The 144,179-nt window shown below is 36.9% G+C and overlaps 4 protein-coding genes across 9 annotated transcripts; 2 read left to right on the top strand and 2 right to left on the bottom strand.

Annotated features, from left to right (window-relative positions):
• Positions 1-1,373: 1,373 nt before the first annotated feature.
• Positions 1,374-40,959, bottom strand: TMTC3 (transmembrane O-mannosyltransferase targeting cadherins 3). Of its 2 annotated transcripts, none has more exons than XM_063396370.1 (15): positions 40,821-40,959; positions 33,203-33,320; positions 32,415-32,631; positions 31,186-31,404; positions 27,331-27,430; positions 26,519-26,634; positions 24,718-24,890; positions 23,631-23,883; positions 20,723-20,871; positions 18,774-18,894; positions 18,056-18,167; positions 17,246-17,349; positions 15,888-16,057; positions 14,858-15,084; positions 1,374-13,335 (listed from the first exon to the last, which is right to left on the bottom strand). In XM_063396370.1, the coding sequence occupies exons 3-15, from the start codon at positions 32,601-32,603 to the stop codon at positions 12,524-12,526; spliced, it is 2,745 nt and encodes a 914-aa protein (XP_063252440.1). In that variant the 5' UTR covers positions 32,604-32,631; positions 33,203-33,320; positions 40,821-40,959; the 3' UTR covers positions 1,374-12,523. The 2 variants fall into 2 exon arrangements, with proteins under 2 accessions (XP_063252440.1, XP_063252442.1); XM_063396372.1 differs by lacking the exon at positions 40,821-40,959 and adding an exon at positions 40,204-40,237.
• A 12-nt stretch (positions 40,960-40,971) lies between these two features.
• On the top strand, positions 40,972-94,055 carry CEP290 (centrosomal protein 290). Of its 4 annotated transcripts, none has more exons than XM_063396368.1 (54): positions 40,972-41,225; positions 43,265-43,321; positions 43,839-43,964; positions 44,103-44,180; positions 44,530-44,599; positions 44,834-44,880; positions 45,167-45,310; positions 45,510-45,563; positions 46,275-46,427; positions 46,769-46,951; positions 47,307-47,396; positions 47,472-47,594; positions 48,925-49,048; positions 49,617-49,789; positions 50,209-50,371; positions 51,013-51,113; positions 51,217-51,304; positions 51,780-51,892; positions 52,661-52,745; positions 53,867-54,009; positions 54,173-54,337; positions 54,902-55,051; positions 56,086-56,201; positions 57,764-57,866; positions 59,542-59,772; positions 64,356-64,529; positions 65,683-65,794; positions 66,603-66,808; positions 68,807-68,958; positions 69,952-70,063; positions 70,817-71,272; positions 72,335-72,499; positions 72,724-72,831; positions 72,910-73,044; positions 73,672-73,932; positions 74,962-75,069; positions 75,656-75,846; positions 76,473-76,686; positions 78,590-78,727; positions 78,824-79,039; positions 79,585-79,701; positions 80,890-81,035; positions 81,888-82,043; positions 82,642-82,765; positions 85,006-85,140; positions 85,420-85,506; positions 87,209-87,373; positions 87,694-87,816; positions 88,120-88,280; positions 89,955-90,096; positions 91,747-91,820; positions 91,968-92,071; positions 92,908-93,014; positions 93,302-94,055. In XM_063396368.1, the coding sequence occupies exons 3-54, from the start codon at positions 43,863-43,865 to the stop codon at positions 93,479-93,481; spliced, it is 7,368 nt and encodes a 2,455-aa protein (XP_063252438.1). In that variant the 5' UTR covers positions 40,972-41,225; positions 43,265-43,321; positions 43,839-43,862; the 3' UTR covers positions 93,482-94,055. The 4 variants fall into 4 exon arrangements, with proteins under 4 accessions (XP_063252438.1, XP_063252436.1, XP_063252439.1 ...); XM_063396366.1 differs by having other exon boundaries at positions 40,973-41,225; positions 78,818-79,039; XM_063396367.1 differs by lacking the exon at positions 40,972-41,225 and adding an exon at positions 41,236-41,498 and having other exon boundaries at positions 78,818-79,039.
• Positions 94,053-101,586, bottom strand: RLIG1 (RNA 5'-phosphate and 3'-OH ligase 1). Of its 2 annotated transcripts, XR_010080249.1 has the most exons (8): positions 101,426-101,586; positions 99,390-99,507; positions 97,896-97,991; positions 97,389-97,505; positions 96,803-96,997; positions 95,544-95,713; positions 95,341-95,447; positions 94,848-94,983 (listed from the first exon to the last, which is right to left on the bottom strand). XR_010080249.1 is itself a non-coding variant. In XM_063396373.1 (7 exons), exons 1-7 carry the CDS (start codon positions 101,513-101,515, stop codon positions 94,795-94,797), a joined length of 975 nt encoding a protein of 324 aa, XP_063252443.1. In that variant the 5' UTR covers positions 101,516-101,586; the 3' UTR covers positions 94,053-94,794. The 2 variants fall into 2 exon arrangements, 1 of the variants encoding a protein (XP_063252443.1); XM_063396373.1 differs by lacking the exon at positions 95,341-95,447 and having other exon boundaries at positions 94,053-94,983.
• Positions 101,587-102,949: 1,363 nt separating this feature from the next.
• C4H12orf50 (chromosome 4 C12orf50 homolog) lies at positions 102,950-118,288 on the top strand. Its single transcript, XM_063394992.1, has 12 exons — positions 102,950-102,994; positions 103,966-104,089; positions 106,196-106,372; positions 107,352-107,429; positions 107,526-107,639; positions 108,929-109,048; positions 110,248-110,355; positions 111,647-111,754; positions 111,982-112,179; positions 113,616-113,705; positions 114,285-114,376; positions 114,968-118,288. Exons 1-12 carry the CDS (start codon positions 102,950-102,952, stop codon positions 115,028-115,030), a joined length of 1,317 nt encoding a protein of 438 aa, XP_063251062.1. The 3' UTR covers positions 115,031-118,288.
• The last annotated feature ends 25,891 nt before the right edge of the window (positions 118,289-144,179 follow it).

The raw sequence follows: 144,179 nt of genomic DNA on the forward strand, positions 1-144,179 counted from the left end.
TCCCCGGGAGCCCCCGGGCTCTGGGGTCGTGGGTGTTCCCATGCAGGCAGGGAAGGAGACTCCAGACGCTGGTGAGGTGCTGATGAGGTGAGGGTTTATTCAGAGTCTTACCCCGGGAAGGCAGCATGGTCACTGAGGGAGAGGGGGAAGGGAAGGGGAGAGGGAGAAGGGGAGAGAGGGATGGGAAGAGCAGCAAAGCCTCTGGAGACCTCCCGGGCAAAAAGAGGACAAGCCCACTTCCCCCTGCACTCTTAACAGGGAGTTTTGAAGTGGGCGCGGTGACATTCTCCAGCCAATAGAGTTACAGACACAGGATACTGCAGGGAGGGTACAGACTTGAGATAAACCATACACTTTCCAGGGGTGAGACAGAGCAAACCATTTCCATAAAATGCAATCCCACACTGTGTTTACTTTTTAAAGTTTGTTGAATAGGGATGGATGACAAGGTGCCTGACAGACACCTAAGGATTTGGCTCTAGCACAGCAGGTAGAGACACAAGGGCCTGTGCCCAGAGGGAAGCAAACTGTGGAAAAAGTTTTTATACACCAAGAAGGCAGGGAGGGATGAATACCGGGGCACTTTCCTAGGTTGTGGATTAAACCTCTGCTGCTCAGGAAGATTATTTTAAATTAGACACAATATTTTATATTTAAGGATATATTCTCTATGTTCTTTGGGATTATCATTCCTGACTTCTGAACTTAGACTTGTTTTCACTGCTGTTTTTCTTCTGCTTTTTTGTTTGTTTGTTTTGAAATTTAACAAATCACTTCAGCAACCATTTCTCCCATTTTTCTTGAATAACAGAATACAGTAAATTCTACTATTGCATTGTAATTCCTTTTTACCTTGACAAGTTAAAATATTTCTGGGAAACAATTCTGTGCCTATAATTTACTTTTCATATACATATAAAGTCAGAATTGTATATTATATTAAAAACCAAGAATATAATCCAGTACTAATAATACATTTTCATTTTTTTAAATTTACAACCTTTTTTTCACCATCATAATCATATAATTATTGTTATTTTTATTTTTATTTTTATTTAGAATAAATCCCTTTCATTGTATAACTGTTTGTAGCAAACTGGCCTACCAGGTAGAGGGCATGGAAGCAAAAAAAGGAAGGCAGAGAACTGCATATTCTTCTCTACCTTCACAATTCTGACTCGCTCCAATGTTTTGTAAGGCTTTCACTACCATCTCCAATACATATAAAAAGGAAATTATTTGCGTCTTCAGAAAAAATTAAATTCTACTGCAAATTTTCAGTTAACTTCATGTACTACCCCATGAATTGCACCAGTTACTTGGCACACACAACTGTGGGACTTGTACATCAAGGGATTTACTCATCAAGCAGACTCTTTAAAAGGTCATTTATTTAACCCGTAGTGAGAGCATCTCAGTACAAAGGAACAAGATGGCAAAATAATTCTGGAAGACAAGAAACATGCAAGTTCAGACAATTTTTCACTGCTGCGTTAGGATTCCAGTGAAATTATAACCACTGAAAACAAGACATTTTAATGCAATCTATTTCTGTATTGTTCTGTGTAGAATGATTTCACATGTCAAATACATCAGTTTGCAATAGGCATTGCTTTCACAAGACTACCTCCAATTTAAACATATGCTCTAAAATAAACAGAGGATAAGATGCAAATTCCTATCATTTCTTAGCTAAGAGTACTTTAAGGAAGCACAGAATTAGAATAAACTTCCTGGATCACAAAATTTACTTCTTTATTATTACAGGTAGCATTTAATGAATTCACTTTCAAAACGGTTCATAGCCTTAGCTTAAAATAACTTTTTTTCCTCCCCCCACCATTCTCCTTCAAAGATAGTCCCAAAATATATTGTTCCAGTAGACCGGGCCTTTTGCCTCATTTCCAGCTTGAGTGTATTTATAATTGTTTTCTCTCTTTTTGTTCTTGTACAAACATTGGCTTTTAGCCTAAATGACAATATTTCTTCCAGTTTTAACCCTTCTACTGAATGTCTTAACAAAGACATGCCCTTTCGACTTGTTTAGCCTCAGATAACAAGCTCTGGCTCTTTGCAGAAGACATTCCTCCTGCTTTACTTATCCATCCAGCAGACATTTTGTGTAATTATTTTAGTTTTAATTTATGGACCTTGGATATAGGCAATCAAAACTAAGAAAGTATTCCAGATAAAGCATCACCAGGGTCTTTATTTCTACTGGAGTTGCCTTTTCAACACAATCATATAATTTTCTGGCTAAATGAATTCACTAATTTGTAATCCTGCTGTTACGTAGGGCAGCCAAGTACATTTCCACCTTACTTCTTTGCTAAATTCTAGCTTTTAACAGAAGTGGGATGCCAGTAGCAGGGTTGTGATGACCCACCCTTTAGAGAAGGGCACATCATTTTTTATTATCTACTATTGAATTTATTCTGATTTCTATTAATCCAGTTGAAATAAATGCATTTTACACAATACCATACACTGTACTGACAGTAACATATTTGTATCATTAACAAATACAATCAGTATTTTTACTGTATTTCTACCACAGTCATGACTGACATTATTAAATAAGTTCAGTGCCAAGTTATTTTAGGAACATGGCTAGTAACTACTGTGCTACCAGATATTGTAGGTCTGTTGCTCTTTCCCTGTTGGAAAGCTTTTATCCATCCTCCAATAATTCCATAAATTCTTGTCATTTGTAATTTAACTATTAGTTTCTCTGAGCTGAATTTCAGAAAGATTGTATCTAGTGTTTTATTCATCTGTTAAATCAACCAAAAAATAGCATCTCAATTTACATAGATTGAGAGAGAACTTTACCATATTTTACTTCCACCTTTTTCTGTGTCCATTGAATTGTCTTAGTACATCTGTGCATGAAATCTGCCTTTTGCAGTTCCAGACATGGATTACAGCCATTTAATTCCATTTAATTTTAAATAAATCCTTTCCTTTTCCTACCTTTTTTTTAATGAGGGCCTGGTTTTGATAAGCTGGGTTTCTTTACAGTCATAACCTTGTAAATACTCTTTTATCAAAAACTGTTTTAAATAATGCTACTTCCTGCAGGTTCATAAACTAAAAATTGGCTGGTCAGCATGCATACGAATATCTAGGTCTTACCATATCCTCAGCATTTTTCCCCAGTCTGTATCTGCAAATTCAAAATTCCCAAACATTTCTCTGCCCAAAAGCATTGCAGACAAGACCTTTATTTATATTTATATAGTTGAAGCTGGGCTACAAGAGATAATTGTTCATTCTAGTTACTCCAAGTGAAACATTTCTGGTTTTTTCTCTAAAGATTTTGAAGAATAATATTTTTTATGGCATAGGTCAGACCTAAAATCCATTTAGCTTTATGGAATCCCTAACTGCTTCTACTGCCAAATGGTTAGGAGAGTTTAGGAACAAGTTTTGGAACTGTGCATGGTGGATTCTTCTCTTCATATGTCCTGTGAGGTTTTGGGAGTTTGGACACAACTGCCTTCCTTAATCAAAAGTTGCATGGCATTTTACAAATCTTCACTTTTATGAACGCAACTATTTGGTTCTTGTAATCTTTTATACCTCACCAACCCTAACATCTTGCAATGAACAACAAAATTTAATTGCATGTAAAGATCTTATTTTTACCAACAAAATTTTCATTCACTTAAGTCATTCAGCCTGGTGTTGAGAAATAGTGTCACTTCCTATTCACCTGTACTAAGTTGCATGATTGTTCCCTGGAAAATCCTTGTATAAGTAATGCATGACTTTGCAATGCTTCTGCATTTATTTAGTTGCTGTTTTCTAAGTTTTTTAATTCTAACACATATGCCAGGAGTTAGCCCCAGTGGTATCTATCATGCAAAACAATAGACAGAGCTCACCCTGACTCTGCTGAAGTGGTTGGACAGCACAGTCCTGTCCTCACTGGGGCACATCTGCTGAGGAGCCTGAAGAAGGCAATATGCCAAGGGGGTGACAAGCCTCTGAACAGTAGGATCATCTACAAATGGGAATGCTGAGAACAATTATTTTCTTCCATTTATTTAGAATTTCCCTTGCTGCAGCTTGTGTTCACCACCTTTGAAATTACTTGCTTCTGCTCAAATTCTGTCCCAGAGCTGAAGACGGCAGTAAGAAGCCCCTATAAGTCCCATCTCTTCTGGCAAAAATAAATCAACTGCTTCAGCCTTTCTTCACACATCACATGCTACATCCCCTGGCCCTCTTGGATGCACTGCAGAATTTCTTCTCAGACAGCCACACCAAATGAAACCACTTTCAGTGGTTTCAGTCTATGTAACCCACTTTCAGTATCTGAAAGCAAATGCTTAGAAAAAGTATAAAGCAAGTTGGAAGTCATAATAATCTAGTGTATGCTCAGGCATCCAGTAATCTGTGAAGTATACATCTTGACATACTAGTGGTACCTTTGTGCACAAAAATCTTACTCATTTTTTATTATTCCCCTTAAGCTTTCCCAGTCATGTTGTATTATGCAATATTCCAAACATAGACTTCACAGCAGTTTTACTATTTGATGCTATTGTATGTACATGAGCTTCAGGATCTATGCATAATCATCTCGAATTAAAACTAAAAGAAAAAAACTGACATGGAATTTGACTGTAACATTTAAAAAAGCAAATTAGTATTTTTTCTTTAATTATACAGTTGCAGAAAAACAAGAAATTCCTTAGAAGAAAATCACAGGCTTGGGGGAAGGTTAACAAACAATATCATGAAGATTGTCATATTTCAGTAGAATTAAAAAGCTTTGTAAGACCCTAGATGCTTTTTTGCTAATCCCAAATATATAATGAAAATGCCATTTTTATTTATTTCCTAGATTAGATCACCACATTCTTCCATGATGATAAGCTTCTCAGGTCAGAGGCCACATCTTACAGTGGTGTTATTTAGAGCACTGCAATTTATCCTGTCACATGGGGAACATGGGTTGGATTATTGCTTAAGATTTAGAGTTACTTGCCTAAGGTATACAGAAGTTGCTACCAGGATTATGAGGAAACATTCTGTAAATAGCTGAATGCAGGACAGAAATACAGAACAATTCTGGCTGATTTTGTCCTCATCTGTAGATGGATACAATCATGATCTTCTGCAAATCGTGTTCTAGTTTAGCCTGTTGAATGAACCCTCTGTTTCACATTTTAATGAGACACGTACCAAGAGGTCAAGTACAAAGATAGCAGCTTCACTTCTGAAATGATAATGAACAGTAGATAACAAAAGTTTGAACAGTTGCTGCCCTTGGAAGCAGAAACTCCCACCTTCTCAAAACCCTGCCAGATCACGAGCTAAAGAAATCCTATCACAATACACAACAGCAAAAATCAGCCACACGGTGTTATGCTCTATGTATTATACAACTATACTGATTTATTTATGTAAGTCTCTACTTTAAGCTGATCATTTGAGTGATTTATGTAGCTGCCTCACAATGAAGCAGTTACTTGGTCATCAGTCCCTGTAGGTATTTTTCTACGTTGCTGTTCCAAGGACAATGAAAGTTTTGAATAATAAACCAAAATGAGCACTTTTCATAGTGAATGTTGCAATTATTGTGTTCCAATTTTTTTAGCACTTACATATGCAATTTATATACATATATAAATAGAGATATTAAGCAGAACATTAAAGATGCTTATTAGTTATTGTATATAAAGACTTTAATCTTTCAGTTAGGTCCTGTTTTCAGAAAGTATCAGTGCCACAGAAGCAAAAAAAAGAGACAAGAGAAGAAAGGAAAGAGAACCTAAAGACATTAAAAACAATACATAGACTGTGCTACTGAAATTCAATTTCACCCCCAATTCCTTTATGCAGGTTCACCTGAGCTGAGGAAGGAACAGCATAAAAACAGCCAAATGACATAGCTTTCAGACTCTGAAGTTGAGATTGTCAGTAACTGAGGAGTTAAAAGTTTGCTTTATTTCCTCATAAGCCGGAAGGCTCTTAAGACACTCAGACATTAAACAGCCTAAGATAACAGTGTTTGTTATTTTGTTATTAACTTTTAAACTGAACACCCCTATTTGCTTTCTTGCATTTCAGTTGCTTTATGTGTTTTTCTCTTTCTACAGTCACAGTATATCTTACATAGTATGTTTACATACACAGTATGTTTGTAAGCCGAAGGATCATCAGTCAATTTTATAATCAGGATTTTTTAGAAAGCAGTTATTTAGGGGAAGAGGTCAGTAAAATAATCAAAATATAAAGGAGGCCAGTGGAAAGGAGGATCCTTTATAGTATAAGATAAACCACTGCAGATAATAGGAAAATCTTTGAAAAATATTTATGCATCTTTGTAATTTCAGTGGTGCTTTTACCTTTATGCAATACATCTATTTTTTGGTCAAGTATATAATTTTTTATGTCTATTGATTTAGGGGAAAAAACTCCTTAAACTCAGTTATACTTATTTTTGCTTTTCCTGAACATGCTAATTAGCTCCTTTGCAATATCTGTTAAACCGTCTGAAGGATTATCCTTGGAATGGTAAATTTAAACTGTAATATTTGTGCTAAAATTTTGACTATATTCACCCAAGTGAGGAGCAGAAATACAGTGTGAATTATACAAACAATAGTCAGCATTACAGATCATACTGTAACTTCATGAAAACCCTCTCATATAAATTCATCTAAAGAAGTAGTACAGAATTCAGCTTCTTTTATATTTTTTGCCCAGTATTTGAATTTCATGAGTTTCATGAGTCACATTCCTTTCCATTCTTTTTGTCTGCAGCTATTTAATACTGGAAAATTGATAAATATATATGCATAGAGTTGAAGAAAACCCAGCACTCCAGACCTATTTAAAATTTGTTCAAGGGGTAGAAAGGGTGCTCAGAAGCTCCCTTCAAGCATCTTTTATCAACAAAGAAATTACTGTATCTTGCATACTAAGATAATCATCCACAATGTCTGATATTCCTGTAGATGAAAGGAGCAGTGCACCCAAACAAACAAGCAAACCTTGATTATTCAGCTTGAGGCTGAGGAGTGGGAACAACTAATCCCCCATTCTGCCTGCTCCCACTGTCACGATCTCCTTCCAGCTCTCGGAACTGGGGAGTCGGCGCTACAGACTGTGCTCCAATGATGCTCACGTACAACTAAAGAGCAGGGCTGGGTTAACAACTGCAAATGAAATCAAGGTGAGTGCATGTTCTAGATGGTATTTTAAAAATCAAGATTTACGACTTCTACTTTTGGTAAGACATCCTGTAATTGTTGTATTTTCCTCCTCCACCTACTCTCATTGTGAGTAGATGAATACTCATGTAATTAAAAATGCTTTGCCATGCCTATTTAAAAAGACAATACCCTGATAATTACATGTAAGGAACAAACATATGTGCTAAATAAGCATAGGCTATCTGAACAACATGCTTTATTCCAAGGCTTTATTCCAATGCATAGAGTGCTATGTGGAGTCCTTCAAGGCTTCACATTCACTACAGTTACAGTGTAAGTCAAAGCCTCATATAAATCTTGTATTACAAAACTGTATCAAATACACCAAATTGCCTGCTACAGTGATCTACAAGTAACTAAAATTTTGGCAAGTGTATATATATTTTTTTTTTCACAATGCCAAGGTGTAATATTGCATGCAACACCCCAACAAGCCAAGCTTTTCTTTGTTTCTGTCCATAACCACAAAAGACTGATCTCACCCATGGAAGCAGGTAAGCCCTAAATTTGCTGTAATGTTAGTGCCTCTGTATGGATATTTAGCAAAAGACATTTACATTTCTGTAAGCACTGGTGAAGACACCAGCTGAACAAGGATTTTTTACTTCCTTTTTTTTTTTTGGTAGTTTTTTTCTTGTACTAGTAAAAATGTAGCAGCCAATAGTTGTTTGCATTATGCTGGAGTAATAACATTATATTAATTTTTTTATTCTAAACAGAATTCCTTAGCTGACAGTAGATGGTATCCGTAAAGTCCAATTCTCTTTCCAGCAATCTTTGAAATTATGACTGTGCCAGAGAAGGTTAAATGTGTTTTTCTGGGATGATTTCCTAGCCCAGGAAAATGATACAATTTATTATGTTGTTCCCAAACCAGGATAATTACGCAGAGTTCGGTGATTTGTTTGTTTGGTTTATTTTTTTCTTTTCCTGTTTTGGTTCGGTTTTGTCATTGTTGTTTTTTGTTAGTTGATATGTGTATGTGATATCCTCTAGCTGTTTGCAAGGGACATACAACCCACATGCAGAACCACTAGTTTGTAGACAGGCACTAGACAGTTGACAGCAGTTTTAAAGTTTTTCTAAGAATATTAACTGCACTACCACTCACTCAGAGCTATAAAAATGTCATATCTATCTAAGATTATTTAAAACAAAAAGTAGCATTGCAGCATTTGTAACATACTAAGCTATGTTATTTTTGTTTCAAGAACTGCCTTGTGTTTTTATAAGCTCTGTTGCAGGTTTGGGGGACGGGTTGTTCTGGATGTAGTTGAAACACTGCATAGACTGTTGTATTTTTGTATGGAAAGAAAGTGAGGGGCAGGATGGGTGGAAGGTGTCCTACAGCCTTTCCATTCTCAATGTTTGTCTAAGCAAAGCAGGATTCCTAGGCTCGAAGTCAAAGCATAGTTTTGGTTACATGGCAGCAGCTGAAGCAGGACGTTCCTGGAGCAGCAGGTTCTGCTGTTATTCCAGATATTGTGCCAGGCAGAAGTGAACTATAGAACTTGCAAAGAAAAGCCCAGTCATACATACTCACCCAAACTCGGACCCTTCTGGGAACTTCTGTGCAATGCAAAGTTTGCAAGAGACTGGGACAGGCTGAAAAATTCCCAGAATTGTTTTGATCTTCATTGAGTCTTTCCATAAGAAACTTCAGGAAGGCACAAGTGCCTGCATTTTTAGCCCAAAGATCCACACCCCTGAGGAAGGCATGTGAGCTACAAGGCACATATAGGTCATGCAAAAACCTTCTTTGACAATCAACTGGCAGCTGCCTAAAGGGCTGCCCTCAGTGTCCCCTGGGCTTCAATTACCCAACAGCTGAGAAAAGGAAAGCTGCTGAGATGTTGAGCTGGACAACCTACAAGCAGAGTGCCAAAATGTTTCAGGAGTTGTTGGTTTTTGAGTGCTTACTTCTCTTCCAGAATACTGCCATTTCTCATAGGCCAGTGCTTTGCTCCGAAGTGCCATTAAACATGAGGTTGCCTCTACCCAGGCGCTCCCTTCACAGCAATCTTCCTGTACGTTCACCCTAACTTGGCTTTCAGTATTGCCTAAGGTATAAACTGCACTGCAATTTGAAAGGATTTCTGTCCCGCTTAATCCTTTCCACTCCAATCCCCAACACTTTGTATGTGCCTGTTGCCAGAAAATTATTCTAATCTTCACAATACTAGACTACTTTCCTGACAGCTGATAAGAAACAACAGACATAAAAAAGAAACGAGAAATGACTGATCATGTTTTTAACTGGTTGTAATGCAAGAATATTTTTAAAATAAATAATAGTTGCAATTCAATCTCAGGTTTCATGTATAAAACAGACAAAAAGATTGTATATTCAAAGGTTAGTCTACAATTGCACATTGTCCCTCTGCAATCTCTAGATATCCAAGTGTCCCAACTATATGCATGCATATCCAATTAATCCATGTTTGAGTCTATCTATGCACATACTCACTTGCAAAAGATCCAAAAAATAATCTGACAAATGCATGCGTCTGTAGTCAAATCACATGCACAAATATGTGTAATACTTCAAATGCTTACTCTGCAGCTGTACATATAAGTTGGAAAAAATTTGTGTATGGATGCAAAGATGATAGAAGACATCCATTCCATTTTTTCAGCAATCACAGCAATTGCATTGCATAAATAAGAGAGCTACAAATTATTTTAATATGCCTGTTCTACTCTTAGAAATTCCTACTTCTTGCATGTTTAGTGAAATTAGGGAATTCTGAAAATGGGTATTTATGGTGTTTTGCACATGATGATGGCAGGAAAAGACAGGTTAAACTGGAAGGGGAAAAATACCTGTTGATTATTCTGTTCAACCTGCAAGCAGAAAAAGCCTAAATTATTCTCTTTTTGATAGTTTTCCTATGTGCAAATGCTATTTTGATAGCTTTTCACAAGCTGTCACTTCAATTTACTGAACCATTTTTCTTGTGAAAGCCTAATTTTAAAATGGCTGACCCATCCTAACAGTATAAATACACCTTGTTAGTCAAAATACTTGTTTTTACTAACATTTCTTTGAGAGAGACAATAGGGGGAATAGAACTTGGGAACTGACCGAAAGACATCCAATAACCTTAAGTTTACATCTGTCTGATGATTTTAGGTAAACCTGATGGCATTTCTTAGCATCAATAAATCTAACAGCTCCTGCTAGTACCTAAAGAGCTACTTGGATGGTCAAGATGAGACATGACAGAGGCTCAGATGCAGAGATCGAGACTCTATCATTACTCCCCTCTTCAATTTACACACCAATTAAAAACGGTGTGACAATGGCAATAATAGGAGCTCTTCATATAGAAGAGAGGAGAATCCTGACCTTCTCTCTCAGAATACCTTTTCATACTACTTATTTCCTGCCATTTTCAAATGAGTGTTCCTTCACCTTGCCCAGAACAATGGCCAATCCTTTTGTAAAACAAGGAGTTGGAGGATGACTTAATATGCAAGTTAACGTTTCTGTAGAAGTCAACATACTCACTGCTTCAGGTACAAGTATCTATTCACAGACAAGTGATTTTCAAGGTGTGGTCAAGAGATTCCTGTGAGCACTTCTCTACAAGTAGCACTTAAACATTCTTTTGTATGATGAACAGCTGCATACCATACACTTGTTCCTGTCAGCCGCTTGTAAATCATGTTTTTTTAAAACACACTTCCCCCCCCAGTTATTACCATGCAAGCAATTGCTGTGATAACATTAAGAATGACACATTATAAAGAAAATGTCTGTGCAAGGAAGCCATTTACCCATTTAAGATCTCTCCCACAGAGATAATTATTACATCTTACACTTGGATTTCTGCCTGAGGCAGAAAGTTGAGCAGGTACGGAAAGGATTAGAGTTTGAATGGCAGAATTGTTAAGAAATACTTCCACATCATGAAATAAGACAAAACATGAAGAGTAAGAGTTAGATTTAATGATCAGTGAAAATTATGACTGAATTCAGCTCTTACACTTCTTTTCTGAGAATTAAGGAAAACATCAGGTTTAAGTAATGGATAGCATATTTAAACAAAAATATATGCATTGCACAAGGATAAAAGCAATACTGAAACTGCAAAGATTTTTGTTTCCTGTAAGAAATTAAAATGATGCACTAGTGAAAAAGTGTAAATGGGAATATTTCAGTAGTCAAAATAAATATTTAATAAAACCCACACACCCAAGACAAAGTATCAAAACAAGAGAACTTAGTATTTGAAAGGATATTACCTACATTGCCTTGTGTTAAACATGACTAAATTCAGTGGCATAATTATCACACTGCCTTGAACAAACAGTGCTTGTATTAGTGTTGTAAAAAGTCATGAGAATAGAAATACTGTTGCAATGACAGAAATAGTAAAACCAGATTGCTATAAATAAGGAAGAATTTACTACACCAAGGAGTCAATCCACAGCCATTAATACAAATTCAACAAAATGGGCTGCTGCATAGCATACTGGTTACTGTACCAAAGTGCACTGATCATCATTCAATGAACTGCGGAAGAAACCACCCTTTTTAATATCATTTTTGAAAACAATCAGATGATTGACAGTTGAAGAAAACCCACACAGTTCCTTTAAAATAAAAAGCAGAGTCTAAAGATCTTAAGAGCACCGTAAGATTTCTTCTCAGGTAAAAGAGTACAAACCATTAGAACTGTAAATAAAGAACATCTAAAAGTTAATATATCATTCCATATTTAGAATGCAACTGAAAACTTTAGTGTAATGTTGCATCCTCCTATACTACATCCAGTAGCATTTTGATGACTTTAAGTTCTGGAAACAAATAATGCAAAGAAAAACTGGTTTTGTTGTTCAGCGGAGGGTCTAGAAAAATTCCAGCTGATGTGTAAACTGAAATGTAGATAATGAAAATACAAACAGATTTGTTGGGGGAAAGAAGGTGTGTCTGGCTTATCCCAGTAATTCCCCATTCAGCTCTTCCACTGAGGCTTTAAAGTCTTTGCATTACTTAATATCCCTGACTACCAACGACTTCTGAGTGCTATTTTCTCACTATTAAGGATTCTGCATTGAAGATTTTTCTCAACCCTTTATCCTTCAATTCCCACCCATCCCTCCATCATATTTAAGAGTTATGATTTTCTGACATAGAGCACTGCAATGCCTTTTGCTGCTTGATAAGTGACATGCAGTCAACATTATTTCTGTTTTCAAAGCACTGAGAACACTTTCCAGTTGGCTCACAAATTAAACAATAATTAAAAATAGTAATCTCCCCTTATTCTTTTGTGACATAGTAAAGACTATTCACCATTTAATATACGTTCAATTTCTTCTAGTCTTTTCAATGCAGCAACTCTCTTTTTCTCAATGTCTTTGATTTCTTTTGTAGATTTTTTTGGAGTGTCTTTGTCCACACTGCTTTTCTCTGTTGGTTTCTTATTTTTTGAGTGCTCTTTATTATCCACTGTTGATTGGGTGGTTGTCTTCTCCCTTTTTGCTTCTTTCAAATTCTGAAATGATTTTTTTTTTGCTTCTGTAGCTGCAGTCCCATCTGATGGAAGTGATGACTGTTCCATAGCACCGAGTGATGCAATTTTACTTCTAACTATGTTTAGATGACGCTGAATATACTCCTCATGAGGTGCCAGTGCTAGTGTTTCAACCAAACATTTTTCTGCCTTTATTAAATCTTTTTCTTCAAAATAAACCACACAAAGATTATGTTTCCCTTGTACATTGTTGGGATCCAGTTCCAAAATTTTTTCAAAACACATTTTTGCTCCAACAATATCCTTCTTCTGGTTCATAAGGATATCTCCTTTCAAAATCAGACCTTTGATATGATCAGGGTAGTGTCTCAGCAGGTCTTCCAGGACAGGCAAAGCCATCAACTCTTTTCCTGTCTGAGAATAAAGCAGGGCCAAATTGAACAAAGCACTTCGGAAGTTTGGCTGTAACCTTATAGCCTTCTTCATCCATGCCTCTGCTTCCATGTCTTTTTTGTCATCCATTGCTAGCATACCCAAATTGAAGTATCCATTTGAATCCTGTGGTTCTTCTTTCACATAATGCAGCAGCCTTTGTTTAGCTTCAGGTCTAAGTCGAGCATCACCTAAGTGACAGAAAATGCACTTAATTCTCGAGATGTTTCCTGAAATATTTATTCTGGAGGATTTTTAGACTTTAAAATGCTAATCTTTATACAAATTGAAATGCAACTGTAAAAGGGAAAGGGTTTGAAATGCTACTTTTTATCATAGCTGTATAACAGCAAAAGCAAATGTTATCTACCTTCTTTATAGAACAAAACTACATACAGTTGACTTCTAGCCAAAGTCAGCATCATAACCCTATTAGCTGTTGAATGATATTTAGGTTTGGGATAACAGATACAGGAGGTGTCTATACATGCTTAAGAGAAATTATTTTCATGCACAGTTGAGCAAATGGAATGCAGAGCAGACATCAGCTCTGACAAACCAGCTCTTACAGAGGCAAACTTTGAGTGGAAGATCTCATTTTATTAAAGACTGACTGAAATAGTTAAGGTAGAGAGCACATAGAGGTGACTTCTAATGTAGCCAGGCTAATGTATTTTCTTAACACCAAAACAATGAACGCGTAATCCTGATATTTTAATTTGTATCAGAGTTTGAAAACAATTTAGTTAAACAATTATCTGACAATACCAGGATTAGCTAGACTGTGTGCTAGCTAGCACTTAGTGTTTGTGGTCTGTGCTATTTTACTGAATAATACAGTGAAAATATTTTAGTAACAAATTCTAGACGCAGACTTACTGAAGGATAGAGCAACTGCTTTCATCTGCTCTCTCACTCCCTGAAACAATGTTGCACCTTCTAGTATGAATAAGTGAATACTAAATAGTTAATACTTTTTGTTTGAAGCTGCTTGTACTTCTACAGACAAGGAACAAGGCATGTCTTGAACTACCTAACTTACAATGTGAGAAGAGATGGAAAATTACCAAATGTCTTCAGCTTCAATCAACTCTGTTTTATCTTTCTTAGGGGCAGTTTGCCATCTCAACAAAAGGGAAACAAATCTTAGCAGCTCACTTGCCAAATACTCTTTGCAACAGCCTTAATTCAGTAAGGGCTCACCCTTACCCACTGAGCTATACATACAAAAAAACAAACTCATGAAAATCCAACTTAATTCATCCTAATTAGTAGTATCACAGAAAAACTTATGAAAACATTCATATTCTTAGACTCAGTTTAAGTGCAGAGATACAAAATAGATTTTTGAGTCAATAATTAAATCAATCACTATAAATGCAAACCAGGTATTTAACACATTTTACTAAATATTATTTTTAAAGATTATAGAGGCATTATTTTGAAGATGTTTGAGTAACACTATTATTTATGTAATAGCACATGTAAGCCATTATATTATAAAACAGCACTTCTAACAAAGATGCTGCTCAGCTAAGGTGTATGTACACTTTACACAAATTCCATATACTACAAATTACAAAGCTATAATAGTTTTTGATGATGCTGTGTACTTCTTCCCAAAAACAAAAGAGTTAATAAACAAATTAATTCAATGGTATGGATCCTATAAATGCAAATATGCAACATGCACAGAAGGGACAACTGACATACCAGATTCCTGCATTAGCAGCGCTGAGTTGAATAACGCCAGTTTATGCGTTGGGTTGAGTTCTAGTGCTCGGTTGAAATTCTTCAGGGCTTCTGTTGGATCTTTCAGTTCAATGTAAACAATTGCCAAGTTGTACCAAAGGTCTGCGTTGGTTCTGTCTAGTTCTAGAGCTCTAAGGTAAGCTTCCTTAGCTTTCAGAGGTTTGTTCATTTTTAAAAGTAGCTCTCCCCTGTTGAAGAACCATACTTTTATTGTTACCCATATGAAAACTGACAGGTTTTTTGAAAGTTTGCCTTCCTACAGGCAATAGATGTCAGATAACTTGGTTTTTTATTTTCTTAGTTTTAAGCACAAAACAATACTAGACTCTTTTACATTCTATTCCTAAAGCTTTCAGCTCTCAAAAAACCATATACAAAAAATGCATAAGCAGGACAAGAACAAAAAAATAAGTGACCAAGGGTACCTGATTTGGCTCTGCAATTACACTGCAAAGATACAGCTCAGGCATCTTTGAACCTCCCTAAGCCCCAGTGGGAATTACAACAAACAAAATAGTGGATAGAAGCCTCAATATCCACATCCAATTTACTCTTAAGTAAAATGGATTTACTGACAACTAAATAGTTAAGACTTGCATTTTCTGGACCTTCTTAAATAAAAAAGCATGAATAAAACTCCATGATTCACACTAACCAAAAGCTTTTTAGTTCAAAACTAAACTACAAGGTTGGAAATTTGAGTTAGAGATTCATAAAGAAATCTAATGGAAGTGTCTTTCTATACAATGTTTGAATACAGAACATTTGGCGTATTTCCTAAATACACGGAAATACGCCATTTGAAGCAGGAATTTAGAAGAATAGGACTTGTAATGAATAATTTATTATTGTCCCAGATCTTCATCTTCTCGCTTGGAAATGAAACAATTTCAGCAGCTAATTGAACTGTACAAACTAAATACTGTTCACAGAACTGCAAATACAAAAATGTTTATTCAAGAATAAGTATTTCTAAAATTAGAAAATATACCTGCTGATGTAAGCCTGCTTGAAATCTGGCCTCATACTAATTGCTTGTCGATATAACTGATCTGCTTCTTCGAGGCGAGATTCGTTTGCTCGAATTAAGTTTGCAAGATTGATATAAACATTTAGATGGTTAGGAGCAACTCTTGCTGCATACTTTTTCCCTGGAATAATCTGTCAAAGAGAATATATGTACCAAACACAGATGAGCAAAAATATGAAAGATGATCAGCGTAGAATTCCTTTTCACTCTGCCACATTTGTTTTAGGGTACTACTGGACACTAGTGTGTAGGCTCTAGATAACGACAAAGAGGAGTAATTCTTTTCCAGAAAAATCATATTGAAAAATAAACACAATACTTTTTGTTCTTTATTTCTATGAAAACATAGATACCTTTTACAATACTTAAGATAGCAGTTAATTAAGCTCTGTTGTTACTTATTTTAGCTCATGTAGATAGCCATTGGAAACCGTAAACAGACCTTGCAAAACTTTCCCCAGTCAAACAAAAATATTTCCTAAAGCCTAAACTGACATTCTGTCAGACATTTTCATTCTTTTTTATAACCCTTCAGCCTAAGAAAAGTGCAAATAAGATTTTACAGCCAGATTTGCCAACTGATATAGAAAATGAAAAGTAGTGAGGAAAGGTGAAAATGCTATGACATTGTAACTGCTGTACTGTTTATATTTTATCCATTTAGAATCTTCATACTGTTTCGAAGAACAAACTTTTAAATGCCATGCTTCTACTCAAAGGGCTGCTCATTTTTGTTGCCAGTCTCATTTTCACCACAGCTTTTATTACCTTCACACATTCCTCAAAATACTACTCCCTTTTTCCCTAAAGAGCTTGAAAAAATAAAATTTCCGAGGTATAAATATAACTTAACAAATAGGAAATAGGAAAGGTAACAAAGTACACGTTTATAAAAGCATGTTCAGGCAAAGTTCTTTTGTTCCTGCTATGGCTACCTTCTCCAACCTCCAATGCTGTGTGTTTAAGCCTTCTCTGAAGGGCTCAGAAACTCAGTCATCATCAATGTATTAGCTGTAAGTGAAAATAAACCAGTTGTGACTAGAAACTGTAGGTTTTGGCTGCTGCTTTCTCTTATAACCTCAATTTCAGGAAAAAACCCCAAAATACAACACAGCAGTATAAAAAGTAAATTAAAACAGTTGTAGCAGAGTTCCAAGTTAGCATTTTTTTAAGAGTCTATTTTTTTATAGGTAGCCTTTAAGAGAACACTGATAAACTTTGAAGTACCAGCCACACAGCACCATGGGAAAAATACAAAAAATGTATCACAAATGTAGGTTCTGTCCTGCGGTGGTAGATAAAATGAAGTTACTAATTACCTGTGGCATCAATGACTTAGCAATCATATATGATTCTTCAGCTTCTTTAGTTTTGTTTAGGTTCTTGTAAGTTCTTCCTACATTCATGTGGGCACCAATATCATCTTAATAAAGAAAAGAATGAAATGTAAAATATTTCCAAGCACTGAGTATCATGTAATTAAACACCTCTGCGTTCAGGGTAGCATGATGTGCAGATACTCTGATAGAACATCCCCATCAATAAAAGAAGAAAGCAATTCTATCATTTTTCATCTTAATTATGAAGCTAATAATTTAACCACGAATTGAAGAGGGATTATAAAATGATGTGGGAAAATGTAAAAAGTTTGAGGTCCTATGACACTTCCCTATTTCTTGCTACAACAGAGGCATATAAATTGAAGGTTATTTATTAATCTTCTAAAAGGAAAGATTGTCCAGTACCACCTAGAACTTCTTTTACAACCATAGGTAAAATGGATTAAATGTGCATTTTGATATTATCCAGGTTTTTTAATTTTCTTACATACTTCCATAGTTTGGAATAAAAAAATAGAGTAATATTTATACTCCATAAGAAATCACAGTTCAAGTTAATTCATAAAGAATATCATTAAGGAATAGTTTTGAAAGTCTTTGCAGCTTTTTATAGATAGAAACCTTTTCTGGAGGACTTTTCAGTTTATTTCCACAAACCCCAGTTCAATGGCATTACTATATGACATTGTCTGATGTTCAGTTGAAGCACAACAGTCCATTGAGAAGCTGTTAAGCAAGCTAAGTATACTGAAATAGGAGTGCAGAGATGGCAAGCAGTCAAAGCTTTACCTGGTTGCACTTGTGTGGCCTGTATGAAAAACTGCAGAGCTCTTTCAAAATTTTTTTCATTTTCTAATGCATGTCCCACATTGTTCCATAGTTTTGCATTGTTCTTATTTACCTAAAATCAGAAAAAGATACCAAAGCACAAGGTATTAAGTTGAAATTACTTAACAATTGAGTTTCTCTTAACAATATCTTAAGACATAAAAAAGGACCACAAATGACAGATTTCATCAAGCTTCTATACGCAAAGAATAACAAAACACTACATGACAAAATGACTACTCTGATCTTGTTTTGCAGTATCAATTTGTTTTGGTAATTTGCCCCTAGAAATACCAAACATTTTAAAATTCATTGTAACTATTATGGGCTATTTTGCCAACTGCCATATCATGTCAAACGAACTCAGAAGAAATAATTCTATGCATCAAACTTTTTGTACATATACGTACTGAAATGTATCCTACTTTCATCCAGACAAGAGGATAAATTCAACTGCTTTGACACAAGAAAAATTATCTATTTTCTGCACATGAGCTTCTTTGTTTGCATCACACTGCTTTTAAAGCATTCCCAAAAGCAACTAATTGGATGTCAATAGTCTCAATTTAGAAATTAATGTGCCGAAACAAGCATCATTTTTGTCCATTTTCATCACATTCCACTGCAGCTTTTTCAGAACAGCAACAAGAAGTTATCCTTTCCAAACAGAATACAGTACCTTTAAAGCAGACATAAACAAAGTGTACTCCGACTCCCAATCCCAGTTTCTGTGCAGTGTTTTTAAGGCATGAGTGAATAGCACCGCAGCCAAACAAACCCAAGAAACTTTTCTTAGCACACTATTAAATAAAACAAACAAAGTCTTATTGTAAGCACCTAATTTTTATTAGTATAAGTATCTCATATGCTAAAAAGCAAACAAAAGACCACATTTGTGATTAGCACACTCCACAGTTTGAAAGGAAATAATGTTCAATTTCAAATTAATTTTGTTTGCCTGCTTCTGTTGTTATACCCATGCATCTCCCTTAATAAGAACAAGCCCAAGTCACATAACACAACAGAATTTGTACAGAATGTTTACAGAAATTATACTTCTCTTAAAACTTATCTGTAATTTAGGACAATAAATATGATGCCTAAAAGTGAGGTTCTCCAAAACACTACACAAAATGTTAAAAAATGAAAAAAGCAACTAAAAAATCACCTCATACTTTTGTTTCACAGACAATTCCACACATTCTTTACTGCACACATCACCAATCTTTCCCACACTGTAGAACACACCTTAATGGAGAGATCTGTGAAGACTACCCATCTTCCATAAAAAAACGTAATCCTAGTGCTACTGTAATATCTAAGCAGAAGTAAGATTTAGTGTTTTTCTAACAATTTTATTTTTAAAGCTGCAAACTGGGGCAAATAACACTCTCTGTGACAAGTTTGTCAGGAATAATTTTCATTTTGTGCAGTTTATTTTTCTGGAGTTTAAACATGACAGATATAAAACATGCACTTTAACATGCTGATCATTTGGTTTCTGGATTTTAATGCAGTTATGAAAAAGATGTCAAACATTCAATAGTCTTCCCACAATTATGAATATAATTTGTTTTTTAAAAAAATCTCATTCTTGAGTGGACATACAGGTGTTCACGCTTAGCAGCTACTTCTTACACTTATGGGACAGTTGTTCACTCTGCTATCTGCTACACATGGGTTTACTAAAAACTGCAAGGTTTTGACCCTCTCCACTTCTAAGGTGAACAAATTGCATGTTTTGACTACCATGTTTGGTTTTAAAAATACTAAAAAAGTGGAACTGTAAAATTAAGAGTAATTCTAAAACACTACCAAAGTGATGAGAACTGGCATATACGGTAATTTCTATGCCCATTAGGCTTATAAGAAGGTTTTTTTCTTTCCACGTATTTCTAAAGCAAGGAACCTTTTCTTTCTCATTTTAGAGAACTGATTACCAATATTTTTGTAGTAAATGACACTAGCTGCCTAATTTTTCTCCCCAGCCATCCTCTCCTTGTTCCTTACTTTTTTTCACATCACTTCTATTTTTTACTGCCTTGTAGTGGGATTTGTGAGAAATCCACACTCCCACAATATATCACTATTTTCTCATTATCCAGGTGCTGTCAGCTTCAGCAGCCCCAGTTAGTGTAAATGTACTGCAAGGCCTCATCTCCAACAATAGCAGACAACACAGACTGCAAATTGCTGCCCTTCCATTTGTCTGAACTGGCATTAGGATGTTGCTGGGCTAAGAAGGGTAAAGCATCCACATCAGTGGGAGGTATGTCCAGATCAATACAGAAGATACCAGAAAACACAAAAGTGTGCACAAAACATGCTTTCAGAGCACAATTTTTAAAGCGAAATTGTTAACCAAAGAATTCTTTTGTTCAGCAAATACTGGAGGGCTCTGATATCCACTCCTAGCATGGCATTTCTGAATATTTAATCTTTTACTGATTAAATTATTAGAAACTTTAATTTGCTGACATACCTGCATTGTATAAACTTCAAAATCAATTTTGAATAAAGTTAAATCAGTTTTGATTTATACTCATCTCTTATTTTCACAGAAGATAGCCATATTTACAACTATGCAAGATTTCCTATTAGGGTTTTTACCAGTATGAATTTATTTACCTTTTATTTGATAATTTCTTCCATCCATGTGCTACTAAAATGCAGAATCCCATGCTAGGAACATATAACACTCGTTCTGCTACTACGAATCCAACAGGAAAAAACAGGTTTGACGCAGGAATGAATGGCAGCACTATTAAACAGAGTGCCTAGAAAGGAAATACAAATAACATTTGTAATCAAGGTATTGGCAGTGACAAACTGTACCCAAGAAACAAGTTACAAATTACAAAAATAAATACATAGTAGATATCTGGTAGATATCTGGTCTCTCTCTCTCTCTATTTTTTTTTTTTTTTAATATTCAGATCTGTTTTACATTGACATCATTCTGAATCTGAGTACGAGGAGTAGTAACCTGCAAATGATTCCATTCCTCACTTAAGGGCTGGAAAGTCCATTTGCTTTTCTATACTACAAAAAGAGGATGCATCAATAGGGTCAAGGATGAATTAAATTCAAAACAATGTTTTAATAAGCATTCCAGATACAGATACAAGACAGCATAAGAACCTTGGACATTATCTAACGATTAAAAATTCGTATCAGCTTATTTGAGGCATAAAGTAGCTATTTTTACAGTACAATAGAGTCTGTTTCGTGTTTTTGTAAGAAATGTGCATAACAAAATCAGATTAGTCACTGAATAAACATCAGTTTTTGGACAGAGCACTAAGAGCACCCCACAGTATTTGAAATTACAATGAACTTAAAGACTGCACAATTGTAGTTTTTAGGTTGGGGACTGTCTTCTTATCAAAAATCATGTTTAAGCGACAAAGAAATCCATCTGCTGCAAAGAAAGTGGACATGACCAGTTGCTTTAAGTCCTGGGCGACTGTTAAATAGGGCCTTAACAATCTCTGGTTCTACAAAAGACATAACCATTATTTCAAAATATCTGACCTCCAAATTGCAAAAAAAAACCCCCAAACAAACAAAAAACAAAAATCAAAACAAACCCCAGAAAAACAAATCTACAGAAATGGAATGTTTCTTTGAAGAAAGAGAAATTTTCAGTACAACTGTCTAGATTTAATCATGACATTAACTCTCCTCTTCCACACTACAGCAGTTAAAGAATCCAGTTTGAAAATCAGTTCAGGGCTACATATATAAAAATGCAAGACTGATTTAAAATGTCAAATAAGACTTTATGTCATAAAATTCAAGGATATTTCAAGAACATGCACATGGATCATTAATAGAGCTCAGCTGCTGATCCACAGCACTTCATTAAGCTCCATGAAAACAAAAACACAACAGCCTCACAACATACAGAATACATTGATTACTTGGGGATATTAATGAATTACTGGAATGCAGCAATAGGCTTTGGCCTATCGTGTTGTTTTATTTTGTAGTACATAACAATTAATATTTAACACTGCATTCCCTTTTCCTAGAAAATTAGCTTCCAGGCACCTCAATGCTGAAGAAAATCAGCATCACATTGAAAGTTATCTATACAACATAGGTATAGATTAAAGGAAAACAACTTGCATTCAACCAGGACTATACTGTAAAAATGCCATCCTCAAAAAAAATTAATTGACTTATAACAACTTATGCTGACAAACGCATTAACCCTTTCCTCTTGTGAGCTTCACTGGGTAGGGAATAAACAGAAATGCAGGGAAATAAACAGAATTAACATTCAGGAGCTGTCCTATAAAAAAAGTGAACCACCCCCACAAACATTTTTTCTGCTAACAGTACAGTGGAGAAAAACTTATGCCTCAGCTTATATAAGGAGGAAAATGCAAGCACTCCTTTGCCTATTTAAAGTGCTGTAAAACTTATTTTCCAAGCATGTCACTTTGCATGTTTATGATGTCAATAAGCTATCTAAATTTCTTCTCTTCATACAGTTTCCAAATTCAGGACAAGATTTCGCCAGCAATACTAGATATCATTTTCACTAGTTCTCTAGTGAAATATATTGCCTTGCTCCAGTGACAAGACAAGAAAAAACATATGAGTCAGAACTACAATGCTATGTCCTTTAGAAGGGAATCAAAATTTGTCAGCTGCTCAGCAAAGAACTACTTAAATCTTAGGTTATGCATAAATATTTCCACCCATCAGAAACTTTTGTTGGCTAATTAACATATTAAAAAATACATTATTTCTGAAGCAGACTAAGATGAATGCATGCAGGTTTGTTGTACAAATAACTGCACCACTGAAATGATAAAAAGTATGGTATCAGGTTATTATTCAGTTTGTAAAAATTTGCAATGGAATCAATAATTGATGACTGTTTTTTTCTCAAAAATACCATCTCCTCTGATCTGTCCCATTTTTTCCAAAATACTCTTTTCTGTTAATCCATGTCAATTTTAAGATCATATATAATAGTGAATAGACAGGAACTCATCTTACAGCTTGACAAAATTAGATTTTCATTATAATATTAAAACAACTTACAGAACAAAAAGAAAACAACAATACCAAAAGTGGAAATCTTATTCCTAAATGCAAAAATATGTCCTTTCTTTTACACCTATGAGAAAATATTCAAATCTCTTCCTAAATACACATCATGACTACTGACATTTAAATAAAGTAGACAGCTTACAAGATGAAAATGCATTCTGGTCCTTGAAACACATTTAAATTCTACTGAAAGCCCCCATGTGCCAGTTGACCTCTGAATATGTGAGAAGGGCCGCAATACAGTTTACAAATACATAACAAGGAGCATATTTATTCTCATCCCTGACAGAATCACACACCTAATTGCAATTTAGCGGTTTTGTTGCTAGACAATTTTCCTCTTATGTGTTCATTCTAGGCCAAAAGGAGATGCATACAGTATCATGGGTCACAGCAGACTACACACGTGACCATACAATCTGAGCCTCTTACTCGTAACTAAAGGACAAAAAAAGTGCAGGATTCATACCATCAATACTGTCTTGGAGGAATCCCCAGGGTATCGGAGACTGAACACCATCAAAGATCCCAGAAAGCAAAAGAAGGTAAGGGTGGCAACGTTTCTAACATCTAACAAAGACTCCACAAGAGGAATAGTTCCCATTGTCCAGTCACAGCATAATTCTGAGGGATTGAGAAGAAGCCAAGCATTTACAGGGAGGAGGTAGTTGAAAGTCAGCTGTCTTGCTGGGGATGGACTAACAGCAGCTGGGTTATCAAACCTAAAGCAAAAGAAAGGAGAAAAAGGAGACTTTTAATGAAGAAAGATATGGCCTTGATTCACTTTGTGGCAAACTTTAGAGTCATAGCTAGAACTACTAAGTACAGACATGTAAAATATCCTTATCTTCCTGCATTTGTCAGGTGTGAAACCATGCACAGTGATTCACTGAAGAGAGGGACAGAGCCTCCTTCATGTTTATGAAAATGTTTTGGGATATTATCAACATAAGTTTGAAGAGACAGAATGATTTACACCTAAACTTGAGTTCAGTGGTCCTCCTTCATGTTTTTAATAGTTTGTCTCATTTTTTCAGGGACAGTACTAGATTCTTGTATTTCTACATTGCTCAAACTTAAGATAAATTAGTTTTTCAGTTCAAATATCATTAATATACACTTATCTTCAAGTAGTCTATCTAAAAACAACCATGTTTTCTGTACAGTACATACCTAAAATGTAAAATATATTCTGTATGTTGAAGAGGAAAAATTTAAGAGGTTTGGAGAATTCAGCCAAGGTTCAAATACAGAGAAAATAAAAAATACTTAAACAATAAGACATTTAATTTTTGAATTACTAAGACAAACTATCAACTGTAAACTTTTAAAAACAGCTGCCTGCTCAGATGCCTCAATATTTTGGACATTTTAGTCAACAGCTGCTGAAATATACCATTTAGCAATTCCACAAAAAATGCAATATTGTACAGACACTGAATAATAGTATTAAAACAGATGAGTAACACTTAAGTTCATATATTTTTGACCATTTCATTCTGACTTCATTAAGTCACATCTTGTTTATAAACAACTGTAAATGAGAAACACTTTACCTTGTAAATACAGGAAGCTGAGACTGGATAACCTGGACTCTGACAACCACAAGCAGGAGTGTACTGAACATTAGGACTATGAGCTTCAACAGCGTTTGGAGCATAGAGAAAGGAATACTGCCCTTCCCTCGAAGAATCTGTACAGCAGTGTCCAACAATGCTGGCAAGGTGTACTGCAAATTAAAAAATGGTTTATAATCAGACAGACTCATTACTCCCTTAGACAAATATGAGCTACCTAATACTTTTTTCATTGGTTTTCTCCAAAAGTCTGCTCCCAATAGTTATTTAATTCAGCTTCTTAGTGCCTTCATGACAAGTCCCCAAAATAAGATCTCCATTCTTATTAATTATTCAAGTATTCTTGCTAACACTACCACAGCTGAACCTGTACATCTATAGCAATTTTGTGCTGACAGATCAAACAATTGTACCATCTTCAGAGGCTTGAACAAATGAATCAAAACCATGAAATAAACTCTCAAGAAGAAAAAAATCACTGTTATCAGAATTATCAGCTTCTCTGAAAACTAGCCCTACAAACAAAATCCCTTACAAATGACAGAAATACTATTCACTTCCTGATTAACCCTGGCTTTCTATTTTATGCCTCTATGGCAGTTAGTCATCACTCCTTGCCTCATGAACATCATAATCTTGAACAGTTTCCCATTACATATGCTAATTTCTTCTCTGTGTACCTCTTTCCCTTTGTCTTCATGACTTATGCTGCTGATGATTTATTGCTTCACATACTTAGTTGGCTAAACTTCAGAAACTGAAAGGTTTTTGAGCACTGCTAAAACTCCAAGTTCATGTGACACCTGTGCTTTCAGAAGAAGCCTTAGTTTGCATTTTATCTTTCCTACTCAACTGACTTACACAATCTTCCTAAACTTTAGTGAAACTGAAGATCAGATAAAAAGTTACTAAAAGAAAGGAAGAGTGGGCTGAAAATCAGTCACGTACTAGTGATTTCCATAAAAATCCAACTAAAATATTGTATTTTAATTCACTAGACCTGCAAAGGCAATAGTTACAAAGACATCTATGTGATTTTGACCTTGATTATGTGTCCTCAGGATAGATAATCTTGTGGCTTTTATTGGTGCATTTTTTGCAAAATTTTCCTGCAAGTAATTAAGGACTAATTACTATAAAGTAAAATTTTCTAAAATATGCAATGTTACATTTTTAATTCCATTTATTTTGATTATTAAAAAGTTTAGACCTATTTAATTGCAGAAAAAAATTGTTTCTTTAAGGAAAAGTCACTATTAATTTAAAGGCTTATCAATGCTTAAAATGAAATATATCAGATAACAGTGTTCTCTGAATAAATTTCTTAAGAATATTACTTATTCAAATAGGACTGCTCTAAGACATCTGGTTTCTCAATAGAAAATGATGAAACAAATTTGTATGTAATATGTTCTCTATTTTTACTACAGGGGTTAAAACCTGTAAAAATAATCCCCCACCTTTATGCACATCAAACTTTACTTAAGACTGTTACACATTAGGATTTTTAAATCTCAGTCAGCTAAAACTACAGGCTTCCACTGTCAAGCCTTTACTAAGTATACTGGCAAACATCTTTGCATGGCCTATAAAGAGCAACTTGGAAGTAATCTGATTTCCTCACTGTGAACTGTCAAACATGAACAGACACAAAAAAATCTGAAAAATGTAACAGAACTATTGAGTTAATCTTAACTGGGAAAAATCAGTGCTGAAATATGATGCTTCAAAGTACTTAATGTCTCATGGCAGAAATTCACTTTATTTATCAACAGCTTACCCCTTGAGCAATAAAGACTTCATACACACAGCATATCCCCACCACTGTTATTCCTTGCTCCTTACAAAGTGTTGCAACAGCTACTAGAAATACAGTCACTGCAATTGGAGTCCACACTGCAAATAAAGAAGATGTTATTGAAAATGTTCCATCTTACAAAAAACATCAACATTTAATAAAGTACATTAACCTAAAAAGTGAAGGCTTTGGCTCCTCATGTTTGAATATGTCATGTTCTGTAACTTGTTTAGTATGCAATTTCTTATGAAAGATGACCACTTTTACTCTACAGAAAACAATACACATGCATCAGTTTTAAAACTGTCTCCCTTAAATTGAAAGAAGTAAATGAAAGGTAAAAAGCTAATTTATAATACATAAGACAAAATATCTCAGTATTTTCTAAATCACCGGAGCACTTTTTCAAATGGAATACTTTCAAGGGAGTCATGACTTCCCACTATGTCAATTTGACTGTGGCACAGAGGGAAGCCTCCTTCATTTGCACTGAAACTTTGCAGCTTACTTGTGACTGACCATCTGAGGCACCTCAACACACTTCCACTTAAATTGCAATAATAAAAGTAAGTGCAAGAATCCTCTAGGGTAGGTGTTATAAAACTAATTAAAGAAATACCTAAGTTTTGGGAAAAAAATGCAATTTATAATGGAAAGTAGTATTACGTGGATATCTTGGATCTGAAGGGATTTTGGTGCACACTTGCTGAATAACTAGTACACCTTTGTTATGGTTTTAAGAGCATTTTTATCAGTGATAAAGAAATTAAATTATATCTCCATTTGTCATTTACCTATGGTATTTTCTGGCCCTTTAGACTTCGTGTATGACAAAAATGCAGCTAGGAAAAAAATAGATGATAAAAGCTCTGCTCTGCCCACAACTCCAGTTACCTGAAAAATAAAATAAGAAAAACCGTAATAAATATTAAATTTTTACTATTTAATATTTTAAGATAGTATTTATTAAGTTTTTTTAGTAATCTATATATGCTATTTATATGTTACTAGGTATTTATGATTATATAGAGCTAGCAGACCTTTAAGGAATTGTTCCATAGAACACAGGAGTTACCAATCCCCAGGAGAAAGAAATTGGGTAAGACAAGCATGAGGTCAGCATTGCTGAGCAGAGAACTGCTGGTCAAACTAAAGTGAAAGAAGCAATTGCCCAGGCAGCAGAAACAAGGACAGGTAACCTGGGACGAATAACCTGGGATGAAACTCAGTTATGCAGAGACGGGGTGAGAAAGGCCAAGGCAAAGCTTGAACTAAATGTGGCAAGGGACATAAAGAATAACAGGAAAAATCTCTACAGGTAAATTAACCAGAAAAGGAATGTCAGAGGTGTACCTTCCTAAAGCAACAGTGCTGAAAAGCTGGTAACAATGGACAAAGAGAAGGCTGAGGTACTCAACATTTCTGCCTCAATGTTCAATGGCAACCTGTCTTCCCTTGATGACACAGAGTGGATTTTATGAAATTCAGAGAAGGATTAAAACAGATGTGGTAGAGAGTTGTTTCAGAATCCCTAATAAATACAGATGCATTCCCATTTCAAGAACTGTGTTCAAAAAACGCTAAGGTGAAACCAACAACTGAATATGGAAGGCAGGTCATTATGCTCCTGGTTATTGCAGTAGCCACTGTGCTGACTACCTTCTAGGACCACCATTCTTCCTCACTTGTCCTCTTCCATAGTGCCTCTGGTTGCTTGCAATTTTTTACAAGTAACATGGCTGGAAAATAGCATGCTGTCCTGAGGCAGATGGTCACATTTAGCTAAGGAAATTGCATAGCTTGTGATTTAACTATGACGATGCTGAAATCTGATGTTTTACCATCCAGACCCAGCAAGAAAGTTTTACTGCTAGTACATTCTTGGTCAAGCATGACTGACCCAGCACAACATAAAATGAGAAAGTTACTCAGAGTTCAAGGTCACAGTGTAAAGAAAAGCATTCTAATCTGAATCTGAAATCATACTCTAGTACTTCTCTTGGGATTACTGTACATCTACCAAAGGATTCACTGACTCACACACAGACAAAGTATGTTTCATAACTGGTAAGACACCACAGTTTGTGTTAATATTTTGAAGAGCATGTAAGTATTTGTTTCCAAAATATCATAAGATGTTTCAAAGATTCCTGACCTGGATTCCAAAACTGTCTAGCACTGAAACATTAAAGAGAACTTTATCTGTAGATCAGCTGAAAGAGAACATTGATAAAGCATGTTGGTGTGCCTCCACAGTTGACTGCCAGCAAAAGAGAGGTTCTATTTCTAGATACAATCGTGACTTATGAGAGGAAATTCCAGCACTCACAAGGTTATTTGATATCCTGTAGTTATAAAGGTGGTTTACATACTTCTGGCCAGAAGAGTAGCAAAGTAACTAGAAAGACTGAACTGGAATTGTAAAGACAAGGACAAATGAAATGATGATGCTGTTATTCAATGCACTTCCTAAAAACTTCTTCCTTAGAAAAACAGACACTGCCACTGCAAGAGCTTCGTTCTGAACTCAAGCAGAAAATTATCTTCTACTTATCCTGCTCTGATAACTTTTCCAGAAAAAATCTGTTTATCATAAGACAGGCAAAGGACTGAACTATTTGTGCATTGTACCTGCTGTTTCAAACTCTTGTGCAGATGACTGATAAGTAGATTAATTTGAAAGAAATAAGACTAGATACCTTTCAATTAGAAAAGATATAAAAATCCCTAGTCCTAATACACATCTCATTATTACCTGCTCTTTTCTGTTCTTCTTTATACACTGAAAAGGGTGAGGGTAAGAAGAAAACAAGCCCTTATCTGACTCCTCCCCGGGTACCTAAGTCCAACAGCAGGGGGATTCAGCTGGAACTGCAGCTTGGCAGTGTTTCCAGGCCAGCACCACTGCAGCGATCCTGGTGTTACAGTGCCCCCACGTGGCCCACACCAGGCCTTACACACCCTTTGCCAAATCGCTCCACAGCGACGCAACGTTGCCTTACGAAATTACCTTTTGTTACACATTGGGCTATAGGATTTGGATGGTACTTTTTACTAACTCCGATGCACAGTACTAAAAACATCTGTGCTACTTGCTATTTCGGGCAGAATCTGAAAGTTCAGGCATAATAAAGGACCGCTGAAATTTGGAATGAAAGTGATAGAATTACATCTATTTACGTCTGAGAGCCACTCACATAAGTCACTGCCAACTTGCCGACACTCCTGCAAAGACCCTATTACATTTACTACCAAGAGGCAAAGCCAAATCTGGCAATTTAAAGCATGTTTTTTCAAAGAACCAGAAAATCAAATGAAATAAAGAATTTTATTTTTTTTAACCCGTATTTTATTCCAAGCTTTTATGGGGGTTTGCACCTTGGAGTAAGTAGAAATTTTTAGGTGCTTAACTTCTTCATTTCAAACATTGCATAAACTTCAAGCAAGGACATTAGTAACTTGAATAACAGCCAACTTTATCAACTAAATTCCTGTAAAATTTACTCAAAATACATGAATGCAGGCTTAATTATTGCTTAAAGGGATCTGTACTATCAATGCATGAGAGAGATCCAAACTCTACCCAACAAATCAAGACCAAAACAAATTACAACATAAAGTAAGAGCAAGCCCTCTCATTTAATTAAAATCAAGAGACTCTACTCCCCCCTTCCCTACCCCAAAAAAACCGTCCACACAATAAAGTGGTATCACCTCCAAAGCAGCAGATGATTCAAACACTTTCACTTTTCTGAAAATAAGATAATACTGTAAAAAAAAAAAAAAAAAAAAAAAAAAAAAAAAAAAAAAAAAAAAAAAAAAAAGACAGGGCTTTGCAATACCTGTGTAATGAAATCCAGGAAAGCAAATTGAAGGGGAGCAGAAATAACAGGAGAAAATGCCACAAATCTGCTTTATCAGATTTTCTGGCAGAAATAAATCTAATGAATGGTTATCACAAGACTTCATTTCCTCCACAACACTGCAAGCCTGGTTGGCCATTAAAAAGTATATAATCAGAAAACTTGTACAAATTAAGTTGTTTTTTTTTTTTTTTAATTAGCAGTAAAGAATTTCTTCAGAATCGAAGAAAACAGTAAAGGAGAGAAATGTGTATCTTCTTCCTTTTATATTATGTGTTAAAAAAGTGGAATGCTCCAAAAGAATTGGGCCTAAGCTGGCTATAGAATAGCAACAATAATCCTAGAGCAAGTCCCACTGAGACAGACACATTGACACAAAAAAAAAGTAGACAGAACAGACAGGGTGATTAGCCACAAGGGATTCTGGAAATTAACTAAGAGGCATTCATAGTATTTGCAAAATAGGATACTGGATGAATCATCACAGAACACAAATGTCTACGTAAACTGAAGTCATAAAAGCCAATGAGCATAGCAGAGGCCTGAATTATTTACTAACTAAATTCATGTTTCTTTAATTATTTTCCAGTAGCTGCATGTAATATAAAACAACTCTGAGCAAGAAAATTTGTCACTTCCACCACTCACTGCACAGGGGAGAGTAAGTACAAGTAAAATCATACCTTCTAGAGTTATACATATATATACAAACAGACATAAACACCATAAAATTTAAGTTTAACTAACACAGCTCAAACAAATTAAGTACATCACAGCTGCACCTACCGCTTCAGTATGTATTGGGTGCACTGCAAAGAGCAAGGATGCAACTATGCTGCTCCTGTTGTCCAGGAAGAGCTTACAGACCTTGAGGAAGACTATGCAAACCACCACATGAAAGACCAGATTTAGAAAGTGGTAAGAAACTGCATTTAGCTCACTGAACAAGTAGTTCAAGCGAAACGTTAGGACTGTGAGGGGACGATAAGATTTATGACTCCTCTCCTGAAAGAAAAAAAATCAATCAATCAGTCACCACTAACTTACAAAGTGACTTTCACACAAAAATACCTTTCTAAACATCTATCCATACATGAATCCCCTTCTAATGTCAGGCATCTACCTTCAAAACAAAGATATGAAAATCAGTTGCCCAAAAGGAAAAAAAAAAGCTTTTTTTCCACTAGAATGGTTAAGGATTTTTTTTCAGTAAAAACATGTTAATAAGTACTATTTGAAACTATATTGGGGGAACTTAGGAACCTACTCAACCCTCAGTGAATACCGAACTCAATGGTATCTGGAAGCTCATTTGCAGAGCTAGCAAATAATATGCTACAGGGAACTAACCCTGTAGGTTATGAACATAAGAGAAGATTATAAAATGAAATGCCTTGATAAGCAGAGAATGTATGAATGGGAGAGAATTTTTATTCATTTGCTCAGCAATAACACCATGTGACAAAACGATATCAAAATCCTTTAGCCATTGCCACTTTGTAATGTAGATCAAGAGCTTCAATGACAATGCAGCTTTTCAGATAATACATAGCCACTCTATATGGGCTACAAATCAGAAACTCTGAATTCATATCTATATATACATATATACATTTAAACAAATTTATAGGATTCAATATCCTAATTCCAAGCTTTGTTGTTTAAGTGTTATCTTTCCTTCCAAAAATAAATATCCTTGTATGTCAATATCTAACTTTTGCAGGAGAAAAGAAATTGGTCAGAGTTGTTCAATTTTGATATTGCAATTACATAGGAAATAACATCTTGCAGCTGTGCACTGTCAGTACAACTTCATTTTCTTACCAGTTCTTTTATTGAAGAAAGGGAAAGAATATAAGGTACATGTGTTCCTGGTATTATTGTATGAAACACTAATATCACCAAATTCCATCAAATCCAAGCTATTCTGTTAAAATCACATGAGGAAAAAGAAGTGTAAAAACACTCTGCAAGACTTTTTTCAACTTCCTAAATGCGTTTCACGAACTATTTACCTCAGACATTGGAGTGCCCCAGAAGTCATTCTGAAACAGATTTTTTAATGGAGTAGAAGGATGTAAATCTTTATTGTCCAAAATTGCTGAAACATCATCAAAAACAAACCCACAAAACAGACTGTTCCAGTAGCAGGCTGCCACCACACCAACTATTAGTGCTGCTTCCTTCAGGCTTATGTCAGCCATCTTCTCTAGGAGGTTTCATGGACAAAAGCTGAAATATACATAGAGAAACTTAGGTAGTTTTACTTATTAAACTTGAAAAAGAAAGTCAAATTAAGACATCAAATACTTTAAAAGTTAATGACACTCCAACCTAAAAATTAGTAAGATGGAAAAGTTTCCTTTAATCACACATGTAACATGGTTCAGTGTTTAAAGTAAACACTCTCATTAAGATATCTTACCCTTAAAAAGCCTTACACAAGGTGGATACACTGCTACTTTTCATGTTTTACTTGGGGGAAAGAATAAAAAGCATTGATAAGAAATTGTGATGTAGTTTTCAACAGACAACTATGCAGTTCAAGTGAGTGCTGCAAACTAATAAACTATGAAAAACAAGTTCTCTGAATCCCGAGTATTTTAACTCTAAGTTAGCAAAGAGGCAGATAGCGTGTCAATTATTTATGGGATTTAGGTTTAAAGGTATTTCTCAAACTATTTCAAAAGCAATTAAAACTAAAAGAAACTTTCTCATGAACAAACAGGAGACTTGTAGAACTTCATAAATACAGGGGTTCCAGGACAGGTATATGCCATGAATAACAGTAAGTTAAACTTACCATTGAAGGTCACACTAGGCTCACTTGCATTCTTTGTAGAAGTTCAGGAAAAGGTCATTTTATTTCCTCACCTCTGCCAATTGCTCTTGATATCATTGACTGTTCATGAGACTACTGTCTAAAAAAATAGCACGTAAAAAAACCAAAATGAACTTTATCTCATATTATTTTACCGTATCTTGCATAAACTTCCTAAGCACTTGAAATTATTATTTAGCAGTTTTATGATTATTTACAAAATATTATATGGGTGAATTGGTCAAAAGGTGAAATTACTGTGTATTAGGCTGGTCAAAAATACTGTTCTGCCTTGGAAGAATAAGAAGGTAACAACAGGTCAAAGGCATTTCTTTTGACCACTGGTTGATACTGCATAGGCCACTGCCAACTGTGGGGACCAAAGATACTGAAAAGCTACAGGCAGTCAGTTGAACACTGACTTCATTGTGATAAAATGGACATGACTGAACAAGAGTATTCTCTCCCAAACTGCAGAGGGGGAGCATCTGTTAGGACACAGAGTAGCTAATATTAGCCAGCTAAGGCAGATCCATGAATCCGTAATGACTGCAGCCTTGTTTATCACAGTTCACACATCAAAGCTGACGAGCTATAAAAAGCTACAGTCTGCTTTATTGTCCTAAACCCTGAAATCCTGGTGATTTATATTTTAGCCCGCTACACTTTTTAAAAATTGTGTTCAGATTTATCATAAAACATGCTGAGCTGGAAGGGACTCACAAGGACCACTGAGTCCAACTTCTGGCCCTCCACAGGACAACCCCAGGAATCACACCATGTGTCCGAGAGTGTTGTCCAAATGCTTTTTGAACTTTAAAACAGGCCACAGAGATCTAGATAGGTGATCCTGTTTGTGGTTTGCAGTGTGGGCCTGAGAGCATGACAATCACTCATCACCACAACTACTGGCAAAGTAGCAGTGGGTACAGGAAGGAATACACGTGCAACAAGATGCAGGTGCAGCTACACTCAAATTTCAAAGATAATTTCAAAGAAATCAAACCAAACCATTTGGTGGTCCTCACATAATGGCAGTTAAGGCTTTTTTTACTTTTGTAGTATTTGGAGCACTGGCTATTGATGTTACTTCAACCAAGAAAGCCTTTTTTTTAAAGCTGCCACCACCTTTGTAATTAACAAAAATAAATTAAAAAAACACTACAATTTTGAAGGATGTTGCTGCATCTTTTTCATAGAATCAAACAATGCTTTGGGTTGGAACTGACCTAAAAGATCATCTAGTTCCAAATTCCCTGCCATGGGCTTGACCTGAGTACTTTAAAACACTAAGCTAAGTTTACAACTGAACCTACCTATGGTGTTCTTGGCAGCCAGAGAAATCTTATTAAAAAAAGAATATAAAGCATGCTACAGGAATACATGAAATGACAGCCCTCTTTTGAACTCACCACTTTTTTAGTTCCCCCTTCAAAGAAGGTGGATATGAAACACATGCTTCCAGCCTGCCAGAATCTGAAATTCCTTTTTTGCAACAGCTTCTGAACACTGCATTACCTACTTCTTGAAGTTCATTAATTCTACTGAAAAGCTGTGAATCTGAAAAGGATCTACAATACACATGTCAGGATTTTCCAACATACAAACCTTTATTATTTTAAATACTGTGACATAGTAATATTACCACAGAGAACTAACTGTAAGATTTATTTAAATTGAAGAAGAATTTAAGAAAAGTATTGTTAGGTCAGCAAGGTTTTGGTGATTTCCAATTCTTTACCAACACTCATTCAGAAACAGCTACTATTATCCAACTAGCAAAAAACCAAAACTGATTCCTAAGTATTGCATCTTATCAAAATGAAAACCTTAACCAGCCATAACTATTAGCTCTTTCAACTTTTAGTAGGTTTTCACTTTTCCACACACAAATTAAGTATGGTCAAAAATGTACTTTACTTATCCCTTAATCCTAGGTGATTCTGATGCTTTCAAAAACCTTTCATGTTACTCTGAACTTCTAGTATTCCTTCCACTCAGAACTCCACACTCTACCCCACTACTGACCATGCTGCTCCCTGACAGAGCTCTACTTACCTATATGCCAACCATAGGGAAAATGTTATTTTCATTTGAATGAAAGGGAACTCTTAAGCATAAATAAATTCAGGTGTTAGATAAATCCAAAGTTCATGTTTTAGTGGTCAGCCCACCATCAGAGAACTTCAGAAAATATTCACATTTAACATTGAAATTTTTTATTGCAATTCACCTTCTCCTTTACATGCACATTTCAATCACAGATATAATTACAACTACATGCAAATACATGGCTACACTTTGATCTTTCAAGACAAGTATTTGAGTCGCAGACCATCCAGACAATCCTGAACAGTTTTACTAAATTTACTATAAGCAATGAATATACGCAACAAAATGCACTGTTCTAGTTTTAGCAGCAGACGTCACACAATGTACTGCTTGAACTGTACCAAACTTGGTAACCTCCAAAGCATCACCCCATACCCCTCTCAAATTTTAGTTGTGTGCTAAAGCACTAGGTCTTGAAAACAGAAAGGTATAATGGAAATCTAGTAAAGTCCCCATATTCAGGCACTCTGCTTCTAGGCTAAGCACAAAGAGAAAAACGGGAAATGTTTTCACAATAGGCCAACGTACAACCTGTAGATTGCACAAAACTGAAGCACAGGTACCTCGTTGCTTCTGACTTGCATTCTGGCATTGTAGGGTCTTATTTTACTGAAATGTACAGTAAAGATATACAGAGTTAGGAAAATCACTTTTTTCCTCCTGGTCTGTTTACAGGGTACTTTTAATGCTCTTCCTGACTTAAAGCATAAATATGGAAAAAAAATTTTGCAGTCCTTTATGTTAGCATAACAACGCAGATTTTGAGGAAGTCTTGCCATCAGAACTGCTACTTCCTATCTGCTACTGTCCACCATCACACTGCAAGCTCCAAACCTGCAATGATCATCATGTTGAGAATGCAAAACTAAAGCAGAGGCTTACAAAAGATCATCTGTACTTGGTAAACCAGGCAAAAGTATGCCTGCCATTAAACTCACTGGAAAACAGCAACTGCTTCTTGGCAACCAAAACTACTTACTTAAGGCCAACTAATCTGTTATTAGTTTGATGTTGGAAAGCAAGAAGCCATGTAAGGAGTATATAATACTGAGAAGCTTGCAAATCACAGATATGCAAGAGGCTGCTGAAGCCTTGGTGTGACTGGGCTGCTCATGTGAGTGGATATATTCTCCTTCTTACTCAACTGACGTGTCCATCAACCCAAGTATGGTCTTGCAAGTTCCAGTACTTCACTCTCAGTGCGTTTGGTAAACATCTGCAAAATGCTGCCTAACAACTTCTTTGTTAAAACAGACTTGCTTAGAGGGAGAACCACATCACTGCCTAGTCCTAAACATGCAAACAGACTGATCACACCTCAAGTCATTTTTTCATCTCACCTACCTGCTACTTTCACAGCTTCTAAGACTACCCCTCAGATACCTTAACCACCCCTTGAGCTGTATGACTGTAAGCTTGTGGTCTAGTGCACAGCCACAGAGCTGCCATTTGACTGGACGAAATCAGGACAGACATGTACTTCACATACTTTATTACAAAGACTTATGTTGGATGCTTTAATTTACAATATCTGACCATATCATGAAGAATATACAGCTGGAAACAATAAACAGCAAGGTAAGCCGTGAGAGTCAGAAACTGCACAATAGTCACGCGAGCCAACTGTAAAAAAAGAATCCCCAGGCTGTGCAAAACAGCCTACCATTGGACTAAATTTCTTAGTCCGCTTGGCACAGCCTGCACTTTGCACTGCACCATTTTCACACTTGTAAAGAGACACTGAGTGGAAAGGACAGGAGAGAACTAGAACTCTCAAGCCCATTTGGCTCATAAGACACATAGTTTTCCTCTTCCAGCTTCTTGAGATCCTTCTAATAGGTCATCCAGTCTTCAAGAATAACAGGCAAGAGTAAAACATAAGAAAGTCCCACAAAACTGAAAAAATGCACTGATGAAAAACCAAGTAACAACCACCAAAAGAGCCAAAGCACTTTTAGAAGGTAAGAAAACAAAATATTTCTCAACAGAAAATCCATGCTACAAAATCCATGGACACTACGGACGATTTAGCACATTGCATACTGCAAGATGCAGTTTCTGCATAAGAAAACCTCTGTCACAAATAAAAAATCCATAATGGTGTTCTAAGAGTACCCTCAGTTGGGAAATTTGAGAGTGCAGAAGCCATTTTCTGTCCACTAGAATTTAGGAAAAATTGGCAAGTGTGTGTCTTGGCAAGAATACAGCTGCAATCCCGCAAACACACAAAAGCTATTTAGCACTCCATAATTAGCTATCTGCCACCTCACATTAAAAGATCCTTGCAGGAACAAATATGTTTTTGTCCATTAGACACATCTGACTATCAAACTTTAGAAACTTAAACATGTATTTAATTTTTTTCTTCTACTGAGCAATGGCACTTTCATGGATTGAAACGCGTTAATAACAACGTGTTATGCCAATTTACTAAAGCATAATCAGGCGATACTGGAGATTTATTTACTCTAGAGACAATCTTTACTAATCACTGAAGGTTCTGAGCTGTTTAGAACATTATTTATTGTTCACACAGAAAACCTTCTAATAATCAAAGGTGGACGAAAATGAAGAGCTGTTAAAATCACTCCAATGGTTATTTTTATTTTTAAACAGGTGAGCAACTAGTTCATCTAAGAGGTGGTAGCTGAACTGATGAATATCAGCAGAGATATATATAAATCAGTAGCACAGTCACTTAAAAATATCATTTTAATTCAACTGCTGAGGCTCCGCTAATGTCCTAATTTGTATTGCCTACTTGCTAACCTTTGTTTATTTTTATTTTGATTTAAGCTGAACATTCTTTCTGCTGATTTACTACAAGTGTTTACTGACAGAGATAGATGATAATTTTGTTTCTGTTCTGACTTTCCAACAAAGTCTTAAACTTCATCTACTCTTAAAAATGCCACTCCAAGGTACAACTCCAATACGAAACAACTTAGATGCATAGCTGAGATTTAAATGATTTGGCTTGAATCCCATCTAGAAGGCAAGAAGTATTTGGGGAGAGGAGAAATAATACAAAACATGCCTGGATTCCCATTTCATATTGCTGAGATCCTAAAACAGGATAAATATAATAAAGGAAAGTTTTATTGTGAAAACCTTCTTCTGCAAGATTTTCACTATCAGATCAAGAGATTACAAGGAAATACTCTTCACTACACAGGAAGGTAATGACCTCCAGCCTTCTCTTCATACAGTTCTGAAGGATTAGCTACAAGAGCGCTGTCAGTTCTGATACAAAGTCTGAACACGTGTTGCAGGCCAGATGAAAGATCTCCCTCCCACTGGGAAAGAACTTGCCAGACCAAGCAGCTGAACTAACACCGGGGACATTTTTGGTTACATTCTGGTACAAACAAGGACCAAAATGTACCACAATTAAAACGGGTGAGATGAAGATACTGGTTTAGTTGGTGGTTTAGTTTCAGTTTGTTCAATGCAACTGGTACAAGTCAGTTGAAATACAAACCACATGGGTGTAGCTTGTGCTTCGTAACTTAAAAACTTACATTTCTCACATTTCGATGTCAATCCTTTAGGGGTTTTTGCTACATTCAAACAGTAACAAAATAATACCTGTTCTATTTATAGCAACTACATAAAACTTCTTTCATGGCCTCACTTATGTAGAAATAGTGCCTCTAAAACAACACTTATCACCACTCTCAGTGTTCCAGAAATGGAACAGCACAAACTGCATGCTTGTTTACTCCAAAGAATAAATGAACAAAAGCTGCATGTGAAGTATAAGCTGAAAACACAGCCTTTAGACTCTGCTACTCTGTCCTTACTTAGTATGCTGGGTCTGTATACAATTTCTTGTGTACTTTAAATAACATGCCATTAGGCTTTTCACGGCACAGTTTTTCTATTAGGTCTTTGCAAGGGCACACTGTTATCAAAGCTGTGATTTAACATGTATGCCCAACTCAGAGTAGGTCAAACCATTCACTATGGAGCTGAAATTATTTCTTGGCTCCAGGACTACAAGTATCTATTCCCACTAAAAGAAGATTCACTTACACAAAATTCATCATGTGAGGCGATGCAAAACAGAAGAAAAACTAATTTACTTGGTGCAAGCCATACTGTATTTTAAATGTTTTCTCATTTTGTGTGGGGTTAATATTTCAATTTGTTTTACTGTTTTCTCACTTTGGAGTTTCCATGCCCACCTCAAACCCAAATACCTTTTACTTCTACCAATGGTCTTTACCAGCAGTACTACACAATTACAACCCAGATACGGTTTCACCACCAGTAAATGTAAGAACATGTTCTCTGCAGCTTCTGCAATAGAACACTCAAAAATGCTGATGCATATTAAATAAAGCACATTAAATGACTATACTGGCATTAACAGCTTGTTAGGATGATGAAGATGACTTTAGAAAAAGCTTCGATACAGAAGCATTTTAGCATGGATTATTTTCATTATCACAGGATTCATTTCCTGAAGGCTTAGATTGTGGCTAAGGTGCCATTATTTTCTGTATCACTTCCTACACCTATATAAGTCCCTCCTACTAAGAAACCATTGTTTTACACTTAACAATAATTAATTTTATTTTTAGTAACATTACCCATTAATTAAATATAACCCAGTCTCCTTCCTTTCTCTAACTACACAGTTTGCTTTTTGGAACATGGAACTATAATTAACCAACCCCTGGCTGAGATATAGAGGTCTTTGGAGTTGTGCTGTGACTGGAACAAACTGCATAACTATAAGGAGCACATGGCATCTTGCATCTTGTCAGTCTTCATTAAATATCAGCACTGATCAAGAGATAGCAAAAAACTGAAAACAATTATTAATCCAAACAAGGACAAAAGTACAAAGATAATGTAATAATCACCTTCCTCTTACATTAAAAACAGAACAAATCCACTTCAGCTCTCCACAGCTGTGGAACAAACAAATACAAAGAGATAAACATGCCTGGAAGAGTTGCTAGTTTTCTTTTTTTATTTGAAAAGACCTCTGCACATCCATTTAACTAAAATACAGGATCCCAAACCTTTTCGGCAATCAGACCACTACCAAAACTCAGACTTGCTGGCCAGTAGTGTCCAATGGATTTGAGTAGTTTAGAGGTGTGCTTTCCCCCGTGCCTTCTGGCCCCCACTATTCCTCACCTACCCCACAGCACTCGCGTACCCGGGCAGTCCCGCCGGCCGGGCAGGAACCAGCACGCCGCCCGCAGCCCTGGGCGAGGCAGGCACGGTAAGGGCAGGCTGAGGCGGCCGAGCCAGGGCGCGGTCCCGAACACCGCTCGGGCGGCGTAGTCAGGGGTCGGGGCCGCACCGCAGCCCAGCAGGCGAGGAGGGCTCACCGATGCGGCACGGCAGGCACAGCCAGCGGACCGAAACTACCGTGGGCAGCAGCTACACCGGACCCACTCCCCCTCCCTCGCCCCAGCCCCGGCACGGCCCGTCGCGGGGGCGCGGCCGCAGCGCGCCATGCCCGCCCTACCTGCGGCCGGGACGAACACCGGGGCCGCGGCCCCGCCACCGGAGCTGCCACCCACCGCGCGCTCCGCCGCCGCCGCACACGGCGCACGCGCGCCGCCCCGCAGAGGCTGTCGGGAAAAAGGTGGGCGGTGCGGGCGGCCCAGAGGCATGCCGGGAGCTGTAGTCCCGGAGAGCCTGCTGGGTGGCGGGAGTGGTGCTCGGGGCCGCTGCCCCCGCGAAGCGGCGCGCTCGGGCGGGATCGCGCTGTGCCCGCCTGGCTACCCCTCGGGACTGAGAGAGCCCGCTCGGCGCCGCGGGGCTTGTCTGTGGGTGCCCCGGGAGCGCTGACTATCCCTGCGCCCACGAGTATCCGGGTCCGCGTCTGATGGCGTCGCCTGGCAGCGGCCACCGTCATCCTCCGGGAGCGGTGAGGCCACGGGGCGGGGGTGCTCCGGGCAAGGAGACCAAAAGCTGCCCCCGGTCGGGGCGGCCCGCGCTCCCCCGGGAGCGGCCGGGCTGGGGGCGGCAGCGGGCTGCGGGGCGCTCCGCTCCTGCGGGCCGGCCGCGGGTCCGGCCGGGCGCGTCCGGGCGCAGAGGGCGGCGCAGCCTGAGGCCGGGGAGGGAGCGCCCAGCTGTGTCTGCCCTCGGCTGCAGCCTCTGCCGCGCCTCGTTGGGAAGGCGGCTGCAAAACAAGGCACTGGTTAGTTCAGTAGAGCTGGAATGAAACGGGGACAAAATTGTCTCAGCAGCATGGAGGTACCCTGGGTTGTCATTGTATCCTGTGGCTGGGATATGACAAACAGGAGAGAATGGGAACCCTGCAAAGATCCTCTTTTGGCTCGGGCTTTGTAATTAGGATCTTGTGCTTCGCAGAGCTGCTCCGGGTAAATGCAATTGGAAAGTCAAACGTAGCTTAAACTGCATTACCCCATGTAAACAAATACGGAGTTATCAGAGCACATCTCCCGCGTGATTGTGGTGTTTCCTGATATTAAGTCCCCCCTCGAGTGACCAAGACTTTGCGCTGCCCATTATACGCACCTTGGTGGGAAAGGAAGTGCTCTTCCTGATGGTGCTTGATCTCACTGTGATGGTAGGGTATCACCTTGTGAGCTTGGCTGCCTCTGCCTGGTTTCCTGCAGTCACACCAGGGCACTGCTGTTCTGGTAGTACTTGAACAAACCCTCCAGCCTTCCTTTTCTGTCTGAGTCTGCTGAACTTTTCAACATCTGGCCGTTTTATACATGTTTGATTCTCTGAGTAAGTCCAGAAAATCTTGTGGTAACTAATACCAAATCCCCATCTATTTCACACATTTTGTAGACCTGTGAGCTCAGCGTTTCATCACATGGGTCATGTGTTTACTAAACACACAGGTTTTAATTGAGGACAACGGAAAATTGAAATGATGAAAAACTCTTCAATTGAATAAATTAGCTCGCAGCATGTATTTACTGTGGAACATACTCTGTGCATAGGTTGTACCCCCCTTACCTTGCTGTAGCCGGTCCCCAAGAAGTTGGATTCAGTTGCTTATGTACAGATATCTCTCCTTTTGGAAAAATTTTAGGACTGATATTTTCTTATTTTGTAAGTTAAGAGAAGAAGATATATGAGGGATGGAAGATAGGAAAGGATTGACAGTAGTCAGTTTGTGTATTTGCTTTCAGAATAATTTTGATTTTTGAGCATTTAAAACTCCTAACTTATATATTTCCTTGTTTAAGAAAAAATGAATATGTTTAAGAATTCTGATCCTTAGACAAGTATGTTGCTGAAATCAAGTAGTATTCAATTAACTGAATAAGTCAAAATGCCAGTATTCTCCTGGTATTATCCTTTGCCATTACAACAAAACAGAAAAGCAATAATGTATATAAGGTGTCATCCTTGTGAAGTTATGGATTGAATGTAATGCATGTTTTATGTTTAGCAAACATTGAAGAAATGTAGTAAATATAGGGGACCTTTCAAGTAGTTCACATGTTCAGAGAAGATGAAGGTCATTTTTATCCTCCTTTAAGCATACAACTCTATTTCTGAGTCTGGCAGCTCTTCTTTCAGAATGCTTAGACATATTAGTTTTGGAAAGTAATAGGTTTCAGTTGTTGAGTCTTTAAACTGCTGAATGAGAAACAGGGTGCATGATGGATCAGATTTCAAAATACTGTGCTCAGCACACAGCATTGTTGAAGTTTTTGGTTGAGCTTGATTTTTTTTTCTATAAAATACATACCCCTGCTGTGTCATTAGTTTTTGAATAATACTGCATTTACTATTCTAGTTAGCTTTATTTCTTTCTTAATTTTTGTTAACCATTTGTGCTGTATCCATAATTTAGTAAATTAAAAATGCTCTGTTCCAAACTTGGCAGAATTTGCTTTTTGAAATTTGGATCAGAAAGCCTAGAGACAGCTCCAAAGAACAGAATAACGCAAGATTACCAATCCCTTCTGCCTTTTTCAGATACTGCATTGACTTTCAGGGATGTGAGAAGTCATTGTGGCCCACAGCAACCTGTAGGTAAGCAGTAGAAGAAAACTTTCCATCACTTTGTGTTGAGATTTTTCTAAGTTTCCAGGTCGATTAATGTCCTTTGTCAATTCAATTATTCTACTCAAAAAAAATGACCTTTAATACAAGGTCAAGAAGTCGGTGCTCACAGTATCAAACTAAAGAAGGTATTGGTTGTATTTTAAATATTAGAAATAGTTATTTTGTGTTTGTTCATTGGCATAAAAATGCCACATTAAGAGATGGGGAAGAAAACAAGGATATTGAAGCTAAAATACAGGTTTCCTGTGTGTCCTGATCTTCACTTCATTGAGTATGCATGGTATATTTTTTAACATAAAGAAAAAGCAGTTTTATTAAAGTGTCCTAGTTTGCAAGAGATCAAAATATGAACAGAATGTTAATCAGTGTTACTGTTACTAGAATCATCTGGTGTGTTCAGTGGTCAGCCTCCATTAAATCATTTGATCTTAAATTAGTTTGCACTGATAATTCGTGATAACCGGTATTTTAATCTTTGTTCCAGGAAAAAAAGCACCATACCTTCAATATGGCACCCATTTTAGATTGGAGGAAGCTCATGAAGGTTGATCCAGACACTCTGCCTCATCAAGAGGAGCTAGCAGACAGATTGCTGGATATCATGTTCAAGGTGCCTGAGAAAAAGGGAACATGAGGATTTTGTTATTCTTTCTTCCCTAAACTGTCTCTAGTCCTTCACATACATGAACAATTTGTTTCGTGAATTTCGTTGATATTAGTGTAAAACCACTTTTGTCTCTTTCCTTAGATTGATGGGAAAGACTTAAAAACTGAAACTCCGGAAAAAATGATACACCTTTTTAAAATTACTCAATCACTACTGAAGGTTTGTATTTTTAAGCTTACTTTCTTCAATTCTGCCGATAAATTTGTTTACTTTTTTGTTTAAATGGAAGCATCATTATTCTTTTTTTCTCCTGTTCCTGAAAGTGCTGTTTACTCCTAACGTAATTTATATGCTAGATGTGTGCTTGTACCAGAGTACCTGCTTGTGTAGGTGTTGGAATTTAGTAGTGGGAAGTGAAGTGAATTGGAATAACACAGTTATATAGATGGAAAAATGCAAATAAATTTCTCAGAATAAATATGTTTTAAACATTAGGTCTATGGAACAATCTTTTAATTTATAGTAGTAGTAAATATTTCTTCTTTGTTTGCTGTGCTTCTTTTCTCAGATGAAAACTCAAGAGATAGAACTGGCACTAGAAGAAGTTGAAAAAGCTGGTGAAGAGCAAGCCAGATGTGGTAAGCAAGCTTTTTTATACTGTTCCTAAATGATTTTTTAAATGTGTTTTTTAGATTTTTGTCCTTGCTTTTTTATGGCTTTTTTTAAGGTTTAGAAAACTGGACAAAATACCAACTGCTCCAGAGTTAATTGCTTCAATGGAGCCCAATATTTAAAGTCTAAGGTTAACTATTGTTATTTTATGTGGTTTTTAACTTATTGGGTAATTTGCTATATCTGTTCTATTTTAACAGAAAATAATTTTAAAACCAAGCTGATGAAACTTCAAAATGAATTAGAGGTATGTTTTAAAATTTTGTTAGGGTATAGAGTGCTCTGGTGGGGTCTTTTAATTATTTTATTTTAGAGTAGTATTTAGTCTTGTAAAGTGATGAAATAGCCCTACATTTTAGCAAATGCTTTTTATTGTTTTTTTGAATATGCACCAGTCTTAGGTGAATAATTACTTGACTATTTTACACTTGAAAAATCCCATTTATTTTAGTCTTAGTGTCTGCTTTTTTTTTTTTAATTCTTTCTACTTTGAATGTCTGCTATATTTATAATGTTATTTTAATGCTCATAAGATGGCACAAAAATCTGCTGGTGGTCGTGATACTCGGTTTTTGCGTGATGAGATCCACCAACTAGAAAAACAATTGGAACAAAAAGAGAGACAGTTAACAGATACAGAAAAAGAGTTGGAAAAGGAGAAGAAAGTGAATGAACAGGTAAGAAGGATTTGAGCTTGACATCTCTAGAAGCTGTTCTGTCAAATATTTTGAAAAATTGATATTCTGAAAAAAGCATCTGAAATGAAAAAAATAAGAAACCACTAGTGAAATAGGATTGCTGTGCATTTGTTTTCTTTTTTGCTTCTGGAGTTCTTTGTGGTGTCAGTGATGCATATAAAGGTTTTCTGTCTTGTAGCTTACTCTTCGAATTGAAGATGCTGAAAATGAAAACATCAGATTCAGGAGAGAGGTTAGCAAAATTATTGCTAATTTACTCTATTTTCAACTTTTTAAATAAATATATTACTGTATGTATTTATAATTTTTGGTGTTATGTTTCATTTTGGAACATTTCCTGTTTACTAATGCAAGGTAAATATGTAGCACATCTGCTCCAATGAAACATAGTTAACTGAAATCAGGAAGTCTTTACATTTCAATCTCATAGTCCTGCTGTGCATTAGCTTGGCCTGGATTTGAGATTTTGAATTTTTAGCATTTTTCTTGAATATTTATTGCCAAGTAGATTTGTTTAATTATTGTCCTAGGGCAAAACCTTGATAATCATTTGTCAATTTATACCCATACAAAAAATACACATACATGTGTCAAAATACACATACATACAAAAATGTATGTATGTGTACGTATGCATATGTATCTATGTATAACAAAAGCTGGCTTATTTTGTCTCTATGTTGATTAATATTTAGTCTTCCAAAAGCAAAGCTAATTTCTAATATTTTTCATGCTTTGTTCTCTTGGTCTTGTTTTCTCCTTTTTAATGTGAAGAAAAAGCACGTAAAGAAAAAGGTGAGGCTTCTAAGACTTCTAAAAGCAGACTGTAGGAATTTGGATGGGTTTTGCGTGTCTTAGCTCTTTGTGTTAGCTTGCTAGAAACGCAACAACTTTGTCTTCAACTCTTAGAAATGGATTTAAGTTCAAATTGCTTTTTGTGCAGAATGAACAATTGCGTCAGGATGTAGTTGACTATCAGAGGCAAATAGATTCTCAAAAAGAAGCAATTCCATTACGAAGAGGAGAGGTGTCTGATTACTCATCACGGCTGTCCAAAAGAAGCTCTGAGCTTGTCCAGTATTTGGATGAAATTCAGGTAAAAATCTTTGCATTCTATTGAGTAGCTAGCAGAGTTCTACTGACTGTAGTGTCTCTCATGACACTATGTCAATCTACAGATAAAGCCATGTGGAGTAAGGGAATTCATAGTATGATAGGATTCTGTCATACATAAGTCTGCATCTATGAATTTGGCAGAGGTAATGAAGTTACTCACATGGAGAGAGATATTTCTTGTTTGCTGTTTGGATTTGTTGAAATTGATAAGCCAGAGTGGAAATACTGTATTCTATGCTAATTTCATGTAAGACTTTCAAGTTCTTATGCAGGTATTAAGCTAGGCACTTTTTAAAAGCAGTGTTTTCTTTATTTTTGCAGAATTTGACTGAAGCTAATGAGAAGTTAGAGATTCAAAACCAAGAAATGAGGAAAAACCTTGAGGAATCAGTGCAAGAAATGGAGAAGATGACTGATGAATATAGCAAAATGAAACTAATTGTGCAACAGTCTGATATTATTATTGATGAGTTGAGAAAAGAGACAGATCGATACAAATTTCAAGTAAGAGTTGACTCATTATTTAGTGTAATTTTTTTTAGGTTTCTACTCTGTTTTCGTATTTTAGCTTGAGTTAAAACCTTTTATCTATGCAGTTAAAACCACACACTCCTTTAAAGTACTGCTCTTTAAAAGTAGTGTGATCTTTGAATGTTGTACAGATTTTAAAATTTGACTGCAGATCACAAAATTTTTTTTTCTAGAATGTTAGTCATGCACTGTTCTCAAAAGTCGTTCTCTTGCTGTTGTAATAATAATCTGTTAAATATTATGTACTTGATTTAGTGTGTTTGTACATACATACTGGTTAGGCCCTAACCTTTTTGTAATGTGATGTTCATCCAAATGGCATGTCTAGGTTCAGGATCTTTCAGACCAGCTGAAAGCAAAGAATGAGGAAGATGATCCACTCATGGCAGCTGTAAATGCAAAAGTTGAAGAATGGAAGGTATTTTTTAGTACTTTTAAAATCCTTTTTAGGAATTGCTTCAAGTGCTCTGATGGTATTTTATCTTCTTTTCAGAAAATCTTAGCTTCAAAAGATGATGAACTCCTAGAGTATCAGCAAATGTTATTTAACTTGGAAGAGAAAATGAAAATGGTCCAACTTGATGTAGACAGAAACAGTGTACTGTCCCTTCAGCAGGTACAGTTCATATGAGACATTGCACACATAGAAATCACCTATAATTAAATGTTATTGACCAAATATATATTTAGTCTTTCACAGTTTGCAAATACGAAATGCTTAATTTTGAGAAGTATGAGACAGGTCGATTCATTTCACTGCAAAGTTAACTTAATAGACAATATTCAAAGGAAACCTCTCTGTATGTATGTATGTGTGACCTGAACTCCTAGTAGCTGGCTCTGGTACTTTCATACTGATCTTTTCTAAAGTAATTTTGATAAGCAGCTGTTTGGTTGTAGCTGATTAGGTGGCTGTAGAGGTTGCTTTTTGGGGGAGATTGAGGGAGGGAGGGGGCATTATTACCATGGCATTTTTGTGGAGATAAGCATGTATTTTAAGCAGACATTTAAAAATTAAATCAGGTTAATGCTCAGGCTTTTACTCAAAATGGACTGAGCTTGCTATCCTCCAATGGATGTTTATATTCTAAAGAGTAATATCTAGGTTTTTACAACTTTGCTAAGCTCTCTGCTTTTAGGTTTCAAATGTGGTTTTATTTGTAAGAAAGCCTGAAAGTTGTTTTTCAGAACACTGAATAAAGTGTCCAAAGAATAAAGTAAGGACCTTGAGATTTATACATTTTTTAATTACGTTATTATTATTTTACGTTTTATTGTTATTAATGCCTGTAACTTTTTTAAAGTCTCTTTATCTTTTACCACTTTTTTTACTCATAACATAAAAAATATTGTTAAGCTTTCTATGTTGTTTCTAAAGTTCGTGTACAAGTACAGAAATAGGATAGTATACATAGAACTCACTTCCACAGTCTGTGTGTACCCATAAATGTATATACATCCAAAACAAGATATGAATTGTTAAAATTTAGATGGCTTGCTGAAAGGCTGTGTGCAATTCACATGTCGTGTGATGGATTGTTAGTTCTTGCAATCTTGAACTTGGATCTCTCAGTCGTCAATGGCAATTGTTTATGAGGAAGCTGCAAGGAACCTGTATCATCTGAAGCTTTTCATTTAACATTGACAAACTCTGAGAGCACTGTTTCCATTTGAAATCATTATACTAAAATGCTGCTTATTTTTCTATGTTTGAGTGCTTTATTTTTACTTTCTTTTTTATTTTTCCTGCTTTGCATTTATATACCGAACTTCTAGATAATATCTGAACTCTCTGTTGTAAGTATAGTATATTTGATGTTCTATAAATTGTTTTGTATTAGCGACAGTAATTCCTTCATTTTGCATGTGGTATTCTGTATTGGTAGTTTGCCCGTCAGTAAAGAAGGACCCTTTAATGAAGTTTCTTTTTTTTTTTGCATGCCTAGGGTGTGCAAGAGCGAGATGCTCAGATAAGATTGCTTACTGAGCAAGTTGAACAGTATACAAAAGAAATGGAGAAAAATGCATTCATTATTGAGAAATTAAAAGAGGATCTCCAAAAAGATAAAGGTAACATGGCTGTTTTGTATTAATGTCAAAATCAGGAAAATCAGAAAACCACAAATTTACTGTACATCCTTTATTTTTTTAGGAAAAAAATAGGAACAGTAAAAAGAATAGGAAACAGGAAGAACAGGAAAAAATTGCAGTATTTGAGTAATTCTAGTCTCTAATCTTTTTTCTTAATTTTCTTTTATTAAACATTCATTTAGAGTTTAAATTTATCCAGATAACCTCAGTGGGTTTTACAGGTGATAAAATTATATCTGATCTGTAAAAGAGCATAACATACAAGGTCTCAGCTCCATCAGGAATTGAAAAACAATAATAGCATGCAATTCCAAATAAATTCTGATGTCCCTTCTGTGCACTCACTTATGAAAAATATTACTTGAAGCAAATGTTGGGGGCAAGAAAACCCCAACCTCTTATATGTAGTGTCTTTTAATGTCCTAATTCAAAAGAACAGGAAATGCAAATCTCCTGTATAATGTTTTCTGAAGTGTTTCTGTCTTGATTAATGGTAGATAGCAGGAATTCCTAGTTGAATTGTAAACATCCAGGTTTTTCTTTCCAGGTCACTCATCTCTTACTCAGCAGAACCAAATCGGGGATATGCAAGAAAAGTTAAAAATGCTAGAAGAGAGAACTATGGAGGCTGAGAAATCAGCAGAATTGGCAGAAGCACATGCTAGAGAAAAAGACAAAGAGCTTGTTGAGACTTTGAAAAGAATGAGAGACTATGAACTGGTAAACAATTTGTCAGAGTGGAGCGGGTATTAAGCATATTTTTAGGAGAGTGTTTTGTCCTCCCACATTTATTTAATTGTTCTAATTAAAAATTAAATAAATTACTTTGATGCCCTTCCCCTTCCTTCTTCCCTTCCCTATTGAACAGCAATCAAACATTCAAGATATGATTCTTCAAAGGATCATGTAGTTGGAAGACTCACTTTTGAGATATGCAGGCTCCTCTGTAGTTAAGGACCGATTTATAGGATCTACTTTTTATTTGGTAACTTTTTTCACTAAGCATAGTGCAGAAGAGTGATAGAGGTTGAAAAACATTTTTTCTTGTCTGTGTAATGATGAGAGAGAGATTCATGATCCATTTCAATAAGTCTTCTATCGGTTGTTTTGTTCTTACTTCCTGTGTGGGATGTTTACAGGGAATATATGGCTTGGAAGAAGCTGTTGCTGAAATCAAAGATTTAAGAAAGCAAGTCAAAGTACGAGAACATGAGATTGAGTCATTAATTAAGGAAATAAATAAACTTGAACTTAAAATAAATGACTTCCTTGATGAAAATGAAGAACTCAGAGAGCGCTTAGGTATGCTGTATCCAGTTCAAGTTCAATTATTTCTTTTGTAAAAATTGAAATAGGATTCTATAATGGAAATTTCTTTCTATACAAAATCACTGGAAATAATTTGTTATAGTCTGCTAATATTTCCAGGAAGTTTTAATTACTTTGGACAAACTGCATGAATGAACTCGGCTTACAGGTTCCTTTGACTGAAGGAAATAAGAGAATAGGTTCTCTACTCTTTCTTGCTTTGGTTCATCTTCGACCACACACTGCCTAATAAATTTAGTAATATAGTATTTGGAAACCACAGCATCCTGAAGTTGTAATGCTAGATGAAACACACAGAGAAAACTTCAGATACGCTTATTTTTAAATAGAAGAATTTAAACGTAAATACAGCTAATTTTGGGTGCCACTTTATTGCATTTTGGGTTTTGAGTAGCTGAGGTAAAATTCATCTTTCTTCTGCTCTTAATACATGGAGTATAAGATATGTGTTTGTTATATAGATAATTATGTATTTTTATAGATAGTTGAAATGTATTCAAGTATCAACAAATTCTTTTTTTATCTGTACTTCTCTAGTTAAGTTCTTCCATAAATTAACTGCATTAACTAACATTATTGTTCCTCCTTAATGAGTGTGAAATACTTCGTTTTAGGTCTTGAGCCGAAGACAATTATTGATTTAAATGAATTCAGAAACAGCAAAGCACTGAAGCAGCAGCAATATAGAGCTGAAAACCAAATTCTTTTGCAAGAGGTAAATGATAAACCCTATTTTTGTGTAAAAGCTATGTAATAAAAATATATTTGAACAAAATAAAATACTGATCTAAATATAATATCTGGGTAATAATATGCAGATTGAAAGACTAGAAGAGGAAAGAATTGAACTGAAAAAACACATTCGTAAGTTGGCTCAGGAGAAAGGAAGAAGAGTTGCAACAATAGGTAGGATGCTTTTAATATAAACTGTCCTTTGAAAAACGTTCTGTTTATACTTAAGCATGCACAGTATGTTTATAGTTAATTTAGCTATTTTATATTTACTTGTTTGTTTAAATTAAAAGGCTTAATTGCATTGCATTGAGTCTGTAGGAAGGGATGAGTGATTTTGGATTTCCTGATCTTACAGCCTTCTTGAGATCTTCTTGAGTTTTGATGACTTGTGATGCATCAGTGAGCATTCTGTTATTGCCTTCCAATAGGTGTAGGACGATCTCCCCAAAATTTCCAGTAAATCTACTTAATTCATGTGTTTCAAAATTTTTAAAATTTCAATTCCATGCCACTCAGGGTACCATAATGCTCAGATGGAAAGGGAGAGAACTAGAACTCAGACATAATAAATGGAGTGTATTCTTTTGATTGGAGACTAAGTAAAATTTCCTAATAATTTATTACTTTTACATCTACTTGCACTTAGGATTGGATGCTGATAGTATGCAGATGACTGATAGCTTTACTGAAGAGAAGGGAAGGAATACAAGGAAGTTGGATTTCATGAGCAGACATGACATTGCTGAAGTTGAAGCAAAGGTAGGTTCATAAAGCAAGTTTATGAAGATTTCTTGTATTTGTCTTTCAAAAATTAAAACAATCTGTTTTATAAATATATTTTTATACTTTTATACTTTTATTAACTGATTTTAAAAAATCCAAAATGAATAATTTGTAATAGTTTTTAGGAGTCTAGTGAATATTCTATATTTTTTTGTAAATACATCCTAGCAGCTCATGTAATGTGGAATGCAGAAACACAGATAGAGTAGCACCAGCTGAAATTCTGAAGACAGAGAAAAATATAGCCCAAAACAGAAAGGCTGTGGGAAATCTACTTAGAAGAACTTCTGGCATACATGAGAATTTAGATCACTTGGAAAAAGCAGAAATGCTTTTTCAGTTTATTTAGATTCTAAGCCTATGTGATAGAGTGGCAACTAGCAAAACACAAGTGTAATTTTGAAGCTGTTGGTGTTTTCATATCACTGGAGCTACAACTTACAACGCCTCACAGACATCTGGTTTGTACCAGACCACTATTCCAGCTACTGCATGACCCAAGAGTACATATTCTGCTATAACAGTTTTAAGGGATACCCTCATGTAACTATTTCAGCGAATCCATTTCTGTTCCTGTTTAGGCAGAAAATCAGTATGTGGATGGGGAAATTTTCATGAATATTTCAAATATTTCAAATTTGAAAAAGTCTGGGACTTAAACATTGAACTGCTAAAATTAGATTCTGCATATTTTTTTGTCTGGGAGAAACTTTATTGGTTTGCTTAATGTTTTTTGTTCTTTAGAATGAATATCTTGCAACTGAATTACGTGAGAGAGAGAGAGATTTGGAGAAGAACAGGACTGTAATGGCCAAATGTCAATCTAAGTGTAAGTTGCAGCCTGTCTAAAACTAGGGAATATTATCACGTACCTGTAGATAGTTTGCTTATGTAGTTGTTCTGTTTCTATAATTGTGATCATAAATATCTGACTTGTAAAAAAAATCTTACGTTTATTTTAGTGTCTATCTTCGTATGTATGTGTAAATATACATATATAGTGTTACCAAACCAGTGAAAATACATGAAACATAGTTTATAATACATTAAAATATTATCTCTCATGTTTTTCCTTCTTGATTCAGATCTAGTAAAGGCTTTAAGTGTGTGAGTAATCCCACTTGTAACAATTATAGATCTTGTGTAATTGTAGGACTTTTCTGGCTCAAAGGAAGTGTTGGGGAATTAGAGCCTCTTGCTTACATATATACGTCTATGTTAGCTGAGTGCACTGCTTGAAAACTCAGAAATAAAAATAATTCTAATTTCTTTGGACAAGAAGTTTATTTTTCCCCAGAGAATGTGAATTCTTAAAGTTCTTTTTGAATTTTAAAAATAGACTTGGTGGAACTACTCAAGTTTTTGCTGTTCACTCCTGGGTGTTCAGGATGATTAGCCATATTTTTTGAATGCAGAGAATGTCCTGACACGTTTGTTGCATTCTCTTTTAGTTTTCAGACTTCTTGTTTTGTGCTGGAAATTGAAATTTCATTGAGAAACTACAGGTGGTAGGAGTCTTGAGAGTCCTTGACAGCCACATAATTTAAATGCTCTTATTTTCTCATTCTGCATAAGGAATTCAGGCAATTCCTAGATACCTCATAGTTACACCCAGACGTTTCCAACACAGCCATGTTTCTGAACTGGTAAAAGTCAGGCTACTAAAAAAGTTTAAAGTGAAATAAACATTGAGGGCTGGAAGGTTCAGTGAAGTCAGTTGTGTTCCCATGAAGCATTTAATTATTTTTTCTTGATATTTCATTAGTAGGATAAACCTCCCAGATTTTCCTAGCAGTTCTTGATTTTAATTTCATAATTGGTTATGCCTGTGTATGTATAATATGAACATTCTTTTAATTTATCAAATCAACAAGTATAATGATGAAATGTCCTAGGAAACCTTAAATCATTTTTCAGTGCTTTCTAACAGATTTGCAACTTTTATCACAGTAAAAGAGTTGTCAGAAGAGAATAAACAACTTGAACAAGGAATGAAAGAAATATTGCAAGCCATCAAGGAAATGCAGAAGGATTCTAGTATGAAGGGAAGAGAAACAGCCTTAATAATCCCTAGTCTGGATCGCTTAGTTCATGTAAGTTTGCTTTCTAAATTATTTAGCTTTATAGGATTTACAGGGTTAAAATGGCATGCTTTTTGCTAATTTCGTGTAAACTTGAGGGTTCCAGTTTACTCTAAAGAATTAAAGCTTTTGTACACTTTTTCTTCGTTATGTTAATTAACTGTTACTGCATTAGGCAATGGAGTCAAAGAATTCAGATGGGATCTTTGACGCTAGAGTGCACTTGAAAGCCCAGGTTGACCAGCTTACAGGACAAAATGAGGAGTTGAGACAGGAGCTCAGAGAGACTCAGAAGGAGGCAACAAGTTTGTCTAATCAGCTGGCAAGTGCCAATGAAAAGGTATATAATTTATTTTATATAATTTATTTTCCAGGGAAGGAATGAAGAATGATATATTATCTTACAAGAAGCCAAATTTAAATGTGCCTTTTATGACAGCTCTGATGATGCAAAAAGATTTGCCAGAAACTAATCTTCTAGTATAGTGTTTTACATACTGTTAGAGAACCAGAGAACTTTCAAATTAAATGAAAAGGCAAAGATTTGTTTAGAAAAATCTGTCAAACAACCACTACAATAATTCTTTCCAAAACGTAATCTTACTAAAGGAGTAGGAATGCACTGTGGTTTAAACAATTTGGAATAAAACCATGATGATATATATAGTTGCCCTGATTGTTGGGGTAATCTGATAAATTTGGATGACTTTATTATGCATTTATTGATTTATGAAATCATAGCATTTTTAAAAGGCTATTTTGAGGAGTATTAGAATGTTGTAGAATATAAATGAAAATTAATTATGTTGTTAATAACAACTGATGTAGCAATATATTTTTCATCATTTTTTTAATCTAATAGGAAGAGCTACTTCTTTATGATAGTTTTGTGTCCTGTCTTTAGATTGAACAAATGAAAAATGAAATTTCCTTACTACATCAGTCAGAAGGTGCCAATATTGTCTTCCAAACAATGAATCTTCCAGAAGGAATGGCTCCGTCAAGTGTTAATACAATTAATTCTCTGAACGAATATTTAATACATCTTACACAGGTAAGTCATATATTCTTTGAAATAAAGAGTATTTATAACAGGTATCTAATTCCTCTAAAATCCAGTAATATGCTGTGTATGGACATGAGAGATCTCTCCAAAATTATTTGGTGTTCCAACATCTACTAAATTCTTTGGGATATTCTGTAATTTAAAGCTGTAGGTATTTTGTTGTGCTGTAAGCCTGAAAGGTAATCTGAATTTTGGATAGAAATTCAGATTTTTTTCTTTTAAATCTGGATTTTGATCTAAATATTTGCCCACTCTTCCTTCTACTTCCACAGTTGCACTCTTTCTATGAGAAATTCTCTCTTACTGCTGTCTGGATTCCACACCTGAGTCTACTTGAACAGTTTTTCCCTATAGAGCCAAGGTCTCTATTAATTTACTATATGAATTTTCATTCCATTATTTGTCAAAAATACATCAACAATTGTAAATAAAGGCATAAATACATTGAAACAGATTGCAGTGATTCCCATGGGAAGCATAGCAAACAGGCTATAGTAATGAGGAACTATTTCAGAATTGGAGTAAAAAAAAGTTAGCTTTTTATTATTATTAATTTATCTTTTTCTTTCTTCAATAATATTTTTAATCTTTCATTAGAGATTATTTTTTCAACTCTGTAGGTTTATATAGTAGAAGAGTATTTGAGAAAATGGGAAGAAAATGCCACTTGGCAGTTAGACATTCAGTTAGTATTCTTTGTGGGCTAGCTACAGTTTATAGTGTTTTGAACTACAAGGACTGTAATCTGCAGTGCAATTGTGCTCTATTTCTCATCAATTAATGTGAATGCTGAAGCTCATTGAATTTTTTTCATTAGTTGCTTCTAAAGAAAATGCATATTTCATATTCGTAGTTCATAGCAGGAGCATCTTTCATGAAAACCCAAAGGACTGCTATTTTGATTAAATTGCTATTTTCATGTTTAAAACCACATAACAAAATGTGATTTAAAATGTGATTTAAAACCACATTTAAAACTGCATTAATAATTTCTGTATTTTTATTTGGAAAATAATAATTAGGAGCTGGAAAATAAAGAGAAGTTACTTAAACAATTAGAAGATGGAGTAGAGGACTACAAGCGAAAATTTGCAGTAATTCGTCATCAACAAGGCTTGCTGTATAAAGAATATCAAAGGTATTGCTCTCTTTTCTGAATTATGAAAGTTCAATTATCTAAATATTTAACAGTCTTGAAACAAGATTAGCTGCTGTGCTGAAGTAGTTTGGTTAATGTTTTAAGTGCTGCTGTGTTTGGATATGGACTCCATACATTTTCTTTAGTCCTGTAAAGATTCAGAAAACTCCTACAAACCCATCTTCTGCTGGACTCTTCTCACGTTGCATATTTTATCATGAGGATTTCATTATGCTTTCTGCATCTGATATCTTGCATTTTACTAGAACCTGGTATGATGGACTCTGTAGCCTCATTTTTTTTTTTTTTTTGCTTTCATGTATGAGTTCTAATACGTTTTTGAGAGAGGAGAGGAGGGGAGGGGAAAAAAGCAAACTGCTGTCCAAATACAGTCAGAGATCTCTGAAAATTTCAAGTTGTCAGGATTTTGTAGCTGGCTTTCATTTGGACTCCTAGTTTTTTTATATGCTTCAGTGAACCTAAATTCCGTAAAATTATTCTTATGGTCAGAAAAATTAAAAAAGCATTTTCGTCTGTTGGGAGGATAGGGATGAATATGATGATTCGGATTTTTCAATTAACAAACTTAGTTGGATACTCACTGGATTGGACTGAACAGTTACCTGGATGGCTTCTGGAATAACGGTTTAACCTTTCAGGAACTTCTGTTTTTGAATCAATTTTGAATCAATTACATACCCAAACAATGTTATCTCTTTTTTAGGCATAAAGAGACAGCTTTTTTATTGAAGGCTGTAATGTACTGCCTCATTTACTGCTAGGTGAGATATATCCAATGACAGAGATAAAATGATGATTCAAGTGTATTTCTCTAAACCTGGTACAGATTGACGTTACAGGAGGAGATTCTTTGACTAGGCATCCAATTAAAAGTCACTTTCAAAGAATTTTCTTGAATTCTCCTCCATTTTACTCCATTATTTAAGAAACTTAGATACCTCTTTGAAGAGAAAATACCACTTCTAAAATACCTTTGCTGAAACTTTTTTTAAGCTAGCCTAAACTATCTATACTAGCCATATAGTCTGTAGGATCTTTCTTCTTAGACATGTATGAAAGATCATAGTTTTTTTGTTTTTCTCAAATAAATAAATAAAAATGGATAGAGGAGAGTAGTTTGGGCCAAAGTGAAGTTGAATAAGCTGGATCTTTTTGTGTTTTGGGTGTGGTTTTCACTGACATAACAAAACAAGGGTGGGAAGTGATGTCCTTTAAGCATCTGAAATAAAAAATGTAATAGAAGGAAAGATTTGCAAGCAAAAAAGTAGGAAAGTAGGCATATATATCTCTGCATTATAATATACATTTGAAGAACAAATAAGACACTGAAGAATTATTTTCATAACTTAACCAGCTGTAGGCCAAACAGAGGATATTGTTTTTCAGTAATCCATCTATAATTTATCATGTGCTTTTCAAATTATATTACTGCTAAAAGTAAGTACTTTGGTTTGCAATATTTCAGAATTGCTGTTGAAGTAACAGTTTTAAAAATAGTCAGGTCTTTCATTATAATAAATGAAAATTTGTTACTGTTTTAGTCAAAAGGAAAGCTGGCAAAAAGAATCAGAAAGTATTAAAGAGGAAATGAAAAAACTAGAAGAGCAGAAAGAACAGGATGCTATGAAAATAAAGGCATATTCTGTAAGTAATTTTGTTACTTTCATTTTTCAAAAAGATTTTAGGACATAAAAGAGAGGTTTTAATACACTACTCTAGTTTGTTAGATAGGGAAAATGTGTACACACACCTCTTGTGCATACCCCAGGGTGCTGTGTACGCTTGGGGGTGCTGCAGTGTTGCGTGTGCCCATTGGCCTTCCTGCAGTCTGCTCATCCATGCACTGGGGAAAAACCACCCCAAGAGGTCACAGACCTGAGGTGTAGGTCCCTAATGGTTGCACTTAGTACCTCCAGGCCATTATCTGGAGTGCTGAGGTGCAGTTTCCAACAGGGAACAGTCACTCACTAATGCTCAGAAGATGCAGGGACAGTGGAGAAGCTTTTGAAGCTGAACTAGGTTATAAGTGCTGCATTATTTCTGCCCCTGCTGTTAGAAGTTTTTACGCATTTTTTATGCCAGTTTTCAAGCTGACAACTTCTTTATTTGAAGTCCCTAATTTTATAGTTACTGTTTGGTCTGGTTAATGGTGATCTTTTTAAGATTATCAGTTTTGAGCAAATCCGTTCTTAGGCAGTATTGGGTATTCTGTTCGCACACTCCTTACACTCACACTGCTCTCTGAACAGCAGTTGTTACCCAGGCTGTTTGACTGGGAGGAGGAGCATGCAAACAAGCCCTTGGAAAACACACTCGTTTACACTAAGAATTAGGGTTATTACTTTCAGTTGCATCTTATTATATATAACTGCTAATGTATATGAATCAGTGTTTCAGAAAAATAGGAAACAGAATTCATCCTTCTATTTTAATTTACTTCCACCGAGTCTGAATTCAATATTACATTAAGAAAACTGAAAAGCGTTGGTGGTATTTAGAAGTTCCTAGAATTGATGCAGGTGTCTAATCACAGCCATTGTGCAATTTTAAATGGCTATGGTTGTCTTTGGCCACCAAACTTTGCAAAAATTTAACCAAAGGTATGTCAGCCACATGTGTCTCTTTAGAGAAGCAGACACAGAGCAAGGATACCACAGGGTTTTGAAAGTAACTGGATGTTTAGACAGCTGAGTTCTAACAGCGCCAATTTCTACTACCTGTCTCCTTGCTGATCTGTATGACAGCAAAGCTAAAGCTCACATGACTTCTCTGACCAGAGCTGCCGTAGTTTGCGCTCCCCAGCACTGCCCCTCCTGGGATTTACACATGCATGCAAACACGTGTGTGCACACATACACATAAATGTTACTATAGAAGAGATCCTGTGGTTACTTTACAAGTATGGATTTGGTCTTCAAAGTAGGATGTTATTAGGGTTTGCTTGGAACCAGAGAACTTGTATTTTGTTTAGGAAAGTGTTCCAATCCATTTTTTTATTCTACTATGAATGGGAAGACTGATGACAGTGAATGCAAAGAACCATTCGTGTTCTAAATTTTGAAAGTGTCAGCATTAGCTAAAAATTACTCAGTCAAATGTACTTAGCTTCTGGTTTTGAAGATTCATCTTTTTCTCAGAATATTGTGTGTTTGAGTGTATGTTGAGTGGGTGTACATATTTTATTAGCAAAAAAGAAATTACATCAGACAAATGAATGGAATTTTTCCACCTAGATTAAAAATACACAGGAAATCTTGTGTATATAGTTGTGTTTTACTGTATTTCTGTACAAGAGTCTTGTTAAAAAAATGTTTTACAGAATTTACTTGACGCACTTCAGATGGATCCTGATGAAACAAAGAAAGTACTTGCAGAAAATAATAGAAAAATAACTGTTTTACGAGTTAATGAAAAATCACTAACAAGGCAGTGTACCACTTTACTTGAAATGGAGCGGCACCTCAGAAAAGAAAATGAGAAACTAAAGGGTGAAATAACACATATGGAGACTGCAGTTACAGGGAGGATTGGAAACTTGCAACGATTCAAGGTATAGTTTATAGTAGTAATTGCACAAATTTTTATTTTTACAGTTTGGGAAGAAATACCTTTTGTTTTTAAATGGAGTTATTATTAGTTTCTTGAATGCATTTCCCAAAAGCTTGCTAATTGCTGTTATAAGTCTTGTAGAAATTATAGATAAATAATAAATCTTGTAGAAATATTCTTTGTATTTATATAAGCACTGTGACCTGGACAAGCTCCAGAAGTGGGTCAATGGGAATCTCATGAGGATTAACAAGACCAAGTGCAAGGTGCTGCAGCTGGGTCAGGGCAGCCCCTGCTGTCAGTCCAGGCTGGGGATGAACAAATGGAGAGCAGCCCTGCTGAGGACTTGGGGGTGCAGGTGGGTGAGAGGCTGGACATGACCCAGCCATGGGCACTCCCAGCCCAGAAAGCCAAACGTGTCCTGGGCTGCATCCAAAGCAGTGTGGCTGCTGTGAGGAAAAGCTCAGACGAAATTAGGAAGCTTCTGGGGTGACCTAAATCTGGCCTTCCAGTGTCTGGACAGAGCCTACAGGAAATAAGGAGAGAGACTTTTGACAAGGATATATGGTGACAGGACAAAGAGGGCTGACTTCAAATCAAAAGAGAGTAGATTTAGGTTAGATATTAGAAAGAAATTCTTAGCTATGATGGTGGTGAGGCACTGGCACACATTGCCCAGATAACTTGTGGATGCCCTGTCCCTGGAAGCTGTCAAGGCTGGGTTGGATGGGGCTCTAAACAATGGATGGAACTGAGGACCTTTGCAACAAACCACTGGCAGATAGTAGGGCTGCAAGAGTGCCTGCATGTTGATGCTTGGACCAGAAAAGGCAAATTTAGGAGCATCATCAGGATGTAAAGGAGTGCTAAAAACCAGTTTTTTAAATCAATGACTGTGAAATGCCAATTTTGAGCAATCATGGTAGGGGGACAGGAGACCAGGTTGCAGAGCTCCCATTTTGTCCATAAAAGCATTAAGTTTTTGGAGGTTCTGTAGTAGGCACCATTTGCCAGTTTGTTTCTTAATAACAAACACAGGTGAATTCCAAGGGCTAGTAGAGTCCTCTGTGTCTCTTTTGAAGTTGTTCTTGGACAAATTTAGTGAGTGCATGCAATTTAATTAATGGCAGGGGCTATTGATCCACTCAAACACGGCAATCAGTTTTCCAGGTTAACTTAAGGGTGTTGCACAGCTTAATGGCCTCTATTAAAAATCAGACTGAAATTTGAAACCCCATTGAGAGAGTACATCTTGCCCCTGTAACACCATGGCTACAGGCAAAACTAATGGCTTTACAGAAGCTATGTGGCCCTCTGGCCCTCCACCTGAATTAGGTGGTGGCTCCGATAACTATGACTGCTTCCCCTAGTCCCAGTAAGGGATTGAGGTACTTCTGTGAGGGCTCAGGAAGGAGGCCATTTAGCCTGAGAAATAACAGTCACAGCAGCTCCAGTATCTAGGGTATTGGTAAGTGTTACGTGATGTCCCTATAACCTTAGGGTACATTTACAGGGAGGGCATTTATGGGAAATTACTTGCACCCATACTATTTCTGGAGTTCCTGTAGATCTAAAACCCCCCACCCTCTCTCGACAGTCTCCCTTAGCAAGTGCCGGTGTTGGTGGAAGAAGAGTGAATTGTGCAACTTGAGTCCCCTGAGGGACGGGGTGGAAAAGGAGTTCAAACCATAATCCTAATTTCAGCAACAGAGTCTGAATCTATAACTCCAGAGAGAACAAAAAGCCCTGATAGGGTGTTGGAAGATCTCCCTATTAACAGAGCACTTCTCTGGGGTTTTGGTAGTCCAAAAATTCCTGTAGGGAATAAATGAACAGAAGACTCATGCAATGTTACTGTGTTGGAGGTTGCCAGGTCCAGTCTGGTGCTGCCTTGAGTTGCTGGGTTATTTGAGGTGATCCCTGCTGCAGCATCTGCTGCGGTGGCTGTTGTGTCAGCTGGGGCATTTATGTCCGAGCGCATCGCCATGCTGCGCTCCAGCTCTGGTTTCCCTGGATTGGATGACCTTCAAAATCATACTTAGAACGGCATTGGTTAGTGAAATGTCTTCCTTTATGACGCTGGGGACAAATGCCAGGAGCCTGTGCTTTGGCCCTGTTCTGAGCAAACAGACCTTTTCAGATGGCATGGTTTTCCACAACTGAGCGTGTTCTTGGTTCTCCTGAGAGGTATTTAAGGGCTGCAAAAGCTGCAGCCGTTCCTGCAGCCATAGTTTCAGATATATGTTCTAGTGTACCAAGGCAATTACAAGCTTCTATCATTTCTACTAGGGTTGGATTTGAATTGGTCAGTGATTTAAGCAACTTTTTGCAGTCCCCATTGGCATTCTTAATTGCGAGCTTTAAAAGCAAAATCACTTGAGCTGGCTCATTTTCTATCCACTGAACCAAGGCTTGTTTTAACTTGTCAATAAACTGCATGAATGGCTCTCTTCCTCTTGAATTATGTTTGTAAAAATTTTCTGAAGCATCCTTGCATCAGGGATCTTTAAAAATGCCGTTCTTGTGGCCTCTCTTATCCCCTCAAGGGCTTCCACTGGACATTCATGAGCTTGATCAGAGGGTCTTTGTACAGTCCCTCCCCTGCAAGGTGATGCAGTGTTAAAGCAGGTAAATCTCGATTTCTGTGTCCCACGTAAGTCAAAAGAAGCACCTGCAGACCCTTTTTCCACTCTGTCTCCCACAAAGTAGGCTGTGTAGAGGCCAATATCAACCCTGCAAGGGACCTAAGCTCGTGGGGGGTCATTTAATGTGCAGAAAGTGTAGAGCTCAGCAAACTCCCAAAATACAGGGATCCAATGCCATGTTTGATTGCCATCTGCCTTAATTCTTTTACCTGCTGAAATGACAGTACCTCCCAACAAGGCTTATGCTGTTTACTGTCATGCTATATGACACGATCTTGTTAGGTATCTCTGAGTCTCCTGCAAGCAAAGCTTCTCTTTTTAAATGAATCCAGTTCTTGTGTGGGTCTGGGGGAAGCAAATCTGGCTCATCATCAGAGTCAATGGGATCAGTATCAAAGGAGCCATTTTCATCCTCCCCATCTCCATTCCTGGGGCAGCATCCAGCTGTGAAAGCTGTCACAGATTGCGGTGCCCGGTGTCTTTCTTTCGCCTCCGGTGGGGGAGGAGGTGTGGATGGCTGTACTAAAGAATTTGTGGCTTTCAGTAGATCTATCGCTCATCCCAGATCATTAGCCACGGCTTGAAGCTGTTCTTGCTTTTCCATACTCTTGTAAATCACTCTCCAAGAGGGGAGCATCCCAGCCACCACCTTATACCCTTTTGTAGCATGGTGCCGTAATTTCACCCCTACATCTCCCAAAAGCCTTTTGTAAAGATTGTAGAAGCAGTAACATTTTTTCTTTTAGCAGCTGTCCACTTCAGTACAAGTTTCAAATCGCAAGAGAGTAAAGACCTGCTATGTTTCTTAAGCAGCTCAAACATAAGCAGAAAAACGTCTCTCTCCTGGGCAGAATTCCTCTGACCCATGTTTTGTTTTCCCCAGCTCACCTCTCGAACCTCCTGGTCATCCAGAGGGATTGTAATGGGCCCAATCCTGCTTCTTTCAGCAGCACTTCCAGTCCTGGGCAGGGGTCGCTGGCTGTCTGCACAGATTAGGCAGTCTTTGCCTCCTCACACAGGGCACCAATTGCTGTGTGACTGGGAGACGGGACTTCATATGAGGGGGTGCAAAAGTAATCCAAACAGGAGCCGTATACCAAAGCTTGAGCAAAAATAGGTTGGAGTTTGAATTGACATTAAAGTTTATACAAGTCTAAGCTGAAGTCAGGGTAAAAAGGAGTTGAAATCAGGGTTGAAATCATTGAAGTCACTGAAGTCAGATATTATTCTCACAGTACAGTGTTACATACTTGTTACAACTCAAATAGGCCGCAGCCCAAATAGTCACATCCTTAAGCAAGAATTTTTCCAGAAACTACAGATAGCCTATTGTTCGCATTATTTGGCAGCCTTTACAAAACTACGTAATTTCAAACTTCTTGGTAGTTACATATACAGTATTTTTTCCAGTTCATTTTCATATCTGTGGTCACCCACACCACGGCCTGTACCCCACCAAGGCCAAGATATCTCAATCCACAAGCTCCACCATGGCCCTTGCTCTGTCTCTCATCTGTTCTCCCATACCTGGTCTAGTGGAAAGTGTCCCTGCCTGTGGTAGGGTGGTTTGGAACTAGATGATCTTCAAGGTACCCTCCCAACCCAAACCATTCTATGCTTCTATGATCATCTAGTGAAACCAAATCTTACCTTTTGGTCTTGCACATTGCTAGGGCCTGTATTAATTTTATAAGATATGTTTTGGCTGTGCCTTGAGAGGCAACTATTGATAAAATTACCCAGAGAGCTGGAATATCAGAGAAGTTTTGTCAATGTATATTGCAGCTGATTTTTAAAGATGAACAATAATTTAGAAAAAGAAACTAATATCTAAAGCACTATATTAAGTATTATTCTTTTTATTGGAGTAATTTTATATTTTAATTTCTAGCTGACCTTAGTAGCCTTAATAAGAGTATTGTGTTTTTTATTTTCATAGGAAATGGCTTGCTTTAAGATTGCAGCTCTGCAAAAAGTGCTGGATGGTAGTGTGCCATTGTCTGAGCTAGAAGTGGCCAATAAGCAGTACAATGCATTGACTGCTAAATACAGAGAGATGTTACAAAAGGATAATTTGCTTGTGCAACGGACAACAAACATGGAACACATGGAGGTAATGTTTGTGTTACATTTTAACTCTAAGGGAAAAAATGGGCAGACAGAAAAGCATTTTGTCTTGGTTCTTTGGTTTTTTGTTTGTTTGCTCTTTAAACTGAGCTTTGGATATGTTCTCTTAGAAATTACTATTAGTTCTTTGATTACTCAAACAAGGCTGGCAGAACAAGTATTTGCTATCGTCATCAGTTTTGGAGGTCAAAAGGAAAGTAGAATGAATGTAAACACTTCCAAAGCTTTCTCTCAAAGTATATGCTCTTCCTAATTCCCAGCTATCACAGGAATGAAATGTTCCAAAAAGAGTGAAGCTTTGGAATTTTACTTCCAAAAAAGAAGCCAAAGATTGTTCATAATGTGCATGCAAAGTATTGTATGCACTGCAAATATTTAACTCTTCCCGTGATCTTTTATTCTGAAGTAGAAGGAAGTTCCTTCTCATGAGCTGTAAAGTTGGCTTCAAAGATACATTACTACCTCCGACTTTTCATGGGTGGTAAAGAATGAAGGACTCCTATGTCTATTTCATGGAATTTTGTGTGTATAAAAACATGCATTGACTATTACAGCAACTTCATAGAGGTAGAGAATAATTTATCAACTAAAAACATGTCCAGAAAACTAAAAATCGAAAATTAATATGAAGTGCTCAATTGGTTTTATTGGTTACTGTGGAAATTTGTATTTCTGTTTGGAGGAATGAAGGAACATTTACAAAAGTAACATTTGGCATCATATTAGATGCCTAAAAGAACTCAAAGAAATATGTGATCTGTCTCAAGCAGGTATTTATGTTCAAGATGAAGTATTCTCTGTGGGATGAAGTAATCTTCCAGAATTTCTCTCCCACTATTAATGAAGTGCTTAGTATGACGAAGATCTTCTTATCTAATTCTAGACACTGGAGGAATCACAGTCACTGGTAGTAAATATTCACAGTATTACTAGCTGTGACAGTAAGATACAGAGGACAAAGACCAACATTTTTACACTTATAAAAACTATACATATTACAAATGTATACTCTTCTGTTGGCATATAGGTAGGTTATGGGTCACACACAGGTAAAGTCTGAAAGATTTCACAGATACTAAACATGAAATCTGCTACAGTTCAGTAGTTTGCTGTTACATTGCAAGTTTTCTGTCATACAGCATGAGAATGAATCCTTGAAAGCACAGATAAATTCATTGACTAAGGAACTGGAGATCACGAAAGAAAAACTTCATGCTGTAGAACAAGCTTGGGAACAGATGACTAAACTGGGCAAGTATGAAAGTTATATTGCAACATTAAACACCAAATGGTATATATATCCTGTATACAAGTAATACTTTAAAATATTTTAAAATTTATATGTCTTAATGATTTTTTTTAAAAAAATCATAACTCTCTTTTGTCTTTCAGTAATGATCTCCATTTTTGTGCTGAATTGTTTTGTTTGTATGTTTCATCTGACTAAAACCAAGTTTGGTATTTTTCTCTAGAAGCTCTTTTGCTTTGACTTTCTTGGGTTACTGGATCAAGGGTTTAAAAGCATGGATATAAAATGCAACGTCACCTGAATTTTTTTTTCTTAATATGTTCTAACTTGATTGTCAGTCTTAGTGTTTCAGAGGCTGTCAGAGACAGTGATTTCTTTCTGCTGGTTTCATGCCTTGTAACAAAGTATTCTGTGTTAATAGCTAGGGTTTCTTTGTATAGATTTCATTCTCCTTATTCAGGAAGAACTCATTTACCCTGTTTCTTTTACAGATTTTAAATTAAATTTCCTGGAGATTTGCTGGTTGTATTAAGCATAAGGTGAAAGGCTACACTGATAATGGTTGTCACTCTCAATAACCAGGTTGCAGACACATGCACTCATAATTGATAGTAGTATTTTGTTCAAATTACATACTTTCCAAACATGTAGATAATCATGCCTCCGGTTTAAAAAAAATAGCACAGATGTTATAATAAAGTTTACTTGACACAGATAAAGCAAAACTCATGTTCATGTTTGGTTTCATGGTGGAAATAATTTTCATAGTTGAATTAGTTTGTGTATTAATTTAAGTATTTTTTCTTGTAGGAGATGACAATGCTATGGACAAAGCCACAAAAGCAATAACCAACAGTGAGATTTTGTCCATTTCTAAGAAGATCACGATGTTGGAAATGAAGGAACTAAATGAAAGACAGAGAGCAGAACATTCACAACGAATGTATGAACACTTAAGAAGTACTGTAAAGCAAATAGAAGAGCGTAATTTTGAATTGGAAATAAAATTTGCTGAGGTAAATCTGCTGAGATTTAACAACCTAATGTGATACCTCTTAAAAGCATATTTTTTTCAAACATTATTTATGTCAGTAATCTCAATTTGTGTCAATAAATAAGTGTATAAATAAGCTTATGATGCAAAAAATAGTTTTGCAGCCTTTAAAAGCTGCAATTCTGCATATGCAAGACATTGGTAAAAACAGAACTAATTAATTTTTCAGTAGTTTATTTTAAAAGTGAGTTAGTAGTAAAACATATGATGAGCATCTTTACAGATAGTTTCCTAGTTTTATCAACAGACTGTAAGAAAAACGTCTGTTCCAAACTTATTTCTTTTGTCTAATCCACATGATCTGTTTTCCTTATAATGTTTTCCTTATAATTACCGATTATTCAAAAAAAGGTTTGAATTTTACATCCGTTGTGCCAATGATAGTGTTGTGATTCTGTTACAGACTGGCTGTGTCCTATGCCTCACATTGTCTGTAGTACAGAAAGAGAATCATGTGCCATTAAAGCTGATAAACCGTAGTATTCCTGTCCCTTCAGTCTAAAACTTGTTAAGTATTTTTTGTCCACACTATTAGTATTTGAATTTTTTATAGAAATTTATTTTTACTAGCACTTTAGACTTTATTATAGTTTATACAATAAATTTATTTATAGGAATTGTACAGATTTGTTCTTGTCATGTTACTGGTCTATAATTTAAACACAAGGGCAGAAAGAGACTAATTGATAGGAATGCTGATAGATTGTATTCATTTCCACTCCTTTCCACACTTTGCTAGAGTACTAGCAAAGTAGTCTATTTTAGATTGCTGTTGTGTGACTCCTTGTTTCTCTGTTGCCTTAGTAATGTTTGTTACATTGTTTTGATTTGATTTAATATGGGAGATGGAGTAACTGAAAGAGTGTATAAAGCTATTATCACATATTTCATATTCTCTTTGGTATATGTTGTCTTGTGATAGTTTTAGGTCTGATGGTCTTTATTCTGAGTTGAGGAACTCTTAATGCCATTCTTTCTTAGAAGTACCTCTGTATCCCTTTTTTGCCTCATTTCTGTGGTTTCAGGACATACATTTTCTGTTTCATATATTCCTGTTGTCCTCCTAGCCTGGTATAATTGCTTTTTTTTTGTTTGAGAAAGAGATTACAAGATTGTGCAGATGTAATTAATGAAAGTTGTAAATTATACCAGTTTAAGAACTGATAACTAGAAGTCTACTATACATCTTTTTAAGTCATAAATCAACTTCAGCATTCTTCTTTTAGTTTTCCAGATACATGAGCATACCCTGCACTTCTTTTTATTTGTTTAGGAAATCAGTTATTTTATTAAGAAGAAGTGGTATCAGAATAATGGGCCACAACTGTATGTACTAATTAAGTATTGGGATTTCTCTGTGTTAGGATTAAGATAGATTACCTATTTTAATGCTTTTTGGTTTGAATTCAAATATTGGTTCCTCAGTGTTTGATAATCAACTTGAAAAATTAGACTGCTTGAAAGAATGTCACTTATTTAAGAAAGATTTTTTAGAAAGAATAAAAGAACAATATTATTGTCAGTCTTGGCATTTGTAACCTCTATTTGTGTTACCAATGCCAATATAAAAAGCAGTATATAAATATGTAAGACTGTTCATTTCCTGAACTGTTTACAGTCTTTTTTTAAAATCTATTTTTTTAATTTGAGTTTAGGAGCAAGTTATTGCAGTAATCATTTTAAGAAAATTCAGTAATAAAAATTGTGTTTAGTTTAGAATACTGTTCTGTGCCAAATTGTGTATCCATTCCGATGTGCATGGAATCCTGTAAACAAAAAGATGTTTAAGCAGAAAGTGAGAGAAACTGGTTTTTGAGCACAGCCTCATCACAGCTGAACTGTGTTTTGTAATGACTGAAAAAGAGAAAATACTTCTGGTGCTGATATTTCATTGCAGAGTTTGAGCAGTTATGTGCTTAAGATACCATTTTGTTTGATTCTGGTTTTGATTTTTTTTAAGCTCACCAAAATCAATCTTGAGGCACAGAAAGTGGAACAGGAATTAAGAGATGAACTGTCAAAGAGTGTAAGTAAGTCAGTAAGTGATGCAGATAGACGACAAATTATGGACCTAGAGAAGCGAGAGATGGAGCTCAAGATTGAAGTATCAAAGTAAGTCTTGAAGTTACAAATTTTGAATTCAGTATGTTTAGAAATGTGTGAAAATTTAAGCATACTGCTCTTACATAATACACTACTTGTGTATCACTAACATCCAATTTTCAATGACTGTTTTTTTTGAGCATATATACATGCCAAATTTGGCATTGAAAATGAAGCATTTAATTCCTGACTATAAAGAATACAATTTGTTTCATTTTAATTTGAACAAGGAATTAAGTGCTGGCCTGGATAGATAGGGTAAGTGTGCAGTTAGATACTTATAGTAGTATTTTTTACACTAATTAAGGTTGATTTTTTTCTCTGCTCCAACCACTGTTCTGTGTATTAAAATTTCATAGAACTAATTGGAAAGCAGTTCTTTCTTTGAAAGACTCATATCTCAAAGATTAAGGTACAATAGGAGGGAGGTTTTCCATTTACTTAGAAGAGATTAACTTTGCATAAATTGGAAAACTGAGCTTTTTAGATATGTTGATATGAACATTTGTCTTCAAGTAATTAATGTAATCCTTTTATATGTCTAAACCAGCAAAATCTGCAGGGATACTTGCAGTGATTTTTGGCGCTGCAAATAAGTTATTAGATTTGAGGAAGCAGAGAAGAGAATTGAGAATGAAATGTTTTGAGCACTTAGAAAGTGTTGAGTATTTATATCCTGAAGTAGGAGAGAAATAGAGGACACAGATGCTTAGTTTAGGTAAAAAAACCCATTGCATTGTTTTCCTGGAGTAGGTTACTGCTAGCAGACTTCTGAATAATGTATATGAAAATGTCTTGTGAAAAAGTTGAGAGACAATACAGAAAAAATTTCTTAACCAGAACTCTAAATAGTAGAGAAGAGTGTGTTGAAAAGAATGAAGTCCAAATGTTTGGATATGAGGAAACATACTTAGTATCTTTTCTTAGTATCTTCTTTGTAGAAAAACTTAATAGGTTATTCAGTGTTTTCAAGTGACACAATACTCTTGTTTTCCCTGGAAGGTTAAGAGAACTGTCTCATGTAGCACAAACACAAGTTGAAGCTCTGGAGGCACGCCAGCAATACAGAGATAAAGAAGTTGAATATCTTAGAATGCAAATTTTAGATTATCAGGTAAAATTTAACCTTCATTAAAACTTCAGTTTGGATTCTTTCCCTGGAGTGAGAAGAAATTAAGGAATTTTGCAATGAATTAAAAAACTGCAGAAGTATTTCAGAAGAATCTTAGCAAGCTAGTCGTTGTAGTGGCCATACCCTTTCAAAAGTTCTGTATTACATTAATTATTCCCTTTTCCATTTATTCCATTTCTACAGCTGTTACAGATCCTGACCTTTTTCCATGTTGTTTACATAATATTAATTTCTCTATCATTAATAGCTCAGAGTCAAGGAAAAGCTCATGGTGAAGAAAGTCTGATCGTTTTTTAGGTGAAAATTTACTTGTATATAATGAAGATTTGCAATAGGTTTACTATTTTGTTTTGCTCTTAGCTAAAACAATTCATTGGAATTTAGTTTTATGTTATAGAAAGGTTTGAGACCTTAAATCCACCACTTGTGCCAGCTTTTACATTACCATATTTCCTAAGTTTAGGTACACATTTCTTCCTCAGTTTCTGGTATTTTGAAAAGACACCATTTGTAGTACTGGTATCTGAAAAGGTGTACTTCTAAAATGTGGCTGTAGAAACAATAGTGGAAAAATTAAAAGCCTGTTAGAGGCTGATTCTTACTCTGTGGAATAAAATGCATGCAATATATAATACATAGATATAAACCCCCCTTGTTTATATTTACATATAAATCATGTTAACATATTCTGTGTAAAAATGAAAAATAAACTTTTTCTATTAATTTTGTTTTTAGGCACAGTCAGATGAAAAAGCAATTATTGCAAAACTGCATCAGAATATCATAGCCCTTCAAGGTAGTGAATCTGTTGCTGTAGGCAAATTGGAGAAGTTTAAATTGAAACTACAGAAGATGGAGATCCATAATCTACGTTTAGAGCAGAAGCTTGATGAGAGAGATCAAGCCTTGTATTTTGCCCGACTTGAAGGAAGAAATAGAGCCAAACATCTACAACAGACAGTTCAGTCTTTGCGCAGACAGTTTAGTGGTGCTCTGCCTTTAGCACAGCAAGAAAAATTCTCTAAAACAATGATTCAGCTACAAAATGACAAACTGAAGATCTTGGAAGAAGTTCAGCGTGCCCAGCAGGAGCGTCGAAATGCAGAAAACAGAGCATTAGAGCTGGAGCTGAAACTGAAAAGTTTAGAAGAATTAGTAAGTGCATTGAAAGATACAAGAGGAGCTCAAAAGGTTTGTGATTTTATAGCTTTGAATAACTTTGCTTATCTGATATTTAAATTGTTTCAGTTCAGTTTTTTCTCTAAATACATGTGTTAATATAAAACTTACTGATTTCAAAATACACTCAAATATGACAGCTATCATATTTTGTTTTCTGTAAAAGTCAGTGCAGTTATATGTACTAATTATCTTCTTTTGTGCCCAATTAAGGCACACAGGAACCGGATGCGAACTATAAATGCAGTTCTATTAATTGAATTAAATTGTGAAGCTAATTAAATAATGGATTAAATTAAATTTAATACAGAGTAGCATTCTGAAGTTCCATGAGCTTGCAGTGAAATCTTCACTCCAGATCCATGTCTTTAAAAAAAAAAAAAATCCAGGGTCAGTAATTTAGACAGCATGGTTAGAAAAGTTACTATGCTCATGTAATTCTGTTTAAGCATGTTTTGCACCCATTAGCAATGTCTCCCCAAAATCTTAAGAAGGCTTTCTTGCTTCTCTTCAAGATCACTGTATGTTAGATAATATGATTGTATCTGTTGTGACTGAAGTTGTCTGCATGTAAGCAATGGTTGTAATGCTCTGGGCACGTTTTAATTTTAAGTCATTTTTCAAATATTTTTCTAGAGCATTTTGACATAAGTATGTATATCTGTTATTTTTAGTACATGTGCATTTTCTGAATACATACAATTTTTAATGGTTTTGAATTCTCTTGTTCTTTTAGAAAATACAAACCAAACTTTTTGCATTCTTTTTTTTGTTCAGTCTGGCCAGATACATAATAACTTGGGTCATTTCAAAATTGTTAGCAATGCACTTTTGTCAGTGTAAGGGAAACCTGTTGCCTCTCCAGTTGGCAGCTGCACATAATCAGTCATTCCCCTTGCAGTTTCATACTCGTGTCATGCTTCCTCACTCAAGAAAAGTGAAGAAGCTTAAAAAGGCAGAATATCTGTCTTCCAGTTACTTTGAGAAGTTCATCCTGCCTCAAAGCTGAAGAGTGAAACCGCATCTAGTTGGCCTGTGGTAAATTATAATATACTGTATGTTATTCATTGCAAGGTAATTGAATGGCACATGAAAACAGAGGAACTCCATCTGCAGGAACTTAAACTCAGTCGAGAATTAGTCAAGCAAAAGGAAGAGGTGAAGTATTTGCGTAATATAATTTCTGAATATGAATGTACAATCAGTAACCTGGAAGAAGAAATTGTACAGCAGAACAAGGTATGTATTCCTGCATGCTATTGAAAAAGTATCCTATTCCTTATTTTACTAAGTGTTTTTCTAACAACTTTTTAACACAGATGTTTACATCTTGGTTTCCTATTCCTTTTTAATAGCTCATTTGAGTGTTTTACTTTTTGGTAACTATTTTTTCAGTTGAAGTTGTCTTTAAAATTCCCATTGCCTTCAATAAATAAAATACTTCTATCAAACATTTGTTACAGTTTCATGAAGAAAGGCAAATGGCTTGGGACCAGAGAGAAGTAGAACTGCAGCGCCAGTTAGACCAGTATGATCATCAACAAACTGAAATACTTAGCACAGCTGTAAAGGTACGTGCACTAAAAGTAGACACATAAGCATATTTTTCAGAGCTGTCAGATTACATGAATATGAATCTTTCTGTGCAGTTAGAAGAGGCTGCAGGCTCAGTTCCAGACCCTAGTTTGCCAATCGCACAACAACTTGAGTTGGCTTCAAGAAAGATTCAGGAACATATTCAAACAATCCTGGAAACTAGGGCAACTTGCAGATCACTGGAGGAGGTAATGTAATGTATAAAACATAATTTAAAGTGACAAAGTTTGTGTTTCTATTCTCTTTTACTTTTTTTCCATGAAAAATATCCTTTTTAAAGTCTCATTTAGACATACTTAACACTCAGAAAAGATAAATAATTTAATTACACCATGAATAAAATGAAATATTTTTTCCATTGGAACAAATCATGGAGGAGAATTTTCTATTGTTTTTGTTCATCCATTTTGTAGGGTAAGATGCCTCTTGCTGTACAAAATTCAGTTGACTATACCTATACCTAGTTAAATTTAGCAAGTGCCACGAAATACTTTTATCTTGAGTTGTTAAATTGCTGTTCTGCTACAGAAGATATGTTGTGGTTCTTAAATAATTTGTGCAACACTGTCTTCTTCATTTGGTAGGACAAAATGAATTGCTTAAGTGTCTTGTGCCAAGAAAATAATACATAAAGACACAGTAATGATATTCTGGGACATTTTCATCTAACGGTAATCCCATACTGATAGACCCAGTACAAAGTGTTTTGTGTTTATAAGTACATTTAAACAAATCTTTTTGGTACATTTCTTGAAAAGTAAGATCTTTTTGCAGTGTTTGAATTCTGGAAATACAGAAATTGCCTTTTGTTGTAGAAATTAAAAGAAAAGGAGACTGCTCTGTGGAAAGCTGAACAAAATGTTATATCAAGAGACAAAGTTATAAATGAACTAAGACTTCAATTACCTGCAACATCAGGAGAGAAAATAATGGCTGAATTAAGCAATCAAGATGACTCAGAGTACCGTCATGCTGCTAAAATTGCTCATCAAACCATTGCAAATATGCAAGCAAGATTAAATCAAAAGGAGGAAGTGTTAAAAAGATACCAACATATGCTTGCTAAAGCAAGAGAGGTAGTTAAACTTTTTTTTTCCTGTAATTTCTTCCATTTTCAAGTTGTTTTAGTTGATTCTTTGTTTTCTCATTTCTATTGAAAAAAGAAAAGTTTCTAATCTCACACAGAACAGAGACAATTACTTACTTTGTATATGGAAAGTATATAGAAGTTTTTACCTTTTTAGAATAGTGGGTTTGCTTAGTCAAGAGGTTAAGTGGTCTCAGTATATTTTGTATATTTCTTTGGGATCTTTCAGTATTTGCAGCAGATCTCTGGATTGCATCTGGTAGTGAATTTGGAAAGTACATGAAAGAGATACATTTATGGATAACGTTCTTCTTAAAGCATATTTTAAACTAAAGCATTTTTTAAAGCATAAACACCGTGTGTAAGCATACTTTATATTATTTAAGCATAATTCATATTGTTTTTTCTTTATATCCATAAAGCACATTTTAAAGCATAAACATTTTGTCAAAGAGGTACTTCTAGGCCAAACATGCATCAGTTTTAGTTTGGATCAGAAGCACATTTTCAAGGCAGACTATTAAACATTTCACTTAGTGTGCTTTGGTTAACACATGTAGCTATTTCTTTTGGGAGAAATCAAGAGGTTTTGTTTGGAAAAAAACCCAGAAGGTGCAGTCTTAAAATGACCCTGTTGTGCTCTATGTGCTAGCATTCCATCCTTGGGATCACACTACAGTCCAAACTAGAAATGTACCTGGTATGGATATTACTGTCCGTACTGGTAGTCACAGTTGATGAAGACCAATACCAACTGTTTTGTTCTCCAGCTTCTGTTCTGTTACACCATACTACTTGCTACATAGCTTAAAACTGCAACAGTTGATTTTTCCCCCAGTAGTGTAAAAAGGAAATCATTGATTGTAGTTAGAAGAAAAGAATTTTAAAAACTTACAGAATTAGAGGAAAAACTGGGGAATAATATTGAGCAATGAGTGAACAAACAACTTGAAGGTACTGCAGTTGCATGACTTTCTGTGACAGTGTACATCACTAGAGTTTTATTTTGAACTAACAGGAACAAGAGGAAATAGCAAAGAGGCATGAGGAAGACATAAGAGTTCTACACCAGAAGTTAGATTTGTACGCTGACAATTCCCTTAATAAATTCAAAGAGACTGCTTTGGTGAGTCATGTGTACTTGTAGAATTAGTGAAGGTGTTCCTATATATTTTACTTTGTTGCTGTAAAGAACAGTTTTGTAGTCAAAAGTGAGTAATAACTGATGATAGGAAAAATAAAACGGTGATTCATATGTAATTGTTGTATTGTTTTTGAGAGATTTCACATGAGAGGCATTAGAAGTCAAGTGTAAAAAATCAGAGTTACCATCTCAGTAGATATGGACATATTGCATATCATCCTAGTTTATGGAGAATTCTAGGGGAGAGAGTTATATATTGCTTTCTATTCTTCTCATTCAGTATATGGTTATATTAAGCTAACCCATTTCAATTAAAAATTTCTCTCTGCACTTTATATGATAAAGTGAAACTGGTATTCTGCTGGATTCTGTTGATCATTAGATGTACAAAGCTCTTTTCAAATCAGCCTGACCAGTTTCTCTGTGAACTAAGAATCACATCTCAGTAAATAAATGGTAGCTGTTAATGCTTGATTATATTTAGGAGTGAGGTAAAAATGTATCAGTGATGCTTATCTTTTGCTTAAAGCTTAAAATGTTTATCACTTGCATTTATTGTGTATTACAGGAGTTAGGGAAAAAGACTTCTATGTCCCTGTCCAACAGCAAATACTTTCAGCACTTAGAGCAAACTGTAGCAGAACAGGACAATTCTCTTGCTTCACTTGTTGGAAAATTAAAGAAAACATCATCTGATTTGGAGAAACAAAAACAAATTACTGCATCGAAAATCTATGAGTTTGAGACAATCAGAGCCCAGTAAGTTTTTAAATCATTAACATAAGTCACAATTAGAGTGGTTCAAATCAATTAGGTATTGCTGCCACAGGACTGATCTATCAAGTTGAATGTTTTTGCTGACTTGAAGATCTAGCTGAAAAAAAAAGTCTCAAAAGTGTTAGCATAGTTGGCAATTGTAAGTTATTTTTAATTTGTAGCCCTTCACTGGGGCTAATACTGTGGTTTGGAAAAATGCTGTTTAGTTGTTAGCTTTGCACCATTTAGTGAAGAAGAAAGTTGTTTTTAAGTTATTGTGTTACTTCCTGGCTTGTGTTCTGCCATTTTTCTTCCCGTGACACATCCATTTGGGTTTGCTGTTGAACAAGTTTAAACTCGTGAAAGTTTAACCCATGTTCAAAAAGAAAAAATATGATGCTTTCTTTACCTATAAGGGCCAGGAATGAAAATGAACAATGCTCTAATGTCATTTTGCTGACCTTCTTGAGTAATTCTCTTATTAAATGGGGGCTGCCTTTGTTGAGATAGTCTTTCTTTGCTGTTTCCAAATCTTTTAAAAATAAAATATTTTGTCCTTTGTGATTTACTTAGAGTTTGCTGAGTTAATTATTACACTGCACTCTATTAATGCTTATTTTTTTTATTAGGCTTCAAGAAAAGCACACAGTTGATGTGGAACAAATAAAAGAAGAAGCAAATGAACTGAGGAATATACTGTCTCAGAAGGAGAAGGAATTAGCAAATGTTAAAGCTGAACTAGAGATCCAAAAAGAAGCAAATAATAGAGCACCCACTGCAACACTGAAAAACCTGGTGGAACAGCTGAAGAGCCAGTTAGCCATAAAAGAGAACCAGCACAAAGTTAGTCAATCAGAACTATTCTCTATGTCATTTAAATACCAAATCTTTCATAATGCTTAAGAATTCTTTGTATAGCTGAGCAGGAGGTACAATGTAACTGCATAACATGACAAAGTAAAATTTAACAGCCTTTTTTCATAGGTGGGTCAAGTGCTAGCTAAATGCCAGTGCACCTACTAGAATTATTTACTCATTTTCTGCTGTGAGATAAGGATTAGGAGAAGGAGAAAAGCAGGCTCTAATTTTAAAGGGTATAAAGAAAACTTTATTAACAGAATTAAAAGAAAAATAATAAGAAACCAGAATAAACCTTCAGAACACTTCTTGTCCCGCCACACCTTTTTTTTTCTTTCCTACTGACAATGTAAAGAGACAAAATCTGGGACTTTAGTCAGTTCACCACCTTTAAAAATAGTTTTTCTTCAGTTTTCTTAGGAAGAGAAGTCTCTCTTGCCATGCCATGGAGACCTCTCCACAAGAAACAGTTCTCATGGCTTCAATGTCACAGCAAATCAGCCACCTGGGAAAGGAAAATCTGTCCACAATGTGAAAGTCCCTCCTATGTATTTGGAAGCTTTCCCACAACTACCAAGATGAGCCATTTCAGCTTATTGGGGTGCAATTTTAAGGATAAGCTGTTCTAATATAGAAACAAAAGTTCTGTTATCTCTAGGAACAGAAGTTTTCTTCTATCCCTGGGGCAAGGATTTTTATTTCTCTCATCTCTTTCTCAAGCTACTTCAACATCTGCTTGCTTCAGCATGGGGGCCTCTGTTCATGGCTGTGGTTAGAACAGTACATCCCCCCAATGCATTCCATGAGTTACAGGGAAAAAGAGTGTGATGTATCAATTATCTCTTCACCATAGCCTTTAGAAGAGAATTTCAGCCCAAAACTAAGGCATCTCCTCAATTTCCTCACATCTAGAATTTGACTCCTTCTTCACGGACCTCAGTGTCCCATGTTGTTTTTTTAATGTGTCTTCACTCTTTATTTTTTTCCTGATTCAGGAGAGAATTGGTGTTTGTAGGTTCATTTGCTCTCGAGCTTTATCAATTGAAACAGTTTTTATAGAGTTCTGCAGTGCTGAAAAGGTTGATCTCATTCAGGCTCTGCATTGGGGCAATCACTCCCCGTGCCTGTCTGTTGGTTAGGTGGTCTCTGCCGACACCATGCGAGTTGCGCTGGCTGCTGGCGCCACCCTGTGCCTTCTCTTCATGTGGGGCTCTGAAAAGAAGGAAAGCTGCTGCTGCTGCTTTTGTCCTTCTGTCTGCAGCACAGCTGGCTAAAAGCGGCTGAGCAAACAAGGCTCATGGCAAGCCGAGATGGCCGTGGCCGCGTGGCGCTGCCCCAGCCGCGCTGATGTGGGCCCAGCAGTCTCGGCCACGTGGCGGCTCTTGGCCTCGGGGCCGCGCCCGGCGCTGGTCCCGGCTGCACGGTGCTCCCAGCGTTGGGATGGCCCCTGGCGAACGGCGTGGCCCGGTGGCGCCTCTGGAAAACAAGGACCGTCAGGTTCCGCTGGAAAAAGGCCTGGCCCCGCTAGGAAGGGACCCCAGCTGCCCTGCTGGGCTTCCTGGGAAGGAGCCAGCACCGCAGCAGAGCCCGGCCCGGCTCAGTTACCTGTTCAAAGGCTGGAAACAAGGGAACGTTTTCCAGGCTTTGTTTTTAAATGTGCTTTTCACAGAGGCCTATCCAGCTTTCTTACTGGTTTAACAATGTGTCAATATTCAAAACTAGCCAGCTAATTAGGTCTGTTAAGTCTGGAGAAAGCTGTTAGCAGTCCTCACAGAGAATCACTTCCATAACTGATAGATTTTGAATAAAAACCAAGCTATGTTAAACCACAACACGTGTTTTGTAGCCGCATCTTTACTTACCAAAGAATTTGAATTAATATTTTTAGGCTTTGAGTAAAGCCCTTCTAGAACTCCGAGCAGAAATGACTGCCAATGCTGAACAGCAAATTATTTCTGCTGCATCACAAAAAGAGGCATACATGAATGTCCAAGAGATTGTTGACACACAAACAAAGGGGCTTACGGTGAGTACTAGGTAGTGTAATTGTATTGCTTTGTTGTATTGTTGATCAACCTGATTTGGAGTCTTTGCTGACTTTTTTGTTTTCTTCTAGAAACAGATAGAGGAATTGAACAATCAGATTACAAAACTTACAGATAACCTTAAAATAAGTAAAAGCAAGGAAACTTCATTGTCTGATGAAAGGGATGAGTTAAACCAAGAGCTTCAGAAGAAAGAAAAAGCATTTGCTAAAATATCAAGAGAAAAAAATGAAATAGAAAAAGAAAATGAAAACCTGAAAAACCGGATTAGGAGGCTAAGCAGTAGCATTCAGGTAGAAGTGACTTTTCAAACTATGCTTGATCTTGGTCAAGTTTCTGTATAGATGAATTGGTTTGGGGGGATGAAAGGTTTAAGTATCTTACACTTGATTAAAAAAAATACTTTTTCCTCATCAGCTGGGTTACATGTTTCTCTATTAGCTTGTTTCTTTGCCTCAGCTAAAAATAAAAAATATGTACTCCTTGAAATATATTTGAAAGAGTCTGAGGAGTTGAATAACCACTTTCATAGCTTCTCGGAAAAGTAGTATTTTGTCTTCTTCCTGGATGTCCTTATTTCCCTTTCTAGAAGAAAAGTAAGGGATTTACAGAAGAATCATCTATCTATTTTTTAAAATTCAGCTACTTGTTGCTGATTATTCAGGTCAGAGGGAAATGTTACATTCTAATACTATGATAGTTTCAAGAGAAATTTTAAAAGATCATTTATGTTTTAAACTAATTTTACGAGTTTGGAATTAGAATGGTTATTTTTTGACTGGTGAAAAAATCTCAGGAGTCACTGAACTTGGAGTTGTAAAAAATTGTACTTTTTCAGAGCAAAGCTGATGAACAAAATCTGATAGATGTGCTTCAGAAAAAAATCAAAAAGTTGGAAAGTGAACTTGAGAAAAGGTGTGAAGAAACAGAAAAAAAGGGTCTAAGAGAAGAGAAGGTATGTGATATTTATATCATGGCTTTGAAAGATCTCATCAGCCAGGGCCAAGGTTATTCACCTCTCCCTAATTCTTCTAAAACCTACCAGCGAAACTTGATCAGAAGAAAAGCAGTTTCATGGCTGCAGCTTCTCATATTTCTCATGCTCTTTGTTACTGCTCTTGTTACTTAATAGTTGTATCTTAATGTTCTCCTGCCTTTTTCTAATGGATGTTAAATTCTACAAAATCTTAGAAAATAAAGGTTTTTCTGCCAAATGTGCTTTTGTGAAATCAATGCAATAGTAAAAGCACAAAATAATGAGGAGCAAAAGAATGAATCTGAGAAGAAATGATGTCTCTATACGTGATTATTCTTGACAATTGTGATCTCCACATACAAGAAGCTCTGAGTGATTAGAGTCATGTTAATTTATGTGTTGCTGGTTTCTTCCGTATTACTATGTCAGTGACTAATTAGTGGCTTCTCATATTAATTATAAAGTATACTGGAATATTATAGCATACTTGTGTAGTGAGAGTCAAACTCTTATGTATGATGTTAAATATTATTCTAGGACTGCATTTGCGCTTTCAATTAAATTGAAATGTTTTAAATACCGGTTGCTTTGTGTCTAGAGGTACTTTTCTCACCCTTGGCATGCATTTTTTCCTGTTTCCAAGATTTTCCTTTCATTCCATTGCTTCATAGGAGTAACTGTTGTAGAGGATAGATCTGTTGTAAATTGCCATACAGAAAACCTACTTTGTCTTAAATCTAATGTGTAATTTGAAGTAGAAGGACACATTACACTAGCACCTCTAACTTCATAAAATGCTTCACTCCTTTTTTTTGTAAAATGATTTATTAAAAGCTAAGGAAGAATTTGGTAGGAGCAATCAACTGCATTAGCTTTATCCACCAATCAAAGCAGTGTATCCAGCTGATTCTTTCAGAGCAAAGCTGATGAACAAAATCTGATAGATGTGCTTCAGAAAAAAAAAATACAAAGTTGGAAAGTGAACTTGACAAAAAGTGTGAAGAAACTTCTACTTAGCTATGGCAAATAATATATGCCTGTTATGGCTTCCTGGTTTAAATTGATAAATGAGGGATATACCATTCCTAGGTTTCCAATGTGTTTGCTTGTTTTGCTTTAAGAGAAGAAATCAAAAGGAAATACATAATCTATTTATGTTCTTCACAGACCTCCAAGGAGGAAATAATTAGATGGGATGAAGGTAAAAAATGGCACATCAAAATGGAAGGATTGCGGAACAAATTAAGGGAAAAGGAAAAAGAAGCAGATGCTTTAGCCAAACAATTGAATACATTGAAGGAAGTTTATACAAAGTGAGTTGGTTTTAATTGATTCAGCTACAAAATGATGACATAAGGGAAATCCCGATATGTTTGACATAGAGTAATTATTGCAGTTTGTTACACTTATAAGATTGATGGCGAGAATTTGACATTACTGTTGATACTAAAAGGATTAATTAATTTTCAAGCAAGCAGGCTAACTCCTCTAGTATCCTTTCCCTTGTGGAAGCCTTTATCTTCTACCTTTATTAGAAGAAAGTGTCTCAAGATAAAATTAATTTAAGTCCTTTAATATGCTTCCTGGTTTAGCATTCTGTTATTCTCATAAAGCAAATAACAGGTTTATGAAGATAGGGTGTTTCTCATAGTGGTGTTATTTAATCAGGTTGCTAGGACTGCTTACTTGTAGTGTTACTGCAGTAATGACAGTTCTAGGATTACGAGTTGGAAGCCTTTTCAGGAAACAACCATATGTCCATACCCTCTGGAGATGTTATGTTTACTTCAGTTAAGTAATGGCAAAATTTTACTGATGAAAGTTGTGGTGGTGATTGTAGCTGTTATTAAATTGTGGTTTCTGCTTCAGAATGGCTTTTTATTCTTAGCAAGCCTTGCCTGAATTTCATATAGAACACATGCAAGACTACAAGTAGTTTATGATGTGCATGATACTGACTTAATGTCCATGGGGTTTTTTGGGCTTTGAGTTGGGATTTTGGTAGGCTTTACTGTCTATACAGTAATCTTATTAAACAGAAAAGGGTGTGTGGTTCAATGAGCAGATAAAATGCAAATGTGGATTCTTTAAGACAGAAAATACTTTCTCCTCAAGAGAGCAAGTTAGCAAATAAGCTTTAAATGTAAATTTACTGGGTGTTGCAGGATTGAAAAAGAGAAAATTGCTCTGCAGAAGAAACTGAAAACTACTGCTGTCACTGTTGACCATGTTGTTGGAGTAAGAGCCACTGAAACTGAAAAAGAACTGGAAGAACTAAGAAAACGGAATCTAGAGTTAGAAAATGAAGTTGCACACATGAGGTGAGAGACTTTAAAAGAACACAGAAAGTGAGAAATCTAAATTAGTAAAAATATGTGGAACAAGATAGTTTCTAACAGGCAAACTGTAATTCAAGAAGGTAAAAAAAGAAACAGGAATTTTAAAATTTCTTCTTGGGAGTCTGTGATGAGCAAACTTAGAAGTATTTGAGAGCAGTTGTGCATGTTCAGAGAATATGCAGCATTGAATAATTATTCTAAAAAGCTAAATAATAGGAAAAGCTTATAGCTCCTATTGTGAAAAATTGTAACTACAGTTCAGAGTTGGTGAAAGTTACTGGGACTGCTAAGTGCAGTTAGGAATTCTTAACCAGTGTATCCACTATCACAGTGGATAATATTAGTACCTGAATCATAGAAACTACGCATCTGAAAAGAACGGATTCCTTTTGTCAAAGCAAGTGTCTTCCATTCAGTGGGATTAGTTGAAATGTGGCCAAGGTTGATTTAGAATAACTAGCTTAGAAACACTGGGAAAATCCAGTGTAGAAATCCAGAATTTCATGGTGTTTTTACCTTAAGGGTTGTTTTTCTGCATTAATAGTCATTTGTTTGTGGCTCGATTTGTTTTTTGATGTAGAACACTGCAAGCAATCCCACGAGACTCTGTTATAGAAGATTTACATTTCAAAAATCAATACCTCCAAGAAAAGCTTCATGCATTGCAGAGACAATGTTCAAGAGAGACATTTTTGAGACCCTTGGTAAGCTAATAACGTAACCATATTATATAGAATTATACTTATGAAAAGTATTTGTTTTCTATTTAGTATTCTATGTCACTTAGCTGGTTTTATTTAAATGACAGTATTCTACAGCAAGGTATTAAATACTCTGCTTTTAGTGGTTAAAAAAAAAAAACAACCCAACAAACCAAACACAAAAAAACCCCAAATCCCCATAACTTAAAGTTTCTGCATTTCTTCTACAGGTAGAAGATGGACTATTCAGCATCCTAGCATATGGGGAGAAATAAGGAAAATTCATATTTTATATATGAGTCTGCAACTGAAAGACTACTTTTATGATTAAAAATTTAAGATGCACAGAGTTTGGGGAAATACTGAGCTTCATTTCAGTTACATTAGGTGTTTTTATTGAGCTTTGATTTTAACAAGGTTGATTATATTACAAATTTTGCATTATTATGTTTTCTTAATCTTTCTAGAATAGACTTAGCAGTACATTCTAGTTTCCTTTATTTCCTGTTTTCTTTTACTGTGTTCTGCTTTTCTTTCATGCTTCACTCTTATCTTCAACTTGACTCAGAGTACATGTGACGAAACTGAACTGACCAAGTCTGTTCCTATCACTGTCAGTAAAAAAAAGTATCTGAATTTCCTTCACAAGAAATCTATTTCAAATAGGGATGAAATCAAACATCAGACTAATAACAGAGTTACTGATGGCAGTGAAGTAGATGAGGACACAGACATGCAAACACATATCATGAATAATGAAGGCCAGGAGGCTGCTGCAGGTGTAAGCAGAGAAGTGTCTCCTGAACAGCACCCTGAAGACAGTGAGAAATGCAAGGACACAGATATTTCTAGGGAAGGACTGAAAACCAAAATTATAGCTGAAACTGGTAAAGAGAACTGTGGTGAAAAAGAAGAAAATATAACCCAAACCGAAAATGGAAAAGTTAATGAGAAATGCGAAGAAGAAGAGAGGAAGCAAGAAATCTTCAAGCAATCAAATGTGGATGAAGAAGAACCTGTAGAAGAGGCTGATACTGACAAAATGAGCTGTGATCAGTCTGATTCAGGGGAACCTCCTAATCAAGCTAATGACTGTGAAGTAGAGAAAATAAATCTGGATAATGAAATGAACCAACACACTGCAGAGAATAATCAGGAAAATGACCGAAGCTGTACAGAAAGGGTTGAAACTACCCCAGAATTTTCTGAAATGCCTGAGGTTTGATACTATAGTGGCCCTCTAGCATTTCTTCAGTACAAATCATGTAGAAATAGAATAGTTTGATCTTGATAAAGCAGTGCTTTCCTGCAGGGATATTGAACTACTTACTAACTGGTCCATAAAGCAAACCTTATACTTTCATGATAGGCATGCATGTAAGCTCACAAGTAAGCTACTGTCAATTCTAAAATTTTGATCCAGGGAGTTTACAAATAACCCCAAAGGTACAGGGAGCTAATTGATGTCCTTCATTCTTTAAGAGACTTATTATATGTCATTATTTATGCACACACAAAAAAAACCCCTTTAATGAAGCAAATACTTGATTCCTCTAATAAGCGATTAAGTAATGAATCATACGGTTAATGCCCAAACTACGTAAGTAAAAAAACCACTGATTATTGAATTATTAAAAGGTTTTACTCTTTATTAGTCACGCATAATAATGTACTGAATCACTATGATTTCAAGTGGCACTATAAAGTACACAAAGCTGTCTTTGTGTAGTTGAAATCACTGTCCTCCATGGATAAAGACTTAAGATTTTGGGAACTAACAAGAATAAATGAGAGTTACATACTACTGTTTCTGGCTTGCTCTCTGATCCATTTGACATAATTGAAATTTCTTATGATGTATGTGCAACTTAAAAAACTATCAGAGTATGCCCTTAAAATTAGATGCTGTTCCCAGGTACTGTGTCACAGCTTTCTTCATTCAGCAGCTTCTTTATCTTTTAGTCTTTGAGGTTTATTTCTACAGAATAGTTTGAGGAATAATTTTGGTTTGATGAAATTTTTACTGGTTTATACTGATTTGTAAACTTCTCTTAAAGGTTAAGCAAGTTCAAGAAATGTAAGAGGTGTTATAGCAGATTAGATTAAAACTGGTAATAATACTGTCTTGTTTCATTTCTGTGAAAAATACTAGTTCTCTATTGCTCTTAATCAGCTACAACTGATAGTTGTATTGAATTAGTACATTACCACTTAATAATAATTTTTCCCCCTCTTTTCTCAAGACATCAGGAATAGGATCAAGTGATCAGTATCCAAGAGAACAAGAAGTTTTAAAGGAAAATTTAAGATTGTCATCTGAAAACATTGAGCTAAGATTCCAATTAGAGCAGGCCAATAAAGATTTGCCAAGATTAAAGGTAACATCTTCTTACTTTAGTCCCCTTTACCCTCATACAAGTCAGGGAATTACCTAAAAAGAAATGGATATTTTTTCTGTACATACTGTAAATTTTCCATGTTTTTACAGAAGATGAGAAGGTTGAATAGCTGGTAGAAATAACGGAAAATGTCATTGAGATGGGAAATTGCTTTCTCCTTAATTTTTCAAAGTAAAACCACTGTAATTTTGCTCACCAGTTTTTCACCTCTGTTTGAGATCTAAGTTGCTTATTACTTTGTCTTTTTTTTGCTTGTAGGACCAAGTAGATGACTTAAAAGAAATGTGTGAACTTCTGAAAAAAGAAAAAGCAGAAGCTGAACGAAAGTGGGGCAGCATTAGAGGGGTGAGTATTCTAACAGGATTTTTCATCATATGTAAATGAAAAAAAAATACAAAAGAAGCGCAAAGTATTATTGAAGAGAAATTATTTGGAATCAACCAAAACCAAACCTGAATTGTTCTTGTTTATTTTATTGACAAAATGCTATAATGAATTAATGACATTAAGTTACCAGGACCGTTAGAAGGACTAGAGCTAAACTATTAAATATTTGTACTATCATGGCCTTATTTTGTCATTTGGATTCGTTACCTTCAGAAGCATATTTGTACAATAAATAGCAGTTACAGCCATAATAATGAAAATTATATTCATGTGTTTATGTAAATTATTCGATCCAGATGGAGAAAGGTTAAGTTACTGTTAGGGAAGGTTTTTGTTTGTTGTACTGTGGAAGGTGACACAGCTGAATTCTACCCTAGCTACTGTCAACTACCTTAATAGAACAATATTTCCAAAGTTAAAGGTAGAAAAGTAATCAGCAGTGTGTCTCCTGCTGCTCACTTACCAAACTATTTGTGTGACCTTCTAAAGAAAGCTAAATTAATAAAAGCTCCTAAGTGCCTTTGTATCTCTCTGTAGCTCAGTATACAAGGAGAATGAGTTCTGCTTCTGGGTACCTGGAAAAGATCAGATATTTTTCATTCTTTTACTCATGCTTTGCATGGACTGCTTGTGCACGTCTCTCGTATGCAGTGATATTCTTGGACAAGGAAATTCATTTTATACAACTGTTTCACGCAAAGGTTTCGAGAAGACAGAAAATTTGCATCTTGCTCCATTCACAGGCAGTAAGATGTGACAGTTTTTTCTTTAACTCTGCAGTGTACCAACACAAACCTCCTAATCCCTCCAATAATTTTAGAGAAGAAAAATAAGTAGATTTTACTCCTGCAATTTGGTTGCTATATACATTTATTTAGAACTCCAGGGAGTAAAATTCTCCTCATTTTCCTTATGGGGTACCTTAGGGTACCTTAGAACCAGCAGCATCTTTAAATTATGATTGCTAAGGAAATTGCTGCAAAGAGGATGAGAAAATAAATGGATTTGAAGACTCCCTAAAAGATTTTCTAATTCATTAATTAATGTAGTGAAAGAAGAAAAATAAAGAAATTAGAATATTTACCCCCACATGTATTTATTTATCATTTTGCAAGAAGAATATATGCCTTTGGAAAGGCAGATATACTTATGCTTTAATACATAATTCTTCTGTCACTTTAATTTAGCAGAAGAAGGGTTGCTAAAAAAGGGCCCTCTTTTCTTCCCTCAAGCTCCCAGCCACTTTTCCCCCATTTTTTCCCAGTGTTAGTATTTAAGCAATTGCATGGTCTGTTGGATTGGGGAATTTTTCTACAAGAAAAGCTAAATAAATTAAGTAGTTCTTCGATTTATTTTCCTAATGTTTGAGTTTAGTTCACAACTACAGCAGATATTTGAGACGTAGCTGGAGTTCTTTAGAGTAACAGAAAATGAAGGAGTTTATTTGTTGACTTGGGGGATTAATAAATCATTAGATGTTTTGGAGAGGTAAGTATGCAAGAAATTCTAGGGTTTGAGCCATATCAAAATAAAACATCTTTTTTTTCTATCAATACAAATTGCAATTGTAAAATAAGCAATAAAGTAAGATTTGGAGTATCTCAGAATGTTAAGATGAACTATTGTCTCACTTTTACTTCTTTTCTTCCCCCCTCTGTAGGCTGGTAGAAGTGGAAAGACAGTCCCAGAACTGGAAAAAACAATTGGCTTGATGAAAAAGGTTGTAGAGAGAGTCCAAAGAGAAAATGAAGAACTGAAAAAAGCTCCAGCTGTGGTTTCCAATGAGAAATTGCTTGGTCTTGAGCAGGAAAATGAGAGGCTAAAGGTACAGACTTATCTCCAGTAGCTACATTTAGGTAACAGTTTATATGCAAGTTAGTAACAAAATGGAGTAGCAAGCCTGTTAATACTGACACAAAACTGTTTTGAAAATGCCAGATATGAAATATATAGAACAGAAAGGCAAAACTTCATTTTAGCATAACATACTGCACGGTTTAAGGGACTTTGTACCTTAAGGATATATTTAACTATGTGATGAAATGTTCACTGTGCTAAGTAGTTGTAACTATGCTGTGTTTTAAAAATGGAAACCTGAAACCTACTAAACAATGTAAATGTGTTTTAACAAACTTTAATTTTTAGTCTGAAATGGAAAAAATGAAACTTGATCTGGAGGGCCAGCTGAGTGTGCGTTATGAATCTAAAACCAAAGGAATGGAAAAACTCATTGCTGAAAATGAGAGACTGCGTAAAGAACTGAAAAAGGTATGATCATTTTATTGCACCCCTCTATTTCCATTAGACACTGGTTATGGTAATTATATGGTTTTTATTTTCTTACTGGTTGATATAACACTGATATTGCCATGACAGATTTTTTTCACAATATGTGGAGAGGAGATATCCAAGGACTAGCCCAAGATCAAATTTGGAAGTTTTAGTGCTAGTAGTCTTGGATGCAGTTTTCCTCTACGTCAGCACTGACCCTATCTCACCATCATTTGAGATAATACCATGCTTCATATGAGGTTAAGTATTCTATAAAGTTTTGCTTTTATTGAACAATAGGAAGCTGACAGTGGAGAGAAGCTACGAATAGAGAAGAATAACCTGGAGATATTAAATGAGAAATTAAATGTACAGCTGGAGGAATCCATTAAGAAGCTAAATTTGGCTGAGAGCCAACTTGATGGAGCTGACAGCAGAAGCTGGAAGTCCATTGTAACAAGGTAGGAATTGAGAATGTAATAAAAGAACAGAAAAATTAAATCAGGTTTATGCTATTAAAAGAAATAAATATTGTGTGTCCCCTGTAAGGATAGCAGAGAGCAAATTTTGGTAAGAAATACTTAGTCCTGGACTCCTGGATGACTTCAGGGTGAAATACGTTGATGTTGCAAAGTTGCAAAGTACTCTTTAATAGTGGTAAATAGAAATGGAAAGTATCTACAAAATCAGAACCTCTGACAGTAAATTCATTAGGGCAGAAAATCAGCTGGACAGGAGAGTAACTTGTCTAATTTCATCTTAGGTCAGATCCCTGTTCGTGTCCAAGATTTTACTCTCTTCCTGGTCTTGCACTCCCTACAGGATCCTTCGGGGAGTCTAGTGATTCTGTGATATATTGCTGAGCCATTTCTTCATTGAGACTTCAAAAAGCCATTGTTTTTTAACCTTCCCCCGAACTATCCACTGAGGTAAAATGTCTCTGTGCAAGGCCTGATGAAAACCATAATTTGTCTAAAGAAGGAGGGCAAAATTGACAGAAGTAGCTAATGGCCATAGCAGAGAGAGGATATGAGCATGCAGTGAAGATGGTAGGCCCTTAAAAGCTGCCATATCAGCTCAGCAGTATTCATACATTCATTCTTTTTGTTCTTCACCTCTTTTGAAAAACATTTCTACTTGGTTTTATTTAGTTGAGAGAGATACATAGTTGTGTGTAGATACAAAATACATGGTCATGTTAATTGTTCTTGCCTATTTCAACTCATGTGAATAAAGCCTTCTATTTGCATTTACTTTAACATGCATTCAAAGTAAGTTAGTAACATAACAACCTTACTAACCTAGAGGAGCTGCTTGGGGAACTTTAACATGCAATCCACCTCACCAGCACACCTACCAATGCATATACACAACAGTGGTAACAGAAAGTGTTTCATAGGGCAGACAAAGGGTGTCATCCCAGTGACCCTTCAGAAGACTCTTTGGCAGGTAGCAAGGTGTGGGACACTGTATGGGACACTGTACTGCTCTCTGGAAATCCAGATGGATTCAGATGGAAGATTGGGCTACATGACTGTCCAACATTTCAGATTCTATGGAAACATTTTTGTAACCTTGTAAAGCTCAAAGCAAAATGGAATCTTCCTCAGACTGCTCTTCCTCCAGGGTAAACAATTTACTGCAGCTAGTTTTGGCCTTGGAGTTGTCATCTTCTGCATCTGTATTAGCCCTTTTCTCAGTACATTATTTTCCATGAATTACTAAATCGTCAGAAAAATACTTTCAAAAATACTTAACTGAAGTAAGATCCCACTAGTGTACATACTGCATCAGTAACATGGATCCTTTTAGTATCAGGTGTTTGGGGTTTATGTGCAATTGGGGTTTATGTGCAATAAAAAGATTCCTCTCCTCTTTTAATAAAGCATAGAAACAAAAAGAGAACCACAGAAGTGTAGCATCTAGAAAAGCCTTTAATGTGAAAGATGTGTTTCTCATTATGCTTCTTTCAGCAAACTGTATTTATAAGGCCAGTGGTTATTTCAAGGCCAATGCTCCAAACACATTTTAGAGTGTATTTTACAGCATTTATTCTCCTAAAAATACTTTAATCTTTGTTTCTGCATAAGTATTAACTTCTACTGTTATTTTTCTCCAAATAAAAATACTGCCAGAATGCAGGAAACTAAGTTGAAGGAAATGGAAACAGATATTGCTAAAAAAACCCAAAGCATTGCTAACCTTAAACGGCTGCTTCAGGAAGCAAAAGAACGTGAACACAATGCTGATAAAAATTTACAAGATCTAAAAGAACAAGTGAGTAAAATTTGGCTAGATAACTCTGAAAATAGAATGCCTAATTTGTCTTTGTAATGTCTGTAGTGGCAGAAAACTTGTTTTTTCTCTTTCTTTTACAGGATTTTTTCAGTCATAGTTGCTATATTTACATATTTTAGCCAATTAATGAGGTTCACCACATATTATCCATATATATTCTTGATTTGCAGTCTGAGGACAACTATTATTTTTCTGCTATTATTCTGTAGAGTTGTTTATTATAGTTTCAGTGATCACATGAAAGACTGTAGATAGATGTGTCAAAAGGTCTTAAAATCTTTCCAGCTTGTTCTACAGTGAGGTTGCTGCAAAGACTTCCCTATTCTCTCCAGTTAGGTTTTTTTTTGCTGGGGGGCAGGACACTATTGAGTTCTCTACCCTAAACAGGATCCTCATTCCTTTTTCCAGTCTGGCCTCTTACATGCAGCCTCCAGTAGTCTTACAAGTACTATTGTACATGTGGAAGAGCTGATGAATTTTAAACTCTGGTACCTTTGAAAAGATGTATCACCTTTTAAATTCTGAGGTGCAGTCCTAGAATTGCCCCTACATCAGTTTCCATCTTCTCATTTATTTATGTGAGATGCAGATGATTTTCTTCCCCAGACACCTTGTACTGGCCTTTCTCAGTGTAAGGTATCAAATACAAAAGTTCCAATTTGGGAAGTCATATATATATTATGTAGGAAAGTAGATGTGTTCAATAAACAGAACGTGGAATTGATTCCTGTAAAACAATTACTTTGTTTGTTTTTCCTTGGTTTTCCTTTTCTAACATCAGTATTATTAACATGAAGTATATACCAACAGCAAATTTAACACAGTGATAGAAGTCTTTCATTTTATGATATTACTCTGGTAGCAACACACTCTTCTGTTTCTTTTATGTCTCAAGTACTTATGAAGGGAGGAGATCAAAGTTAACATTTTAAAAAACAGAGCCTGATTGTGTAAAAAAAAAACAACCCAAATCCTTGCCATGTTAGGTAGGAACAGAAGAAAAACATATCATTGCCAGTAATGTCATGCAAGTTCATGAACTGTCACTGCATTCATTAACTGTATATTAATGTATATATACTATATATAACATATTTAAACCACTATTGTGCTCCTGCATCTTCACCAGGCATCTCTTTCAGAGGCTCCCTCCCTCTCTGGTCAGGGACTTCTTTGAACTTCACGTGCAGGTCACCCCTAGTCACTGTACCCTCATTGGGGCCATCATTGCCAAATCACACCGTTTTCCCACGATCTTTCAAAGTGACCTGGGACACCCAGGTATGCAAATGAGCACAGCAGTAAGATTTTTCAAGCATTTAAATGATTTAGGCATATCAGTTCCTTACGCATATGTATACAGTATGTTGGTGTAGCTGTATTTCTTCACCCTTCATGAAATACGTAACAATGATCTTTACAAACTCTGGAAACGCTGTCAAGCATTAGCTTGGTGTGTGGAAATTGCACGTGACCAATTTTTCTTTTCTGATAGCTTTTAATGTTTGGTTACATCCTTAGTATTATTTTCATTCTTTTTTTAATCTTGTATGCAAGAGAACTCTATCTGAACTGCATTGCCATGGATACTGTTTTCAAGAATAAAACTTGCTTAATTTGTTTTTTAAGATTGAGCATCTCAAACATCTTCCTGAAGGTGCAGGGACAGAGCAAAACATCATGGAGGAGCTTCAGCTTTTAAGGTAATGTACTTGTAAAGTAACTAAATATTTCAGCCAATATACATGAAATAAGAAGATCAGAAAATGGCCACTGCAATTTTTAGTTAAATATTTAATATTTAAAAATATTTTAATAGTTTAAAATTTCCTATTTTTTTTATAATCTAGATTAACTAATAATCGACTAGAGAAAGAAAAAGCAGAACTCATGCACCAGATGGAAGATTATAAGCATGAAAGACACAGCTCTACAAGTGAAGATCCTGCAGCTGGTAATAATTTTCAGTACCTAACAATAAAGCTCTTCTTGTATTTAGGGTCTAAAACTACATTTACTTAATATGTGTGTGCAAAGTGATAATAAATCCACAGAATTACATGAAGCAGATTAATGCTGAAGTAGTGTAAACTGAAGCAGATTAAGGTCTTGGATTTCTGAGTACATGTACAAGCTTTTTGAAAAGAATTTTCAGTAAAAATCTCCATAATCAATTACTTTGAGCAAGAGGCTGTAAACTTTGTATGCTTTTCCCGTCACAGGAAGGTGTGTAGTTCTTCTCCCCCCTTGCTTTATTAACCTCAAAAGATGGTAAGATGTCAGTCATTCATTGAAACCCTTTCCTACACCATTTGCTTTGGGTTCCAAGATGCTAGAGAACGAGTGTTTATTTCCAGTTACCAGCTCTGTGAAGGATTTAAGACCTTTAAGGCATCAGTCCCATGGCAAAAGCAGAGCACTATAGAGCAGCACACTGCCATATGACTGGAGGAAAAACCCTCAAATTCATCCTACTGAAATTATGAATACATGCAACAAGATCCTTATGGTAATTCCAAACTTCCTGCATTTAATTCAGAGGAAGTGTAGATGTTGTGTTTCTCAAAGATGTGCTAACAGACTGGCCACTGGGCTGCTGCATTCAATCACAGAACTAGACACCACTGCCTAATTTGTGTAAGAACTAAGAAAAAGCCCAGGTGACTTCAGTGTTTGGTGATCCCAATTGGTTTTATTAACTGTTTCAGCTTACAGGAGATGCTGAGTTATTGAAAGATTATTTGTGCCATGGCTTTTCACTATCTTCATAAAGAATCATTATTTTTGCAGGACATAATGAATCTGTAGAGGAGGATAAAATTGAAAGACTAATGACAGAAATGGCTGACCTCCAGTCACATCTAGAAGTTTCAGAGCTCGAAAAACAGCAATTAAAGGTGAGCTGCAAGGATCATCCTAGGCAAGATAATAAGCAAAATTATGGTTAGCTAGAAAGAGCTGTTTAATAGCTGAATTAATATTTAATGACACAGTCAATTTCTAAACAAGGTCTCCAAAGCGTGTTTTGTGTTTTTAGGTGCTGTTTACGGGTAGAGTTTTTTGCTTGTAGACAAGATCCTAATTCTCTTATCATATAATCCCTTAAGAAAAAGGTAAAAAAAGATGTTGTGTGGTATTGACAAAGTTCTGGATAAAGGTGGTACTCCTTCATTCTTTTCAATAGGAAGAGACAAAACAGCTGAGAAGTGAACTAGAAACCTACAGTCCTTCCTTTTTTGAAGAACTTGAGGATCTAAAATACAACTACAAAGAAGAAGTTAAAAAAAACATTATCTTAGAAGAGAGATTGAAGCAGCTGTATGAAGAGTTTGGCATTCAGGATAGGCAACATTCTGTTGATTAGGGTAGCGTTCAGTAGCCTCATCATTGATACAAAAAAGAAAATGGTGTTTATCTTGGAATTATACAAGTCTCTTAAAGTTATGTTAGTTTGCACACACCTAAGAGTGCAGAATTGGATTATTCAACAGTTCATGGTCAGTATTTGTACACAACAGTCAAAATAGAAGCGAGTTTTACCTCTCCCAGCATCTGTGCAATAATATATTTTAATTCAGAACAGTTAATTTAGTGCCAGGTGAAACTAAAACCTTGGGCTTCTTTTATAAGTTAATAAGCCTTTAAACTGTCAGCATATTAAGTACACTAAGTCCCAGATCAGTAAGAATATGTCTTGTGCAACCGTAATGTTTAACTCTGAACTCAGGGTCAGTGTGCTGGATGTCTGTTCTTGCATCCCTGGTTATTTTTACCTCAATGTTTAAAAATTCAAGAACAAAGAACTGAAAATGAAGCTATAGTATTTCAGCCAAACCACTGGTATTTTTGTACATAATTGATTTTTCATTTTTTTGTTTATTTTCTATTGCTGGATGTATACTTTTATAGCAGAGATGAAATAAAGGCAACTCAAATGATCTTTCGGTCTCACCTTTATTATTTATATACCTTATCTTACTTAATATGCCCTTGATGAAGTTTCCTAATTGAGACACAGTTGTAAATGGGAATTACTAAGCCAAGTCATGTCTCTCTCCACTTACTAAGCTCTCCAAAATAAAACTACTGTATTTTCTACTATTTACTCTTTTTGTCCCAAAGTAGTGCAAGTGCAAGTAGGATACAGATAAACTGGGCTTTTAAATAATAGCATAATGCTGTAGATGTACACTTAATGACATCCCTGTAAGAAACTGTTACAACTTTAAAAAAACTGTCAAATTTTAAGACTAATTCTGGTCCCCCCTGAAATATGTCCTTTTACTGTTAAGAAACTTGATGCTAAGTCTCAAACCTACATACAATAGAGTCATAATAATTACATTTGCAGAAGCACAACCTATGTAACTTTTCTAGTTGACTGCATTCATTAGTAAAGCTTTTAGGTCCAGACAGTGGTAGAAAACATACTTCCTATGCTTAATGCTAACAGTTTCTGGGAATGGGTTCAAAAGTTAAGGGTTTTTCATAAAATAAACATGCTGGAAGCAAGATCTCTGTTATTTAAAGTTAGTCATTTAGGATAAACTTAAAATGATACAGTAATACCTGGGCTGTTGCCTAAGCTAGAAGAGTATTCATGAAGAATTCTGTGGTAGACACAAGTAAGAGGAATGCAGGACATACAACAGTTAACTTAAACAAAAAAAAATCATTTCAAGCATCAAACTTGATATCTTTGAGTCTGTCAAATCTTTGTCCATCCAACACTGAAAAATGGTGAAACAAACTCTTTGGTTCAAAGTCAAAGTCATATTTAGTTCTATTGAAAGAAATTACAACAGGCTGAGAGTTCAGGTACGTCTCTGCAAGTGGCCAAGGTAAACCGAGATGATGGCGATGGAGCTAAAAGGAAAGGAAAGGAGATCAGTTCAGCCATTTTGATAGAGTAGTGCAACAATTCCCAGCTTGGGAAGCGTGTGGGTGTTTATGGATTCCAGGATCCTCCCCATCAGGGCACTTGAAACTATTAATAAGTTATCTCTATAACGTGAACAAAGCACAAACAGCAAACCAGAACCAAGGTGCCCTCCACAGTTTCAGAAATAATACAAACTTGCTAATTAATCAAAAATCCCATTCTTATTAACAATACTTTTTCTATTAGTCAACATTACAAGAAGTTCATTTTTACATACAAGAATTAAGCTTTAAAACTAATGATTCCTATACAGAGAGGCAAGAAAATATGTTCTCAATTACTTTACTGGCATGCTGGGAATGAAAAAGTTCAATATGTTATGTTGTCCTTGTAGTGATGCAGTGGCTTTACTAATTCTACTGTCATCTCATTTGTTGGAGAACATTTACTATTAAAGAATATGGAAAAAAAGACAAAAAATTAACACAGTATTTCACCTTTTATGAATTATTACTGCTTTCCACAAGTCCATTCACATACTTACCTTGATTAAACACCCATCATGGCAGTGCCACACAATTCCTTCAACTTTACCCTCTGTGCAGCTTTCAAACCAAGACAGGATGTCATTTTGCTTCAGAGCAGGTGGATTCTTTATTTCAAATGCCCCATGGGGGACCAGAAGATGTACAGGGTGCTTCTTGCTTCCTAATCCTACATTTAAAGAAACAAATATCTTCCTAGTTACTGTGTTTCCTCACTTCTGTTATTGCAGACATCTTAAAAGCACTCTGTAAAGGTAAGCTTCTATTATACTACAACCTTGTCCTGTCTTTAACAGAACAGTTAATTTAAGTACCAAATGCAGCTGTCTCTCCTCACATTTTAATTTATATTTATTAAAACTTCCTCCTCCTTTGTATAAAATAAACATGACACAAAGATTTATACAGTTGTCTGTTTTTTTCCTTGTGGTCACTTCCTCAGTCACCATAAAGCTATCAGATAAATCCTTCAGATCACAATCAATGGCACAAACACCTTAGTTGCTAAGTCTGGCATATCTTCTCATGAATACTTAGAACTGGGCTGTTAACAACTGCACTGCCTTTTCATGTTAACATAAATCTTAATTTAAGAACACAGCTCTTAGAACTTTTTGCTGCAATTCTTGTACAAACTGAGGAAATGCTCAAGACCGGGTAGGACTGTTTTTCCTATCCATCCTTGCAAGTTATCCTAACAACAAAGCACAGAAGTTAGAACTCACATGTGCTCATACGTAATCAGTTTCTCGTTATAAGGCCTTTAAAGGAAGAAGCCACAACTGAAATTTAGCCTAAATTACATTTCCTTAAAAAAATTCCTATTTTGTAATTAAAAAATTCTAACTTGTGACTAACTTTAGGGGTTCCAAAAAATGGTTGAATACAGTTTTCTACTTCAGTTCATCAAAAGAATATGTAAAAAAAGTGAAGGTTCCAAGAAACAAACTTAATTTTTACTAGCATTTTAATAGTAATATTTAGAACAGTTTTTCCAGTCAAAATATTTTTTGAAAGACCAAAGCAATGCATTTTTATAGTAACAGGTTTCATGGACATAACTAGTCCCATGACAACTCAGCTTTCTAAGGTGAGTATTTCTGGATGAGAGTTCCTTCAGCCAGCCCTTTTTCTCCTTTCTAAGAAGGCTGCTACTGGAAAACTCATTTAAAAAACTTACACAAAGAAAATGCACTGATTTCACTTAAAAATACCACTAAAGCAAAAAAGTATTGAAGAACAGACCATACAAACTTACCATATGGATTTGCATTGATATTAGTCCCAATAAGCTCCAATGTTTGTTCTAAAATTTCTGATAATGGCACGGGACTGATTTCCAGAAGCCCTGGGTCAGCATGGTGTTTCAATACCAGTGCTATTCCAGCCTCATAATTTACAACAGATGAGTGCCAGCAATACTGCTTACTGTTCTTCTCCACGGGCACCCAACCTGTCAGGAAACACTACTTTTTACCAAAATAAATACCTGAAGTTATTAAATGCATACTAGAAGCTGCTACGTGCATTTAAAAAACCCTACCGTTAACCCTACCGTTAACTACAAACAGAAACAGTAAAAAGAAAAAATGTTGTGTCTCAGAAGAATGCAAATGTGACAATTATGCCTTCAGCTGAAGGCCTGTAAGTTTGTACAGCAGACTGAAATTATTTCCACCTGTCAGAAGAACAAAGCCTTTCTGGATAATGAATGAATGACATTCCTTTTTTTTTTTTGTTCTCAATATGTTAACTACTATTTTAAATTCTGGAACTAATTGTAATTCACTTCAGAAATTCACACACGCCTTTCCCCAGTTTTACCTGTGCTGCATCATAGGTACCTGGCATATGTCCATTTTCATCAGGCAAAGGATTGCCATTAGAGAACTCTATGTCCCTTGCTGGAATCCAGGTATCTGGAACAGGCTTGAAATCCTCTTCAATATTCCAAATAAATTCTAGACATATAAATGCAACAGTTCATTTTTGGCAAACCATTAACCAAGTTTGCTTTAGTCGTCTTTCAATGCAATTATCAAAAAAGCATTGATCTAAACCTTGTTTTACAGACACTAGTCCCAGTTACTTTGTACAAACACCAACATCTGTCACACTCAAATTGTCTACAATTAGGATAGTTTAAAGACGCATTTAGCCTTTAAGAAATGTAAAGGTTCAAAAATTACCATTAAAAAATTAGCTACTTATTCCAATTTAAAGCCCTTCAATGTAAACGGTGATGTTAAAAAAACTGGAGCAGGATCACTGATATTTCTAATGTTAGCCTAGTTGTTTTTCTAAGCGGGTCACTTACACTGCCAGAAAGAAGGAAAGAAATCTTCACTAACCTTTGCAATCTTCCAATGAATACAAGAATCGTTTAAACCTTTTTTCACCTTGTTTGGTGGGTTTTCGATCCAACCTGGCCCACAGGTAGGGTTGTCCTAGGAGTTTCCAAAGATAAAACAAGCATTTTACTGATGTGACCATACCCTGCAGAGTACTGAAACCCACTACATAACTGGCACGATAGGAATTCCCATTTGCCACTAGAGATATTTTGTAAGCAAAGTGTTGGGGATTAGATTTGGTTTTTTTTCTTCTCACAGAATTTTTTCCCATAAGTTTCCAAGAAGCCTTGATGACTACTTAGTCAGAACAAAAGGAGTACTTGAGGGATATAGCAGCACGAGGCTACACCTATTGTTTATGAGTCCCTGGGAGTGTCCCTCAGAGGGGAGAGATGATGAGCTCTGGGAAAGGCAAAAAGACAGATCTGGGGAAGGGGGAGGCACTCTTGCTCTCAGCGCCGAGGAGGACGGTCAGGCTGCCCTCTGCCTCTGTCTTGTCCTGGGAAATCTACAGTCATCTGCTCCTGTACCCGGGAATCCTGAACTCGCTTTCTCCAGCCTCCCCCCACCGCTGCTGCTTCCTCGGAGCCTTGAGGTTCCCCTGCTGCTCTGTAGCCCTGCACTGCCCAGCCCTGCCGGGACACCCCTGCTGCTCCAGCTGCCAATGCAGAGCTCCTCATCTCATCCACCGGCCCGGGACTTTCCTCCCTTCCAGTTCGGTCTCTCGGAGCCCTGCAGGGGCACCCAGATCAAACTGCTCTGGGCTTTTGTAAAAGAAAGCCCTCAAGGTTCTTGGTTCTGTTTATTATTGATGCTGTAGTTGTTGTTTGTTTGTTGATTTGTCATATATACTAGTAAAGAACTGTTATTCCTATCCCCATACCCCTGTCTGAAAGCTCCTTTAATTTTTTTAATTGGAATAATTTGGAGGGAGGGGATTTGAATTCTCCATCTCTAGGGAAGTCCTGCCCCTTCCTAGCAGATATCTGTCTTTCAAACCAAGACACAAAGTCACCCACTATTTAAATTCGAAGTACACTACATGAATTTCCAATCTATTTTAGATTCTATGTACAGTCCTGCCTAGTGTAATACAGTTTCCTTACAACTGCAGGTGAAGGCACGAGCCCCAGTGAGTCAATGAACCAATCTTCTCATTTCCTCCCTACCTCTGTACTTCTATAAACCTTCCCCAAGAAAATGAGACACTATTATACATGACCCAGTCTGCAAGGAAAACTTAATAAAAACCGGAACAGTTCCTGGATGTTCATATTCACTTAAATAGTATTTCATGTATTTTAGAGAGTAGATGCCAGAACAACTTTAGAAACACCTTCTAAGTCTATGGTGACTATTACTTTGTGGTGAAGATTCTTATTGATACTTTAATTCACAACAGCTGTATATAAATCATACAACAAAAGTGAAAACTAAGCAAAATGAGTTCTAGTCATCATGATAAATCTGCAAATGCATCTTCCTTATTACCTTTATACGTTGTTACATAACAGCAGGTTCCATCCACCTTTTCAGTAGGAACTGCACTGTGCACATCTGCCTCTAATGCCTTTCCAGTTATCGTGTCAGTTGCCAGAACTTTAAACGGCTGAAAAGAAGACAAGAGGCTACGTTACTGCCTTGCACTCATACAGATTCTTGCTCCTTACAGCTGGCCTCCATAAATCCACCTCCTGAAATGTTACACGTTATAGAGCTGATTTCTAATAGTTTCTTCAAAACTTGATAGTTTGCAAAGTACTCTAAGGCAGAAGAACCAGACCAATCTGTTTGAAAAGTCTCTCTGTCTTTCCCATTCTTGATGATTATTCAGAGATGACTTTGCTTTCCACAATAAACTAGAAGGGTTCCACAGTCCAACACTGCAGCATTTTGAGATCCACCTTCCTGCATTAGGGTGGCAATAGAATAGAAGTAACTCACAACTAGCTTTCCCCAGCTTTCAGTTTGGAGATGAAAATCAATAGCACCATGTTATTAGTGCAATACACAGAGCAGGTGTGCTTCTGCAAGGTGGCAAAAGGATCTTGATATTAAACACTTAGTATCAGCAATGTCAGCTGAACACTTTTATGTTTCAAAATAGCAAAGAAATACATCATCTGTGGATCTTAAACAGCCAACTAGTACAAATCTCTAGGACTTCTGTACAGCTTCTTTACCAGTTTCACTGCAAACACATAATGAGTTGTGTTTGGATTCAAATCTTTTTCTCTATAATCATCATACCTCCCTCTTCTCTCTTCAGTCAACTCTGACTTTTAATCTGGACTCTTTCTGCTAGCAAAACGCAAAGCAAGTCTTTGTCTTGCAGGAGTCTTGAAACAGAATGTGGAATTCATAAAATGAGAACCTATGTTACATGACATGACTGTTTCATATTATAGTTATAAGATATGTAACGATAACAAATAGCATATATGAAGATTACAGTGAAAATTTCAGGGTAGTGAGAAAACATTCCCATTGGTTTTACCACCACTACCACCCCTTTTCTTCCCTACCAGTCGTAACAATGTTTTACCCTTGCTTGAACTTAAAAAACCAAAACAAAAACCAAATCAAAAATACAAAACAAAACAAAACAAAACAAAACAAAACAAAAAAAAAAAAAAAAAAAAAAAACAAAAAACCCAAACCAAAACCACCCAAACAAAATTAGCATGTGCCCATTCCAGATCTAATACCCTGTTAGGTTTTTCTGTGTGAAGAATCACCAGAGTAGAGAGGTACATGATTACATTACCATGATTGAGATGGTTTAACTCTGAGTTGAACAATTATGTTACTGTCGTTTTGGCAACCATTTCAGCTCTTTTACCCAGAAGCCAATCACCAATGGGAGAAGGTCATGCAGAGAGCTGCATTCAAGTTCACTGTGCAGCTGCTACTAAAATCAGGGAACACAAGCTGGAGGTCTGCAGCTGGACAAGTGAGTGCCACCTCAATCTGTCCACATCTCACGGCCTCATTTTTTTTCTGTCATAAAACTGATATTCCAAAAAGAAAACAACAACAAGGAGGGAAACAAAACAAGAAAACAACACACACACACACACACACACCCCCAAAATAAAAAAAAATCAAAGGGATAGAGGCTCATTTTTCTTCCTACGAGGCTGACAGACGGGAATGACAGAATGGTTTCACACAGGCTCCCCGTGCGGTCATGTTGGAGTGGCCTTCACTTAGAAAAAACAAACATAGCATCAGGGTGAACACATGTATGCACTTGCCAGGAAAAGCGTGGGGCTGAGTTGACACGGCACTCAGACGGCCCTTCTTCCCTGCATTTCAGCGGGAGAACCCCATACAAACCTCCCCGTGAGGTTCCCTTAAATCTAAAGCCGACCTTCTCGCCACTCGGCTGCGGCCGGGGACTCGGACACAGTCCGTGCTGTACCAAGCCGCGGACCCAGCGATTTCCCCTGGGCTCGGCCACGGGCCCAGCCCCACCTGCCTGCCCCCGCCCTCCCGTCCTCCCGTTTCGGTGCTGCCCCAGCCACCTGTCGCTCCCGCTTGGCCGAGGGCTCGTCCTTCACCTCGGTGACGAACAGACACGGCACCTTGCGCTGCACCGCGCCCCGCCGCCTCATGGCCCCGGCCGCCCGCGCCCCCGCCGCCGCCGCGCCTGCGCCGCCAGCCCGCGCTGCGCCATGGGAAATGGAGTCCGCCGCCGCTGCCGCGGCGCCTGCGCCGCCAGCCCGCGCTGCGCCATGGGAAATGGAGTCCGCCGCCGCTGCCGCGGCGCCTGCGCCGCCAGCCCGCGCTGCGCCATGGGAAATGGAGTCCGCCGCCGCTGCTGGTGCGCGGGGCGGGGCGGGGCTGCCTCTGCCCAACAGCGGGCCCAGCGGCGCCATGGCTGCACTCTGCCCGGCCGGCCCTACCGGGGTCACCTGCGCTCTCCCCAGCGCCGGCTCCGGCGAGAGTAGACTCCTATAGACTCCTGGGTCTATAGGTCCTGTCAGGAACCTGCTCCAGCGCAGGTCTCATGGGCTCGCAGCCTCCTTTGGGTGCGGCCCCGCCTGCCTTGGCGTGGGGCCCTCCACAGGCTGCAGGTCCATCTCTGCTGCACCGTGGATCTTCATGGGCTCCAGGGGCACAGCTGCCTCGCCATGGCCTTCACCACGGGCTGCAGGAGACCCGCTCTGCCCCGGCGTCTGGAGCACCTTCTCCCCGTTCTTCCCTGACCCTGGTGTCCGAGGGTTCTTTCTCTCACACATACTCTCACTTCTCCCTCTGCCTGGTGTTGCCCAGCAGGCTGTGGTATCTTCGTGGTATTAGAGATTTGTTTTTAAGGCCACAGCTGCATCAGCAAGAAGTTGGGTATTATTTAGGCTTCACTAAATTGGTTTGTTCCCTTTCACATTAAAAAAGCACCAGAATGGGTGACTGAAACAATCTGATAGTCTATATTTCACATGGATGCAATAGAGAGAAAGAAGATGTTCAGCCTGGACAGGTGATGTAGCAGCATCATGCTGATGTCCCAAGCTGGAGGAACAGTTGGCAACTGTTAAAATGTAACATTCCATCCTGGCTAACAACTGCTCTCCGTTCAGTTCAACAGCCCAACCACATGGAGAAGGTACCACATGCTTCATTCAACTAGTTTTTGTTTTAGCTATGCTATCCACTGAGTTTTAGTTCATCTGAACGTTTGGTATTTGGAAGAAAAGTGCTTTCAGGATAAGATGATTTGCCTGACTGCTGATAGCTTTAATTCAAAGAAGGACTTACATTCTGCCTGGTAAAAATGCAGGGATGTGTTTAGGGCTCTTGGTTATTCCATCCATTTTTAAGGGTCAGGGAGTTAGATGTTAATGCCTGGGAGATGGGCATTGTGTTTCAGGAGATGGCCCGGTTGTACTGCCTATAATCCAAAAGTTTTTGGAGATGCTGCTCTTAGAAATAGCTGTTAATTTCTGGAACTGGGAGAAACCTGCTTCCAAATAGTCCGGTATTTTCAAGTATGGCCTTGTTTTCATTTAAAAAATTACTCAGAAACTCATTCAGAAATAAGCCGCAACATGGCATTTACAGTTCTCAGGCGGGATACCATTCACACCCAGGATGTAAACCTGAGTTTACGTATTCAGAGTAAGGCTCGTGAGCACTTGCCTCTTTGGAATTACAAGTTTATCATATGTTTGAGAAAGATACCTCAGGTTATAAGGATAAGTGAATTGCATCATCAGAGATGATGCTAAAAACTGCAAACTCTGATCAGACAGAGATGCAGAACAAAAATTTTATGTATGACTAACAGAAGTGACTCGTGTTGTGAAAGTGCTCTCTCTGCAATATTGTGCAGACTTTTTAACTGGTGCCACATTGATCAATAGAGGGACAGCAGCAATATGAGTATATGTATGAGTAAAGAAACAATAATTAAACAAATCTATGTAGACAGTCTAATATTCCCAGTAGGGGTTTTTGTCATCTTTAAAAACAGCTGAAGCTGAAAGATGGTGAGAGGAGAGTAATGGCAGCAGTGCCAACATCAAGGCCCAAGTTTTTTCAGTTTTTGTTGGGAATCTTTCTGGGTTATGTTTCTTACCCCATGTTTTCCCATAGATTCATGTCCTTTAATAGTAAGGCAGTATTAGTGCAAGACTTGTACTTGAACAGCACATTTCATTGGAGATTGAGCTGATTTTTCCATTGTGCAGAAAAGTAAACTTAGCCACATGTCAATTAAATTACTTAAGAGATTTTTTTCCTTCCCAGCAGCTCATGAAAAGTCTGTAGTAAAATAAATAGACTGTCTTACCCCTATTCTAATCTAGAAACAATTTTACATCACCAAACACCCTTGACCTGACTCAATAACTTTAGAGCTATCTAGAGCTTATGATAACAGTCATAAAAGATAATTTGAAATGTTGTAAGCTATAAGAATGTGGTCCTACAAAATCTTGGTCATATATTTATGGCAGTGTGAACTGTCATATAGTCAATGCTATGTTCACACAGCATGTACTAATCTGTTTATTCCATTTTGATTGTTATATTTACAACACCTGAAAACTGTTTTCTCCTGCAGCAAAACTACAGCAAGTTCTCCTGTTTCTGGGAGACAGAGCCCGTAGGCTGTAGGAGGATAAGCTGTGACTTCTTTCACAGAAAACCCCGTAATATAAATGGACTTTATTTACCACCTAGTAACAGTGAGTAAAAATATTTTCTCAACAATTTGTTCATTAGAATAATGAAATAGCTTCCAGTGCTCATGTAATATATAGTAAGGTCAAGAAATGCACCATGGTGAATCAATCAGGTATGATCTGCTATCCCAGCAAGTTTAAGGGAAAGAAAGGAATTTGAATAAGATTGGCACATGAATTGTTTTAGCTTTCATTTTGTGAATCTTCATATCTATTAGTGGTATAAAAGATGAAGTCACATCTAGGTTGCTGAGATCCATGGGAAAAAAATGTCGCTTAACTGGGATTTCTGATAGATTAAATCTCTCTAGTAGTTCAAATGGTTAGTATGCAGGTAATATAATGTAAGAAAAATCAAAAGTACTGTGGGTGGTGGGAGGAGGAGGTTGGTGGGGACACCGATATTTGTTGATAGAGCACAACATGTATGGATAAGGTGCCCCTGGTAGAGATAACATCAGATTCCAGAGGTGTTTGTGCAGATATATTTCCAGTTTGTTATTTTGAATAAAAATTTTGGACTTGAGTATTGGTTACATGTTACTGAAGTACAGTAATAGTGTGTAAAGCAACACTCTTATTTGTGGAAAACTCCACCATTACAAGTTGTGGTTTTTCTGTCATCCATTTCTAAGAGGAGCTGTTGAGTATCAGAAATCCTGGTATACATGTGGAACTTGGAAACAGGATAACTAAAGAGTCCAGAGCAAAGAACAAAGACAGATGTCAGAAGCAGGAGTGAGGAGAGCAAGTTACCAACCTGGTGTTGCTGAAATTGCCACAGGAAAATGTAGCCAGTCATATCTGTGTGTGTGGAGCCTAACTAAGCACACAGGATCAAGGCCAGACCTGGCGTGCTGTTTTTCTGAGTGCCCGTAATGCCTTCAGCACAGCTCCCACTTACACAGCACAGGCACGCCTTTGGCTGTGGGGCAAGTTAGAGACTGTACCCTAAAGCCAATGTGGGCAAGGGGATCCTGTGTAAGAGCAATGTCCAACAATCACAGCTAGAATACAGTCCAAACCTTTTTACTTTTTACTGAAATATGTACGAGTTCAAAGCCTATGTGTGCTACAATAGCATTGCAATATACTAAACCTTTTTTTGTTGTTGTTCTTACACTTAAAAATCTTATTAAACTAATTTAAGTTTGATTTGGCTTATTCTACCTGGAGCTAAAAATAGCCTGTTCTGAACAGTGAAAATGGCTCCATCAAGTTAGTGTTGTATCTTACACATCTCTTACATGAGATACGACAAATCTGATTTGCAATCATGTTATGAGAAAAGGTTTAACATGATATATATGCTGCTCCTAGACAAGCAAGAGATGTACAAGAATAAAAACAACCAGAATAATAGAAAAACGCTCACACTTTGTTTTTGACTGGAAAATATATCAAGCTTCAATATTTTTAATATGATGCACAGAATACTGTGGTTGCAAATTAGTCAGCTTGAACAATAACCATAGACTCACCATCTTTCTTCATTTTTCTTTTTAGTCCATTGTATTTCCTGGCTCTTGGAATGTGTTATCCCACACATTTTAGTGGCGTTCTAGTCATTTAGTCACTAAAGCCATTTTGCTGAAAATATTATGTGTGGAGATAAATTCCTTAGGAAAATAATATATTTTCTGATTTTTTTCCTGATTAAGTGTAAATTATTTTCTAGAACATCACATTCCCTCCCAAAATCTACATTTTGTACCTAGTAATGAGAGTTGAGATTTAGTTTGATGTAAATAAAATCTTCAAATTTAAAATGAACAATCCTGTGCTTAGCATTGCTAAATTCTCCAAAATGGATGCTGTAGGGATTGATACACCATGTTTGCAACTTTTAAAACAGTGCAGTGATGAAGATGTTCCTCTTTTCAAACGTGTGTATTCAGCAGTGCCCGTGCCCATTCACAGGAGCTGGAACCTGTGTTTTTCATACTTTCTGGAGCTGAAAGGTGCTCTCTTGCAAACCTCTGCACAAGATAATTCCTAATCCAGGAAAACATCCTGAGGATGTTTTCAGAAGTGTGCCTGCTGGTGTCAACCTGGGTGTAATACTTTAGTTTCCTTCTAACAAAGTAAATCCAATGTCCTTGTCTGCAGATGTGCCATTGAAACAGGATGTCCAAGGAGGCATTCTGCATCCAGCCCATCATCAGGACTCACTCAGAAATCAAGAGAATGTTTTAGTACCAATTCACCCTCCACTGATTATAAACCTCAGTGATGAGGAAGATGATGAGGAGGAGGATGAAGAGGAGGATGATGAGGAAGACAACTGTAAACAGTTTTTTTTCTTTTATAAGCAAGTTGAATGGTTTTTGTCAGCTCTTGCGATGTACTTCACAACTGATTTGTTATAATAACCATTACAATTTTTTTTAAAGTGTTGTTGAAAAGAGTTTTTTGAAATAGTTTTTATGTAATCTTTAAAATGTTGGAACGGGTAGTCACCAGATGTGAGCAAGGCAGTATTTTCTAATGCCTGTGATCCAATTGAAATGGCCATCAAAAACTCTTCAATTACAAGTTAAGGAGGTACCTCACTTCTGGGAAACAAATTTTTGAATAAGGGCTGCATGCACTCATCAGAGAAGGTGAAGTCACAGGTTATTTACAAAAGATAGTTGTGTGACTTTAATTTAAGTATTTTTTCACCTGATTTACCAAATTCTGTAGGCAGTCTTGCTTTTTAGTTAAAGTTGTTCTTAAATCTAGTAAAGAGAATTGATGCAAAATTCTCCACTAGTTGAACTTTCCCACTGCCCATCAGGTTGGCTGGTAGACCAGCCTGTCAGTGCTTGCTAACTTGGTTTCAGCCCGAGTATGCCACTTAAACAATATAGAGAGTAGGGCTTTGCTGATCTTCATTGCCTTACCTGAGAGAGATCAGGAGCACTCACCACACCAGCTCAGCCAACAGACATTACAGGATAGTAGCTTTGGGCAGAGCTTTGGTGACAAGCACTCTCTGGTAGCTATAAATGAAAGATTCTTTTGAAAATGAATATTGGAGATATTTTTGAATCCTTTTGAATTAACAAACATTTGCTTATTAAAATGTGTTTTAACTGCAATCCCATTGCACTTGAAAATACCTAATACTTAGTAACCGTTTTTCAGTCCAGAAGCACAGGTTGCAGTCAAACCCAAAAATAACCAATGATAAAAATTAAAGTCATTATCATGTTTTATTATTAAGAATCATTGAAAGTCTTTGTATAGTTATCTTGTAATCTTTTACAAATATTTCCTGCAGATGTTTCTAACTGGATGCCTAAGACTGTTTTAGATATTGAAGAGGAAAGAGCAATAAGGGATATATGCTATAAATCTGGTAACTATGAGACTAATCATTCTTTCCTTAAAAACAAAGCTTCCAATACATTAAACTTTAGGGTGCTTTTTTTTTCCCCTCTTGTGGCATGTGTAGGAGAGTATTATGAGATTCCAAACCCTTACAAACACCAATCAACAAAAACTGTTTCTTCCCTGTGGCAAGATGAGTTATTACCCTTGGAAACTACTGAACAAAACCTGCAGAAAGGCAAGTATTGTGATTTCGTTGGACTGTATTTACCACCCCTAAAATTGCTGCAACAGGGAGAAACTATTACATAGCTTGCACTTCCTCCCTAGTTTTTAAATTTAGGGAAAATAAAATATTACAAAAAATATATTTATATTTTTGAGCAAATTAAAAAAACACTTCATTCTTTTTTTGCCATATGTGTAGTCACACATGTGCTGATGACCTGCATCAATTGTGGATGGAAAAGGTAGAAATGGGCTATTAACCCAATCTGTACTTTCCTGACATACACAACATGGGTATTTCATATAATTTCATGATAAAGATTTCTGTAGTCTAATTTTAACCATCCTAAGGCTAGGAATGTAGTTTAAATTTCTCACCTAGGCTCTCTGGTGAAAATGGAGAGAGACAGGAACTCCAATGAATCTCCGTTTTATTGAATCACCAGGCAGTGCCAAAGGGTGAGATGAGCCACTTTTCCAGAGGTGCTCCATGATCTCTACTGGTTACCTTGGGTGTCTTGACGTCAAAATGTAGTGTTAAATCAAACTTTTCTATAACTAAATTTAGATTAAATAACTCCTCCAATTGTCTTGTGAAAGAAAAGAACAAAAGAGTTACATTTTGTTTTGAATTCTAGTCTGTCCAACATAATTAAGGTCAAAGGAATACAAATTTATAAACATTTACCCCAGTTCTTATGGTTCACTATTTATTATTGTCTTCTAATTTATAAATTTGAAATATTTGTTATTAAAGTAGTTTGATAAATTATTTCTAACAAATACATAGATATATTTAGTCTATAGATGAAAGACTTAGTGACAAATGTGTGAACATATCTTGTAAGAAGTGTATTTATCATGAGATACATTAAGAGAAAAAGATAGATATATTTCCCCAAAGCAGTTTTTCAATTCAGTTCTCTGAGGCTTCAGGTACTATGATGACATGCCTCCTGAAAATGCCATGAATTCAATTAGATAGGATTAATAAATATAATTCATGGATAGTGAAAAGCTCATGAATAAGCAGGTAATTGATACCTGGGTCTTTACTTTGGAGTCATAGTCTTCTTTGGTCTATGAATTACGATATTTTCTTACAGAGTATGAAAGATAGATGTCAGTTACACTAGACAGGATTCAAATAATTAATAAAAGAGAAGGAAGGTTATGAAATGAGAGGTTAAGAGAAACTGCACTAAACTAATCAATGGCTCTTAGGGATAGGAGGAAAAGAATGTCAGTGCCATTACCTGTGCTTACACACAGCTAAACATACTTTCTGTTGCCTTTCAGGTGATGGTAACACCATTCCTACAAGATTTAATAACACAAGAAAAGAAAAAGAGAGCTCAGAAAGGAGAGTATCAATAGAGAGTATTCCCAGAAAAGATCACAAATCCTTTGACAATGGAGGTAATATACTGTAGCATCAGCTTCTCATTGCTGAACATCATGTGGTAAATAAAATAACTAAATACGCATGCATTAAACTTCCCCACTTTGCATTTGAGTTATTATATGTTCTTTATGTTCTAGACACTCTGTCTCATGCTGCACCATTATTTATTACAATAAAACTCATTGTTTATGATTATATATTTTGCTTATTTTAGGATTGCACTGGAAAAAATCCTTCATGTAAATTACAGTTGATTTCAGGAAAGAAAAGGTTCTGTGAAAAAGCAAGAGTAGAGATGCAGACAAGTTGGTTAGAGCCTGGTGCTAGTAATGCCAAGCACATGGGTTTGATCCCCATATGGGCCATTCATCTAAGAGCTGGACTTGATCCTGATGAGTCCCTCCCAACTCAGGACATTCTGTAACTGTCTGAACTCAAAATGCTTTCAAAACCTGTTATTTTTGTGAGACTATCCATAGTTAAGATGAATAAGCTTTATATTGTTCAGTTATCCTGCAATCCTGCAACTTGTGTAAAAGAATCCAATCCCTCTGCATAAACTTGACTGACCATAATGAAGACACACTGTTTTGACCAATTGAGTTCAGTATTGAATCATGACAATAAAGTTGAGGAATGCCCCATTCTCCTTGAATTTACTTAATACTTTGTGGTATTCAATCCTTTTTTTCACAAGCATTTATTAGTGATAAAAATAGTGATAATTGTAGTATTCTTTTCTTCCCCCGTAGTTTATCAATGCAAAATAGTGCAACACCATGCCAGGGCTGCTTGCTCTAGCTTGGAGAAAACTGGTGTGTGTCTTCTAGCTCCAGAAATATTGCACAGTAGAAATATGTCTCACATTCTACATCTTTTCCTATGACCTTTATGTACAAAAGTATCTTTTTTTTTAGATATTCTTTATGTCAGTATAAACAGATACCACTGAGTCACAATTCAATAATTGAATCTCTGCTCACAATTTTATGTATTTAAAGCTTTTAACAGACTATTTAACAGCTCTGTTTAACAGATTATTTTCTCTAATTTTTGTGGGCCTTATTAAATCAGCTATTTGGTTTCATTGTATTCATTGTATTTTTCTACTCCAGCTAAAAACATGCCATTTAAAAAGCAGACTCTTTGCACTGTTCACCTTTCTCAGGGTGCTCTCGAGTATACATAACTTTGTGAGACTCCTTTCCTACAGGAGGTGGTGGCTCTGTGATGCAGAGGAACATATTTGTTGATGGGAACAGATTTGAGGCACTACCTCGGGAAAGAGAACCAATTACATCAAAGTATTCCAATGTGAAAGGTACTTCATTATTATATATTTGCAAATTTTTAGATTAGATTACTTTTGTTCCTCTACGAGTGTGGTGAACATTGTATATTTTGTGTAAAACCAATCTGAAGTGAACTTTCCATTATCAGTGTGATTACTTTCACTGCAAGATGACAGCAGGTGTTGTATGTTGTGGCTTAATTCTGCTTCTTTCAGCCAGTTTGCATCCTCTGATAGATTCAGTTATGAGTCCCTGAGTTACTAAAGCATCTTTGATGCTCAACTAGATCATGGGGAGTGCTGTGCAGTTTCCACTTCAGACAAGTAAAACAGATTTGATTGTAGGTAGTATCTCACAGAACACAGGACTTAATAAAACCAGTAAAAGTATAGTTAAGGAAAGAGCATAACACTTGTGAAAAAGTGTGTTTGTCAAAAACTAGTGACATATAGCAAATTAAAATACCTGCATCAAAGTACCTTAATGATGAGTTTCATCCTTTTTACAGGGGAGCTCCAGAATATATTTGTCAATTTGTCAATGTAGAAAATGTTATTGTGAGCAGATTGTCATCCAGTTATTTCTTTTCAATTTTTAGAATAAAAGGGAAAAAAAGGACAGATTTTTGTCTTTAGTCTACCCCATAAACTGAAGCAAAAGGAGAGCATTTCTGTCACATTTTGGCCTGAAGTGAGAGGAACCACTAAACCAATAAAGTGTTTATTTATATTAGCAGGAAAAAAGGGAAAACAAAGTCCCATCTTCCCAAAGAGTAGCAGGCCCAATAGAAGAGTGCTGTGATTACTTTGAAATGCAGCTTTCCCTGTGAAGTTCTGTTTGTAGTTTGAAGTGGGCTTACCTATGCTACCAGTGCTGTTGCAAATTTATCTCCATCATTTGTAGTATTTTCTTATGTTCAGGCACAGCACATGTCCAGGGAGTATCCAGATGCTACAGGCAGGAGCATTCATAGTTCACAGGCATCCTTTGAAGTGCATGGATTGGTCTCCATGGGTGTTCTCTATGGGTGTTCCAGAGGTCCACACCTATGCAGTATAGAGAAAAGATGATCTGATTTTTGCATTTAGAGTTAATTTTTGAGTTGGCCGTCAAGATTTATTCTGCTAGAGGAAATATAGACACTTTTGGTTTCCTTCTGGGGAATGACACTTAGAATAATTAACATGTGAAACCATGTTCCACCCAAAGGGACCTATTTATGAAGCAGGAGATTATGTTTTCAAAACACCACAGTATTTTTGGCTATGAACATTTTTTGTGCCTTCTAAAAATTGAATATGTGTTATTTTAATCCCTCAGATACAAACCGCACTGAACAGGTAAAGAACCACCACTGTAAGGAAGTAAAGGAAAATAAAAGGATTTCTGAGGAGCGAAGAAATTCAGCTAATGCAGTAACTGGCAAAGGTATTTTGAAAAAATCATCAGCTTTCATTCATTTTATTTACTAAGCTGTGAGATAATTTAGCACTATCTAGTAAATTTCTGTTCTTAGTGTCAAATACGGACAGCCCATGCTTGGATTGGTTTATCTACAACGACCATTTTTTAAATCTTGTTCAGTCTTCAGTTGCCTGCACTATGTGAAATTTTGAACAATAGGACAACCTCTTTGGTTGTATTTTCACTTTTAGGAATTCGCACCCCGGACCCCAAAGTAAAACCAAGTTATCAACAAAGGGGTCAAAGTAAGGATGATGAAACTGCTTCTCCGAGTCCATATGGGAGAGAAACTGGGAGATACACTCATTTAAGTTCTCCAGAACCTCGACGATCAGCTTATGTAGTCTACCGGACTGTCACTCAAAAACCAAAATTCAATGGATCTACAGGTGGGTTCCTGTGTACACAGAATGTTTTAAATGCCTGTCTATGTTGTGCTGCGTTCAGTTGGGTCTCCACACGTAAATAATAAGTTATTTATGCCTAAATGCAGGCATGAGGAAATTTGATCAAGCATATTTTTCACAAGTAGATTTCAGCCATATCCACAGACAGAAATGTAAAGATTTATAAAGCTTTAAAATTTGTCAGATAGAATATTCATGAACAATAATTGAGCCATCTTTACAGCAGGAATTCATGGATGCAATGAAGTGGTGATATGCACAAATATAGTGATCTCAACTTTTTACAGCATGTCTTATGTGACATAAAATATTTCATAAACCTTGAAAACTCCACCTTTAAGCTCTTATTTTATTCTACTTCTACTTATAGTAGAGGTATTTTTTGCAGCAGAATTTCAGTTGTGCCTCAAGAAACATTTCTTGTTCAAACTTGTTTTTCCAGTAGGGTATGAAAGAATGACCTTGCTTTGCAGCATGTATTTCCATAACTGGGATTTCACTGGAGTTGTCATTTTTATGGATTTGTATTTATTTTCATTATTTATGATTATTTTTTGGCTTGAATAAGCAAGGGCTTGGGTTTTATTCATGCTTCTGTTATCAATTTAAATGCAGTGTAAATCTTTGTGTTAAACATTAATATTATTTTTTTCACATTAATTATGTTGGACAGAGGACTGAATCTATTCTTTCTGCTGTTCATAAAGGATGGTACATTCCTTCATCTTACTCTACTGTCTTATTGATGGTACATGCTATGTCATTAATTTGACAAGAAACCTACAGGTGGGATTCTGAGTTTTGCATCTTTCTTTCTGGTCATTTGCTTCAGATTGCATCTTTTGCTTTATTTTTATCTTGCTCATATATATATAGTCTCACCCAATCTAGTACATTATTTGGGCTTTATTTGAATTTTTAGTTTCTGTGTCCATGGTTTCTCTGGATAATTTGTTTTTTCATTTGTCACTTTGTCGACAGATTTAGTGGTAAATAATTTAAATAATCAGGAATCAAAAAAGTGATTTCATCTTCCCAGTTTCAGTCATCTCTCTTAAGCTGGGTTCACTCTCCATTTTGAGGTGCCTCCCTGTCTTAATTTCTAATAACAGAGACCTCCTTCAGACAGAGTAATGCCCTCTTTAAGGTGAATAAAGTAAAGTGAAACAAATTCCAAGATTGGTGCTTTGTCTTAAGGACAAATAGTTGTGTCTTTTTTCTATTTTCTTTGAATATTTGATTTCATTAAACATGAACAAGGTGGTATAGGGATTATAGAGAGAACATTCTTTATGTGAAGAATGCATTTTATTAAATTTCCAGGTTAAAAAAGGATAGAAAGAACATTTTCAAAAAAGGAGAATGAGCAATTTTGTCATAAGAACAATTATTAACATTTTTGCTGCCTTTCTTTCCAGCAGTACCTGAGTCCTATGGTCAGAAAGGCTCCAAACAAAAGAATCAGCCTGACACCAATAGGAGATTTTGGACACAAACAGAAAACTATGGTAATATTTACACATTGTGTATAAACTGAAATTTGTAGGATTATTAAGAAATTATTAATTTTAATGAATCATATTGAGATGGAATTAAATTAATAATATTAATAATATTAATTTTAAAATTTTTTTTTGAAAATTCTTTGTGATTAGGCAACATATACTGAGGCACAATCAACTGTCTAGCACAAAAACGTAATATAGCTTTGTATATAGGGCTTTCATAAGCTGGGATAAAACAGAAGCTGTTAATGTCTTTGGAAAGGTCTTTAGCCCAGGAACATTCTCTTTGTTAAAACCAAGGATGTCCATAGCAGAATCTTATTTGGAAGATCACATGAGCCTCATGGATATGCTACAATATTGCAAATTATCTTTAAAGTTCTAGAGAGGGTCTGCCTTTGCTACTAACTTCTGTTTCAGAGGCAAGGTCTGACTCATCTGATGTATTCATTGAAACTTCAGCCAATGTAATTTAATTCAAACTAAATTTAATTCAAATTTAATTCAAACAGATCAAACTAAGGAAATCTTTCCTGAAATTGTGGCTGAAATTAGGAAACAATGTGTATGTTTTTCCTACAGGCAAATATACTTCAGGATCTTCTAATTCACCAGCTTGGAGGAAAAGAAATCCACAAGCAAAACCGATCTCTAAATTTAAAATAACCACTCAGGTAACTGATAGAAATGGTTACAATTCAACCTTTTTAGGAGAATTGGCATGTCTCTGCCCACCTAGAAAATGTAGAAGTCCTTGTAAAACTTCCTCATTCATAACCTGCAAGATTCTGATCAATGCTGAATAGCTGAAAAAGCACTTAATAGTTTTGTTTGTTTTCAGACATGAATAACTAACCTAATTTCTAACTTTTTTTTAACAATAATACTTATATGAAAGCAAAATGTGTACTCTAAAGTAAAGTGCTACAAAAGGCAGGTTTTGGATTTTAGCACCAGAGAAACACAGTAGAGACCGTATGAGTTTGATCTATCTGTTTCTCTGCTGGATTGTTCATGAAGCTTCAGCAATGGCTGAAAAATAACCAGCTGAGGTCTGAATCCATGAAAGGACTCAGGCTACAAAATGTTTCCAAGATACCCTGAAGACTGTTCATACATTTTGCAGCTGCCTTGAAAGCTGAGATTAGAACCTCTATCTCGTGTTTCATGTTGAAATTTTACTTCTTAAAATGTTTCTTGAAAGAGCATGTAGTTTTATTCTAGAGAAATTATGCACAGAATTTTGTGTATATCTGTTTTGACAGCAGAGTAAAGAAGACATGGAAGTGAATAAAAAAGGAGAAAAAGAAACATCTAAAGGGAGATAAGGAAATTATCAACTGGAATGTCCAAAGATGAAGGAACTGCAAAATCCAAAAAGAAGGTGCAGGAAGGAAGCACACTGCAGTGTTTCAAAACTGGTTAAAAATCCTTAAAAGTATGCTCTGCATGATGACATATAAAGATCTCTATTCACTAAGTTTAATCTACTATAAAAATTTGGCAGTTGAAGTTATTTTTACAGACTACGGCTCTGACTGATAGTTAAAGTTCATAGAGAAAAAATCCCTAACCAGAGTCTTCCCCTATTTTATTTGATAGATGTTTTAAGGCATAATTCCTAATATGAATAAATACTATTAGTTACACTTAGCAGTTTCAGAGGACTTTTAATCTAAACAGCAGTCATATAATGCATTCTAGAATGTGGTTTGCTGGTACAAAAGCCAGATTTCTAGATGGTTTAGCTGTTTTGCCAGACATTTGGGGATTCAGTCTGAATTTGACCTTGAGATTTTGCAGTTCTAGTGGAGCAGCAGAACTGCTGTGTTATGAACTAAACTTCACAAGAAAACTCAGAATTACCTGAGATATGTATTTACATGCATTTCAAACTAAAATATGAAGAGTTGTATAAAGACAGAGAGGAAGACTCATAAGAAGGATTCTTTAATATTGCTTTCTGGAGAAACAAACCTTATATTGAAGTGTTACATATACATGACTTCGTATCTTTTTCTCATGTTTTGTCAGTTTTTTGCATTTACCTGACCTTTGGTCATTCTTAGAACATAATCAGTTTTTGAAGAGAGCCCTTCAGACTTCTTTCTGTAATACTAGGATCCAGTCATTATCTCGATGGCACCTGTAACTGTGGGAATGAAAGCATTTTCCCACATTGGAGCCTTTTCTTCTGTGACTGCTTATAACATGAGGCTGGGAAGATACCTTCCAGGGTACTTCTAGCTGAAATGGTTCTATTGTTCTATGAGAAATATAGTCATATGTTTCTCTGCCCTACTTGATTATCTCAATAGTGGTATAATTTTGATTTTATTTTGAAATTTAATTTTAATCATTTAAGTTAGAACATGCTGTACTCATTATAGACATATATGCAGTTATGCATCACTTTTCTGAGAGAAGAATAGAAAAACCTAGAGGATCTGGTTTACCTAAGTAAAAATGTAAAAGCAAAGAAGCATCTTTTTAAAATCAAAGACTAGGTGTGTTGGAAATGTTCCCTCCACCTCTAATTAGATATTGGCAGTTCAAGTTGTAGCACATGATGCCTTGCAGCAACATTTCACATGTTGTCTGCCTGAGGCAATTTAAAATCTCAATTCAGAAGGCTGTTGTAGCAAGTTATTTTTTAATATCTTGATAAAGGCTTTAAATTCCCTTTTTGTTTTTCACATAAAAGAAATATAAAAATTACATTTCCTATTTGTCTAATGTCTCCATGATTTAGAGTATTGAATTTGCTAAGACTATAAATGGTCATGGGCAAATGTTGTTATGCTGGTCTGATTTTAGCATTCTGTTAAAAAGGATTTCAAGATTTAGTTTGTGCAAGTGGTTAATATTGTTACTTTATGGATGTGTAAGTGCAGGTTGTGCTGTGCTGCATGTGCTGCCTGCTGGCTTGTGCCACACAGATCCCTTAGCACAGGAGAAAATCAGCAGCTCCTGCTTGGTACAGGTGATTACACTCCCTCACCTTTATTCAGCAGTGCAGCAATTTCTCAGGGGGACATCCTTTCTGTTTGACAGTAGAAATAAGGAATAGAGTTGGCTTCTTTGGGAAAATCCCGCACAAGTTCCAGTGACCAAAATGGGATAATTTCCTGTGGATAGAATCTGCAGGGTGTGCTAGGCTGGGGTCAGAGGCCCATTTGATTTGGGGCTCCCAGCATCTGAAGGGTCATAGGGTTAATTCTACTATCTTCCTTTTCTTTTAGTGTGGTCTCAAAAAATCAGGATCTTAAGAGGTCCTTTATAGAATCTGAGCATCTTTCTGACTGGGATCATAAAGAACAAGGCACCTCCTGATACAATTTAACCCACCTCCCCACCCTGAAAAAGCAACAAACAAACCAAAGCCAAAAGAAAATAATTTCCCAGCATCTTAAGATACGAAAATCCCAGCAGATGGTTGGGCTAAGGGTCAGGCTCTTCTCAAGGGAAAAACAAGGAAATGCAGGAAGAAAAGGATGTGCCCTTGAGGATAATACTGGGCTGATCCTCAATTTTTGTGAAATCACAGCTTCAGGACTATTTTCACAGGAGCTTCCTCTAGAGATTTTACAAATACTGTTCTTTTAGGCATCACTTGCACAACCCAAGAATTCACAGATACCAAAAAATACCTCAGCATTTACACTTTAAATATATGGCTCAACAAGATATTTACAGATCCTGTGAGGTGTTAGCTGCTGAGGTGTTAGCTGCTCTTGACAGAAATCAGAGGAACATTAAGGGATCCAGTGCTTTGTGTGAGCAAATTCTTAATTAAGATCTCCCTTTCACAACTTTGTTTTTTCCTAAGATTCTCTAAGATAATAAAAATAACTGTTCGTTTCCCAGATCACACTTTCCCTGTTATACTTTTTAATCTTGCCTGTTTTTCACTGTCAATAAAGCCCCAGAGAGGAGCTCAAGGAAACTGAGAGCATTCAGCATTTCATGCAGTGAGGCCCTAAAGATTGATTGCATTTCTGTACTTTCACATAATCACCGCATGATAGACCCCCTCACTGATTTACACTTAGAGCAGTTGAAAATAAGCTCTGAGATAATGAGTCAAAGATCAGAGGCAGAGGGCCACTGAAGCAGAGTTGCACTTGCCTTGATATTATGCTTGGCCATAATCTGCTGCTGAATTGGAAGGCCCAGGGGAAATAAGTGGTTTGTTGCTTTCACCCTAGACATGTTAAAATATGCTAATGTTTTTCCAGATGGTACTTCTCAAAGCACATCAGACATCTAATCTAGGTGAATCATATTCCTCAATAAATAGAATAACAGTGCTACCACCTGTATTTCGACAAAAATTTGCAAAGCTTCCAATTTGAGATCCTGCATTCCTTAAAAAACCTGTATGGCTACATTAATACTACTAACTCCCAGCATCTCAGAAGCACTGATATTGTACATATTCTGTTTATTAATTAAGGTAGGAAAAGCCATCTCAAGTTAGCACCTGAACAAGAAAGGCATTGGTGGTTGTAAAATAAAAATGGAGTAAAATGTCCCTGGGAATTGTAGACATTGTTTTAAAAGAAGGATTTTTACAGTTTTCCCCTAATAAAGATATTTTCTGATAAAATGTCCCTTGTACAGCAATACCTATGTAAATATATAAATGTATTTAAAAACCAACCGAGTCTGTCAATTATTTGACTGAGTCTGAGGCCGCCAGGCGGCGGTGCAGCCCCAGGAATGGGTTTGAACAACGCCCTGCAGGACCCTGCTCGGCGTGCGCTCGGGTCCGGCTCTGCGCAGCTGCAGCCTCGCCGTGGTGTTCTGCAAAGGCTTTGCATTCAGAGAAAAGGCCACGGGAGAACTACGACAACCCACATTCAAAACTGCTAAATAGTTGTGATTTTGTGTTTTTGTTTGTTTGTTTGTTTGTTTATAAAGCACAGTGGTGATAAAATCCTAATTCTCATACTACACACTTTCCAAAAAGTGTTTTCTGTTATCTCCTGTTCTGGAAAGTTCTCACCAAAAACTTCTTCTAAGGGAAACAGAAAAGTCTTTGAAAAGAGATGTTCCCAGACTGAGAGTCTACTTTATTCGTTCCAGTCTGGAAATATTTTAGATGTTTTAAAATGTCTTTGCTTTTCATATTTTGGGGAATTTTACAAGTGGAAGTAACAATAGAAATGTGCTACTGTGGTATGTAAGATTTGAGGCACCTGAGAGCACAACTATTATGCTTAAAATCCTGATCCCTCATTCCTTTTTTTACCACCTAAGGAAAAGGCTGCTAGACAAGACTAGATATTAAATTGACAGGGCCATTTGAGAACGTAAGGTGAATATCCAAAACTCCTTAGTTTGTTTAAGAACATACACAAAAGACACTTTTGGGGGTTTTATGGCACATTTTGCTTTCCCTGGCCAAAAGTAATGTCTTCAGAGATTGGTATCATTGTTGTTGCTGTTCATCCATGAGCATAGAATCATAAAGGTTCTGAAAGGCCACCAACATCACCAAGTCCAAGGTTTACTAATGAATTTCCAATCTAAGGATAGAATGTACTTCTTACATCTTCACAACTCATTCTGCCCGCCAGGATGATCTTCAGGGCACCTTTTGAAGATTATAGCATCTCGCTGGACATGCAGCAAGTGCCACATACTCTAACAGGACCCACAGTAATCTTTATGCCTTCCACACAATTACTGATATTCTTAGATTCAAGTGTATCTTGATTGATCACAACAGAGCTCCTTCCAAGCTTTTCATTGCAATATGCACTGCAGACTGCCAAATTGATATTGCTCTTGGAGACAGATGAGGATGTGAAATGCTGCAAGACTTTAACTTTGGAAGAAAAATTTGCAAACTGGGCAAATACAGTAGAGAATTGTAAGAGGAACAATAAATTATGGAAATGCAACAATCAGTTGCAAGTTATATAAAACATGATTTGCATCAGCTCTTTCATGTATCCAGTGCCAATCAAAACCTTTGTTCTGCTTGGGATTAGGAGTACCTGATGATAAAGGGAAGACAGAAGTCTTAAGCAGTTTGTGCTCATAAGTACCAGACCATTCACATTCATAAATTAAATATTTGTTTTGAGGGATTATTAGTTTTATTCTATTTTATGTACATCTGTAGGTCTTTCTCATTGGCCAAAGCGCATGTCAGCAAGAATAGTGCCAGTACAGTTTGGATGAATGGACAGCTGAACTACTCACTGATACTGCCAGCTGTCAAGAGAAGCCTTGAGTCTGTTAAAAAGTAAAACTGAATCGTGTGCTGCTGGTTTTTTGTGTCCAATATAAGGGATTGAAAAAATATGATAATTAAAGTATTTTGTAAATTGCTTAAAACTGAATCCTTGGGCGAGGGAATTGTTTAACATTTTGTGAAATGACAATGAAGTATTTCATAGTGAAAATGCCATGTGACAGTAGCACTGAGATTCCTGGTACACTAACAGTAAAATATCCTTTAGGTAAGGCAGCTGCAATGTTTCAAGTCTGGAAACTGGCAGATGTTTAGCATTTCTTAACTTCAGGCCACAGACACCTGCTGTTTGATTTAAGGCTTTAGAAAAACTACCAGCATGGCTTGAACTGAAGTTGCTGTAGAATAAGTAGGCAAAATAGATGAACTCTTTTGATTTACTATTGTTTTATTTGCCCTAGAGTGCTCTGCACTATTTTAAAGTGACACACCTCAGGGTTTCACAGCAGACTCTCCTCCCCTTATTCTAGCATGACTGATCCAACATTTGTTTTGCTGAAAAAAAGTTGTTTTAAAGCCATTATTTTAAAATCCTTGGGATGGTACACTATCTTTATTTAAAAGCCAAGGAATAGCAGCACCTAATATTTATTGTAATAGACTAGTGGCCACTTCTTAAATTACATAATAGAACTGGGGTTTTGCTTACCAGAACATTCTCTCAAGAATTTGAGATGTGCCTCTCAACAGAACTGGTCTTGAGAAAACTCCCTCTTTCTTATGTAAACTCCAGGCAGGCGGTTCCAAAGAGCTAATGTCCTGAAAAGACTGCTTCCTGATTTTGTGTGTATATATATGTGTATGGATGGATGGATGTGTATACATATATAGATGGATGGATGGATGGATGGATGGATATATTTCTTTAAAGTGCACACAGGAGCCACTGGAGTTTGTTGATAGGGCTTCAAACTATCTTGGGAGGTAGAGAGAGAGAGAGAGAGAGAGAGAGAGAAAACCAGGCTTCCCAGTGATGAACAATAGGATGATGCATCAAAACTTGAGGAGCTTGAGGAAACCACTTCTAATGGGATCCCTCTAGCTGCTTCAGGAGGTGTTGGCTACAGTGTACCACACATGATATGTTTCTACAATAATGCACATGGCATGAAGAAATAAAACAGGATGCTTTGGCCCAGTCCCAGAGATTTGATATTAATAATCAAAACCTGGTGGGATGAGTCCTGTGACTGAAGTGCCCTGTTGGGTGGTTAAAGGCTTTTCAAAAGGGATAGGCAGGGCAGAAGATGCCTCGTATATAATAGATGGGATAGAATGTATTGAGCTCACAGTTGGCAAGGGAACAGTTGAGATCCTCTAGGTAAGAATCAAGGGGCAAAAAAATAATGCAAATGTCACTCTGGAAGTCTGCTATAGACCTCCCAGCCAGGATAATGACACAAACAAGTTATTTTTTGAGGAACTAAGGAACACTTCCAAGCCAACTGCTCTTGTCCTTATGGAGGACTTCAGCTTGCTAGGTGTTAACTGAGACCATCACACAGCTGGTCCAACCTGGGCCAGAAGATTCCTAAAACACCTGGATGACAACTTTATAGAACAGGTCCTGAGGGAGCTGACTCAGAAAGATGCCCTTCTTCATCTACTGCTTGCCAACAGAGTGGCCCTCCTGAGCAAAGTGGAGATTGGCGGCCCGCTTGGCCACAGTGACCACAAAATGATCGAGATTAAAATCTCTGCTGATGGGAGGAAAAATATCAGCAAAACTTCAACCCTGGACTTGGACATGAGGAGAACTGACTTAAGGCTGCTCAGAGAATTAGTGAGTGAAATCCCCTGGGAAAATGTTTTTGCAGGTGCTGGCATTCATCAGTGCTGCTCACTTTTTAAACATCACCTCTTAAAAGCACAGAAGCAGGCAATTCCCAAGTGTCGTGAGTCAAACAGATGAGGCAGAAGGCCAGCTTGGCTGAACAGAGATTTCATTTAGAAATAAAAGAAAGTGTACACCCAGGGGAAGCCAGATCAGGAGACACAGGAAGAATACAGAGATGTTGCTTGCCACTGTAAGGAAAAAGATTGTATAGCCAAAGTTCTGTTGGAGATGAAGCTTGCCAGAGCTGTGGAGGACAATAAAAAGTGGGGTTTTGGTATATATATTAGTGGCAAAAGGCAGTGTAAAAATAACATTGTCCCATTACAGGATGAGGGTGGTTGTCTTACAAACAGGGACAGAGACAAGGCAGAGGGGTTTAATGCATTCTTTGCCTCTGTCTTAAACATGGATGATGAACCAAGGGAGTCTCAATGCCCTGAGCTGGAGGACTAATGATTTTTAAGTGATCTTGGAAATCTGGAGAGGTCCCAGCTGACAGGAAGCTGAAGAATGTTGTCTTGATTTTCAAGAAGGGCAAGAAGAAGGACCCCAGAAATTACAGGCCTCTTAGTCTCATTTCGGTGCCTGGTAAAACCATGGAAAATATTATTATGGGAAGTATTGAAAAAACACCTGGAGGACAACACAGTCATTGGTCACAGCCAGCACAGCTTCATAAGGTGGAAGTCCTGCCTGTTGAACCTTGTTTTTTCCTGTGATGGGATATCCTACCTAGTTGATCATGTCTAGTATATGATCCAATATCCAACTTGTGGGGCAACATTTTCCTAAGGACAAGGGATGATCTGCAATGAATACAGGAAGACCTTTGGATGAAGGGCACAATGGAGGCCTTCTGCCAAAAATTAGCCCCATGACTTTGTCATTTTTTAACTAAAATGCTTTTCAGGAGTGACTGTTCAGGATGGAGGCCCAGTGCCTGTACACTTTGGTCCCCCTTGGATTATGGTCTGTGTGTGCCTCCTGATTTCCTTTATGAAAAGGAGCATGATAAATAAAAAATTAAGGACATTGTGATGTCAACTGATACTCCTGAAATCCAGAGTGATTCAGCTTGGGGAGATTTAGGATTTCTGCCTTTCTACAGGCCCAGTGTTATTGCTGTGTTTCTATGAGCCCTACTGTTATTGCTTCTAGAGCTTCCAGGGAACTGGAAATGTTGAATTTGAAATTCTTGGTTGTCTCTACAGTGGTTTTGCTCTGGAGTCTTGAAGCTAAATTATCTCCTCCCTGAGGAGTTCTATGACACACATTTGCCATAGAAAGTTGGGATCCTAGGTAGCCCACTTGGAGGAAAGAAATCAGTTTTCTAAAGGGAGAAAAGTCCTTGACAAGGAGTAACCTTGGCTGTTACTCCTTTGAAATGTTTTTTTGAAATGCAACATTCTGACAGAATACTTCTGTTTTGATGAATTAATATTTTCTGGTGGAACCAGGATATTAAAAAATTCCCAGCTCTCCATAAGTTCAATTTAGTGAATGTATTATTCCTAGCACCCTAAATAGTACCGCTCAAAGCTGAACTGTCCCAGTCATTTAATTCACTACATAATCGATGTTTGCCCAAGCATCTCTTCATTTTTGTTGTCTGTTTGTAAACTGTTTGCTACATCCCTTTCTGATGAAGTGGTCAGCACTGAACAGTGGTTCAGAGGAAGCTCTCTCATTGATTTTTATGATGCTGTTCGCTTTCAATACCATTTTTAACATCACTCTGTTTGCATCCTAACGTTCATTCTTTTGATCAATGCCATGTATTGAGCAGAGACTGTTATTGACTTGTTCACAGAAGAATCCAAGTCCTTTATTCCCCCCAGCAATTGCAGATAATTTAGAGTCCTATAAGGTGTATAATAGATCAGATTATTCTTCCCAATGTCTATCACTTTTCTTTCTGAGTCTCGCAAGGCAGGCAGGCAGTGGTGTTGCAATCAGGCTTCCCCTCAAGGTGCACAGCTTGAAATTTGGTCTGGGACTCTGCCAGCACACTGCACCAACCACCATCCAGAACAGATGTGCAAAGAATGTCTTCCCCACAGAGGCCTGTCCTCTTTATCATCAGTGTGACCCCCTGCTCTTGCTCTCACAATTACTCATTCCAGCCGCAGGTTATCGGAGGAAAAAATACTAAGGGGAAGGCGACACGTCCTTAGTTCTCTCAAAGAATTGTGCCTCAGAAATCTGGCTTTCACTGCAGATTATGACATATGAAGAAATTATTACCTGAAGTAATATTAGTACTACCTAAAAATCATCAGATACATAGCTGATGAGCACTATGATTTAGGATGAGGACTGACAAGATAACTGCTTTAAGTTGCTATCTCAGTCCTATAAAATTGTCTGTGGCCTTTGCTTAAATATTCCATTTTTAGATGAACTGAAGGCTTCCTGAAAAATTAACCTCACAGCTGTTGTCAAAGTGCTCAATGTTTTGGGATTTTGTTATTCTTTAATATGTGCTTTTAATCGGTGTTCTTCTCTGCAAACTATCCTGTGAGCTGAGCACACCACGCTGGGGAGCTGAGCACACTGAACAACCAATACAGGCTGTCTGGTACAGGCAAATACCAAAAGCCAAGAACACAGGGGAAAAAAGCAAAATGTATGGTAGTGTGGAGAGTTTTAATTTTTTTTCTACCAAAATGAAGAGAAATTTTAATATTAGAGTGGTCAGCTTGGAAAGATATTTAAATGAGTAAATTATCTAGATTTCATGGATGAAGGTTTTTTGCCTTTAGTAGGCAACTACTAAGAGATCAGTTTGCCCTCTTGGGCTTTTGCACTGTAACATTTTGCTGCTTGTAAAACAAATAACAAGGATTAAAGTAGATTCGTTTTTTTCTGGCAGATTAAGCACCTGTCTTCTGTAAGGTTCCCTGCTCAATACTTCTTGCCCATGCTTATTCATAAAAGAAATTTGTCAGCATTGAACTAGAAATGATTCTTTGCATACCTTTATAAGTCAGTAGTAACACAAGTTATACTTGCAATTTCACTTTTAATTACTTCCTGGAGGAGTACTGTCCAGGGGAGAGCCTGCTCATCCTAACTTGCTCCATCATGCCTTATACGGATGATTAAAAGCAAGTGTCACAAGAGATTCTTCCTCCTGATTACACATTCTGCTGGTTACTCTTGCAAAACCATGTAAATACAGTATAACTGTTACCACTGAATAATATAATAATGGCCAACCCATTTGAAAAACAACCCCCCTCCCCCATCTTACAAGCTGTGGGGTTTTTTTATTTTACTTTCCTAAGGAATGATCAATATTCAAAAATGAAAAGGAATCAAATTAACTTCTCTATTACTTCTGTGTGAACTCCACTCTTCTGATTAATTTATTGACAGCATCATGGCTAATCCAGGGCATGCAGTCAGGATTGCTGAGGTGTCCCTTAGCAGAGTTTAAAAAATAAGCTTGTTAATAAAGATGAGAACTGGCAGCATTCTGCTGAGCCTCTCTGCTGTGTTGGGAGTAAATGCACAAGACTTCCTTATTTTGCATAAGGTTTTCTCTATCTAGTGGAATTTAGTGTAGAGATGTAGAAATGTGATAGGGTAAATAGTACCTTCCCTGTAAGGTGACTCTTTACTCTCTGGTTTCTCCTCTCTCACCTGGCCCCAGGGATTTCCCTTAGAATTGTAGAACAGCTATACCACTCTCAGGGGCATCAGGGAGGACAGTTGTTTTTTTCCAGGTCTTAAGAGTTTTCTTTACAATGTGAGCTGTAAATTAGACAAAGAGAAAACTCAAGGTGGGACAAAAAGCTTCAGCAGCTGGCAGTCACTCTCCGAGGCACGATCCAAGGATGGTGATGTGGAGGTACCCTACAGGGCTGTTCAGGCTGATGGGAAAGAAGTGACATCTCAGGGTAACCTCCCACGAACTATGAGGAGTGAGAAGTCATGAAAATTCATCCTCATTTCTGAAACAAAAACTCAACATAGTCCTGTTAAATCAAAGTGTAACCAAGATAACCAAAATGCCAGGTGTGGGCCAGGCAGAGACCAAGCACAAAGCACAGAAATTATTTGGGAAATGCTGGAGTCAAAATAGCTGAAGAAGACTCACCTTGGGGGAAAAATCCACAGGTTAACTCAAATCATATTGAGTTATATACTGCCTGCCCCTTTGGCAATATCAGCTTTATACATACCCTAAGCACAAATAGGCATATGTCATGTAGATGCAGTGAAAATATGTTGGGGAAAATCCTCAGGAAAAGCTAGATGGGAATCTGGTTAGGAATGAAATGTCCAGAAAGCAGCAGAGCTTCTGTACCTATTACAGAAGCCAGAAGTATCTTCTCTTTCTTGGTACTGTGGATTGCCTTCTGTATTCAGCTTTCAGATCAACTTGAGGTTTTAAAGAGCTTTTCCTGGAAATGCATTCTGAGATTGAGGAGCTCTGTGAGTTCTTTGAAAATAATAAGTACTTATTGTGACTTAGGAACAGGAGACAGAAATAGACAAAGGAATTTGGGCCTTTTTTCCCTTGTGGTTCTTGCCTATTTTTCACAGCATTTATAGCAACTTTGATATTTTGTCAGACTCTGGTTCTTCCCTTGTTCTACATGGCTCCTAGCAGTCAAAACATTATTTTATACAAGATGGTAGAAAAAATCCAAAAATATATGTGTCCATTTCTTTTGGGAGCTGGTTTCTTTCTGAAAGAAGATTAAAAGCTAGAAGAAATCATAGAGAGTAGCTATAAAATGAAACTGAATACAACTTTTTATTTATAATTTGTGGTCATTCAGTGCAAACAAATCCTGCTATTATAATCACTTACTTCGATATGCTAAGTAGTGGTCAAAGTTTTACTCTTTCTTACTGTCCTCTACCCTTAATATTCTGTGCTGATGTAGTGAAAGCATTAATGCACCCAACTTTTGGCAAATTTCTGCTGTGACCATCACTTCAGAGCTTAATAAATGAGAAGTAATCTTTATTTTGTCAAAAGAAAACTGTTCAACAACAATCAGGACATTTCTTTTGTGGCCAGTCCTCTCTGGCCTTGCCTGTTCTTCTCCTGTGAGATTCAGCTTTATCTTTTATGAGTTTAAAATCTCAGGTCTTGTGAGGTTCTGCCTCTTGAGGTCTCACAGGCAATCATTGCAATTATATTACTTTCTGTCCAGCCGGCCTTTGCTCTATGAATGAATCACTCATGAGCAGAATGCCATTATATAATGTCAGCTTGAGAGTTTAAGATTAAGACTCTGATTTTCATTGCACAGTATCCACAGCAGGCAAAGGAATGTGCTGGAAATAAAAGTGTTAGCATTAATGAATTATGGGGAAATAAAAAAATAGGATGCTTGTGTTTGACCTGTTGCAAAGTACAGATGGGGAGATAATATAAGTGGAAATGGGTCAGAGTGGAGACAACCAAAACCATCGAGTGAAGAGGTGATCGACACAATCCATCCTCTTTGGTGAAACAGGGACAGCTCAGGAGAAGGATTCAGTTCATGCTATACCAGGGTAGGACCACCCACATATTCTATTGAACCAGGACATAGATCTACAACAGAGTGACCTTTTCTCATCAAGAAATAGTAGCTGTGGGAGGACGCCAGCAGGAACTCCACTGTCACATGCTACCTCTTAAATGCATTGATACAGTGAACATCATAGTATGCTCTTTTCTCCATCAGTATCAATGATGAATTAGGATAGCTCACAGACTGTGGTTTTCCTGAATAATCAGAGTTAGAGCCATCCTCTACTACTGCTGTAATATGACCAGGATTGATTTTTCTTTCTATCCAGCCGCTTTAGTTTAGCTCTATTTTCTCCTCTTTCTCCTAATAAATGCCCAGGGTGAATCTATGCCAGATACTACAGTTAATTGCATTCACTTCTTAACTAAACATAGCAGACTACAGCATACAGTCTAAATTATTTGTCCAATTATTAACACCTCACAAATTTTGCATGAAGAAATGTAGATAAACTCCAAATATTAGGTGTAAATTGAAACTAGTGAGGTGTAACGATATGCAGTAGAGAAAAATGCTTTTGCCTTCTCCTCTTGGAAGCAAAGAATTGATATATAATTGCATGCTTTTGTAACAAGGTATGTTTTGATAGTAATGAGGCTTTTTGGCAACTGAATAAAGTGACAAGTAGACTGAATTGGCCAGGTTAGAATAAATGCCCATTGTTCTGTATCTCTGTAACTCACTGCGCTTGTTACCAACCCCTTTCTGTTCCCCCAGCTATTTTAATCCTTTTGACTACTGACTGAAGATGTTTATATGCTGGGATAGATATACTACACAGCTTCTGAGAGATTCTTTATTGCATCCTGAGTATGTCTGATGTTTCAGGTTTGCCAAGTATGCACAGATCAAAGGTGAACTTAGCGCTGAACTTACTACTGTGTATGATTTATCTGAGGAATACCTGTCTTTGTATAGTCTCATAGCTTATGCTGTTGGATGTCTAAAAAAAATGCAAGTATCACAAAACACCAGGAAAGTTATATCCTTGTGTTTTGTTTGACTTGAGATGGAGCGTAGGATTTTAATGTCTTCTCAGGGATAGTTGATGACAATGCCTTTGGTTCTTCAGGATCTGTTAGTCATCTGGTTGTGGTGCAAATCCATCTGTTATCCATTCCTTCCATTACAGCTTCACAGGAATTTTTTCATGATCATATTATACAAGAAATCACATACTCGAAAATGAACTGATTATTTGCAATTTATTCTCTGTCTTCTGCCAATGAGAGATACATGCATATTTTTCATGGAAACATGGAATGGTTTATGTTGCAGGCCTTAAAGTTCACTTAGTTTCAGTTTTTAATAAAACAATTAAAGTTTGGACAAGATTTTCCACTCGAATGTTTGGAGATTTTTGTTTTTCTTTATGTAAACATCAGTATCAAGAATTGCAACAGAAAATTTCACACCATTTATACAGCAGTTGAATTAAAAGGAAAACTCCTATTTTTGCACAGAGTTAAAAAAACTTCATAGATAGACTGTGCTTGGAGGACAGCTGTCGGGAAATCAGTAATATTGTCTAATTTAAATGCCTTTCTTAATGCCTTTTTTTAATAGTTAGAGGTGGCTAACATTGACTCTAAAGTTGAAACAGTGGGCTTTTCTTTAAGAATACATGGTGACGTTTATTGGGGTTTTTTTCAGTCTCCTGGGATGGAGTGGGGAGGTTTTTGTTTTTTAGAGTTGAACTTAGTTCTCCAGAGTTTTATTAATTTGCTCTCATAAAATGGTACTTTGGAAATCATTAATGTGTTTTCTTGTAAGACTCAAGAACAAGTTAACTTTCTTATGGCAACTGCTGGTTTCCTTGCTTTGAAGTGCTATAATTGATACTTGAACTGTATATATATGAGACCGTGACATTTCTATGGGTCTGGCTCTGGATCATTAGAACTGGGAAAAGCTTTGTTGTTAATTGCAATGAGCATCAAAAGATCCATGCTGGATCATGCTTTTAGTATTAATATCTACTGTAACTTATGCTACAGCATAAGATCAAAAAGTATTCCATTCATTTTTGATAATTTTTATAGTTCTCAACTTCTTAGCTTGTTTCCACCTCCCACAATGTTTAAAACCCTCATGATTTCTGCTGATCTGGATTTGTAAAGTAATTATTTAAAGCCTTTGATATTTATAAGATATCTGAAACATTTCTACTAATTAATTATTGATTCCCCAAGTGATTCAGTCTTACCAATTTGTAATAAATATTTAAGATTTCTATGAAATAAAGAGGGTTGACTTTTTTTTCCTGCAGAGTTTTGTTTGCTTGTTTGTTAATTTTACCTTCATGGTTTTGTAATTTGAAGCTAGAAGACTTTTAATACTACTCAATACATTTTTATCTATGTGTATTTTAATGTGTATTATATATATTTGTTTTATTGTTGATAGCTTGTCCTTGAAACTAGCAAAACCAATCAGTTGTTCCATATTCAAAAGAATCACAGAATCTCAGAATATGCCAAGCTGGGAGGGACCCACAAGAATCCTTGAGTCCAGCTCCTGACCCTGCAGAGCATCATCCCCAAGAGTCAACCATGTGTCCAAGAGCATTGTCCAAATAATTCTTGAACTCTGTCAGGCTGGTGCTGTGACCGGCAATGTCCCCAGGAACCCTGCTCCAGTGCCCAATCACCCTCTGAGGGAAGAACCTTTTTCTAATACCCAGCCTAAACCTCCACAACAGAATTTCAGGCCATTCTCTTGGGTCCTATGGCGCCGTAGATAAGAGACCAGTGTCTGCCCCTCCTTGTCCTCTCATAAGGAAGCTGGAAAATGAGGTCTCCTCTCAGTCTCCTCTTCTCTAGGCTGAACAGACCAAGTGACCTCAGCCCTTGGTCTCATACAGCTCCCCATCAAGGCCCCAGAAAGCCAGTCTGCACATGCCAGCAATTTCACACACTCAAAATCCTGAACTGCAGGGTGCATGGTCTTGTAAAATTAGGAGTAGATTATGAAGGTTGATGAGTATCTTTATATAATCCGTTGGAGGACTTGGGACTTAAGAATTTCAGAAAGTAAATTAAAAAATTATGAGTTGGAGCCCAAATCTAGAGCTGGTGGGAAACAATAAATACATCTAATCTCTGTTTACTCCATGGAGCTTTGGTGCTGAATCAGACTGTTCTTCAGCAAAAGACATGATTCTATTTAAACTTCATAAAGTAGAATCTTATCTAGAAAGTAATTGACTAACATTTTTCAGCACTCTCTGAATAGACCGAAAAGAGCTAATCAATCAATTTTCAAAGCCTGACTGCTGTAGCAGGATAATATAGTCACAGTGTGCTACTGACTTCTTCTCATATTATTTCCCAAAACCTGAAAAATAGTATGTGGACAATATGGCTTTGTTATCTCATTTTTTTTTAAATAATGCAGAGTTAACTTAGCTTGTGAGAAAGTAAGTTGTAGCAGGTGTAGTGGTTTCACTTTTTAAAAAATAGTCTTTTATTACTTCTTTAGGAGAGGAGACTCCTTTAGAATCATGGATCCCACTCAGAATTTTGGAACAGTTCTCGTGTGGGTTTTAACTGTCACAGAAACATCCGCCCAGGGAAAACCTCCTTCTGTGACCCCTCCGACCCTTCTTCCCATTAACAGTTTTCCAAGCTGCCCATGGGTCATACGAACTCAGGCATATTGGGGTCACCTTTTACAGATTAACAACTCCACAGGCAAAGGATTCCTCATCACAGGGAACAGAGAGGTCTCTTCACTTCTTCACTGGCTCAAAGGGCTTCTCACCTCTTTCTGTTCGACCATCTCATGGGACTACAAGAATCCCAGATTCTAATGCAATACTACTCAGTCCATCACAAACACCTTTGCTCAAAAATCCACAAATAAACAATCATCTCCCCAAATGCGTATCTTTCTCATGATTTGATAGGATAATCTACATACAGAGTTCATCTCTATGGCTCTAATTGAGGTCTAACTAGCAGGCAACTCCATCTTTTCTCCAATTAGTCCTTCACTCTCTCCCTCTATCTGACCTCATGCTGGGTCTTCTCTATGTTCACTCTGCCCATCTCTCTCCCAAGGAAGAGCTAATCCTCGAAAGCTTCCTGTTGCTAAGAAAAGGTTAAATCCACCCAGGCCTGCGATGGTCAGGTGCTCTCTGCCGGGCAGCAGCTTCTCCAGCCGCTGTTCTTCAGAGCGGCCGGGCTTTCCCCGCTTTTCCCTCTCTGCCTGGGAGTCATCGGCGGAGAGGGAGGGAGGGGACCCCTGCCCACCCCTCGGTGGCAATCGGGGTGGGCTCGGCCCAGCTGGGCCCAGAGGTGTTATCAGGGGCCCAGCTCCGCCGGCTCCCTCCTGGCTCGGCTGGCTCCGAGGCTCGGGGTGTAGGGAACCTCCCCTCCCCACGCTGACAGGGGCAGCGGCAGGGCCGGGCCGGCCTGAGCGCAGAGGCACGGCCAGGCTGAGCCGGCTGCCCCCAAGAGCAGAGGGAGCGGCAGGGCCGGGCCGGCCGGGGCCGCTCTAACAGAAGGGCCCGGCTCCGTGTTACCTGTTCTGCGGCCACAAAGGAAAGGGCTGACTTGGGCCCACTCAGAATTTTATATGGGTGATTCTCAAAGTCACATCTAGCTTTCTCAGTGGTCAAACAATATGTCAATGTTATGAACGAAAAAAAAAAAAACCAAAACAAAACAACAAAACAACCACCCCACAACTGACCCTCTCCTGGCTAGAGTAACACCCCCCCACACCCCAGACAATCTGAGCAGGGAGAGCTGCCCTGAAGGAAAGTTGCCTGGCAACTTTTCCCTACCTAATTGAAATGTGAAAAGAAGCTGCCCACACCTAGATAGCCCTATTGTCCTTTGTAACTACCTCATTTAGCAAGAGTAACTTCGGCTATGACCAGGACAAATGCATATGCATTTGGATATGCAGATAGGGCAGGGCCGCCCCCGTGGATCCTGGGAGGTTTTTTTGGGGAAACTGCACCCCGGGACAGAAAGCTAGATTCGTCAGAAGAGAATTGGATAGTGCCCTGGCTGAGCGGGGAGTAGATGCACCTCCTGGCCTGGTTTGAAGATTGGCCATGACCTGTGAGGAGCCTGAATGGAATGGGAACCGGCCAGCTGAGCTGACTGATGTAGAGAATGGGAAACTCTTGAAACTTTTCCCTGAGGGCAAAGAGCTGACTGCCAGTGCTCTGCCTTCTGATGGTTGACCAGAGAGAACTGCCAGCTGTTTCTATGGGAACAAGGACTCAGCATCCACTGGGACAGCACCTGCTCCTTCAGATGGCTGCAGTAGTGTGGAAAACTCCGATCGGACTTTGCAATCCTGCTGATGATTTTAATAATGAGCTGATCACTTTAATAAAGAGCTGAATATTAATAAAGGCATATGCCCTGTTCTTTTCATCAATATTTAAAAATGAACAATATTTAAAAACGATAGGTGCTTGTCTCAAAACAATTCCAAGGTCCTGACAAGGAAGTGTTTCCACTTAAACTAAAAACCAAACTGTGTCAGCCCATAACAGCAGGTGACTGCTGAGAGTTCTCTTTCTACTCACTTTGAGTCAGTTTGGGATCTTTTACCAGTCACAAAGAGGATCTGCAGCAATTGCTTATTAGTGGTTCAATAAGAGAGAGAGCTAGATAGCTAAGATTAGTTGGCTAGGAGGCTGAGTATTAATATACTCACCACATCCAATGAAGAGAGTTTGCTAATCCAGCACTTGCCTCTCAAGTGGGGGACGTATAGGCGCTTTTGTACAGCCTAATTCTTCACATTGAATTGCTGTCTTTTCCTTTGCTTTTATTTTTTTTTCTTCCCTTGAAAGTTCTACCCTTTTATCTTAGTATTTTTCTCATAAATTACTGAGTTCCTTCCTGTCCCATCTCTGCACTTCTGAAAATTCCTTCATAAGACATTCTTTCTAGCTCACTTCTAAGTCACTTTATGAATTCAAAGATTTGAGAGAGTGAATTTGTAGGTGGCTCATTTGCACTTTCAAAGCTTCTTGACAAAAATCAAACATGTCCACCAGAAGGTTTTTTGGCCAAAATATGAAATATTTTTGCTCCCTTCAATCCTGCCATATGGGGCCACCTAAACATTGTCTAGGCTGCTATCATTGTGAACTGAATCTTCTGGCATGTTGTTTTGGTTTTTGGAAAATAATATACAGATATATTTTAAATTGGGATATTAAAAATACTCTTTATTTCAGAGAGCATATTACATTTTTCAGTGTAATTTTCTTTCATACCACCATCAAGCACAATCCTGTAATTTTCACGGCATCTATTCACAAAGGTGTTCTTGCTTTGTTCTCTTGTTCTCTGCTGCGTGGTCCTTGACAGGCTGGGCAAGATGCTGCTTCTAGCATTGTGACATTCTAATGTTTAGTGCTTCTCTTTAAAAATCAAAACTATCCATTCCTTGAGAGAGAACTTAAATTCACGAAATTAAGCTTAAAAAGGATGTCTAAATCATGTAGTCTGACCTCCTCGGTATGACAGGATATAAAATTTTACATTTAGCTTACATCAAACCCAAATGCTTGCTAAGTCTTGAAGTCATACACGGCTTGTGGTAGGATCTTATCTGTAATCCAACTCACTAGGTCACTTTTGTTTGAAGTCTTTCACTATGCACAATGAAAACAGGAGAAACACAGCTGAAGAGTTTTATATCTTTTCATGTGTGTATTTTTCCTCCTGAATCCTTGAGCCACTCACTATCTCAATAAGTAAACTCCTTTTTTAATTTTATTGTCTGAGGTGACTTTAGCTCACTGACTTTCTTCCATCTCAACAAGAGTATTCTAAGCCTTGGCCACATGGCTGTGCTCTATGAGCTGAAGCTCTGTGCAGAGAGTCGCAGTATCAGAGTTCCCCTAGGAGGAACTGACTGTGAGAGACAAGATAGTGAACCTGAGGAGCGTCTGATTTTGCAGAGACATGATGATATCCTACATAAACTCGATATTCTTAGATTTTATAATGTTGCTGCTACCTCTTTTAGAAGATGTCTTGGTAATGAGAAAGTCACTTATAAGACTGTTGAAACACTTCTGAGTAGACTTACATACTGAGCATGTAACCTGCATCTGAGTTTTTGGACACAGGCATCCACTATTTCTCTGTATTGTAACAAACATTGTAGCACTGTGATAATTTATTCAATGATTCATGTTCTTTTTTAACGATAACTTTCTTACTATTTACTGAGGTCTTGTGAAATTACAGCGTGATTAACATTTGTTTCTGGGATGGTATTGAATACATTTGCTGTATAATTATTTGTATATACTGTCTTTTGATCCATACTTTCCATAAAGACATATCCATAATTAATGTCACAGGTCTGTATCTATTTCCAGAGATAAAAAGGTATTAATTCCCATAGCTCATTTGGACCTTCAGGGGAATAGCAATTTTTAGATCTAAATAAGCTATTCAGCATTCCCCTTTGGTATTATTAATTTTGTTTTTACAGAGCAACTGCTTGAATGTGTACCAAATGAACATATTTAGCACTAAAATTAACTACATTCAGATAACTCATCTGTTTTAAAAACTCCTGAGAAACACAGGCACATAGATCTTTGCAACTCTGAATGTAAGCAAGAGCAAGGAAAATAGAATCAGAGTGTATAATATTGTAATAAAACATCAGAACATGTAAAAACCTCAGTCACCAAGTTATTGGTTTCATATGGACTCATAATTAATTCACAGTCTGCTTCAAATGTGGCTGGGAGAAAGGACATAAACCAAGAATGTGGGGTTTTGTTGTTTTCCCCTCTGTGACTTCTTTTCTGCCAGATTCCAAATGAAATGAAACCAAGGCTGGCATTACACAAAATTTAATTCAGATGAAACTTCAGACACTAAAGTCATTAAGTGTACATTGCCTAAATAAAAAATGAGATGTTTGCACGCTGCCTTGACGTGGTCTGAGAAGTCTAGTACATAAAAAAGTAGTCCAGTGAATTGTCAAATGCTACTGAAGTAAATAAAAAGAAACCTCTGGCCCTTTGTTCCTCCTTTATTATCTTACAATTACTTCACAGACACAATACTCCAGATAAAATAGATGGTTATAAACCAGCATGCTGAAGCAGAAGGATTTCTTATATCACTAAGTCACTGCGATACAATTTGAAAAAAAAAAAAAAAAGGGAGAAGCAATAATTTATTTTAGAAGTGTTTACATCATTTCAGTTTCTCATACAGTAAGTGAAGAGCTGTGACTCTTGTCTCCTCCCTGCAGGTGCTAGTAGTAATCATAACTTCTTAGAAGTTAAGTCTCATCATTATGTCCATGGTGCCCAGACTATGAGAAAGGCACACTGACTGTTTTGGATGTCTTCCTGTTTAGGCATCAGTAGTGCTTTCTAACTGGCATCAGAGACCTTGTTCAAAGCATTTAAAGGGCAACTTACAGAGCAAGACAACTGTCAGTTCATTTCAATTTGCTGGAATTCAGTCTGAATATCTACTGAAAATATTTAGATATATTAGACATAAATTAGACATAAATAGATATCAAAGCTCTGGAGAACTGCTGATATGACTGTGACTACTGCTACTGACTCTGCCCATCTTTTTGGAGTGAATTTCAGTTGTTCTTACTCAGCTGTAGTTTATGCTCAGATCCCACAGTGTGGGATCTAGTGATTGTGGGGCTAGTGATTGAAATACACATCTAGTTATCATTGTGTTATAGCCTACCAAAACTTACTGCAGCTGTGAAAATTCCTAAAAATTAGTTTAACTGATACTGTCATGAGATCCACTGCAGTGGCTGAGGGTAGTTACAGTAACATCCATGGTTCTGCCTGACTTTCCTCATCTCTAAGTAACTCACTAAGAATGTTAAGAAGACAAATGGCTAGTGAACAGACCATCTCTTGGAAAGTTTGCACTGGCAGAAATGACTCAGTTATAGTATCTCTTCTTTCTCAAAGAAAATAATGTCTGCCAGAAAGTGCTTCTTGTGAATGAAATAACATATAGAAAGAAAATATAAAAAGAAAACATCTTTATCTAAGTAGATGACAAATCCAGCTATTTGTGTGGATCTTTAGGGTGGTGTTATTATTGTTATGTAGAAGATGTTTGAATGATGAGAAGGTAAGATACAGAATGATATCTTGAATAGCAAAGAATACAAGAGGTACTATATTATAAAATCTGGCTTTATTTTCAACTGTATATTTGTACTGGCCAATTAGAAACTAGACAAAAGCAGGCTTCTAAAATCAGAAGAGGTAAAAAAACTTTAAATGGAACTTCATTAAGGAAAACTTTGAAAAGAATTAATATTCTTGCTGTTAAACCTTTATAATTTTGGTCTTGTACATTTAAAGAAAGAATCTTTTGTCTGTCTTATCTGTTCCACATGAGAAGTTCTGTGTACTGTGCATAAAAAATAAGGAATTTGCATGTCAGACCAAGAATTAGAAAAAAATAGAAATGTAGAGACATAGAGTATACTGAGTTGGAAGGGACCCACAAGTATCATTGAAGTCCAGCTCCTGGCCCTGCAAAACAGGACACCCCAAAATTCACACCATGTACCTGAGAGCATAGTTCAAACAGTTCTTGAAATCCAATCTTCTTGTAATCCAGTCTTAATTGATTTGCCTTAAATTGAACTAAAATCTACTGATCTTATAAGGTATATATAATAGATATATTTAACTACCATAGATCCATATCTTACTGCAAAACTCGGGACAAAAATCTTTGTGTTTGGTTTTGTAGTTGTTTTATAAATAACTAAGGATGCTGCAGCTTTAGGTCTGAGACAGAATGATTAGACTGCTGAATTTACTCACTAAGACATTGTCTAATCCTATAGGTATTGCTAGCAGTATTCTTGGATCATTGTCAGTGTTAGAGAAATTATTTTTTGTCTGTCTGCTACTTGTCTGGTTTACATGAGTTCTTTTGGATATGTTTTAGAGGGCAGGAAAAACGTGATGCACACACTTATTAAGCTTCAGAATTGGAAAGATTAACATTGGAGAGAGGCAGGAAATTTAAAAATGTAAGAAGAGGAAGTTTACATTCACACACTGAAATAAATATTGTGGGTAGACACACAAAATCCTGGATATTGAAAATGTTTATCAAAGTCAGTGTGAATAGCCAAATATTGTAACCGCAAGCATGTACATAAATCTTTGCAGGATCCAGGGCTTTGTTAATAAGTTTTGTTTCGTGATGAAATAATATATTTGAACAAAATAAACTGTAAGACTTTGATAATCAATCTATCTATTTCAAGATCAGTTGAAAACAAAATGAAGTAATCTATTTTTTACTGTTTAAAAAAAATAACTTAAACCTGGTTGGTTAATTTTTCCTCAAAAATGTAATGTTTACTGCAAAAAATAACCACATATTTTTCCTCACTTCCTGCTTCTCTCTTCACCTAAATTAGTGAAAAAAATATTTTTAAGATGGCAGGGTTTTTTCCTAAAGCACTTTCAAATTAAGGTTATGTGTTTCTCTTTTACTCTCTATGAATAATATAATTTCAATTAGACTTTAAATGTTTCAAACAATGGCATAAATCTAATATTATATGTACATAGGCAAGTTTAACTGTATCATGTTTAGTAGTTCTCAGTACTATAGTTAGGAAAGCATGTAGGGACGGAGTTAAATGTCAGCAAATCAAGGACCTGGGGAATCAGTATTTTGCCTTTACTTTCCCTAGCAGATTACTTCCCTTTCAGTGGAGCAGGAAAATTCAGTGGAAGATTTAGTCAACAGAAAATGTCACATTAATTTTATAAAATGTGCTCTGGCAATGGGTCAGGTGATTTCGAATTTAGGCAACTTTTGTCCTTTTGTCTTCATGTGCAACCCAGTAACTATCCATCCGTGTGTTCAAGTTTTTGACAGAAACAGATTATAAACAAGAAATTGGAAGCATGTTCTTTCTCTGTCTGACATACACATCTTTTTAATGGCCAACTGCAGACTTTTCTCCTCTGGGTGTGAATATGTGCTTGGCCTGATATTTCCTGATATCAGGCCAAGATACATCAGACATAACCTGGTATTTCTAATCCTCTTCTAGTAAAACATGTCTGTGTCAGTTCTATAATCTTCCATTGCTCTGCATTTACAAAAACTTTGAGATAGCATCTTTTTTTAGCAGTTTTCATTTTCTGCTCCCAGGCTGCACTGTGGAGAGCAGTTTTCTGTGACCCTACCTATTCTCTCACAATGTGTTTAAATCAAAGGGATCTTAGTGCACATTCACTGCTTCTTCCCTGAAATAATACTCCTTTATCTTTGCAAATTATATCCTGGTCTTTTCCACACATGCACAGTGCCAGGAAGAAAAGGTGCTGTAAGAAGACTGTCTGTCACCCAGGCATACAGACGTGTAGGTTGATGGATTTCAGGTATTTACAATTAGAAAAGGCCTGTGTTGGTGGGAGAAGGGAAGTCAGAATCTGATGGCTGGCCCCTGGTTGACATAGCTACATAAATTGCTTGACATAAATTCTGAGAAAACTTTCAACATTTATTTTAAGATCACATAGACAAACCTTGCTGAGTGAACCATGTTAGTCTGAAAGACATTCCAAAGTGGGGTAGACTGATTGTGGGCACTGCTTATCTCAGCCCTGAAAGAAAGGTTTAGAAACTGAAATGTCAGCTCATCTTCAGGTTGTAGATTGCTTATATCTCCGTTAATTATGTTAACTGTTTAATGATAATCAGTTTAAGTGGCAAAGCTGTGATCAATTTTTGGCAGATGTTTAAGTAAGGAATGATAGTTGGAACTAGGCTCCCCTGTCTCTGAGTTAATGAACCCTCTAAGGGGAAACATTAAGTTTGTTCAGACAATGATAAAAAGCAGTAGCTGAATGATGATGAAACCATCACTAGCCAGGCAGTCTGCACAGCAGCTTTGCTCAGCAGGGACAGAAAGAAGAACTTCTTGAAGAATGGGAGAACTCAGGAAGCATACACCTCCTGGGAGCACAGGACGATTCTTTGGTAGCACTCCTACACTTTGGAAGAGCAGTTGGAAAATTTGCTAGAGGCAAATATCTAAGGCTTGTTGTGTGCCTGCCTCTCAAGGCTACACAAAAGAGGTGTGAACAGGCTTAGAAAGACTTTTGTAAAGGCATAAAGCCTTCCTATCCCCAGGTGAGAACAAATGTCCACAAAATGGGCAGTTTGCACGGGGAACATGTATTGGTGAAGGTCCAGAACGACTGAGATCAGCCTTTTCCTGCTGTCTTGATGTGATCAGATATGTCCCATGTATTGGTAGCTAATCTAATCAGTGTAGAGCTGGGTAAAAGCATAATGATCCTAAGCATAGGTTCAGAAGAGAAATTAAATTAATAAGTAATTCCAAAACCTCATAAATTTTTAATTCATAAGCAGTTAAAAGTCCCCCAGCAGAATGAAGGCTGCTAGATTTATTGTACAAGGTGCAGTAGATACTTTGCTGGATAGCCAAATGCTCTGTCAGTGGCAAGGCCGTCAAGTAAGATGTTATAAAACTGAGAGATTTGACAAAATGTAGCAGCTGAGGTTCACTTTGAACTACTTTAAAGTAAGTAATATAAGGAACACATCCAGGTTGACACAGTGTCATATTTTGACTTGATGCTTACAATTAAGGAAAAGCATCTTAGGGTCACTTTGGGCAGTTATCTGAAATCATTGTCTTAAAATGCAGCAGCAATCAAAATGCTCAGCAAGATATTGAGTATCATCTGGCAATCAAGACAAAATTGAAGTTCTGTAAGGGGACAAGAACAGCTAGAAAACGGCAATGAGGAAAGACAGGGACCTCAGCTGAGAAAAGAAGTTCAAAGGAGACCGAGAAAGAAGTTGAATTTGGAGATGTTATTCTCTAAGACCCACAATAAAAGAAATAGAGGATATTTAAACTAGAAAAGGTTGATTTGAACAGGTAGAAGAAAGCAATTCTTTATACATGAGGCAGTGATGTTCTGAATGTTGCTACTACAGAAGGCTATAGAAACAGATAAATATAGTTGTTGCAGGTTCTGGGAAAGTTGTGGGAAAGCAGACATAAGAAAATTTTCAGGCTAGTCTCTTTTCCTAGAAATCTCCTGTTGCCATTGTCTGAGACAGAATGCTGTGCTAGGTGGACAAGTTCCCTAACCTGGAGAGTATTTATTATGCTCTGATATGGGTGAACTTAGCTGGACTTTCTGCAATAACAATAAATACAGATGAGTATTCATGAGAGGAAAAGTGATGTTCTATCATCTGTTTGAAGGCATTTTAGGACATGAGCTGGTCCATATGTGAAGGAATGCTCCAGAATAATTCCTCAGTGCTGAAAATAAGTCTTGCCAGAATGTCTTCTTTATCTGTTGTCTCCAAAAATCATGGTATCCTTGTTTTGAGTGATGAAAGTCAACCTTATCTGCTTTCTGTATTGAAATGATAAGACTGTAGCATGAGGACAATACAGAGGGTATATATGAGACACATCACTTAAACATAGAAAAGATATCTAGATATGGACAACTAAAGATGAAAAGATGACAATGAAAAAACAATTTTTAGCAATACTGGATAGAGACCCTGTAGATATATTTCTATTTCTGTGATACATCAGTAAATTTTCTAAGTTTGTTCATCTGTTTTATAATTTTCATTTCCTGTGATTTTTCACACTTGTACATCATAATAGGTAAAAATTATACTTCCCTTTTCTGTTGCCATTGTGAAACAATATCCCTCTGATTCAAGTAGTCTGAAAAGAGAGAGTTAATTCTCATACTTTAAATATATAGCAAGTATTTTTCAGGTCATTTTGAGAGTAATGCTATCTTTTTGGCACTATAAAACCGATACAATAAAAACAGTTTAATTGCTACAGATGAGGCAATGCAGTGTCTTTACATATATATAAACTATAGCAAAATCTTCACACAAGTATTTGTATTTTGTACATTTATGGCCATCCCTCTCCAGCTGAGCATATCTTAGTTAGTTCATCCATGCATGAAAATTACTGCCTTTCAGCTGTATAAACACTGAAAATCAGGTTGACTAATTGACTAGCCTCTTCCTGAGTTTGTTTATGTTAATAGGTTTACTCACTTATGCTCTCCTAATGTAGGCTGGAAAAGACTGACTGTGATTTTAAGCACTCTTGAATGCAGTTAGTTTTTCTAGAAAAGTCCTAGATAAAGTTGCAAGACCATACACCAGAGATTCAGAGCACAGTTCACCCTGGGCTACTTTATTCTTATTTTATAATGCTTCCATGCAATGGTGACAGATAGTTTTGATAGACTAATTTGAACAAAAGAATCCATTTCTGTACATAAAAAAAAAAATTGCTAGCTTGAGACATGTCATAATGTGCAGTTTTATGGAGAGAGAAACTTATAATACAGCAATAGAGTTGCACAGCATTTCTGTATCCTGACAAAAAGATCAACAAGGGATTCCTATCTGCTATCTGTAATGAGGTCAGTGAACTTTCTCTGTAGCTGATAATGAGATCCAGCTGATAAGAGTTGTTAGTCAAAATGATGCTGGTGACTGAGCTATGGGAGGTCATTGAGGATAGTAGGATTGGTGGTCTTTCTTTCTTGTGAGGAGCAGATTGAACAGTCAGAGCTCTGTGGCTGCTGGGAGGTGGTAACTGAGTCCTGGGGAAGGATCTGACTTCTGGAGGTGGACCCCATGAGGCACCAGTACAGGATCAAAAGATACATATGTGTTTGGATTTTCTCTTGTCTTTTTCTCCTCCTAAGTATGCTAAAACTGTGTTGACATCCCATGGAAAAGTCTGTTTTCTTTGTTTCTCCAGCTCTCTAGAGAGGGGCTGTACTGCCTATTACAAGCCTTGAAGACTCTGTTCAGGATCTGCACAGCCCAGTGGAGATGGTTGATATTTTACCCTCCTTATTCCCCTCAAGGGTCTCAGCTAGCTCAGCCCTTCTCAGGCCTAGGAGGATTATATCAAGAGAGACAGGATAAGGATTCAAAAGAGGCTCTCTCACCCTTTCTTTGCTGCAGAGATCTTTATTCCAGGATGGTGTCCCAGGAGAGAGAGGGATCCCAGGGGACAGGGGTCTTTTCTCAGGGTTTCTGAGGGAGGGGCGAGCTGGCACACAGCCAATGGGGTCAGAAGGGGAAGGAAGGGTCAGACTACATGACAGGAGTTCCAGGGGTCCCTGAGGGAGAAGAAACCATTTCCCCAGGGGGATGTAACATCTCCTCCTTTTTTTGTTTAAAAAGATACAGAGAGAAATTCTCAAATTCTGGTTGACACGGAGTGTGGGTTTTCCCACCATTTATGGTTGGTAGGGAGACCAGATCGCTTTAGGTTTGCCAGCTCTATATGGTTGACTTCTGAGGTAGAAGATATGAGGCCGTTAATAGCCTTGAAAATCAAACAGCGTAGGATCCCGAATGCTATGGTTACAAGGAAAAGGATAACAAAAAGTAACAAAATTGTTTTGACTACAGAAGTCCACCACCCAGTGAATCCCCAGCCCTTGAACAGTTCCTTGATCCAATCTTCTGATTCTTGCTTCACTTGTCCGATCATGTTGTTCATGCTTCGGAGGGCAGCATGGATGTTTGGAGCCTTTGAGGACAAATTCATGCAACAGAGTCCTTCAAATTCCTGGCATTCATGTCCATGCAATAGCAAAAGATAATCGATAGCGGCACGGTTCTGGATGGTGGCCTGTCTGGTAATCTCCTCGTCTTCTAGGAGGGAGCTGATGGCGATGGATGTTAAATTAGCTTGCTTGACCACCCAGCACTCTAGGTGGCCCAATTCACCTAGAGCTTTGGCTGCTGCTACCCACGGAAGAAACAGGGATACAGCAACTCTTTTTGACTTTGCCCAATGAAAAATGTCTGAATTACAATTTGGATCCAAATTGTCAGCACTCCTTTTTTGAATTTTGTCAGCCGATTTGTTTTTGTGTGTCCATTCACGAATTAAAGTTTGGTTGGGTGTCAACACGGACAATCGCCCTATGGTACATGGCCCTCCGAAAAGCCGGGATGGAATTCCTGCCCATGCCCGATCCCCCACAAACCAAGAACAATCCTCTAGGGAGGCTTCTGGGTTTGGAGTGAGATGGGTTGTCTGGTGCAATGTGGCTTATATTATGACACCACCTCTTTGCAGTAAATTCTCCCCGGAACTGCCTTATAAGGTGGTACTCGTCAGTGTTACGGGGTATTGGGATGATAGAGAACTGGATGCAATATGTGGCAGGGGAGGAACCCAATAGTTCTAACTCCTGGGGTTCATGAGCTACCCTGGGCAAACCCTGCACCCATTCCGCTAAGGGGTTCATGGCGAACACACCTTGCTTTTGATGATCTTTGTGTGGTTGTGGGGTGTGTGCCTCTGGAATTTCGTTGGACTTGTATTTGTCCAAGCCTGCTGGAAATTCTCCAGCCTGCAAAGGAATTCCTACCAGACAGGTAGACATAGGATTCTTAGCTGCTGCAGTGGACAAACATATGTTTTCTTGCTGAAGCGTCTGTGCCAGGGTTACCCAGATGTTCTGACGTGGTTGAGGGATGATCCATGCAGCTGCCAGACTGTTCAGCATTAGCAGGATGACAACTTGGATGGGGTTCATCATAGGGTTGAGTGGGAGGTAGGTTTTCTCTGGAAGGGAAAAATAAACATTTTTAAAACATGTTAAAAAGGTTCCTGTTTCTGCCAGAAGGAATCCACCTCTAAGGAGGTTCTTTCTCTTCCATCCGGCGGCGTCTTCTCTTCGAAGCATCAGTCACTTGCTTCTCGTCCCCTTCTGCTGGAGCTGGATTTTTGGGGACAAAAGGTTTCAC

This window comes from Prinia subflava, chromosome 4 (genome assembly GCF_021018805.1).
Source record: "Prinia subflava isolate CZ2003 ecotype Zambia chromosome 4, Cam_Psub_1.2, whole genome shotgun sequence".
NCBI lineage: Eukaryota > Metazoa > Chordata > Aves > Passeriformes > Cisticolidae > Prinia > Prinia subflava.

Excerpts from the sequence above, each read along its gene's own strand:
- CEP290 (XM_063396366.1), top strand. The coding sequence starts at position 43,863 with ATGGCACCCATTTTAGATTGGAGGAAGCTCATGAAGGTTGATCCAGAC. Across the intron at positions 72,500-72,723 it reads AAATTGTACAGCAGAACAAG|TTTCATGAAGAAAGGCAAAT; the intron begins GTATGTATTCCT and ends CATTTGTTACAG. Across the intron at positions 73,933-74,961 it reads TGCTTGCTAAAGCAAGAGAG|GAACAAGAGGAAATAGCAAA; the intron begins GTAGTTAAACTT and ends TTGAACTAACAG.
- TMTC3 (XM_063396370.1), bottom strand. The coding sequence starts at position 32,603 with ATGGCTGACATAAGCCTGAAGGAAGCAGCACTAATAGTTGGTGTGGTG. Across the intron at positions 23,884-24,717 it reads CAGCTTCCTGTATTTACAAG|GTTTGATAACCCAGCTGCTG; the intron begins GTAAAGTGTTTC and ends CTTTTGCTTTAG. Across the intron at positions 15,085-15,887 it reads AAGCAGGCTTACATCAGCAG|GGGAGAGCTACTTTTAAAAA; the intron begins GTATATTTTCTA and ends GTTCTTCAACAG.
- C4H12orf50 (XM_063394992.1), top strand. The coding sequence starts at position 102,950 with ATGGCATTTACAGTTCTCAGGCGGGATACCATTCACACCCAGGAT. Across the intron at positions 110,356-111,646 it reads AAAGTATTCCAATGTGAAAG|ATACAAACCGCACTGAACAG; the intron begins GTACTTCATTAT and ends TTAATCCCTCAG. Across the intron at positions 111,755-111,981 it reads TAATGCAGTAACTGGCAAAG|GAATTCGCACCCCGGACCCC; the intron begins GTATTTTGAAAA and ends TTTCACTTTTAG.
- RLIG1 (XM_063396373.1), bottom strand. The coding sequence starts at position 101,515 with ATGAGGCGGCGGGGCGCGGTGCAGCGCAAGGTGCCGTGTCTGTTCGTC. Across the intron at positions 97,992-99,389 it reads TTATGTAACAACGTATAAAG|GACAACCCTACCTGTGGGCC; the intron begins GTAATAAGGAAG and ends GGAAACTCCTAG. Across the intron at positions 94,984-95,543 it reads ATGATGGGTGTTTAATCAAG|CTCCATCGCCATCATCTCGG; the intron begins GTAAGTATGTGA and ends CTTTCCTTTTAG.